General features: G+C 43.5%; 1 protein-coding gene and 1 non-coding gene across 3 annotated transcripts; both read right to left on the bottom strand.

The window, feature by feature from the left end:
• Positions 1-11254: 11254 nt before the first annotated feature.
• On the bottom strand, positions 11255-70730 carry Ypel2 (yippee like 2). 2 transcript variants are annotated; one of them, XM_020179389.2, is made up of 5 exons: positions 70520-70730; positions 50082-50395; positions 19070-19113; positions 17931-18039; positions 11255-14043 (listed from the first exon to the last, which is right to left on the bottom strand). In XM_020179389.2, exons 2-5 carry the CDS (start codon positions 50196-50198, stop codon positions 13954-13956), a joined length of 360 nt encoding a protein of 119 aa, XP_020034978.1. In that variant the 5' UTR covers positions 50199-50395; positions 70520-70730; the 3' UTR covers positions 11255-13953. The 2 variants fall into 2 exon arrangements, with proteins under 2 accessions (XP_020034978.1, XP_073902315.1); XM_074046214.1 differs by lacking the exon at positions 70520-70730 and adding an exon at positions 70191-70428.
• Positions 70731-100822: 30092 nt separating this feature from the next.
• LOC141414227 (small nucleolar RNA U3) lies at positions 100823-101038 on the bottom strand. Its single transcript, XR_012439295.1, has one exon. It is a non-coding gene; the product is annotated as a small nucleolar RNA U3 (small nucleolar RNA).
• Between the last annotated feature and the right edge of the window lie 747 nt (positions 101039-101785).

Genomic DNA, 101785 nt, shown 5'->3' with positions numbered 1-101785 from the left:
CGGCTTCCAAGATGGCAGCTTGGTGGTGTGTGTTCACATGGAAGAAGGGCAAGGGGACTGGGATGTTCCCTCCACCCGACCCCCACCCCCACCCCGGTGCTGGAGATGGAACTCAGGGTGTCACGCACGCTAGGCAAATGCTCTGCTACGGAGCTACTCCTCCAGACCCTCAGTCTCTTGGGTTTTTGGTTTGGTTTGGTTTGTGCAATACTGAGGTTTGACCTTGGCTTCGTCCTCTAGGCAGGCACTCTGTCACATGAACCATGCCCCCAGCCCACCTCCAATCTCTTCTCTAAGGTTACCACTTCCATTCGTGAGGGTTCTGTCTTTGTAACTTAACCCCTCCTGAAGCCCCAAGCATTTTTTAAAGAAGAATATTTATTTTGGCTTACTGTCGAAAGGCTTCAATCCGTGGTCACTTGGCTGTGCTGTTTCTGGGCTGTGGTGAGACAGCGCATCATGGCAGAGAGGCGTGATGGCACAGAGCTGCTCTCCTCATGGTGCCTGGGAAGAGGGAGGGCAAGACCTCACCCTGGCAATTAAATGTCAACATATGAATCTTGGGGACACATTCGGACCATAGCAACCACTGTTCTCTTGGTGAGATAACCCTCAAGCCCCTTCTTAACAAAGTTGGAATGGAATGCCATCTGCTCATGTCATGATCCTGCTCAAAATCCTTTAATGGCTTCTTGTTGTCTGTGAGTCAAACCCAAACTCCTTACAGAGCTGCCTCGTCCTCCACATGCAGTCTCAGCCTCCTCTCCTGATGTTTCCCCTGAGTGCCATGTTCTTTGCATACCAAATACATGTGCTCCCTCAAGTGTGAGGCTGGGCTGGCTCTTCCTTTTCTCCTCTACGCAAACACACACACACACACACACCTTGTCCATTTGGAGATGCTTACTTATTCTTTTAGACTTAGCTTCTCCTCTGTGAAGCCCTTCCTTACTCACAATCAGATTTAACATTGCCACTTCATACCACTGATGAAACACATTCTTGAGTTTTTTGTTGTTTTTATTTCACACTTTTTTTTTCTGTACTGGGATTTGAACTCAGGGCTTCATGCTTGCTAGGCAGGAGCTCTACCACTCAAGCCACTCTGCTAGCCCTAAAAAGGGCACCACAAAAATGTAGTGGGTATTTTCAAGATAGCATCTCTATTTGCCTGACCCTGGTTTCAAACCACATCCTCCTGTTTCCTGCCTTCTGAGTAACTAGGATTACAGGCATGAGCCACCAATACCCGGCCATACTGGGATTTGAACTCAGGGCCTCATGCTTGCTAGGCAGAAGCTCTACCACTTGAGCCATGCCCCCAGCCCTTTTCTCCTTTAGTTACTTTTCTGACAAGGGTCTTGAGTTTTTGCCCAGGCATCTTTAGACTGCTGTCCTCCTATCTATATCTCCCGCCTAGCTGGGATGAACCACTGCACCTGGCTTGTTGGTTTGAGATGGAGTCTCTTTTTTTCCTGGGGTGGTCTGGAATCATGATCCTCTTGATTCCGCCTCCTGAGTAGCAGGGATTATAGACCTGTACCACCACAGCCAGCTAGCATATCATTGTTTATTTAAATTTTCTCTTTACAAATGGTCTGTCTTTCAGATGATAATGTCTAACAGCCATGGTAGCCCATGCCTATAATCCCAGCACTCAGGAGGCTGAGGCAGGAAGATCATGAGTTCCAGGCCAGCTTGAGATGCGTAGTGAACCCTGTAAGATCTGTGAGGGCAGGAACCATAGTTATCTTGTTACTGGTGTATCCCCAGCATCTGTACCTGTTCATAGATATTTGTCAAATGAATAAGTAGATGGCTTATTCAAATGAATTGCTTTTCATCATGTGATGTGCTGATTGCTCATGCCTGTGATCCTAGCTGCAACAGGGCTGCCATTGTAGGTAAAATGCACAGCAATTAAGAGTGAAGACTCAGCCAGGTGCCAATGGCTTACACGTGCAATCCTAGCTACATGAGAGGTTGAGATCGGGAGAACAGAGGTTAGAGGCCAACCTAGGCAAATAGTTCTCAAGACCCCATCTCCAAAAGAACCAGAGCAAATTGGACTGGAGGCATAGCTCAAGTGGTAGAGCACCTGCTTAATGAGTGTGAAGCCCTGAGTTCAATCCCTAGTTGACCAAAACAAAAAAAAAAAAAAAAAGGGGTGAAAACTCAGAGTCACATTATCTGGGTTAAAACTTGGTTCTAGCTGGGCACCAGTAGCTCATGGCTAATTCTAGGCATAGCTAATTCTAGCTACTCAGGGGCAGAGATCAAGAAGAACACAGTTTGAAACCGTCCCAGAAAAAATAGTTTGAGATAGGGTCTCTCTATGTCAAAAAAACTCAACACACACACACACATACACACAAACACACAAAACAGGGCAGGAGGAGTGGCTCAAGGTGTTCAAATCCCAGTACCACAAAAATAAATAAATAAAACTTGACTCTAGCTGAGCACGGTAGTACACACCTATAATCCCAGCACTCAGGAAATTGAGGCAAGAGGATTGTCGGTTTGAGGCCAGTCTGGACTAAATAGCAAGACCCTGTCTCAAAAAAGCAAAAACTTGGCTCTACCATCTGCTAGCTGGAGGACCTTAAGAAGTTACTATCTCTAGCAGGGCTAGGTAGTGAGCATCTGTAACCCCAGCACTCAGGGAGCTCAGGAGAGAGGTCCATTCTTTTGAGACCAGCCTGGGAAACACAGAGAGACCCCATCTCAAAATACAAAGCCAAAACAAAAGCAAAGAAGTCACCATCTCTCTTAGCTTCAGTTTTCTTTATTGTAAAAAACGGAGTTAATAATAGGACCCACGTTACAGGGTAAAGTGCACAGGGAGCATTTGGTGATTGGCACAGAGTGAGTGCTCTATTTTTAGGAGCGATTTTCCTGACAGCTCCTGACCCCATTGTGTCACCATCATTTTTGAATCAAATGTCTGGAGTCTAGTTCTCCAACGTGGGCACTGAATTTCAGCAGGCTTTACATCGGACTGGGTCACCCTGAATTTGAGGCTTTGGGGAAAATGGACCCAGATGGTGCCTGAAACTAGGAGTCGCCTTTTGCTTCTGAATCTGGACTGACTTCCTAGAAACCAGAGGAAATCTTGCCAACCAGCCAGCAGATTACTGAGTCTTTCAACATTCCCACCCGTTGGCCCTTGCTGCCACTTGCTGCCCTTTATTGTCTATTGCTTTTTTTTTTTTTTTGAGGGCTGGGAGTATGGCTCAAGTGGTAGAGGGCCTGCCCAGCAAGCAGGAGGCCCTGAGTTCATTAAAAACTTCAGGTAGACCACAGCTTGCAGTTTGGAACTGGAAAGCTATTGGTGGGTGTGGGGGACACACATGGAATGCACTGAGAGTCACTAAGAATGGTCTTACGTCTTGGATCTTCCAGGCATTGTCACATTGGGTTCTGCCTGCCTGGCCAGCGCTCTTTCAGGCAAATGTCCCAGGCTAACCCTGGGCCTCCCCAGCAGGAGGAAGTGGCTGATGATCTGGACACAACAGGTCCACACCCGCTATTGGGGTAGCAACCCTGCCCTTTCCTTTCCAGGATGACTCCACATCCTCTTTGCTAAACAGAAGCTCCCCTGTGTCCCTCCTACTGCAAAGGTTCCAGAAGCTCAGTGGCTCTCCTTTCCCTCCAGCCTCCTCTCAGATAGCTGCCATTCTCTCTGGCAAACTGTTGCTTTTATAATATCACTGAGACCTAAAACGAAATGGAATCTGAACCTTGGCCATGTCTCATTGCCATGGAAACGACGTCACGCCTGAGTGCCTCCAGGACTTGTGGGTGCTGTCTCCCAAGGGCTGGCGAAAATGAGGGACGGGGAGCTGGACAAGGCTAAAACAAGGTTTTCTGGTAGAGTAGCGGCAGTTTGGGTAATAAATACATCACATTCAACCCTGCACTTCGCCATCAGCAGAAACAAAACTCGGACTCTAGTCTCAATTTCCACAGGGCGCTGGCTGGGTGTAGAACATGGCAGCTCAGTGAAGGACAAGCTCAAATCGTTCTACTTTTGTGAAGGTACCTTTTAAACTCTCTTTAGATGGCACAAAGAATGCAGCAGGAAGAAAAACATAAACAGCAATAAATTTCAACATTCTGCAGAAGCACTGGAAATGGGAAACCAAAACTTTCCCAAGAGACTCCATTATTAAAGCCATAAATAAAACATTTTGGATTTGATGACTTGGTTGCTTTGCTTGTGTGGCCTTGCTCTGAGGAAGTGGCCCAGAATTTGAGGCAGGAGGTCCTGGGAAGGCTGGGGGTGGGGGTAGTGGTGATTGAGTCTGACAGTTCTGCCTTCTCCTCTCCAGCATGGCACCTGCACATACCACAGTGCAAGGACAGTGAGCACATTTTGCTTGATTGAAAACTAATGAAGCTGGTTACCATTAACATTCAAGGATGAATTTCTCTCTCTCTCTCTCTCTCTCTCTCTCTCTCTCTCTCTCTCTCTTTCCTTTCTGGTACTGGGGTTTGAACTCAGGGCCTATACCTTGAACTACTCCACTAGCCCTTTTCTGTGATGGGTCTTTTCAAGATAGGGTCTCACAAACTATTTGCCTGGGCTGGCTTCAAGCATCAGGAGGCATCCTAGCCTCCTGAGTAGCTAGGATTGCAGGTGTGAGCCACCAGCACCCAGCTTGCATTGAATATTTTTGAGATAGGGTCTCATGAACTATTTGTCTAGGATGGCCTTGAATCTCCATCCTCCAGATTTCTGCCTCACAAGTAGCTACATGAGCCACTGGCACCTGGCAAGGATGAATTTTCTAGCTGATGCCCTCCCTAATTTCTTCTTTGGTCCATACTCTTTTCTAGAGCTAAAGCAAGTAGTATGGGATCAGTAGCTGTACTGCCTTAGTGAGTTCGAGCCCCAGTGCTAATACTTAACAGGTCTAGGATTTAAGGTTATTTAACCTCTGTGGGTTAAAAATTAACCTTCAGTGGGGCTGAAGGGGTGAACGCTGTACTCTATGCTAGCAGCATCTATCATAGAGTTCCAATCAGTCACCATAAAGAAACACAAGTGATACTTGCTAAGGCCTGATTGTACCAGGCACTATGTGGCTATTATTTTATTTGCCCTCACAATAACTTATGCTGTTGCTGGTATCTCCCATTCACAGATGATAAACTAATCTGATAATTCCAATGACTTTCCCAAACTGATGACTGTATAAGCATGTAGTCAGGTTGCAAAGTCCTATCTGTTCAATCCCAAAGCCAAGGTTCTTTCTATTTGACTCTGCTCATTATTTGCGGTACTGGGGTTTGAACTCAGGGCCTATACTTTGTGTCACTCCACCAGCCCTTTTCTGTGATTAAGTCAAAAGTTCTGTCATACTGTTCAAATAATTTGCAAATTCCTTCAAAACTTCAACTTCTCTAGCTGTTCTGTCTCTTATTAAAATGATCCACATCACTTGGGAATTAGAAGTATTTTTATGTGTCATGAACTTTAAAAAAAATTTTTTTTTGAGACAGTGTCTCACTATATATCCCAAGCTGGCCTAGAACTCACTATTTATCCCAGACTGGCCTCAAATTCTCCATTCTCCTGTCCCAATCTCCTGACTGCTGGAATTACAGGCATGTGTCACCATGGCTGGTGACATGAATGTTGGCTGGTAAATGGCCCCATGAAAATGTAGTCAGGTGTGAGAAAATCTTAGCCATTTCTATATAGTTTTTTTTTTTTTTTGCTATGCTGAAGTTTGAACTCAGGGCCTACACCTTGAGCCACACCTTTTTGTGAAGGGTTTTCTCGAGGTAGGGTCTTGAGAACTATTTGCCCAGTTTGGCTTTGAACCATGATCCTCTTGATCTCTGCCTCCTGAGTAGCTAGGCTTACAGGCATGAGCCACCAGCACCTGGCTATATCATAGGTTTTTTGATATTTATCTTCCCAGTAATTCTGAAGCAACACTTCCTCCCAAAGAAGAAATATATAATATTCTTCATCTTACTATTAATTCAAAGTACACTTAAACAATCTTTAAAAATAATAACCATCTTTTGTCTCTTTGCTATGTGCTAGGCAGTAGGCTGGGCCTTCTACATATATTACCTTCCTCAAGGGAAATGGGCATTTGAATGAACCCAGTTGCTCTAGTTCCAGAGCCTGCCCTGTGCCCTGTTGTGGGACATGGGCCATTTACTGGGTTCAGCTTAAAGGATTTATGAGCAATTGCTTGTGCAGAAAGCAGCTGCCTGTGAGGGTTCATGGTGAGGCTCTTGGCTGATAGAACTAGAGTTTGCGCCAAGAATGGGGAAAGCCATCCACAACCTGTCATTCTCCCATGCTGCATGACCAGTACCATTGATTTCCTGCTCCCTGGGTTAGTTTCCTCACTGCACCATGCCCATGACAGACATCTCTAGAAAGTTTGGTTCAAGTCGGGCGCTGGTGGCTCATGCCTGTAATCCTAGCTACTCAGGAGGCAGAGACCAGGATTATGGTTTGAAGCCAGCCCTGGCAAATAGTTTGTGAGACCCTATCTTGAAAAATCCCATCATAAAAAAGGTTTGGTAGAGTGGCTCAAGGTGTAGGCCCTGGGTTCAAACCCCAGTAACACACACAAAAAAAGATTCACTGAAAAATTAAATGCAAGTAATGCTGATCACTAATGGTGTAACCATTTCCCTAATGTATGAAACTTTTTTGTGTGGGATTGGAGTTTGAACTCAGGGCTTCATGCTTGCAAAGCAGGTGCTCTACTGTTTGAGCCATTCCTCCAGTTCATTTTGCTCTGGTTATTTTGGAGGTGAGGTTTTACAAACTCTTTGCCTGAGCTAACCTCGAACCTTGATCCTCCCAATCTCAGCCTCCCAAATAGGATTATAGGCATGAGCTACTGGAACCTGGCCACATGTATGAAACATTTTAAGCTAACTTTTTCATTCTCCTTTTAGACAAGTGTTAAACAGATTTTTAGAGCTGTTAATTCTCCACTAACCCCCTTAGTTCAATGTCCAGCAAGCATTTTTCAGCACCTACTTTTAATTGAAGGTGCTAAGGATTACATTTATAATCCATTAGTATTTAAAAACAATGATAAAACTGGGCACGTCTATAATCCCAGCACTCAGGAAGGCAGAAGGATGGTAAGTTCCACACCAGCCTGGACAACTCAGGGAGACCCTGCCTCATTAAAATTTCCCAGGACTGTCTTCGGATGTAGCTCAATGGTACAGCACTTACCTAGCATGCACCAGGGTTAAATCCCCAGTAACACACACACGCACAAAATTTATATTCAGCTACGGAATACACAATACTTTTCAGGACGTTGTCCTGAAATTCTCTAATTTTCGTTCCCAGAGGTCCTCCTTATTAAACAATCAAGGTGACAGACTGGGAAAGTGTCCTGTGAAGCCCATAGCAGAACTAATAAGGCCAGAGGAGAGAGGCTAAATCTAGGAAGATGGTGTAGGGGAAGAACCCAGAGTTGCGAAATCAGAGGACTATGATTCCTGACGCTGTCACTAGTAATGAAAGCTTGCAAAACCCCAATTTCATCATCTACAAAATGAGGACAAATCAGTGTATGGTTTCCCACAGGATGGCAAGGACTCCTAGGATGATGTGAGGAAGTACCTCATTGTGAGAACCCTGCTTGAGGTCGTGTAGGCAAAGCACCAGCAATGCAGGGTCTGGCACAAACGCAAACACTACCTGCTCCCCTTCTCCTAGCCTCAACTCCTGGACAGCCACTGTGGGAAACAGAGCTCCCCATCTCCAAAGTAATCAGACCCAAATGGACTGGAAGTATGGATCAAGTGGTAGAGTGGTAGAGCACCTGCTCGGCAAGCATGAACTCCAATCCCACAAAAAAAAAAAAAAAAAGACCAAGGATTACTGAGACTGACCAAGGATTACTGAGACTGGCTGTCTCCTGCACATGCTAATTTTTTCTCTTGTCCCTGCCTGCAAAAGGCAAACAAGAAAGAAATGGTAACAGGCACATCCACTGAAGCAAAACAGGTCACAGAGGAAGATAATACGCTCAATGACAAATAAAAGTCAATTGCAGCTGGGCCCAGAAAACACAGGTGAAAATTCATGGGGAGTAGGGAAGGCATTTCCTTGTTTCTAGGATAAGCTTTTAAAATATTATCACCAATGCAAAGAAACACACACTTGTGTGGTTTTAGTATTTTCTTTACCACTTAAGCTGCCTGTGCAAGGACCTCCATAAGATTCAGAGGCAATGGCCCAAAAGACCAAAAATCATGTTCTCCCTCATATTCGGACACTAGATCAAGGTCAAACACAACAAGGAGATTGGACTTTGAGCACATGATAAAGCGAGAGCACACAAGGGAGGTATGAGGATAGGTAAGACACCTAAAAAATTAGCTAGCATTTGTTGCCCTCAACGCAGAGAAACTAAAGCAGATACTTTAAAACAACTGAGGCCAATAGGAGAAGGGGACCAGGAACTAGAGAAAAGGTTAGATCAAAAACAATTAACCTAGTAGGTAACACACATGCACAGGAAATCAGTGTGAGTCAACTCTCTGTATAGCTATCCTTATCTCAACTAGCAAAAACCCTTGTTCCTTCCTATTATTGCTTATACTCTCTCTTCAACAAAATTAGAGATAAGGGCAAAATAGTTTCTGCCGGGTAGCGAGGGGGCGGTGGGGTAAGGGAGGGGGTGGGGGAAGTGGGGAGAAATGACCCAAACATTGTATGCACATATGAATAAAATAAAAATTAAAAAAAAAAAGATTCAGAGGCAAGCTTCTGAAGTTACTTTAAAATGTGGTGTGTGGGCTGAGAATGTGGTTCAGCCCCAGCCCACCAAAAAAAAAAAAAAAGGTTGATTTTTCAAGACTGTGTATGGGTAAGACTAAAGCAAAGGTACTTGTAGAACAAGATCAGCTGATTTATTAGGATGACAGAATTGTCTCACCCAGTGCCTGAAATCTAGTTTAATAAAAATTTGTTGAACAAGTGAGAAGACTTGATTTTTATTTCACACATGACATAACTGAATATTTGGCTCCCCTTGTGATCCAATCATTGAGAAAGGACATTTTCCCCCTTTGACAAAATTTTGTCATTCTATACCTGCCTTCTCTGCCCTCTCCCCCCCACCCCAGGCTTTTCTTAATGCAACTTATATCCACCAAGTGTCCAGAAAAGCTTGCAGTCTAAGATGGGGCTTGGTGCAGGTAAGTGGCTAAAGGTCACTTGTGCATTTCAGCTATTTTAAAGCAGGAGGAACACTTGCAGATAAGCAGGAGATCTGTCTTTTATTCATTAATTGGCTGACTGTTCCTAGGAAAAATAACTGCTTATGGTTTCAGTTGACAGACCCATGACTAGGGTTAAACAGATGACCTCCTGCAAATGTAAATGTTAAAGGTCAAGATAAAACACTGAGTCAATGAAGACAGACAAGTTCTCCAAGGAGTTCATATTTGAAAACTTTATTTTCTCAAATGAGCACCAACACAGATTGGAAATATGACAGGAACACGCACTTTTCTCTAACACTGAATCACTATGTACAAATACAGGACAGGGAAGACAAATTATTTAAAAACAATTACCTTTGTTATTGAAGCAAAGTGACCTAAAAAAAAAGTCACCAAAGAAAATGAAAACAGAACAAAAACCCCAAACCCAACAAATACAGTTTGTAAACACAAGCATAAATAGACAGATTCTGTATTTTAGGATAGTCTCTGCAGGTTGGGAAAAGAAAACCAACTCCCACTTTCCCCAAACGTTATATAAAACATATGCGCAGGTACAACTGGAGGGTAGCTTGGTTCTTTTGTGGCTTTACCTTCTACTGCCAGTAGATTTTGTGACTGTATTTTAATTAAAAAAAAAAAAATCATCTCTTCCTCTACCTATAACACTAGCATGTTTTCTCATTTGAGGCAGATTCTTTTAAAATATGAAAAGTTGATTGTGTTCAAGATTTGACTTACCAGCCTCTTCCTGAATCGGATGCAATCTGACCTTAAAAAACTTTTTAAAAGCTATTTATAAGGTGTGTATTATGTTATTAACGTTCTCTTAATGCTTCTAAAACAACTGCCTAGGATATGGGATGAATGCACTCACATCTCAGTTATAAGCACAGATTTAACTCTGCTTGATCTTCACGAACAGACTTCCTTTATTGTCTGTAAAAGTTGAACACACAAAGAAAGTAAAAGGAACAAGTTAGCAACAGCGCCATGCTCAGGAAAACAAAATCCTTATGGTTTGTGCTGTTGGTCCACTCAGAAACAAAAGCAGAGAGAAAGAAGAAAAATGTTATGGGCCTGGAGGTGTAAACTGTGGTTAATAGTGTCTCCAATAGAAAACAGGAGGCACAATCCTAAATGCGCTCACACACACGCACACGCACACAATTCCAATTGTTAGAGTTTCTTCCAACAAGAATAATTTCCCTAAGTTCTTACTACTAAATTTACTTGGTTTTATTATTTATTTTCTTAACAAGCCAATATTGGTGCAAGAAAACATTTTAGTTCACAACCTGGTAATTTACGATAGGGACTGTGCCACTGGGAAAAAATGCAAACAGCATTGCTTTAAAGCCTCAATCCAGAATAAAGTGATCAAGTTCTTAAAAAAAAAAAAAAAGTGTACTGGTGATTACTGTTTCCCTTAAAATATACTTCAAGAAATGCAGAGGAAACCATAGAATCTAAAATGAAAGTAAAAAGTGCTCTCAGGGGGTCTGAGAAAACAGCACCAAATATATTATTTAAAAAATTAAATATTATTTACAAAAGTATATTTCATAAGCAACTGTCTTATATATATATATACACACATATATATATATATACTTGAAAATCTTATTATAAAGGGGACACATCTTTTGCACTCACTGATCCACCTGTAGAGATTTATTATCTCCTATCTACATGCTTGCTGTCATAGGAGCTGGGACAGCACTCAGCCAGGCTAGCTGAGCACGGTGTGGGCATGAAGTTGGGCCGTACCTGATTCACGTCAAATCAACCCATCAGCAGCCTGAGACTGATAAGGGCACAACGAGGAGCTAGGTGTACTCCAGGGTGGCCACAGGCACATGACCCTAGAGTGGCACAGGGAGATGGAGCTCAAGAGTTGGCCAGCTGGACTTCAGTTCAAAGCGAAGGCAGTTGCTGGCTGAGGTATAGCACTTCAAGCCTTTCCCTTTCTCACTTCTCCCTTCCCCTTCCCTATTCCCCGCCCCCCCGCCCCCCCCCCCAGCCCAAGTTTAAATAACAAACTCCAATTCCCTGAATCTGTGAGGGTGAATGGATGAGGTCTTTGGTTATGCTCTGAGTCAATAATTTTGTGAGGAAATTAAAGAATAACTGAAACCATGAGTTGATGTGTCTCCATTGCTCAGCTGTGGCCTCTGCAATACTGCTAAACGTGAGACAGACAGGCCACGAGTTGAGCTAACATTTTAAGAAGCACTTTTGGTTTCACTGATACAAAGGGAAGCCAAATGAGTTTTGTTTTTTCCCCTGTAGTTATGGAAAAACCAATACTCTACTCAGATCTCTAGTGCCAAGTCTGGTGCTAAGCACCCACCGGATGTTCCATGGATAGTAATTAGAAAAACAAAACGAAACACAACCAGGGTCTGACTGGAGCCTGCTCTGACCCATGCAACAGTCCATATCCCCAAGGAAGAACAGTGGCACATTGGTCTCCTTCTCTGCCCTGGCCAATTCTAGGGCACCTCATGTCCAATTTCTATGTCACCACATTCCAACTTCAGTTTTAAAGCCAAAACACCTACCTAGGTTTAACCTCCATTTTCTGTTTTTATAAAAAGGATTCTTCTTAATAGCCAGGACATTCCCTGAGCAGAGTCTAATCAAATCCATAGATGAAGGCCACTTCCTTCATAAGAGTAGAAGGGATCCATTATTTCTTTGCTGGCAAGCCAGCTTAGGAATGTGAAAGTCAAAAGTGTTTTACTGAGAACCTGGGTCTGGGAGCCAGAGGACGGTTTTTCTGGGAGCAAAAACTAAAGGCTTCTGAACCTCCGTCTGCTTTGCAATGAAATGGGAAGGACAAGTTCATCTTCGGAGTTACTAACACACTGCAAAGGCCTGCGCAAGAAGCTTTGGGAATGAAATTCAATTCCTAGGAATCTTTTGTGTTACTGAAGAGAGGCAGTCTTTTGTGCTGAAAGTGGCACTACCCTGTTTTCTATCACTCTGCCATCTGCCACTGGCAGGGCAGGACCATGCTGGTCTCAAATCTCTCATTCTGCACATGGAGATACAAAAAGACACTTTCACCATGGACTCACTCCCTGTGGGAATTTGGTTCTGCTGCAGATGCAATTTTGAAAATGTCCTGGGTTGGCGGCTTTAATCTTGGTTAATCAATTTTACAGATTCTTGGCTCTGTGAGCTCACTGTTTTGTGAGATTTTTGAAAGGTGAATTTTTCTCTAGCATCAGCCTACTTGGAGAATGCAATGCTGAGAATTACCTAATATTTACATATCTTAACAATAATATTTTCAGCCTAAGAAATGAAATCAACTCAGTTCAATGAGTTTGGGTAAGTTGTGGCTGAATTCTTGTAGAACAGACTTCAGAGTGTTGATTAAATATAACAAACTCCTCTTTCTCTCCTGAGCGTTAAGGGATCTCTGCTCTCCACTTCCCTAACCCAGTGAGGCTTAGATGGGGGGTGGGGACAGGGCCTGGGGTAATACTGGAATTTATAACCCTTCCCCACCACTGACAGATTTCTCTTCACATAAGACATTCAGGTCCAAGAGCAACTACAGGCATGAGGAATCTGCCAGCCAGGTAATCACTAGGTTCAAAGTCTTGGGTCTTTGTTTTTTTGTCTATAGTGATGGAACTGTAGAAAAACACCCAAAACACTAAGAACGAAGAATTTCTGATTCCACTGAAACCATCGCATACCCAAAGAGGAAAGATGAACCTGACCTGCTTTGCTTCAGATCTGAACATTCCTCACACTGTTCCTCCCTGCTCCTCCCCCCACCACATCACTCAGAGAATTGCTAACTGGTCCTACTTTTTATTTTTCTGGCTTAATATGTGCCATTTTTTCAGGAGCCCTCAAACTGCAGCCCATCTTGCTCTCCTCAATTACCGATTTTATGTGGTTGCTAGCCAAAGCTTTTGGGGGTAGTTGCATCTTGCGTTCATTACAAACCACAGTTCCCTCTCCCCTCACCTACTGGCTAAGAGGCAAAGAAAAGATTGCCCAGAGGCTGAATGAGGCATCAGACATCAAAACCCATTGGGCTTTACCCACCCCACCCACTGCTGAGCAAAATAGTCCCCAACTCAGCCTGAGACTGAGGCCCTCGCCCTGTCAGCTAGAACTGGGGCCCCTTTTTGTGTTCATCTGCTCTCCTGGCACATTTGGGGTCAGGAACAGAAGAGAATTCAGTCATGAGGTATTTTTTTTTTCTCTTTGACCTTTTAGACAAGTTGATTTTTTCAAGCCTAAGTTACTAGGTCTCTAGGAGCAGTGCAATTTTGTTCCTACCTCTACCCACCTGCACCTGCCCACCCCAGGACCCTCATAGTTCACCCTTTTCCCTCTTCTTCACCCCCACATGCCACTGCTCTCTTGACAAGAGGCCAGAAGGCAGCTCTTGCATGGGCCCTGGGGCCCTTTCCAAGGTGGGCTGCCGCCATGCGGTTCCTTTCGTTGTTTTGTTTTCAGCCAACACAAAGAGAGAAGCCAGGATCAACTCACAAACAGATACAAAGCAAAGAGACAGAGAGACAGCGATTCAGAGGCCGGTCACCAGAAAGATGGTGTCAGGGTGGGAGGATGTCCCAGATGGCAGGGCCTCTAAATGGATGGAACCAAGTGTTCAGTCACTCTCTCACGCTTGGGTAGGATGTTCAGTTGGATGGCGTTCACATGCCACTGGGTTGTACGGATGCTGTGGGATCAGTCCCAGCCATTGTCCTTGATCATGTGAGCTAGTTCAATGATGTACTTGCCTTCTTTATATTTCTGGCTGCTCTCAAAAGCATGTTCCTACGAAACAGAGGAGAAAAAGACACTGAGTGACCAAAGGCAAACAGGTGATTTTGGAACAGAATCAGAGTGGTTCCGGCTGCAGGCATCAGGACCTCTAAGGTCCAGTCTGAGATTCCCCCAAACTCACTAAGAATTCCTACTACTCAAGCCATCTCTGTCCCCTGCACTTAATTCCAGAACTGAGGCAACGACACCAGGCCTTTGTCAATACCACAACAGAATTTCCTCAGGATCTTTGCTCTTTTAAGTCTTTGCTTAAATGTCCCCATCTCAGTACTGTCTTTCCCAAATACCCCACTTGAAATTCCAATTTCCACCCCAGCACTCTCTCTCTCTCTTCCTTGCCCCCTGCTTTATTTTTACCCACAGCACTTCCTACTTTCCACACACATTATAATTTGCATTTCTACTGTATTATGTCTTCCATAACTATAATATAAACTTCATGGAAGCCAGAGATTTTCATATTTCATTCATTGCCATATCCCTAAAAGACCACAGAGCACAAAATATATCTTCAATAAATAGTGAGTGAATGAATGAGTATACATTTATGTATTTATATATACAATTTTCTATTATATAATTTTACAAATATAAATTATATAAACATAAATATATAATTACATGATAAAGTTATATTTATAATATACTATTATATAATATATATTTATGTATATAATTATATATATGGGGACCTTGATTTCTGATGCTAACTGGAAGTCTACCCTGTGGATAGATCCAGGTTCTGTGTCATCTCTACTAATTTCTAGGAACATAGGAAAGCCTGGTTACAATTTTAAGCTGTACTTGTTAGGCTTAGAAAAAAGAAAGTGAGAGAAACCAAGTATTATGAGGCCAAACAGGTCTTTTATTTCTGTGTTCTTACTGTTTTCAATAAGAGGCAAGTATTTTTGTCTTTCACTGTCTTTCTTCCAGGGAGATGGAAGCTTTATAAATCCCAACCTGGAGAACCTGGCAGCCCCAGCCCCTCCCAGCTCTCAGACCTCAAGGGGAAACCTCAATATGAACACATGGCAGGTTACTTTCAGTCTCCAGTTGAACTGGGTAGAAAGCAGTCCTGCACAGCTGTAGGTTAAAGGGCCATCTCACTTGTGGCAACAGATGTGTAAGAACATCTTGGTGAATTAAGCTGAAATTACTGGTCCCTGGGTCATTATGTGGCTAAGATGGAGATGCAAAGGCAACAGACATAAGCCCCTGCACCCAAATTAGTAAGGAACTAAACCATACAGTCGACAGCATCTGTGTGAACTGCACCTTCTATTCTAGAACGCCAGGACGTTAGGATTTCAGAACAAGAGTTCAGACTTGGATCTCTTGTTCAGAGAAGAATCACTCTACAGATGGGGAAAGGAGAGAGGAGGAGAAACACACACACACACACACACACAAGCTATGGGCTCAGCAGCAGTAATTTCCCTGACACTTCATTAGTCCCTGGCTCGAAGTGTGTATGCACGTGCATGTGTGTGCTCACGTGCAACAGAGGAATGTGGTTTGGAAATAAGACCTATTGTTCCATAATGATGTGTTCAGGATAGAAGGGGAGGAGAAAGAAAAATTAGGAGAGTGGGAGTTTTCTTATTAAGCAGGAGGAAAGGAAATAAAATTCAATTCCCTTTTGCTACCAGACAAGTGCCAGCAGTGGACTCCAGTAGAAAGAGCAACACCCCACTGACACAGCAGAAGCCCTACTTAACCACCTGATGTTGATCAACTGTTTTATCTGTTTTCGTGTCACTTTCCCCCCAGGCATCAAGATGGACTAGATCCCATTCACTGTGTTTTACCTGTGTTGGGGATTGAACCCAAGGCCTTGCAAATGCTAGCAAACACTCTAACAGCTCTCACTCACTTTTCTTTCCTGTCAAAGGCTTTCTATAAAATTTTGTCAAATGAGCCAACTCAGGTTTATCTTTTGTCTCTAACTGAACACATCCTCAATGAATAAGGAATCCAAGAGGGTGGGAAACAGGGAAAGGAACAGAGCAATTCTAGACAATCAAAACCAAAGCTCCCCCACCAAACATTACCACTGATCACCCAGAAAGGCCTGTGACTATCCAGAGGAGCAGAGTGGTAAGGCCCATTTTTCCCACAAAAAACAACCAAACTAACCACAGTGAGCAGTGCTCACCACTTGGCATCATGAAACGTAGTCTAGGGTTTATTTGGGTTTTTTTCCCCCCTTTTGGTTTTTGAGATAGAGTTTCTCTCTGTAGCCCAGACTCACCCTAAACTTGTGGATGTCCTGCTTCAGGCTCCCTAGGGCTGGGAGCCAGGTTTGCATTTTTTTTCATTCTAAGATGGAACCTAAAGGTTACACTGCCAGTTTTACTGGAGATTTCACCTGAAGTGGCCTTTATTTTTGTAATGATTTGCACATTTTAAAACTTTATTTAAATGAAATTGGGGGTGGAGGTGTGACTCAAGTGGTAGAGTTCCTGCCTAAAAAAAGTAAGGCTCTGAGTTCAAATCCCAGTACTACCCCCCCCCCAAAAAAGAAAAAAAGTAGTTTAAGTAGTTTTCCCATATGTCTCCCACCAGCTCTTAGCACTAATAAGGGAATCCTACACCCAAGAAGTCATTTGTCACAAATGATGAACCTACACTTATGCATCACTATCACCCTGCAGCAGTTCTGACTACACCCTCAGGCTCCTTCCTAAGCCACTGGTAGGTCATGAGCCACATGACAGGATGGGGAATTTGGGACCTTTACACAGAATAAATTACCCTACCTAGGGACAGAAGGACCATTTTTCAATACTCTCACAATGACAGAGAAGGTAAGAAAAAAAAGTATTTTGCTATGCACATGTGTACATACAGGGCTGAAAACAAATCTGCCAGTAGGTACAACAATGTAAGTTTACATCCACTGAACCTATACTATGTGTACTATATGCTGAGTGGTGACCTAGGTATTTCACAGGCATTATCCTTATGTAATGCTCAAAATGGCCTTAATGTAAGGAAATTGAGGCATGGAAGTTAAGTAGCTCACCTAAGTACACACACAACCAAGCCAGTGACAGAACCCAAATTTGCACCTGACTAGCTTGTCTGATGGTGTCTACCCACTAGCTAGAGGGACTAGCCAGAGGGACTGGGGAGGCTTGGTCTATGGTTGTGTTGTAACCTAATGCATGTTAGAACACTCAATCACCAGTGTTTTTAAAGCAGCAGATCCCTGCCCCAACTCCTCTCACCTTGACAAAGGACTGCTCACTCTTCCTAGGACTCAAAGGGTCCTTAAAATCTGTTCAGTTTAAATAATGAAAGAATGACTGCCCATGTGGGAGGGTCCAGTCATGATCATATCTCACAGTGGACAAAATGTTTGGCAATGCCTACGACATGGCCTAGGACCTAGGAACCTTTATTGGCACTTCAAACATAATGTGCTCTGGAGTCAAACTATTACATGGACTCCTCCAGGACTGGCCATTTGATGCCTAAGTAATCCTGGAAAGACTATTAACCTCCTTTAGCCTCCAAATCCCCATCCATAAAATAGGGATAAAAGGCGCACCTAACCTCTAGAGGAGCTACAAGAAATGAATAAAGTGACATATGCCAAGCAATAATAAGCTCTTGGGAAATGAGATGCTATCATTATTTATGAAGTCAAAAAGAACGTGTGTCTCTAGGACAGGTGAAAACCAGTGAGTATGAGGAAGGGGGGTAGGAAAGGGAAGAATGAATATAGTAGACAGATGTCTGTTCCAGGTACAGCTCTTCGACCTCAGTTTCCCGTCCTAGTCAGACACAACCCCACAGGCCATAAGAGGCAAACAGAAAAAGCCCTTCACTCTTCCCATCTCAGATTTCTCCCAATCAGGCTCCTCTGTACTCACATATTTCCAGCCCAAAGTAGTTTTGCAGTTTTCACAGTAAATGTCTGCAACTGCGTGCAGTCCCGTTAGCAAAACTCGTTCTTCTGCAGGCCCACAGCCCACGTTAACTCTATAGCAAAAGACACACAGAGAGAGTGGTTAGTCAGTCACATGTACATACATCAGGAGTTGTTCAAGCTGAGCTTCCAGCAAAATCTAACTGGACAAGGCTGCCCCAAGGGAAGCTACCACTGAGAACCTGGTCTAAAACTGAAGTCGATAACATCCCCCAAAGGATGCCACATGGGAATCTCAGTTGGGATGAATTTCAGATCTGCAAGATTGAATTCCATGGAGCTACTAAAATAGCCCTGCTTGACAGCTTGCTTAGAATTTAATTTTTTTCTAACAAAGGCTTTTAACCTTGTGACTTAAGCTACCCTGTGAGGTCCATAGCTGTGAGCACAGGTCCTCAAAGCTTACTGTGGACTGAATGATGCCAAGCATGATGGCATGATGGCACAGCCATGTTCTTCTCACAAGGATCAGTGAGCACCAGACATCCATTATGCTAACCTCCTTCGCAGAACCTGTTCCAAGCTGAACGTGCTCCATTTCCATTTTATAGTTCAGTAGGCTTCACCTTCCTTTCCCAGAAGAGGTATATAAATCACGTGCCCAGTAATGGCTGCCTGATCTGCATGCTGGGTGTCAACATAGGGGATGGGGCGTGGCCCTAACTGAGCCTTCCCTCCATCTCTAGGCTCTCCAGCAGATCTTAGTGGAGATGTTTATTCATCTTCACTTTCTTCCCCACTCACAAATCTCAGATCTAGTTATGAGGCCTCCATTTGAAGCTCTCTCAGAAGCTCCTCTGCTTCTGAGAGGAATTACATCTGTAATCCCAGTAATTCTGGATGGTATTACAGCCCTCTCACGTGCCTACTGAGGGTAGTGGAGTGAATATATTATTTTCAGCCAAAGATACTGCCAAAAAAAATTTCCCAAGGTAACTGACTACCAGTTATGGAAAGTGATGCTCCCCCCACAGTTTTTAAGGTAGAGAGGACAGGGTCTGTTGCTGAATTGTCAAGGTTTACTTTCTCCCATCCCTCCAAATTTGCACCAAATAAATGGATGCACCATTTGGAGACACTCACACTGAGTTAAAGAGGTATGCTCGTCCTTGACTTCCTTGGAACGACTGAAATAAAAGAAAATAAATTGACAGTTAGATATCCATTCACCTGTCCCAAATTACAAGAAGCATGGCCTTCCTGAATTGACACAGCAGAAGGGAGCACTAAGCCTGCTAATAGTCTAGCTGGCAGATGGCATGGGGTGGTGGGAAGGAGAAGGCAGAATAAATCAAGCATCAGAGCCCAAACCAGCCACACTGGACTATTTTCACCAGCTCAGGTGAGAAGATGGGGGAGAACCAAACAACCAAGCCAGGTGTGGTGGTGTACATCTGTAATCCCAGTATGTGGCCAGTCTGGGCAACACAACGAGACCCTGTCTCAAAATGAAAATAAAGCTGTGTGCCAGTGGCTCACAGCTACTAATCTTAGCTACTTGGGAGGCTGAGATCGAGAGAATCCTGGTTTGAGACCAGCCAGGGCAAATATTTCACAAGACCCCTATCTCCAAAATAACCAGAACAAAATGGACTGGAGGTGTGGCTCAAGTAATAAAGTGCCTGCTTTGCAAGGACAAAACTCTGAGTTCAAACCCCAGTCCCACCAAAAAAAATCTGAAAAAATAAACATAAATAAGAAAAATAAAAATAACCAGATGTCGTAGCTTACACTTGTAATCCTACCTACTCATGAGGCAAAGAGCAGGAGGATCATGGTTCGAGGCCAATACAGGTAAACAGCTGGGAAACCCCATCCGGACCAATAAAAGCTGGGCATGGTGGTGTACACTTATCATCTCGGCTATGTGGGAAGGTGGCTCAAGTGGTAAAGCACCTGCCTAGCAAGCAGAAGGCCTTAAGTTGAAACCCAAGTACTGCCTAAACAAACAAACAAACAAACAAACAAATACAAGCAAACCTCACTATGCCATTAAAAACTTCTTTCCTCCTGATGCTGCCTGAGCTAATTCACATTGGCCTTTCCTGGTTCCACTTGATTTCCACCATCTCTGCTGGCCACAGCTCCCCCACACTGGCTGGGGATGGAAAAGCCGTACCAGCACTTTTGCTCATTCTCTTGGTCCAGCCCCACTGAAGGCAGCAGGGCGTTCCCAGCACAAGAACAAACTATGAAGCCCATACTCAACACTCATCTTGCCTTCTGGAAGATTCGAACTGCTCCAACAGTTGCCATCCTCCTCAACGGACCTGGGAGTTCCCCTTCTAAGCAGTAAGCAACTTCATCTCTAGATTACAGAAATGCTCACCCAGCACAAATCCCACCAGAAGCTCTAGCTTACATACTATTCTCTTTCTCCCGGCAGGACAGTGGCAGAGAAGAGGAGGAACGCGAGCCAGCGCTTGCCATGAAATCTGGTGTCTCCTTCCATTGACACGGCCCCCTCCATGTTTCCCTCCTCGGGTTACCCTGAGATGTCTGGCTGGCATGTGCCAGCGTGTTCTGCATGGCTGCCTGCATTTTTAATGTGGTAATGACCACTGTATCCTGAAGAGAACATCCAAGTCTGCTCTGAAAACCACTCTAAAAACAAATGAGATTCTGGAGGAGACCAGGAAGGATACAGATCACTGTGCATGCAACAGTTATTTTGTTGGCTATTCAGGGCTTCAGGGAATGGGGCTGCCAGCCCCAGAGAAACACAAAAATCTTGATGAAAAACTGTGTCAGGAGCTGCTGTGTTGTTGGATGCCTCCAACATTCAAATGCACAGGGTGCCTTCACACCCAGGTGCAGCTGCAACGAGCAAGCAGATGTTCCCCAGCTGCTGCCTGGACCAAAACCTACGCTTTCTCCTTTTTTGGGTCTTGAACCATTTCTGCGAAATGCAGGACCTCCAATGCACAACTGAGTAGCTGAGTGTCACAGCCTCAAAACCTGGAAACTGCTTTCATGAGACAAGTGTCCCAGTGACACAGGCCTAGCTTTGGGACAAACTGTTAATTCAACCCTGGTGCATAGACACCCCATGGCTTTGGCTTCCGGGCAAAACTTGCAAGATGTGGCCCCGCCCATCTCCCCAGCCTGTTCTCTTGCTGCCCATTGTGCCCTTAGCTCTACTTAAGACAAACCCCACACGGTGGTTGCCTTTTACCCAACTCTGCCCACACCACCCCCTGCCAGGAAGGAACTTCCACCTGACCAATACTAAGCCTCAGTCAGCTCCTCTCTTCTGTAAGCCTTTCTCTGGCCTCTGCCAGAGAAGAGGTACCACTGACACCCATGTTCTAACCCCTCCTGTTCCCCAGGTTTTCCTTTCTCTTAGCACTTAGGAGTCTGGACTTAAATGATCTGTTTAACTCCCTCAATAGGTTGCGAGCTCCCTGGAGGCGTGGGCCATGTCTTTGATCTCTCTCTGCACCCCCAGAACATCTAAATCTAAATGCACCTCGTTGAATGACTTTTTTTTTTCTTTTTCAGTACTAGGACTTGAACTCAGGGCCTACATCTTGAGCCACTCCACCAGCCCTATTTCTGTGAAGGGTTTTTCAAAATAGGGTCTTTTGGAACTATTTGTGTGGCTGGCTTTGAACTGTGGTCCTCCTGTTCGCTGCCTCCTGAGTAGCAAGGATTACAGCGTGAGCCACGGGTGCCCAGCTAATGAACTGCTTCTACTTTCTCTTTTCTTCAAACAACTTCCTAGAAGTATAACATATAATATACTATATATATTTATGTGTACAAGATGAATTTTACTATCTGTGTTGACCTGTGTGGCCACCAACACAATCAAGATTATCCATTACACCCAAATGTTTCCTCATGCCCTCCTGAATCCAGCCTTCCCTCCCCTCCACAGCCCCTTCCCAATTTTGGATCCACAGGCAACTCCTGCTATCAATCCTTTGTATGTTCTAGAATGTTTTATAAATGAAATCATACAGTATTTTTTTTTTTGGTCTGGCTTCTTTCACTTAGCATATTTAAGATTCATTCATGTTGTTCTATACTCATTTGTTTCTTTTTTTATTGCTGAGTAGCATTCCATCCTATGCATATATCACAGATAACTTATTTTTTGTTTGATTTTAAAAAAGAATTTGACCTAGTTGATCTCTAAGACTCCTCCCAGCTCCAAAATTATATTCTCTTCTGATTCCACGGTCCTAAATTATGTGTAATCAGGTGTGTCATTCCCTAAGAGACATTCGCCAAGATCGTCAAGTTCAGATTTGGGTTTTGATTTTTTTTGTTTTTTTTGAGTGGTAGGAGTTTGAACTCAGGGCTAGGTAGGCACTCTACCACTTGAGCCACTTCGCCAGCCCCAAGTTCAGAATTTGGAAGTAGGTGGCTATGAGAAAACAAATTCTAGAAGAAATCAGGAAAAAAACCATGAAGCAGCACAGCTTCAGGGCTAATGACAGGAGAAAGCCTTGAAGAGCACATTCACTGATTTCACAGACACTCATCAATCAATTGCTACATAATTGGGGCTGCAAGGAGACTTTCCATAGCAGCAAGGTTTATAAGACAATCCTCCAGAAGAAAGCAAATACTAGAATTTGATCTGAAAAATTAAGTTTCACTAAGCAGTTACCATATATGGACTGCCATGCTGGGACTTTCACTGGGCTAGTATGTAGCATACCTGGAAGAAAGGGTGGGGCTGTCACTGCCTGGGCGTGATGGCGGCAGTCTTCTTTGCTAAAAGCACATCGTGAATACTATGTTTTCTGTACTACAGGATGTCAGTAATGAGGTTAATCTTACAGAAACAAGGTCTTTCAACTGGGCACTAGTGGCTCATGCCTGTAACCCCAGCTACTACTTGGTGTGGGGTGGATGCAGGATTTGAGATCAGGAGGATCACAGTTCCAGGTTAGCCTAAGCAAAAAGTTCACAAGATCTCCATCTCCAAAATAACCAGAGCAAGATGGACTGGAAGTAGACCAAGTGGTACAGTGCCTGCTTTGCAAGCATGAACCCTGAGTTCAAACCCCAGTCCCAAACACACAGACAAAAAATCCAAAACAAAACCCCAAGGTCTTTCTGTTGTTTTGAGACAGGCTCTTGCTAAATAACCCAGGCTATCCTTGAACTCACCATCCTCCTGTTCCCAAGTGCTCAGATTACAACAGGGTACCACCAAGTCCAACTAAAAGCAGGCCCCTAACTTAGCAAGTTCCTTGCAATTTTTAGAATGGACAGAGTATCATAAAAAGGTTTAATTACAGCAAAGTACAAGAAGCGTAGACTATGTAGTAAACTGACATTTGGCAATGTTTTCATTTTCTTCTGATTTGTGACTTAAAAATAATTACGTGAAATCATTGCTTTTACAAAAGCAGTACATTCAATCATATAACCCAACTTCAATAAAGATTCAAAACAATTTCATAATTGCTTATATTTTTTCCACCCTTTAAACATGTGTATATAAATGTTCATTAAAATTCTTACTATGTTTATAACGCACATTTTATGTAGCAGTATACAGTGTATAAGTAAGTCTATGTGTTAGAGCATACACTCAAAACATGTAGCTGACAGGCCATTGCTCCGGGGGTTCCAGTCTGCTTCAGGGAATGGCCTAGGGGTAACTCTCTCTAGCCTGACACAGACTAGGATTCCTAGAGAGAGTAGGGATAAGAGGAGGCCACATGGCAGAGAAGAGATTCCCCAGCCAGGCCCAGAGGCGGCTCAGTACAGACAGGGCCAGTACGGTTCCTCCAGGCCTGTTCTAGGAGAGCATGCTGGCAGAAGCCCACACTCTGCAAAGGATGCTGGGCCCAAGCAGGACTGGACTGGTGGCAATATCTCCCCGGGTACTCCCTGAGAGGCAGCGTCTGTGAACCTCTGTTTCCTCAGTCTGGCACTCAGAACTAGCAGCATTTTCTAAGGCTGAACTCTGGAAGCTCCATCACCATGGCCTCCCCCGACTAGGGCCCCTGCCAAGTCAACATTTATGATGAGAAAAACAGCCACTGAAAGCACAAGGCATCTTGCAAATAGACACAGACAAGAATAGCCCCGCTGGGTCGCTGTATCCTGTGGGGCCTGGACCAGCCTAGCACAACCTGGCACAGCATGGTACTCCCTCGAGTGAGGGTGGTACCGAAGGTGGGGAGACTGAAAGGAAGTTAAGGAAGCAATTAGAATGAGACAAACAGAATTTCAGACCAGGAGATGCCAAGCAGACTGTCAGACACATTTGTTTGCTGTCATTACTGCCAGGCAACAAGGCAGTTCTTTTCCATGCTCTGTCAACCAAGGCTGGTGTGCAGGCCTCCAGGAAAGGTTTTATGTCTTGTTTTTTTAAACCACACAAAACTTTTCTTCTGTCCTTTAAAGTAATAGTTCCAGACCCAGCCCTTCCAGTCAGCTCAAAGGAACGGAAAGGGCTTTGAGTTTCCTGTTTAGTAGCCAAAACCACTGGTTTCTGGCCCTTTGAAAGTCTGGAAGGCAGCGACTCCTTTTAAAAGTGAAGAACCAGTGAAGAGTGAATACTTTTGGTGGGAGGAAACAACAGAGTAGGCATGTAGGTTCCTTCCCCTTGTCACCTTGGAACCCTACTATTTGAACAGACTCCTCCCCAGCAGTCTCTCAAACTCAGGCTCCTCTCTATGGAAAGGTCAGCCGTGATCAGATCACTGAGCATGTGCTCACACTCATGATGCCAAGATGGAGTTAAGTAGATGTCCCCTGCCTGACCAGCTGTGATATCTGGGCACAAGATGATCCCTTGCATATCTGTGTAGGGTATGTGGATCTATCTTGACACCAGAAGATTCAGGTCTAAGTCCTGGCTTTGTACTTTCCACTTCTAAGCTGCTTGGGAGCACGATTAACCACATCTTTGCCATCTGTAAAGGGAAACTGTGCCTATTTCACAAGGTAACGAAGCACAGAGTGAAAAGGTTTCTGCCTTTCCTCTTAGCCTTAGACAGATGAAATGGCTGACTCAATCTTAACTTGGCTCTTTAAACTCCATTTCTTTGGTGACTTTGATCTCACTCTTTCTCTGCTATTATGACAAAAGGCAAAGCTTCCCCTCTTTGCAATTCAGTGTCTCCATAAAAATGGAGGGATGGGAACAATACTTTCCAGCTACAGTATTCTGTGAGCCCACCCTGGGAAGAATACTTAGCACGGCTTCCCCAATCTACCATTCAATACACAGCGTCAGCAGCACAGGCTGCAGCATATTGGACTGCCAGGGTATGAATCCCAGCTTTGACATCTACTAGCAGATGGTACCTTACAAGTTGAGCAAGCCAGTTGGCTTCTCTGATCCTCAGTTTCCTAACCTGTAAAATAGGCCCACTAAAATAGCGCTCTCACACCGGACTTGTATAATAAATTACATGACAGTATATGAATGAAAGTGGATTTGTTTCTATTATAGTTATAAAAGAACTTATTGGGAGCTGAGTGTAGTGGTGCATTCCTGTAATCCTAGCACTTGGGAGACTGAGGTGGAAAGGTCACAAGGCTGAGGGTGGAGGTTTACAAATTTGAGGCCAGCCTAGGCTACACAGTGAGACCCCCATCTTAAAAAAGACTCCAAGGCTGTGGCAGGGTAGCTCAAGTGATAGAGCACCTGGCTAGCAAGCGTGAAGACCTGAGTTCAAACCTCAGTACCACCATACACACACACAAACACACACACACACAAATACAATTACTGGGCTCTGGTGGCTCACGCCTATAATCCTAGATATTTGAGAGGCAGAGAGCAGGAGGATCACAGTTCGAAGCCAGCCCAGGCAAATAGTTCTCAAGATCCTATCTCAAAAATAAACCCACCACAAAAATATGGCTGGTGGAGTGGCTCAAGGTGTAGGCCCTGAGTTCAAACCCCAGTACCGCAGAAAAAAAAAAATCCCCCCAAACAAAAATGTATTGATTGGTACAAATATAAGGCTCAATTCTTTAAAACTGAGCTATCTTTTTTTAAAGTATACATTTCAGCAGATGTTGGTATATTCACAAGGTTGTACAACCATCACCACTGCGTAACTCCAGAACATTTTCACACTCCCAAAAGAAATCTTCCACCTCTAGCAATCACCCTTTATCTCCCTTTGCCCCAGCTGCTGGCAACTTTATGTCTCTGTGGATTTGCACAGCACTCTACATTTTAAGGGATAGTTAAAACTGATCTCCTAAGTACTTTTTGGCATCCCAAGAAGGTAGCAGAAGTGTTTAGGTGGAGATACAAAGGAGAATAGCTAAAATCCTTTCCCTTTCAGGGGTTGGCTGACCACTACCACCACCACCCCAAAAAAGAAAAACCTTCAACAGATGTGACATTCTGCAGTGAAGGGTCACATCCATCCTTTTTAAACCATTCTCATTCTCTTCTCTGACTATGGTTAAGCCTTAGAGATTTGTCAGGGCCAAGTAAGCTGCAGGCTCTATTCCAAAAGGTTGAAACCCAACCCAAATAGGACAGATCCTGCTTGGATTTCACTCTGAGGAAGCCTATGTAGAAAGTGGGAAGAGTGATAATGAAGAACAATGGTGAAAATGTTCAGATTTAAAACATGAGTGCAATTTAAAGAAACTTGAATGCTGGCTAAGAGGAGAGAAAACTTAAGGGGATTTCTCTCATCTTGTGTACAATAAGAACAAGAAATGGACAGAGGTGGAAATAAGAGACTTGGGTCAATTTTAAAGGAAGAATTTCTTGACTGTCTGTGACTTCCACACTGGGACATAGCTCACCAGAAAGACTGGCAAACAAAGCCATTTACATGTGCTCAGGATTTAGCAAAAGTTTTCACAATCTATCTAGAAGGAGTAAGCAGCCACCTGTGCTACTGAGGGCCTAAGGATGGCTTTCTCAGGGTCCCTCCTCCCAGGCCATGGCCCATGGTGGGTTTCAGTTCACCCTCACATTGCCTGAACGGATGAAGGGAGGGACAGGGAAGGGACTGGCTCGAAAAGAGGAAATATCTGTTGTGTGGAGTCATAAAATTCCAAGGGCATGGGAGTATTCGTGATCCCTGGAACTGCAAACAACAAAAGGTGATAAAGGGCCTAAGTGGCACATTCTAGTGCCGAGAGGGGGACATTTCAGGATCTAAGTTGCTTATCAATGGAACTTTCAAATCCCCCTCCCTGTTGGCCTCCTTGCACTGCAGTTTCAGGCCTGAGTCTAGGGACAGAGGACACTCCTGCAAGGCCCACTCCCTCATGCTGCCATGTCTGCATGTTCTGTGCAAAGGATACACTCTTTGGAGCTGGCCCTTACTAGCTGTGTTACCTTGGGTGAGACACCTCTTCTTTCTGAGCCTCAAGGTCCCATGTACAAAAGGGAGAAATACTGCCTATACTAGAGGGATGCTGTGATAACCAAGTCTCCGTGTACACGTTAGGCGCACAGCCTGGCTCATAAAGTGGTTAGTAAGCGCCCGTTTCCTTTCGCACCACCACAGCTTTCAGGGTTCAAAATGGGAAGGCATGAGTCGTATGGAGAGGCTGTCCCATCTGGCTCCAACTCTGATCCAAGTCCCCTTCCAGCTACAGACCCCCAGGCTCCTCTCCCAGCTGTCCTGAGGACCTCAGATGGGCCTGGGCACTTCTCTGCTGACCCAAGAGCAGGATAAGCTTCTCTAGTCTGTGGCAGCGGGTTAGGATGATAGGTGCCAATGGAAACAAGCAGGCAGTGGGAAAACAGATGCTGCCAGCTCCAGACATCCTGCATTCCCTCCTCCCTCCCTCAGAGCACTGGTGCCTGGAACACATGCATCCTTCAGAAGGATCAAGAGTGAAGGATGCCCTAATGGGACACCCTCGTCCTCCACAGAACAAAGGCTGATAGGTCACCTCACTCGTCTGGTCAGGGAGGCTGTCTTCTGAGTTAGAATCTAGGGGTGGTGGACTCAGAATGGAAATCAGCCAGCCATTAATAGCTGTGCCTTTTGCAATTCAAATATAAAACTAAACCTTTAGGAGGACTTTAATGTTGGGGCTCAAATGTCTCCCAAAGCCACCGGGTCTCTGAAAACGATTCAGAATTGCTATTATTTAAAAAGATAATGCAAATTAATATGCCTAGGAAGCATGAGTACTAATTTTCTGATTTATATTTCAGTCTATACTCCTGTTCCTAAAGCTAATAAGGGGTTGGCAAATGAAAGTGTCCTAATACAAAGAATATCTATGGAGTCAGTGTGTAAAACCTACAGAGACCCACCCCCTCAACCCAAGTAATAAGCCCTTCCTTGTAATCAGTTTAGGCAAAAAGCCAGAGAAAGCCACCTTTCAAGACTGAAGCCACAATACTACAGAAGAGAGTACTTGCAAAATATTTTCTTGTCATCATTATGGTGAAGTTCAGAGAGTTTACAGAGGAGATTGAGGAAGCTAATTAAGATAGATTGGAAACTATGAAATAACATCAGTAATGGTTCACACTCATATGGAGCTTACTATGTGCCAGGCAGTAACTCAAATTAACATTCAAAGCAAAGAATCTTCCTCTCCATTTTACAGATACAAAAAGTAGAGCAATGAGGGAGGTCAAGAAACACACCTACAAGCAGAGCTCATGTCTGTAATCCCAGCTACTCAGAAGGTATTGATCAGGAGGATTACCATTCAAGGACAGGCCAGAGAAAAAGTTAGTGAGACCCCAACTCAACCAATAGCTGGGAGTGGTGGTATGTGCCTATCACCCTAGCTACTTAGAAAGCATAATAGGAGAATCGTGGTCCAGGCCAGCCAAGGAAAAATATGAGACCCTGTGCAAAAAATAATTAAAAGCGAAAAGGACCACCAGTACCACCACTAAAAATAAATTAAGAAATACATCTAAGGCCAAACAACCAGTAAATAAATGACAGAGATCCAAGGAGTCTAGCTCCAAAGCCTAGGGAAGAATGAAGATGGGGTAACAAGGGTATTGTCTACATGGGTTCCTAAACAGAAGGGGAGTTAGCAGACTTAGACTAAAAGTGACATGTACACAGGACATAAGAATGTACAAAGAGCTTTCACATGTATTAATGATTTCACCTCCAAAACAGAAGAGGAAAGTGAAGCTCAAAGCTATTGAAATAACTTCCCTAGTTTATACAACTTGTAAGTCAAGGTCATTACTTAAACCTAAGGATTTTGACTGCAAGTCCCAAGATTTTTCTACAGGGTGTTCACTTGGAAACTCTGTCTCTTTAATGAAGAAGGATGGATCAATCTGTCATAACTCATGAAAATATTGTAGGCTATTCAAACTCCTCTGCTTTGATTCCATATTTACGTAGCAACTATCTAAATTTAATTCTCTCACTCAAGTGGATTTACCTTCAAGGAAGATATCACACAGTTCAAGATTTCAGGATTCTGTGTTGCATAGTAAATTAATGAATTAGAATTCTGGCTTACCAATTAGCTTCTATGAGTTGTGCTGGAGTGAATCACTTCAGAGTTTGATCAGTCAAGAGGATGGAAAAAAACATAATTTGAAGACCTATAATGTTTAAGGCTGACTGAAGACCATCAAAGGAATGTTCTAAGTTCCAGACTAAAGATGGCTTTTCACTTCCCTACCAAACAGATGAATGGTTATTTCACAACCCTTGAAAAAAATAATTCAAAGCTAAGAAGTTAGCTTTCAGCTAAAAATCTCCTTAAAGTCCTTTCTTTCTTTGGCACCTGAACTTCCTAGCAAAGAATGAGTAGAAGATGGCTTGGTGGAGAGTTATAAAGAAAAACGTTTAAGTAAATGTAATCCGCTAAAATCTCACACAGTGGATCGCAGTTTGGGTACAGTGGAGGACTTCAAAACATACAATATGACGTTATCTAGTTTTGACACTGACACACCATTAGGACCTGAAGGACTTAAAGATAAACCACTCACCTGTGAAGCATAGCTTTTGCCCACATTTCTACTAAATTTCTCCTTAATACTCTCAGGGAGAGGAAACTCCCTCCCTCCCTCCCGGGGAGGCCCATTCTACAAACAGTTACTCTGATCCTGTCAAATCCTTATCTGAGTTGAGTTATCTCCTTAGAGTTCCCTGACTCTTCATCTTTAGATTCTTTGCTGATGAACCCTCTTTGGGTTATAGATTCAAGTTCTGATCTTGTCCACATTGGGGTTTCCTTCTATAGGCTAACACCACCCAGTTCAAAAGCTTGATACAATGATTATGCACATGGTGATTTCATAAGATTATAGTGTCTAGTGACATCACAGCCATCTAGGTTTGTGTGAGTGCTCTATGACATTTGCACAACGATGAAATCTCCTAGTGACACACTGCTCAGAATACATCACCATTGTTAAGCAACATATAATTGCAGTTGGGTGAACAAGATTCAACTCTTGAGGCTGGCACTTTCCCTATCAGGTGCTTAGTGTCTCTGCTCTCAAGTTACTTATCTGTGAAATGGGACAATATCCTCTCAACTTCCACCAGCCCCTTCCAATTTTCATGGTTTTCTATCTGTCTGACCATGTCTCTGCCTCAATTTTAATCTCTAAATGCTCTCAACACTTCCTTTTCCTGGAACTGCTAATCAGAGCACAAAGCCTTACTGATAATAATTAATTGGGCTTCAGGTTGGTTGGGTTGTATAAACTAAAGGAAGTTGATTAACCTGTTTTCTCCTGCTGTGGCAACTGTCCAGCTTCAAGCATATTAGCATATACCCACCTTCAACCTCTGCATTCACATGCCCCCAGGGACTGGATTTAGCAGTAGAGTTAGAGGATGCAGTTATGAAGGAAGAAATGGTATTTAAGAGGAAGAGGCTCATGATAGCAGAGTCATGGTGGGGACTGCAGAAATCACACAAAACAAGGGGAACATATAAATGTCAGAAAGATTTGAGCATAGGGTTCTTGCCAAAGTGCAAAAGCTGGGCACTGGTGATTCTTGGTATCCTCTCTAGAAATGGGACATTGCTGGGTTAGAATTACCAGCCCGTGCACTTCCATGACTGCCAGGTGAGACTAGACACCTGCCTTTACCTAGGTGGATGTTCCTGGGCAGAACCTTGATGCTCTGAATTAGGATTGCATCATCTGTGAAATGAGGAGTTGAGCAAGGTCTAGTCCATGTTCTCAAGAGAACAGCCATCTCACACACTCGATGAACATTTGTGACTCAGAGTTAGACCTCTTTGCTCATGTTTTTAAACTTCCTGTTTATGTGTATGAAAAGCAGGTCTTGTCTGCTCGTCAGCTGACCTATCTTATCTGATGATTCCTTGCTTAAGATTCTCAGCTTTGAGATGTAGAAACTTAAGTCTGTTCCACATGTTCTGGAGTTCAATCTTCCTCCTTGGCTAACATGAAAGCATTAGGCTTATGGGAGACAGTGGACATTAGAAAATCATTTCCTGGTCAAAAAAAAAAAAAACAAAAAACTGTCAACCCATGATAGTCAAGAACTAAGGATGAAGTCTAGATGGAGATGGCTCAGAGTCTTGTGGTACGGTTAGATAAATTCTATCCCTCTATGATTATAAAACAACAAATACTTAATGTGCCATAGTGTTACTGAGGCCTAGCGTGCACCATAGAGGATATAGCTAGTAGTCTCAGCCCAAAAGATGCTTACAGTCTGGCTAACCAGAAGAGAGGACAGCAAGAATAAAACAATATGGATATTAAAGGAGTTCAGAGAAGGTGGATGGGACTGGAGAGGATGGGAGCATTGTGGGTGACTGGTAGAGCAGAGAGCTTCCTTGGAGAAGTAAGGAAGAAGAGGCTTCCAGGCCTCAAAAGCCAACAGAAGCCCAGCAACCCATCTCACCATAGTGGATGAAGCAACTGAAGTATCTATGCACTGCCATTAAGGACTCCTCAGCACAGCCTGTTGGTGTCCCCATCTCTTCCTTGGAGATGAATAATATTAAGAAATCAATAGTGGTCCAAGTGGATGTTTAAGACATAATAAAAATAATGATTTTTTTTTTTTTTTTTTTTTGGAGACAAAGTCTGTGTAGCCCAGGTTGGTCTCCAACTTGCAGTTCTCCTGCCTCAGCCTTCCAAGTGCAGAGATGACAGATCTTTTGTTTTCCATAGCTTGATGACCTTGGAACATTGTGCTAAATACTCTTTCCTCTTACTTCTCATAACAACCAGGGAGATAAGCAAGCAGTATTATTTTATAGGTGAGGAAAGACAACAGTGGATGGGGCTGGTGCCACTTCTATACCCAAATCTCATACAGCCCCTGCCTCTTTTCAGCCATCTGCATACTTTGCTCTGTGAGTCTTGTCTATTGTGTATACATCTAAACACAGGGCATTCTTACCACTCACTCTCCTATCCACTAACCTTCCCTTATTGATGGAGGCGGAGAGGGTGTGGGATCCTTCACAGAAGGGCAGTAAATCTGAAAGCAGAACTTGTTAGTTTTTAAACAAGGACCAGCCAGTTGGACCAAAGAGTGGGTGTTTCCATGCAAATTCCAGTACTTTCATGTTGCTCCATGAGCCAAGCCTCGCCAGGATAGCAAGCCATGGTTTTTTGCAGCCAGCTAAAGAGTCTTTGATTAGGTCTAGAGAGGGATTCAATTAGCATCATGGAAACACAGAGCAGATTTCAGAAAGTAAAGGTCAGCCACAAGCCCCAGCATTTGCTATCAGCCATCTGCCAAGCAGGAAGTAGTACTCAGATCTATTTTTAATCATCTTCCCTAGGCTAGGGCTCCTGGGAGAATATAGAGGCCAGGGTTATTCCAAGACAAACATTTAATTGCTACCTTTCTATACACATTTTAAAATAGTCTCTGGATAGTTAAGACTAGCTTACACATAGAGGTTCAGTTCTTAGTCTCTATTACTCTGGCATCTACCCTCAGGTCATCTTTGAAAGCCATGGTTAGGGATCACTCCTTACAGAAATGACTTGAGACTGTCTAGGATATCAACTAACTACACATAACTTGATAATTCCTACAGTCAAGTAGGAATGCTTTGGTTGCAAGAGCCAGGGAAGAGGTGGGGGGTTAGTTCCAATGGTGCATGGCTACTCCTCAGGGAAGGGAGACTGGTGAAACCATTGGCACAAACTTCCTCATGGCTCCCATCTTTATTTCACACACATCCATCACTTCAGGAAGGTAAATTAAAACCAGTTTAGCTGGGCAGTAACCTCATTTATTACTCAGTATATGGAAAGGGAGAAGTTTCATCTTGATTCCCAAGAACCCAATCTGAACTTCCACTGGCCCATCCATCCAAGTGCAGGAACATTTTGTCCACTGGCTTTTTCTCCCTCCTGTCTCAGCAGCACTCATGTCCCAGTTCAACCCAGCCCAAGAAATGAGACATCTCTGAGAGGTCTGGACAGGGAGTCTGGCACGGCCAGGGCAGATTATGCAGAAACAGAGCCTGGCTCCAGCAGCCTCTGCGTGCTCCCAGCCCACACATCGAACAGTGTTTCCTTGTCTCTTGACACTTACAAACTTTCAGCCTCTAATTTCCAGCCTAAGGCAAAGCCTAAGTGTATGTACAACTGGGTCCCAGCCAAGCCAAGTTCCATCTGCCAGTAAAGGCCTGGGGCCAGGCAGCTAGCCACTACCCAGGCCTGCTCTACTCAACACAATACTGGGGAGCTGCAGGGCCCACTGTGCGGGTCCACTGGGAAGGCAGGTGCCACCTTTCCACCCTCCCTCTTTCCTCTTAGGAGCTTATCTGTCAGTGAACAGCTAGTGGGAAAGCTAAGCTGAAAGGGCACCTTGGTTGTGGGATCTCTGCCTGAGAGTGTGAAATAGGAGACTGCATATTTGGGGCAACTTAACACCAGCCTCAGGCCAGCCAGAGGGCCAGGGAGGAAGGGACTGAATAGGCAGGCCTGTGCGTCTCAGGAGCACTAACTCCCTTGGCTGGATCCTGGAATCCCTCCCTCCAGTGCTGGGGAACTCTGCTCTAGTGAGCTAGGGCACACATGCTGAAGAAAAGAAGAAGAAGAAGAAGAAAAAAAAAAAAAGCCACTGCACAGGGTCATTCTCCCTGACCCACTTGGATCACGAATTAATTAGGGCTTCTGAGCCCTGCTGACTCCTCAGCTTCTCTTCTCATGTGCTTTCAGAAGAAGGAGTTAATCAACAAACAGTTTAAGAAAGGATAACTCTCTGTCCTCTGAGGATCACCAGTGTTCTCCCTTCACCTCTGCCTCTGTCTACCATGGTTCAAGGAGCCAGAAAACCCCACTAAAAACAAACTAAGCAGAAGAAATCTTGGGTGCCATGTTTGAACAAGTGCAAAACCCCAAGAACAGGGGGCTTCCTGGAGACTTCAGAGCCAGACAGACAGCCTGGGAAGGACCAAGAGAAGGGCCTGTGCTGGGTTCCTCCACTAAATCCACCGCAAGACAGGCTGTGTGATACAGCGGTGAAGGACTGGAAGTTGGGATCATGTCTGAATTCCCTGGTTCTGCCATTTACTAGCAGTGTCTCCTTATCCAATTTAATCTATCAAAGCTTCACTTTCCTCATCTGAAAATGGGCCCCACAATAATACATGGCTCATATAATAGTGGACATAAGACAAAGGACGTGGTTCATATAAAGCCTGGCCTGGTATTTAGTACACAGTGAAATGACAACTGCTTTCATCAGTATTTGAAGAGGGCCTCCAAAGAGCTGTTTCTGTTTTTAAACAAACGTCATTCAAAGCCACACTTTCAGTTTGGCACTGGTGGCTCACGTCTGTAATCCTAGCTACTCAGGGGCACAGAGATCAGGAGGATCGTGGTTTGAAGTCAGCCTGGGCAAACAGTTTGCAAGACCCTCTCTTGAAAAAAAAAAAATAAAAAAAAAATAAAGCACACTTTCAGATTCTCAGGGAATTATCAGGAGTAGGAAGGACTAGACAGTAGATAGTGGACAATGGGAACAGCATATGTAGGCATCTTCCAAGTACTGAAAACACTTGTCTTACAGCAGTGACTCCCAACTATTCACACTAGTTGCAATAGAACAGGGGGGCAGTAATAGTTAAAAATATAGATCCCTAGCCATGCCTGGCTGGCACACACCTATAATCCCAGTACTCAGGAGGCAGAGGCAGGAGATTCATGAGTTCCAGGCCAGCCTGGGCAAAAGAGCAAGACGTTGTCAAAAAAAAAAACAGTATCAAAAAATACATGGAGCTCCGTAGCAGGATTAAGGTGAAGCAAGCCTGAAAGATAGAACACAATTCACTCTTGAGTTGCTAACTCTGTTCTCGTGGGATCCTAATTCCTTAAACCTTCTGTCCTAGGTGACTTACCAGTGTCTCTTGACCCATGACGCTCATTACCAGGTAGAAATCTCTAGAAGTGTGTGAAGCCTTGTTATCCCAAATGATTCTAATGTGCTATCAGATTGGGGAGCCTATGCCCAGAAATCCCCATGTTCTGATCCAAGTCTGGCTGCTCCCAGGCAGGCCCTAAACTACATGAAGACTACCAAGCTACTAGTTTCCCCATTCACTTGACCCTGTCCCAAACCTCATGGCTATACCCAAACCATCTAAATTCTGCAATTCAGTTCCTCCTTCAAAAAATAGAAAAAAAGTCCCAAAGTGTGGGGCTGCAATTGCAAGTTTTCAATAATTTAGTGAGCCTCACTCACAAAGTTGGGTGAGTCAAGTGAGACAAGAGAGCCCAGGCCTGCAAGCCTTTAGCCTCAAAGAGTTCATGAAGGCCTCTTCTCAAAGTTCTGCTGCTAGTCATTCACCAGTGATCTACCTGCTTGATGCTGATCACTAAGTATAAACAGCCAGGGCACATTACCAATTCTTATTAACTGCTATCCAAAATCAACATTGCTAGTTACATAAAGCTCCAGGATATATACAGTTTATGGATGCCGGAGAGCTGATTTTCCAAAATAGTCCATACTTCTAATATTCTGGTCTGATCTCAATCAAATTCTATCACTCTCATGCTTAAAACTCTTTATTGGCTCCCCTTCAGCATACTGAATCGAGTCTAACCTCCTTAGGTTGGCCACCTGCACCCTGTGTGATCCACCTCTGTTGACCTCCTGCTTCCCTCAAACATGTCCTCCCCATCCTACTCACATGTGGTTCCATGGACTTGATCTCTGTTATGTTTCTGTTCAAAATGGACTCCTCTGTCTTCCTCATTTAGTGGACCTACATCCTGTTCTTTGCCCTCATAGCATCCTGAACAATCACCTGCTCAAAGCCAGTGTCGTGCCACGTTTTATAATAGCCTACCTGTTTGCCTTCTGCACTAGATCATAAGCTACCTAGAGTCAAAAATTCTGCTGTGTCCCTCTATATAGTCCCAGCATGTCATATGGCAGTATTCACCAAACGCAGAATGACCAGAAGCTAAATGATTTGTCTAATGCCACAATCTTGTGCCAAGCCAGGCCTAAAGCAAAGGTGCCCTAACCCCTCACTCAGGGCTTTGGTGATGCTGAGATTTGAACTCCAAGGCCTGTGCTTGCTAAACAGGCACACTTGGGCTTGAACAACACCTCCACCGCCCCCCCCTTTTGTTTTTTTTACATTCAGGGTTTGAAGATGGCTTACATTGTTTTCCCATTAGAGTGATGAGATTGTAGGAAACTATGTGTACTGTTTGGCTAGATCACCTTATGGTAGGAACCTGTGGGCACTGAAAGGGTGAGGCTGAAGTCTGGCCTGTGGAATGGAATGCTAGATGCAGCTAATTGACACCAGAGTGTCAATCAGACCTTGCCAATTAGCACGATACTTCAACTCCTACACTATCCATACCAAATGTAGCCAACGTGTTCATTTGAGATTCCTCTTGAAATCACATAAGCCCACTACTCCAGCACCCACTTCCCAACAGTCATTTCAATCGAGTCCAGGAGTTAACAGGGCTCCTAAACCCAGCGAGTCAGCCCAGGGCCTCTTACCTGTTTTGTAAATAAAGTTTTACTAGAACACCGCCATGCTCATTTGTTTCTATATTTTCTGGTGCTGCAGTGGTTTGTCTTGAGTCTATGTCTAGCAATGCCTAAAATATTTACTGTCTGACCTTTACAGAAAGTCTTGCTGACCCTTGGATCTAGTCTAAAGAACCACGAATCAAGATTCCATGCACTCCCTCCCTCCTACCAAGGGATGGGTTACCCTTACTCTGGAAGTTAGTGGACCAACTGGCTTTTGAATGAAGTCATTTCTTTTTTTAGCACTGGTTATAGGCCTGGGATCTCAGAGATTTTGCCTGTCAGAGACACATAGGAGCCTGAATCACCTAGCACATGACTTGGTACCTAGTAGTGCTTAATAAATGTTTATTGAGTAAATAAGGGAATGGGAAGTCAGCCAGTCTGGGCCCTGAGCAAAAGTCCATCCTCCCGCCTGTCAGTTTCAAGGTGACCAGTCACACAGGTGGCTGGCAGCAGCCTGGTGACCTAGATGTGTCAGACCTTATCTTATCAGCTTTCCTCCTTCCTTATGTACTTGCCCAGCACCTACCCCCACAGTGCCCAGAGCAGACTGGTTGGTTGTTTTTAAAGAGAAGCAGACTTGGAGAGAGGAGGGTTCCTCCCCCACAGATATATTTTGCTTTCCTTCTTTTTCCTGATGAGGGAGGATGGAGAAATACTGGGACTTCAAACCTAAAGGAGCTTCAATAGCCTGGTTACACTTGCTTCCTCTCCTCAGGTTTCCTGGATGACTCTGTCTAGGATAAACCTTTTTAAAGGCCTCCTACCTATCATTTGGAACAGTCTACATCAAAGAGGTAGAGGCTGCTGAGGGTACAGTTGGGCAGCTTTTAGAAGATCTGGAGTATAAACAAAGCAGCTACCACCCAGTGGTGAGAGGCCTGGCCCTGAGAACACAGACAGTTCCCCAAGGAGGAGAACAGCAGGCAGTCTTGCCAGCTGAGCTAGTTTGGGCTCACACTGTAGGGAGTCAGGGGAAAAGCTGTATATAGTTGGGTATCTCATGAAAAGCAGGCAATCTGAATGGAAAGCAGTATGGAAATGCTGGCTTCTCAGCTGCCCCAGATAACCCTGTGGATGAGGCTTAGGGTGGGAATCCACATTTTTGCTGCCACCTGCTGCTCCTTCAGATGCCAGGCCTTCTGGTAACCAAAGGGTACTACTGGGTATAAACTCAGTGAGGGCGGGGCCTGCATCTGTGTGCCACTGTGTCCCCATTGTCTGACAGCTAGGAGTTGTTCACTAAATGGGGAACCAATGATAAACTTAGTCCTTATCAGGGTCCCCTCTGGGCTCTTCTGTTTTGTCCAGGAAAACTTTTGGTCCCTCATCCATGTACTGGGTAACAGGCTACAGAGAATGCTCTCGGTGGAGCCAACTCTTACAGGGAGGAAAAGGAACTCCTGCGTCTCTCAAAACAGATAATTTTCCTTTGAAGACCCAAGGGTGACAAAGGAGAGTGGATATGGGGGGAGGGGGAAAACACACCACCTGCTCTGCCCCTTGACATCACTGTGGTCTGGAAGGGAGGGAGTCTATGGACTGATTAGGGGTTGCTGTTGTTTTAGCAGCAGCTGGTGGAGCCATCTCCTCTCTTCCTCTGCTCCCCCTCCTCCTCTGAGTCACAGTCCAGCCACCAGCCACAGGCAGGGGAGGGGAGGGAAACAGAGGGCCTGGCAGCCCTGACCCCAAAGATAACACTCTGGGTCACCAGGTCAAGCCCTCCCCTCAGGAGTTTTGCTGAGCTTAGGGAACAAAGCTATCAGAGATTCTTTTTGGTTTTGTTTTGTATTGTTTTTTCAGATAAAGAAAATGACTTCTTTCAAAAGAATTCCACCCGACCCCCACCCTGGAGTCTCATAAAATAAGGCACACCGAGAAGCAGTTCTCAGCCATTGCTTCTGCACCAGGCCAGGAAACCTCTTCCAGCTGCCTGGGCTGCTGTAGTCACAGAAGAGTGAAGCTGTATAGCTGGCTGACATGTCCAGTCAGAGGCAAAATAACTGCCTGACAGTTTCAAAGGGAAGGGGCAGAGTTTCCATTTCAGTTCTGGGGAGGCCTCACTGCTGCTGTTCAGTTACCTCTGGAGACCTGTTGGTCCCTTACAATTATGAGGAACACAAGACCCGATGATTACACAGGCTCCAGAAGACCACTAACAGCAACTGTGTGGCTGACGTGCAACAGAGAAGACTTGAGAAGAAGGGAAATGAGCAAATACGCCAGGGTGCTAAGCCCTGCCTAGATGTGAGGGCCTCTTTCCATTTGATTTTGCTCAGAAAATAGTCCTAGAATAGCAGCTACTAGCATTTATTAAGTATTTACTGTAAGAACATTAATTATCTCATTGAATTTCCACAAAAATTCTACCAGGATTTTTTTTTTTTTTAGCCATGGAGACAGATTAATTTTCACAGCTTCCCGGTGAATAAACCAGGGTTTGAACACAACAGTGTGGCCAAGGTTATACTGTTAACCACTATGTTCAGTGGCCCAATTAGAAGATGAGAAGATAAGAGGAACTTTAGACAGTCTAATCTATTGCAGTCATTTGGATGATGAAGAATAAGGAGAGCCAGAGTGTCACAAGGCTTGACACTTTCACTCCCCCCAGCTTCTAGGGCTGCCTCCAGCACATACAAGCCCCAGTTACACACGTGACAATAAGTGATGTAGTGGGGAGTGGGTGGCGAAGTAGAAAATCAAGAAGACCTCTATTTCTTTTTCTGGGCTTTGGTTTCCTAATCTGTAAAATGAGGAGTTAAATCAGAAAGCCCCGGTTCACACCCCAGCTCTAAAATTCAAGAGTCTGACTCCAGAATATTTAGAATATTGCTAGGAAACAAGACAATTATACATTTTTTAAAAGTGCATCTGCCAGCTATGGTGTCACAGACCTGTAATCCCAGCATTTGGGAGGTTAAGGCAGGAGAATTCCAAGTCTGAGGCCAGACTGGGCTACATAGCGAGTCCATCTCAAAAAAAAAAAAAATTCATGTAACACAGACCACACTACATGGTGATCATATTAATTGCCAAAAGGACAAGTAGGCAGTGAGTTTTACAGAGGTTCAAAGGAGGGAGGGAATTGTATAGGCCAAGAAGACTTCCTAGAAAACACATGAGCTGGACTTTGAGAATGGGCACATAGCTAGGGGTACAGCTCAGCGGTCAAGGCATGCGTAGCATGTATGAAGTCCTGGGCTCAATTCCCAGGATGGGAGGGGAGTAACTAAGTAGACAGAAAAGAAAAGAAGGATCCTTCAGGTAAGGAAAATGACATCAGGGAGGAAGAATAGGATTTATCATCAGTATTACTGAGAGACCATAAGACAGTCAGTCAATGCCAAAGGAAGCTACCCAGTCCACACTGTCAAGCTGTGCTAAAAAGGGCATGGGCAGATCCAGATCTGCCCTGGGGCTTCTGGGTAACCTTGATCTTAGGCAAGTCACTTAATCCCTACCTTGAAGGGACATTGTAAAGTAAGGGATGGAGTAATATGTTTGGAAGAGTTCCTGACACACAGTAGACATACAATAAATAACAACAATGTAGCTTTCTTCATCCTGTGAATTTATGGCACCAAACACAACCTCATCTGTAACATTCTTCTGCCCTCTACAGTGAGCCTTGCATTCCTGTGTCCCCTTAAAGATCACCAGCTCTAGAGTGCAGGAATTGTATTGGCCTCCTCTCCTTATCCCTAGCATCTAGCCCAGGTCCTGGCACAGTGTTTAACACATAAGGAATATTCTTGAACAAAACAATTGGTGCATGACAGTGAATTCTGGTCAGGCCCCAAAATGGCAGTAGTGCAGCTTTAATCATTCCAGGGACCAGAGGGAGAAACTGAGCTCAACAAAACCACAGAGGGAGAAATCCAGCAGCTACTTTTCTCCCCAGCAAGAACACCCTGTTCATACAGGTCTGTAACCCCAGGTTGAGGCAGGAGGATAGCAAGATAGAGACTAGACCTGGGCTACACAGTGAGTCTTTCAAAAAAAAAACCCAGTTTCTTTGGAGTTTGAGTGGGAATCAGAAGCTTGTGATCTCTGTGTCCTCACTAAGTGCCCCAACAAACACTAATATACAAACAAAATCTTATGGTTAAAACCTTACAAGCATTTGTAAACCACAGAGTTAATTTTCAGGGCACGCCTCATTGCTCAAGTCAACATTTCCTTTTGGTATTTAAAATAACCACATAGAAAGGATCGCATTTGAGCAGATCTGTGCTCCAACTGTCTGCAGCAAAAAACAAAGATGATTCACCAGACTTATTCCCCCAGAAGATCCCTTGATAAATTAGTAAGCAATGTTATATGTCTGGATCATTAAATCTTTTTGATTTTTTATGCTAGGGTCTCACTATATATCCCAAGCTAGCCTGGAACTTGCTGATCTCAGACTCCAGATCCTTCTGCTTCCCCCTCTGGAATGCAGGCTTTACAGGCATGCACCACCAGGCCTGGCTGGCTGGATCACTAATTTTCATAGTGAGCAAGCACGGCTGTGGACAGGTCTGCCTCCCGTCCAAAGAGTAGGACTTCTTGAACTTAATCCACCTTGTTCATGCTTACAAATGAAAAGTTTTTAAACCAGAGAGCGCTTGTACGTGCCAAGCAGTGGTCAACAAGTCATTCCTGAATGCCCACTAGATATCTGGAACACATTCAGACCATAGCAACAGACATACTCACATCACCATTTCTAGTCTTCTCCCTCAGCAGATCATCATCCACACCCAGCAACATTCTCCATGAGCTGGTCATGTCATACCTTGCTAAGAAGTCTTGAGTAGCACCAAACTCAAAAGGATGAAGTCTGAACTTCGATTCTTTGAACAATCTGGCTTCAACCTACTCTATCAATCTGTTTTCACACAGTTCCTCAATATCTAACCCAAAAGAATGGCTGCTCCCTGCACACTTCCTGCCTGTCTCTTTGTTACTGCTGCTCTTTTTACCACCTCCTCCCCATCCCTTTCCACGTGTCCACATTCATGTTGCCAGGCACAGCTCAATGCCACTTCTCTCAAGAATTTCCAGATCCAGATGGGTCTTAAGGTTTGGTTGGTTTCTTGTTTATTTAACCAACAACACTGAGAGCCTAATGAAAGCTATTTTCCTTAGGAAAACACACAAGCACATAGAAGTACACATGCACATGTAATTAATTTCAGGAATCCCTTGAAGCTAGTCCATGGACTCCAGACACAGATTCCCTAATGAAGATCTCTGTCTTACAGTACTAATAGTCATTCACTCAAATATTCACTGAGAATCTACCAGTCTTAGGAATTATGCTGGTGCTAGACACACAAAGAGGACACCACAACCATGTCTTCAAGTAGTGCACAGGCTGGTAGCACCCAAATGTCATTACACTTGTGGTAACTATAAGAGCAATAGAAGGTGAAACACAAACTTTAAGAGGAATGACTTATGAGCCCATTATCTCCTCAATTAGTGTGAAAGTTTTCTTGATTGAACTCAGAACCCTAGGCTTACCCGATTACTTTCACTTTTAGTTTACAGTATCCTGCTTTTGTCTGGGCTGGCCTCTAACCGATCTTCCTACCTCTTCCTCCTGAGTAGCTGGGATTCCAGATGTGCACCATCATGCTTGGTGAGTAAAACTTTCTTAAGGATGAAACTGTTGGGCTGGCAAAGTGACTCAAGTGGTAAAGCACCTGCCTAGCAAGTGTGAGGCCATGAGTTCAAACCCCAGTACTGGCAAAAAAAATTAAAAATAATAATAAAAAGGATGAAATTGCTTAAGGCATTGTCCTAATATAGTGCCAGGCACACAGAGATAGCCCAGTGCCTGTTTAGCAGGAGCAAATGAGACCAAAGAGCAAATATAAACCTGGTTCCCAGTGCCATCATCCACATATTCCAGAGACCCCAGAGAGCCACAGTTGGTTCCATTTTAGGCCAACTATGCCATACAAATTATCTAGCCTAATTTATGATTCATCTCACCCTGAACTGGTTCAATCTCTGACTCTATGGAAAGAAGATAGAACATTTTACAGTCTCCAAATTCTTTCTTTTCATCAAGAAACACAATAATCTAACCACATCCCCTGATTCAGAGATTTTCTACTCAGACTTGGTTCACCTGTCACGCCTTCCTGCATGGCCAACAGATAGCTCTGGAGAAGTACAAAGGAGCTAACACTTCACTGGTGGGAGATAGGGCATTTAGAGGTCAAATACTTGAGGAAAAGAAGTAAGGTTGAGAATGGAAAAGTGATTCTCTTTTAACAAAGCCAAATTGGCTAAATATGTTTTGAAATAAGCTTACTGGACTGTGCTGGAATGCTTCATAATTTATCATTTCTACCTTTGCTATACCTCACAAATGCTGCTTAAGAAATCCAGTCATTTCACCTAAAAAACTAGCTAGCATTTGTTGCCCTTAATGCAGAGAAACTAAAGCAGATACCTTAAAGCAACTGAGGCCAATAGGAAAAGGGGACCAGGAACTAGAGAAAAGGTTAGATTAAAAAGAATTAACCTAGAAGGTAACACCCACGCACAGGAAATCAATGTGAGTCAATGCCCTGTATAGCTATCCTTATCTCAACCAGCAAAACCCCTTGTTCCTTCCTATTATTGCTTATACTCTCTTTACAACAAAATTAGAGATAAGGGCAAAATAGTTTCTGCTGGGTATTGAGGGGGGGAGCGGGAGGGGGTGGAGTGGGTGGTAAGGGAGGGGGTGGGGGCAGGGGGGAGAAATAAACCAAGCCTTGTATGCACATATGAATAATAAAAGAAAAATGAAAAAAAAAAAAAAAAAAAAAAAAAAAGAAATCCAGTCATTTAACAACAAAAAGACAAAAGTACCAACTATCATATGGGTCTTACAGAGCAGTTGTTCTGAGAGCCCATCAATTACTCTGGTAGAGCCTGAGTCACACTTCTCTAGAAACAAAAAGTTCACTTTTGTGAGGTATATATGCAATCCTACTGTTCTCTCCTACTATTAAAATAGAAATACTGATTTCTTTCCAATACGATTGGTTTTAACACTCAGTATATCTTGTATCTACTAGATATCAAAGCTCTAAATAAAATAGAGTCACAACATCCTGCAATTTAGAGAAGCTCACGTCATTATCTTCAAGAGCCATATCACCTATTCTTTATGAATTGTGCTGTTTGGCGTGACACAGCAGTCACTGAGACTACTACTACAGCCCAGTCTCCATCATGACACTTCTCAGTGTACCAAGAAAAAAAGAAATATGGGGATTTTTAGAGATTATGTTCCTGCATTTTTTTTTTTTTTTGTACTAGGGTTTGAACTCAGGGCCTATACCTTGAGCCAATCCACCAGCCTTTTTTCTGTAATGGGTTTTTCAAGATAAGGCCTCATGAGCTATTTAAGCCTGAGCTGGTTTTGAACCATGATCCTCCTGATCTCTGCCTCCTGAGTAGCTAGGGCACCCGGCTACTGGCACCCAGAATTGCATTTATTCTTTATGTCAAGTTTTCAGGACATTAATTTTTTTTTAAATGATTTTATTGTACATTAAAAGCACAAACTGGTAGCCAGTGGGAATTAGAATCAGCAAGATGACATCTCTGTACTGCCACACAAGCACAACTCCACATCCGCTACCTATAAGCCACAGCATTGGAGGTACACGTCTTGTTAGGGATCACTGGTGTAGAACACTGGGGCTTAGAGGCAGAGGCGGGGAAACTGAGTGCAGGATCGGCCTTTTGGAAGCCACCAGATCAATATGAGCTTCAGAACATCCTGCCTTTTGCCTCATTTCTCAAAGCAAAGCTGCATCTAATCTCTGGATAGGAAGAGAAAACCCAAATACCACCAAGGGGGGCCCAATAGAACCCCACAGGGGAAAAACCAACCTGCCTCTTACATTCCCAATCTCAAAGGGCTATCCAGAGCCTGTGCGCAAGTCAGGCCAGGGCTCCTCACAATACAGCCAAGGCTGCAAGCTACAATTCCCTGGCTCAGAGGCTGTGTGACCTCAGGCTGATCACTTGACTTGCCCATGGCCTGTTTCCTCATGAACAGGAGCTTGGACTAAGTGATCTGCAATTCTGGGAATCCTGCTTTTGTCTCCAGAAGACAATCTGACAAAACAGTAATAAATATTAGTGTGTGGGGTTGGGGGGGAGCAAAATTTCTTCTTTCTATCTGCCCTGGAGACCTGCTCTATAGCCTCCTGCAATGCCTTCTCTGCAGAACCAAGAGCATTGCAGCAGCCTGTATCTTGGAATGAACTCACAAGTCCCCCAAAGTGGGTTTGTGATAGACTAACTCAATTCAGCATTCCTAGATGTACTACTCCACAACTTGGCAGGAGGAGACAAGGGAAAGTACTATAGACATTTTCACATAAAACCTTTGTCAAAACCCAGGCTTTGAACCTGGTTGCCTGTGACTCACAAGATACCATCTCCAAAATAGCCAGAGCAAAATGGACTGGAGGTGTGGCTCAAGCAGTAGAGTGCCTGCTTTGTAAGCATGAAGTCGAGTTTAAACCCCAGTCCTACCAAGAAAAAAAAAAAAAGACTCAACTTTCCATAATAGATGGTGACCACTGATTCAGATTATGCTCACTCAGGGCGACTAATTGGCCCAACTGAAGCTATTATTTTCATAACTAAAGTCTATTTTTATGCTGGGGCTGGCATCAGTAAGAAGCAACAGCATAAGAATTCCTAGTGCCAATTCAAAATACCTCTGCATGCAAACTCACCAGCATTTAGACCATAACATCCCCAAGAAAGAAATGGTGGGATGCCTCAGCACATTCCCAGATAGCTCTATTATCAGTTCAAAGTTGCTCCCCATTCCCAGTAAAGGCTGTGCTACCTTTCTATAGACGCACTTGGCTTTCTACTGCCCTTTCCTCATATCCCACACCTGTGCTTCAGGTGCTACTGAAAAGCTCTCTTGGCTAATCCAAGGCGGCCTGGTATTGAGCAGGAATAATCCCCTTCCATCTAGTCTCCCCCTTTACATTTTTGTACCATCAGGCCTAGAGAAGCAATGGCACTACTTTATATTTGCATAGAGGTTTGCAATTTGCAAACCACCCACACATCCATGATCTCATCTGAGCCTTGTAACAACCCAGTAAGGTAAACCAGCTCCCTTCCCCATTGAGGGATGCCTTTCTCATAGGACTGTTATGGGGCTAGCACACACTAAGTGCCAGTTACTTGTCATTTGCTATAATCTCAATGTTTGTGTGTCCCCCAAATTCAAGTTGAAATCCCACCAAGATGATAGGACATAGGGCCTACAGGAAGTTATTCAGTCACGAGGGCAAAATCCTCATAAATGGAATTATTATTGTCATAAAGAGGCAAGAATAAGCCAAACATAAGGCACACATCCTGTAGTCCCAGTGACTGGGAAGGCTGAGACAAGAGGATCACTTGAGCTCAGAACTTCAAGGTCATCCTGGGTAGCACAGTAAGACCCTGTCCAAAAAAAAAAAAAAAAAGCCCTTCCACTATGTGACCACAATGGAAGAAGCCATCTCTGGCCAAGCACTGGTGGTTCACACCTATAAGCCTAACTACGTGGGGAGCTGAGGCTCATGGTTGAAGGACAGCCCAGGCAAATAGTTCACAAAACCCCATCTCTAAAATAATCAGAGCAAAATGGACTGGAGGTATGGCTCAAGTGGTAGAGTGCCTGCTTTGCAAGCATGAAAGCATGAAGTCCTGAGTTCAAACCCCAGTCCCACAAAAGAGAGAGGGAGAGAGAGAGAGAGAGACCATCTGTGAACCAGAAAGTGAGCAATCACCAGACACTATCAATACATTGATCTTGGACTTCCCAACCTCCAAACTGTTAGAAAGAAACTTTGTTGATTGTAAACCACCTAGTTTATGGTCTTTGTTTTAGCATCCTTAATGAACTAAGAGAACATTAAACACAGAGAATATTATGTTACCCATTTCATGAGTGACAAACTGAGACTTGGATTGGTCAACTAACTGTAGGCAACTAAGCCTCTAGGCCTGTAGAGTCGCTGGGAAGCCAGAAAGCCTAGTGCAGGATGCTTTCCAGCATCATGTCAACATAGAGCCTAACTGTTTACAATTACAACTCCACATTTCCATGTAGGCTTAGCCACACTGACAGGAAGTGAGTCTGAAGTTCCCGTACTGTTTCCATTCTTCACCCTCAGAGCATCAGTTCCCTAAGACCTTTGTGTCCCCTTCTCCATAATGAAGAAGACTCACTGGTTTTTTTTTTAACTTTTTTTTTTTTTGCCAAACAAATGTCAAGCTTTGAGACTAAAGGCCCTATTACAAGTACAAAGTATCATTTAATTGCACTACTGCACCAGCTCCAGCTATCTGCTGCCCAGCTCTTAACTCCCACTGGGCAGATTCTGAAACCACACAGGAGATTAAGTCAAGAGGGGGGAACAGGAGGGACATTCTCAACTTGAACTTTCTTAAATGGAAGACAGGAGAAAAAAAAAAAAAAAGGAAAAGAAAGGCCCATTTTCCAAGGAGGGGGCTGGGACAATGGTCTTTGCATTAAGTAGACCTGCATAAGAATGTATAGATTATTTAATACTGGGGGTGGCTGTGGAGTGAAATAAAGGAATCTTTGTACAATGCCAGCCACAATTCCCTCACTCTTTCCCCACAGTCAGGCATTTCACCCAACTCTTTAAATCATCCAGCTCTAATGTACCCCATCTGTGCACCGGCTGTAGCCAATGAAATCAAAGTCTGTGCTGACTTTGGCCTGGATTTGTGAATGAGCCTTTCTGCCCCAAAAAGGGGCAGGAAGGAAGACATGAGGCCAACAATGTCTTTTTTTGCTCATTGCTTGTCTTCTCCAAAGCTAATGCTCCATCCATCCATTTGATTATTCACTGAGTTCTTGCCAAGAATCAGGTTCTAATCTAGACACTAAAGCTGATAGAACATGGCCTGAGGATGCAAAAGAGCTTTGAGAGGAGGGGAAAGAGGGATGCTCTTATCAGAGGCCTGAAATATCCCTACCTGCATATTCAGGAAATGTTTAGTTCTTAGTGGCTGAAACAAGTGAGGACACTGGCAGGAGTCCTAACTCAGATGATAGGCTGTGCCAGATTATCAAGGGACTGCACACCAGGCTAAATAGATCTGACATAAACTTTGAAGGCTATTACCAGTTCTACATATTCAACTCCCATCCATATTACAAGGCCCAGCTTCAAAAGAAAGAGAAAAAAAAAAAAAAACACTTCTAGAAATCCTTCCTGAACACCTGCACAAAGTAATAATTTTCTCTTCTCTGAACCTCCAATTTGAGATCCTGGACAACTTTTATGAGTCTCAGCTCCTCCACTGCTATAAAGTATGGCTAACCACCTACCTAAAGACTTCTGTGAGGGTTAAGTGGGATAGCATTTTATAAAGTGTCAAGTGGCAGTTTTGAGTGCACAGAGGATGTTAAAATTCATTTTATTAGTTCTTCCTGTGCTAAAATGCCTTGGCTTCCCCACTAGATACAGACACTTTCTTTGTAAATTTCGTTTAAAAAAAAGACAATTTACAACTCCCCTCCAAGTCTGGTAGGCCCAGTTCCAATGCCCAGAGAACTGGCTGCTCTCTTCTCTCGCTAATACAGCCTCCCACATCCAAACTTCTAGACAAGGGGCTACCCCAAAATTCAAAAGGAATCCGAGTCAAGATGAATTAGCTGATATAGAAGGAGGTTAAAGGGCCAAGAGCATGGCTCAAGTGGTAGAGGGCTTGCCTAGCAAGTGCAAGGCCCCATAATGCCCACGAGAGAGAGAGAGAGAGAGAGAGAGAGAGAGAGAGAGAGAGAGAGAGAGAGAAAAGCTAAAAAGCTAAAGGCTAGCTGAAATATAAATAACAAAAAGGAGAATCATTTTCAGAAATGCAGAGAAAAGAAAGTGGGGCAGAATAAAAGTCCAGCCAAGACTTTGAGGATTCCAGGAATCAAGCTCGTGGTTATTATCCATCTTGGAGGGATTCTGTCCTCAGGCCTGATCTGAGAATCTCTACCACCACAAACTTGGCTGTTCGAGCAGCCTTCCTCACTTCCTATGTCAAACCAGTCAGTTAGACTGCAGTGCTCTATAACTGTTGATTCCTCTCTAACTGAGGTTATCAAACCAGAGGCAAAGAAAGCAAGGTTGCCTTTTCCAGAAGCAAAAATTACTGTAATTTTTTTAAACTGAGTTTGGGTCTGCCATGAAGTCAAGATGTGGGGAAAAATGCTCTTTTTTTTTTTGTGGTACTGGGGTTTGAACTCAGGGCCTCACACTTGCTAGACAAGCGCTCTACCACTTGAGCCGCTCCACCAGCCCGGAAAAATGCTCTTTAAGGGAAAAGTTTCCCATGATCTCTTCTTTGTCATTCAGCCTAGTAAAACCTGTTTCTCCTCTCCTGGCAATCTAGGGCCAGGAAGAAGTAGCCTCCCGAGAATGCTGCCTGAAGGACCCAGTTCCTGGATTGCACAACTGGGATGTCAGGGTTTATTTATTAATAACCCCCAGCCCCAACTTTAGAAGCAGTTGCCAAGGTCCCTCAGGGAAAATAGGGTTCCATTTTTTTCTTCAATTATGAGCAAATGTCACTCCATATTACCTCATATTGATCCCTAATGCCAATGGATCAGGTCTTCAACAGGCCACTCATTTTAGTAATGCCACAGCCTCATAACTGTCCCTGGGGCTGGCCTAGGACTCTCTCATCATACCTAATAAATCCCATACAAGTTCTGGGTTTGATCCCCAGCACTGCAAAATAAAACAAAACCCTCTACAAGACCCTCTTCTCCTCACCTCTTTTAGAATTCACTTTCCAAGCAAAAAGCACTCTTCCTCAACCAACCTAAACCAAGCCAACCAACTTAGACTCTAGTCATTCTTGAGTCCCTCCTTTCTCTGGCCTGTAAGCTGCCAGCCCCCAAAGTTTCCATCAAAGATGACATCTAAATTCCAAAATAACAAACCACTACCTTGCCCCTGCAACTTGGAGTTATTTCTCAGTTGATGAGACAGTCACGTGGGTCACCCAGCCTCATACAAAAGACAGAGTACAAACATTCCAGCCTCTTTGAGAGCTTGTAAGCCTCTGCAACCTTAGGAGCAGTATGTGCCCTCCCCAGTCGCAGGCAAGAAAGGCCTGCAGGAAACATGTACCTTGGAAATGAGTTCATCATGATTGGCCAAGTGAGCTCTGCAGTGAATGCAGCTGTAGGTCCGGTGACAGGAGGGCAAATATGCCTGGAAAGTCTTAGATCTTGTCATCTTCACCATTGGTGCCGTTGAGTGTGGGGTGAACTCCGGGGCAGCCCACGAGGCACTCCCACAGGTTGGGTCGCACGGGAAACACCGAAAGACACAGGTAAAGGCCGTGGTTTAGCAGGGAGTGGGTGTGGGGCAGGCTCCACACACTGGTGATGTCTTCAGAGGAAGTACCCTCAAGCAGAGGTCTAGGGCTGGTTCTCAGCAGCCTGAAGTGCCAAGACAAGAGAAATATCATCAGCTGATGGAAAAAGACTTCTTATAAAGCAAGCAGAGTTCAGGGCCACCCAGAGAGGGCAACACTTGCAGGATAAAACGATCTCCTCTGTTCCTGGAAACATGCCCAAACTACCCAAAGAAAGAGAAAGAAATCATTCCAGTTTTGCTGCTTTGGTACAGTTGGAGAATTAGTATCAATCCAGTACATTCAGGAGTTACCCAGCTGCCCAAAAAACTGGCATCATCACCATCCTCAAGTAAAGGTTAGGATTGAAGGTGGGCTACCTATACCCCCCAAGGAGAGGACGTCTTAGGATCCCCCTTTCCTGAGCCAACCAAGGTGAGTGGTTAGAGGAATTCAGCCTCTACTGGTCCACTACATCCAACAGTCCTGTGTGGATTTCCCATCCATTTCCAGATGTGGAGAGTGCTCCAACACTTGAAGTCACCACCTGCAGAGACAGCAAACCCCACACCAGCCTCCACTTAGGGATTGGGCATGAGATACAAACGACCTGCTTCCCAATGAGCAGATCCCCTAAGGACTCTAAGGACTACCATTCTCCATTGGGAGAAGTGATTCCCTTTGCAATACCTTGCTCAGACGAAGGTACCTAGTACATTAAAAAAAAAAAAAAGTGAATGAATTCGATCAATGGCACAATCAGACTCCTGCATCTGAAAATCACAATGACTGAATTTTACCAGAATGTCTCCAACCCTCAGGTTTCCCATTACTCCTCCTAGAATTCCAAACTACCCTCCTACCACAGCCTTAGTTCTTTTATTCAATTGGGAACCAAGGACACTGAGAAAGTGGGGTGGCTCTCAGGGAAAGCAAGTGAACAGGTGAATCCAAGTAAAGATCCGAGTCCAGATCCCCAGGGTGTTAGACTTGCTGCTTCTCTGTGGCTCACCTACCTAAAGCTCTAGCACCTGTCTACTCCCTGGACTTCGTTAATGACGGTAGTGTTCACACTTGCCTCCCTCCCAGAAGACAGTGAGGGTTAATTAACACCTTGGATCATGCTTTGAAGATAAAATTATTTAGAGAGACAGGGGAGGAAGACAAACAAAATCAGATCTTACTTGCTGGATTATGTCTGGGATCCATCTGGACATTTAAAAGACAATCCACAAATCACAGTCTTCTTTTCCCACTAAACCTCACTGGAACCAAATCTTCTGAAGGGAAGCTGCCTTCCTTCCTGGCATCCTTCCCACCACAGCAATCATGGAAGCCATCATCCTCCTGAGACTCTGTATGTCTTCCCAAATGGCCAACACCACTGGCTAGCACTAGCCTAGTGACAAGTGGTCACTACCTCTTATCCAACAGTGAGAACACAGCCCTTCTGCAGCCAAGTCAAGTCAGCTCCATATCCAATTTGGATCTCACATATATGTGTGATGTCTGACTGCTGAAGGGATTCAAACCTACAGGTGCCAGTCCACGAAGTCTTTCCTGCTAGGTCTCCCACCACCTTCTGGTTTGTTTATGATATTGATAATTGAACCCAGAGCCTTGTGTAGGCTAAGCAAGTGTTCTACCACCTGGGCTATGTCCCCAGCACTCTGGTTTTTTTATTTTGTTTTTGAGACGGTCTTACTACCTTTGCCCAGATTGACCTCAACTGGCAATTCTCCTACCTCTGCCTTCGAGTAGCTGAGATTATAGGCATTCCACCACTGTTCTTAAAGATGTGAAATCAGGTTACACCAAACAGTATTAAAAAATACTGAGAGGATTTGGAGGTGGGAAATAACTCCCTCAGCTTTGCCTCAGAGACAGGCCTGGCCATAACAGGATACAGGGAAGGAAGACACATGAACCCTTGGCTCCAGATCTTCCAGTGGATTGAGTATTCTCACACCCTGAAAATACTCTAAGTAGTGGGTGAGGCGAATAAACAAATCAGCCTACAATAAACCAATGTTGTTGAGTGCCAAAGGGTTATATGTGGTAGGAGTCAGGTACCCCCACCTTGGGGTTTCCTAAAACACCTTCAACCTTTCCAGTATTCCTGTTCCACTATTAGGAAGGACAGAATTTCCAGGAAGGGAAGGGTTGGTGAGGTAGGGTAAGGAAAAGGGAATCTGGGCAAGGGAAAGGGAGCATTAGCCTCCCCACTCCTCCCCTCAGACCAAATATTTCTGAAGTACATGGCTTTGACTGCCCAATGGGGATCATAAGCAGCACTGAACCCATCTGGTCTTACACAAACACCAAGGGAAGAAAGGGAAACAATGAGCCTGGCTGCCTCTCTGAGTTTACAGAGCAGATACAGAATCTGTTTTCTTATACATGCAGACAGCTTCTAAATTATGCATTTCCCTGGTGTAGAATTATTTCTTTTCTCACTTCTGTAGATAACCAAAAGTTCACAGGCAGAGGCCTCTGGTTATTCTCAGTTTCAAATCTGAATCTTCAAACTTATTTACAACTACCTTCTACAGAATATGCATTTCCAGTCTGTATTAAGTGTATGTCACAAACACATACCCATGCACACCCATTCATTCCTTACCATGGCTCTGAATTTAAAAAGGCAAGAGAAAAATTCATCAGTGAGCCAGTGACCTAGGCTGTGTGATGCTGGAAAACCCTGGAAGGCCTGGACCACAGACATTACTAGAACTGACTGCGACAGACTCACTCTTCCACTTTGCTCTTTAATATGATTAGTTCACGGGCATCCTAAAGAGATAACTCCTTCCCTAAGAAGAAAAGGGGACTTCCTGAAAATGCATCTTGTTCAACTGGTCCAGTTCAAGCTAGAAGGAACAAGGAAGAAGAGGAAAGGAAGCAAGAGCAACACAAGGCCTGTATGGTTAAGAAGAAAGGAGAGAGCAGGCTGAGTGAGAGAGAAAGATGAGAGCCAGAGACTGAAAAATTGTCACCTAGTACCGTCTGCTTCCCTTTTATAGGAAAATTTAAAAAGGTGCTTCTTTAGGTGATTCTTAGGAAGGAAAATAAGTGTATTTTTTTAATGAGAGAATTAAGGGGAAAGGGTTGCAGAACTCACTACATTTTAATTTGGGGATTTGGTCTCTTTTAATGGAACCACAGGGTCCATGCTTCGTGACTCCAACTCCTAGAGCATTTTGTAGTCTAAATAGATTGCCAACAACAATCAAATGAGCTCAATATGTAAAAGCCTCAGGGCACATGTACAAATTAAACAGCATTTAAAGAGAACTAATAATCCATCACAGTAGAAACTAAGTGGAGATTTGCTACCATTCCTAGCTGGCTCATGCTGACCAGCATGGAAATAAAAAATGTGAAATAATTGTGACTAAAAACAAAGCTCCTAGACATACCACCTCGAGAGCCAAACACATAGCGAACACATGCCAATTTTGGCTGGCCCAAACAAAACCTTCTGAGTGTCATTAGGAAGGAAGGGTGGCAGGTACACATTCTTTACGTAAGCCATGAAGAACTTGAGGCGTGGTCTAGAAGCCAGATCACCACCACACACAGAGCCACAGAAACTGACCTGTAGGAGGAACTGACTAGAGCGAGCAACTCCTCCAGATTCAGGACAGGTCGGTCCCCAAGGCGTGCCTCTGTAGTATTGTTTTCCTAGGTGTTTTGTCAGAGAGTAGGCGAAGGCTGGAATAGAAGTAGGCTCTAGAATCTCTGAAACCAGTTCTACTCCTTTCAAGCTAGGTGACTTTTGGCAAGTTCAACCACTCTGTTCCTGAGTTTCCCCATCTCTAATAACAAATAACATCAACCTACAGTGTGCTAAGTATCAAATAAGATGACCTAAGTGCATACACGGGGCTGGCATACAATATACACCAAAACTATACTTAGTAGTGGTCAGTGAAAACAAAACAGATTCTACTGCTTAAAAAAAGAAAAAAAGAGGCCTGAGAGTTCAAACAGATGAGGAGTTTGGGCTCCTTTTGAAAACATCTTTCCTGTTTCTCCTGTTCAAGTTGAACCCAATGCCTATTTATTGCCAGACTGGTCCTAGTGGCATGGGTGGCCTGCTTCTCTTAAGACCTTTTATTTGTTTATTCACTTATTTATTTACTTATTTATTCATGGATTTTTGAATTTACTTATTTATTCATGGTGCTACTATGTAGCCCAGGCTGGCGTCAAACTTTGATCTTAGGATCTTTTATTCTGTCTTGAAGCATGCTGAAGAGATGCTACCATTAAGACAACATCTCTCCAAATCTAGAATTCTCTTTTCAAGGCAAGACAGGAGATAATAACATTGGAAGACCCATAGATGTGTGTTGATTTAAGGTCCTTTTAAATTTTTTTAATTTATTCATTTGTTATTTTTCCTTATTATTTATTTAGTTATCTAATTTAATCATGTATTGCCATGCTGGCAATTGAACCCAGAGTCTTGTGCATATGAGGCAAGACTCTACCACTGGGCTACATCCTCAGCCCCAGTAAGGGCCTTCAAAGAGCTGGCTTCAGAAGACATCTTCAGTGTCTCTGCTATTATGCTAAGTGCCTCTCATATACACAGCCATGAGTATCCTGAGCCTCTTTCTCCCTCAAATCCACCCTCCCTCAAATCCAACAGTGGCTAAAATGCCACTTGACCATGTTATCACTCTTACAACTTCAGAAAACACAGACTTAACCATGTTATCACTCTTACAACTTCAGAAAAGCAAAACAAGAGAGTGGCTAAGAAGTCAAAACCTGGAAGCAGTTTCGAATCTCAGCTCCATCATTTACTAGCTCCATGACCTTGCACAAATTAATCTCTCTGAACCTCAATAATATCTACTGCACAGGGCTCTGGTGAGGATTAACTAAGTTAACAGAATCAAAGCACTCATGTACATGCCTGGCATGCAGTAACTAACTATTCAATAAATTCCTAGTGTGTATTACCACCTTCAACCAAGAAGGCTTCAGACTCAATTCATACGCTTATACTTTGTACTTCATTTACTGAGCTGACTTTTAAGAGTCTACTATGTGTTAAGAAACCTCTTTTAAAGCTCAGGATTTGGCAAGATGACCAAACACTTTGTTCCCCAACACACCATGCTTGCATTCACACATCTATGGTTTCTTGATGTCATTCCCCAAGTCTGGTACAACCTTCCCACTGCTTCTCACTAGACCATTTGTCTATTAAGACTCAGCTCAACTGTCACTTCAGTGTTGGGCTGAGTGGGCCCTCCTCTGTGTCTGTCTGCTTCTGACTGAACCCTACTGAAATTGGAATGACCATTTCCTGTCTCTGCATCCTCTACTAGATAGAGGTAAGCTCCAAGAGCAGAGACCATGTGTGGTCCTTTCTGTACACCTGAACACAGCAGCACAAGATACAGCAGAGACTAAATACCATATGTGAACTGAAATCCCTTTGCTCACTGGGCTGCTGACTGGACCAGTCCACCTAACTGCACAGGGAACACACAAAACAGATGCCCCTCCTTTACCCTACAAGGAACGAGGAAGAAGGCAGAGTTACTCTGGGTTCACAGGCCCTATCTAACCCAATTCTCCCTTCACAACTTCTACTCAGGCCCTATGCTTAGACACTCAGGAAAAACATGGTTCTCCTGGACTATAGATGATTTTCCAGATCCTAGATGCTAATCAATGACCTGTTATTGTCATCCATGCTGGGTTTCTTTTTTAAAAAAACAAAATTTCTTAGACAGTCTAAAAAGGACAATGGGACAAGTACCCATGTCTTGTTTGAGGCTCCATGAGGAAGGAGAGAAGCCCTGAAAAATGGTGGTAGCAGTGGAAAGGAGTAGGCAAGCCATTTCAGAGACTGGGAGACAGAAAAAGAGAGATGAAATGACTGAGGAAACCCTTTACCCCAGGAGAGTTAATCCTCCTTACCCAGTCTAACTTCACCAGAATTCTAACCCCTGACCTGGCAGCACTGAGAGACTCAGTGTAGTGCATGGTTAAAGGCACAGGATCTGAGGCAAGTGGACTTGGAATCAGTTTGGGTTCTTTTCGTTCACTGCATTACCACTGGGCAAACTGCCTGAAAGGAGATACCAGTGCCTACCTCCTGGAGGAGACAAAAAAATTAGATAGTGCAAGTGAGGCATCCAAACACAGCCCCTGGCACATGGTTAATACCCAATAACCTTGATTAGCTACAATCCTCCTTACCAGCAAGGGAGAAAAGGCACAGGAGTTGGTCCTACTCACAAGACCAAAGGGAACAGCGCTCCTATGCCCCAGGTTGATTCATGACAGTGAGGAGGTTAGGGCCTAAACTAATCCACTTAAAGGTACATTGTGCTTTAAGTAGGCTTTTCTGACTTAGCTGGGGACCTGATATTATTGCTGTCATTTCAAACAACAGATCACTCCATCACTAAATGAATTGGAAAAATCACCTCTGTGGTCTGCATCAATGTTACTAATCTCAAGACAGGGCTACTGTTGAAAACATCTCTGAAAATCCCCTATTAAAGCTGCCATAAACTGATGTGCAAGACACACAGGAAAAATCAATATAATTTTACAGATACCTCTTTTATACCACTGGATCCACGTGGTATTCCAAATCCATCTAGATGATAATCAAAACCAGCTTGGATAGCAAGAAGGCATTTGCCTTCAAAAACAAAGCCAACCATTCATCTCAATGCCAGATACAGGGTTCAGTCTTGATTTCAGGGGAGTTACCTGTCATATGATAATCCTACACGATCTCTAGGATTCCTTCTGCTCTTTAAAGTCCAAATTCCAAGTTGTGATGATGTCTGCCAATGAAATCCTGCCCCAGAGCAAAATATCCATCCACCAACCTTCATCTTGTTAAGTCTTAGAATTGGGCAAGGTCACAGAGCATGCCGGTCTTACAGAGCCCACAGACTACTGCTGAACCAGGATGCCTTTGCAACATCTGTTAGCGGAGATAGTTAGTATATGGCCCTTAGAGAAGCACTTTACCTGAGATGACCTCCATGCGAAGCCTCCATCTGTTAGAGGATCTGTGCAGGAAAGGTCATTCCCTTAAACATCACGCAAACTGCATGTCATTTGCTAAATATTAGACAGATGCCGATGTTGCTGGCTGACTATCAAATGATCACATATTATATCTGGTTGTCTACAATTTCAATAAAAAATAATGTAAAAAGTCCAAAGAATCTGCCTGAAGATAGGTTATTACTAAGTATACTTGGCTGAAGTTTATCAATGGCTTCTTCTTTCTTTCTTTATACAAATCTCAGTTCCAAAAAGGATTTAAGATGACTTACAAAAACAGTTACACAATACAGTAACATTTAAAATAGATTAAGATCAGGGTGAAAGAATAAAATTAAGAACAAAAGGAAAGTTTGGACATAGAAATGTATGCTTTCAATAACTAAATAATTATTGAAGTTCAACTACAAATTTGGCTTTGAGCTCCTTGTATTAGGGCAAAAAGGAATATCAGCACTTACAAGGTTTATATTTCCTATAAAATTAAAGTATTTTGCTTGTTCAGGATACAGATTTTCTAACAGAAATTTTCCTGTGGGTGGTCACTGAGGAGACAATGAGCAATCTAGTGAACAAAATTCTCAGAATATCTCAAGAGTTGTTACCATGTAACCATCTTGCAAAATTGTTCCTTAGAGTGTCCCTCTATGAAAACAGACAGCACAACTACAACAACAAAAAAAAAACCCACCAAAATGCAATTGAGTAAAAGGGATTCTTCTTGGGGTGGGGATGGGGGGGGTCAAAGTAGAGCAGGCCGAGAATAGGAATTTCTGATGGTCTTTCTGGAGCCCATGATAAAATACAGACTCTAGAGGAATGGAGAGCTACAGAGCCTTCTGGAAATGCTTCATGAATAGCATTAATCACAACCAGGACCTTGAATAACAAAATATGGGCAGCCTCCAACATGTCAGGTCCAAACATTGATACTTTTTAATGCTAACACCATTTGGCCTTGGTGTGGCATTCAGTTGTTTCTCCCTGAAACTCAACGGGCTCCTCCATGCTTGTTCTGGTTCTTCTCCCTCCTCTCTGGCAGAGCATGAGTCTCTGTGGCTGTTCTTCTATTCTTCTCCCTGGAGGTGCTTCTACCTCATGCCTGTTTGCCTCCCCTGCGTATTCTCCTCTACACCTGCTCAAGTCTTCTAGACCAGTGCCTTCTACTCCCAAACCCTTGACAGCCTTCTACAGGACTCCTCCATGGAGCTCCTAGGAAGACATTTCAAACCAAACACATCCAAAGACAACAATTGGTTTGGGATGTAGCTCAGCAGTAGAGCATTTGCCTGAGGCCCTGGGGTTCAGTCCCCAGTACCACAGAAAGGATTCCTATAAACCAATATTATCTTTTCTCTTCCCCCTTGCTCCCATCACCTTCACCCCAATTCTGTTCCTTCTTTTGGGCCCTACTGCCCAAGCAAGAAACACTCTTCCGCTCTCTCCCTTCTAGATTATATTTCCTTTTTGAGATACCGTTTTGCTGTGTAGTTCAGGCTGGCCTTGAACTCAAAAATCCTCCTGCCTCTGCCTCCCAAGTGCTGGGATTACAGGCATGGCCCACTATCCCCAGAACCCTTCTGTAATACATGTTATTTGTCCCCTAGACAGTTGGTTCTGCCCCATCCCCCTTCTTTTGTGGTGCTGAGGATCAAACTCAGGACCTCATGTATGCCAGGCAAGAAAGTGCTCTACCTCTGAGCTATATATCCCCAGCCCTGGCTCTGCTTTTCAACACAGCCCTCCCATTGCTATCCTCACCATCAGCAGCAGCACTGCACAAATGCCATCCTCTCACTATGGGCAACTGTGCTTGCTTCTTAACTGGACTCCCTGACTCAGCTCTTACCTCTCCAGCCCATTCTAGAATTCTATTTATAAAATACAATCTGATCACATCTCTCTCATGTTTCAAAACCTCCAGTGCTTTTCTATCCACAGGACAGGGTCCAACCCCTCAGGTGGCACCAACAGCCTGGGCCCATCTGTCTTTATTATTCTTATCACTTCCCAACACCACTGCAAACCTGTTTGGAGAAACAGACAGACCAAGTCAGTCATTACCTTGTCCTTTTCCTCATATTGTTTTAGACACCTGCAATGCCTTACGTCCTGCTCACCCCTTCAGACCCAGCTCAGGTTAAGACCAGAAGCAGAGCTGGTGACCCCTTCTTCATCTTCCTCTGGAATGGAATGTCCATGAATCTGTCTCCCCACCAGCCTGGGAACTTCCTGCAGTCAAAGGTCCCATCTCATTACCCACTCCTCACAGTGATTTCCCTGGGACTCAGTGTCCAGCACTTTGGAGATACTTGAAAAATGTTGAGTAAAACGAGTGACCATCAGTGATACCATGCTGCCATATAAAGCTGGTATTTTTCTAAATTTCCTTACTTTGTCACTATCCAGTACATTTAAAATATCTAATTCTGGGGCTGGCAGTGTGGTTCAAGTGGTAGAGTACCAACCTATCAAGAGCAAGGCCCTGAGTTCAAATTCCAGTACCACCAAAATAAATGTCTAATTCTGGTAATTACACCATAATGGGACTCACCATTAACACTCTACAAAGTTAAAAAGCCCATAAATTCTTGTAACACCAACTCACTAGGGCTGGTAGGTGTGTCTGAAACTCAGCACTGTGAGGTCATAGATCAGATGAGCTACGTGAACCTCTGATGGTTTTACCTGCCTACTGACTGACACCAGAAATATTTCCTATTCCACCTCCCCAATCCTTCACTCTCCATTATATCCCACAGTGCTTCTTCCCAAGTGATCCTACCCAGGCTGACAGTGACTCTGGACCCCTAGAGAAACTCTCAAGGCTCTCAACCTAGAAGTCTTCTCCCAGGGTTGTCTCCATAAAACCCCCAGGCAGTCTGAGCTGGTGTTCTAGTCCAGTATCAGACTTGGCTCAGGCCAAGAGGGAAAGGGACCCTTGCCTCTCTACTCCACACAAGAGAGGACTCAGGACTGGAGGTGTGGTTCAAGTGGTAGAGCTCTGCTTTCTAAGTGCATGCTCCACTACCAAATGAGTTCAAACCCAGTCCCATCAAAAAATAAATAAATAAGCACAGTCTGCTTTCCCTCCATGCCCAAGGGATTGTCACCCTTCAATACCAGTTTCCTTTTGTATCTGATCATGCTCAGAGATGATAATCCTGGTTAAGACAAAACAAATAATTCTTTCCCAGAGTCTATGACCCAAAGAAAGAGTTGACCCATTCCCCTGTCCCTAGACAGGTTTATATTTGAACTATAATGAAAAACACTCATTTAGAATAAGGTCTAAGCATGATTGTAATCCCAGCACTGAGGAGGCTGAGGCAGGAGGATCATGAGTTCAGTCTAGGATACATAATGAGAGACCCTGACTCAAAAACAAGACAAAAAAAGAAAGAAAACAAGGTCTTAGAAAATAAGACACGGCTTATTTTCAGAATTTACTTCACTAGGGAACCCAACCTCAGCTAAGCCAGGTCCCCTGTTCCACAAGCGACATTATTAACAGTTGCATTTTCCCTTTTACTGAGGTGATTTTGATTGTATCTGTGCTTCCCAAACTCAAATATCTGTTGAATAAATAAGTGTCTTTTGGACTATGGACACTGTCTGACCTTGATTTCTAACTGCTAGTCCCCCAGGGCACAGCTGGAGCCTCAATTAACTACAAACCATCCATCCTAGATCTGCCAATACAATTCTGTTGTTCAGCTGTCAGCATGCCTTTGGCTCTCTCACTTTCATCTCCCAATTCAAATAAATCCAAAACCCTAGACTCTGACATCTGTGGCTGGGCTCCCTGCCTTTCCACAATTAGAATTTAGAAATTGAACTTTTTAAAACACAAGAGGAAAAAAGGAAGAGGTACTTCAAAAGGATGCCTGCATATCCAAAGATCCAACCTTTGCCAGGCAAGATGATGCATGCCTGTAATCCCAGAACTTGGGAGGTGGAAGCAAGAGGATGTTGGGTTTTGTGCCAGCCTAGACTACATAGAAAGACCTTGTCTCAAAAGACCTAGCCATCACCAGCCCAAAGGTGGATATATTTTGCTCTAGGAATTATTAAACTGTCATTTAGTGGTGCCATTGATTGAAGGACAGGAAAGAGGGCAGAGAAGGAGAGTGATTCCACAGATTTCTGAATTTCTTCTTCGTATGAGAATAGCAGGTAGACTTATTAAGGTTTAAAGACTCTTTTCTTTTCAGGCCTGGCACATAGAGGAAAGACATGCACACTGCTAATTCAGCCTTTCCATATAATTTATGTAACTTCCATCAAGCTAGTTGTTTATGGGTCAGTACTCTCATTAGGTTTTGAGCCATTCCTGACCACAGACCATGCCTGGTTAATCATCCCTCATGACTAGCCCAAAGTCTGGCATGAAGAACAAGCCTTAAAAACTCAGTTAAAAAAAAACAAAAACAAAAACAAAACTCAGTTAAACTGGGCACCAGTGGCTCACGCCTGTAATCCTGGCTACTCAGGAGGCAGAGATCAGGGGGATCGCAGTTTGAAGTCAACCTGGGCAAATAATTCATAAGACCCTATCTTGAAAAAAAAAACCCAACACAAAAAAGGGCTGGTGGAGTGGCTCAAGGTGTAGGCCCTGAGTTCAAGCCAGCCAAAAAAAGAAACACTCAGTAAAAAGTCAGGTGCCGGTGGTTTCACACCTATAATCTTAGCTACTTGGGAGGCTGAAATTGGGAAGATCCCAATGCAAGGTCAGCCCAGGCAAGTAGTTCAAGACCCCATCTCCAAAATAACCAGAATACAATGGACTAGAGCTGTAGCTCAAATGGTAGAGCACTTGCTCTGTAAACATGAAGACTTGAGTTCAAACCCCAGTCCACCAAAAGAATTAAAATTGAAAAATGAAGAAAGTTCTGTAAGGAGGCTGGGGCATGGTTCAAGAGATAGAGCACTTGCCTAGCATGCTCAAGACCCTGGGTTCAATCAGACTCAATGCTTCAACATTAAATTGAAGAAGTGAGTGAAATCTAGACTTAAAAAGGAACAATGACATGAATGGAAAGGTGGAGCTGTTTGGGGGGAAAATAAGACGGGGTGAGTGAAAGGAGAGGATGACGGGGGTGGGGGTGAATATGATCGAAGTATGTTATATATATGGATGAAAACACAATACTGAAACCCATTAAGGTTTTTAGAAAAGAAGGGGAAGAGTAATAGAGGGGTGAATATGATTAAAGTATGTTAGATGCCTGTGCAGAAGAATGACAAGGAAACCCCTTAGTGTAATTAATGCACACTAAATTAAAATTTTGCAGAAATGAGAGAAAATGTAGGAGAGAAGAGAATAACCTGAATCAGAAGGTAGCACAACAGATTAGGTCCAAGAAAAAGCTAGTTTTCAGTTCTTCTTAATGGTGTATTTAGTTCTAAGGCTGCAATAAAGTATGGGGATAACATGTATTCAGATCCTAAAGGAAACAAATTAGGAACCTCATGAAAGCACCGTTTAGGTTTACATAATACATGTGTTTATAACATTAATACAGAAAATACCAAAAGAGAACTCATTCCTACTTTAAAGTCCATGTGTCAGTGTGTCAATTTAGAGAAGGACTCCCAACAGGCAAACACAAAGTACACAAAGGAGAGATAAATATAATGGATGTAATGGAGCGATACAAACAAAAGGAAGATGCAAAAGGAGAAAGAGTAAGGGAAAGGAGGGCAAAGGCCAAGAAAGGATGCTTAGCGGATTCTGCCAGAGCCATCAACAACTACCTCAGTGGTTTCAGAACTCAGAACTGTGTAGGATTGGCTGCATTAGAAAAATGTAGGAGGGAAAAAACAAAAAACACACAGGAAATATTGGGGAGTAGTACCATGTATTTTTATTACAGATTTCCCATCCTGAAAATTACAATTTGCAGGCCTTGGTAATGCTGAGGAACCATCATACAGCCAGGGTTGAGAATCTCTAGCAAGGGTCTCCTTTGAGGATACGTGTTTTTTTTTTGGCAGTATTAGGATTTGAACTCAGGCCCTCATGCTTGCAAGGCAGGCACTCTACCACTTGAGCCACTCCACCAGCCCTGAGGATACTTTTTAATCCATGTCAATGAGACCTAGTCACAGTTCTCCATCCTTAGGAGTTCTACTGGGATGAAGTCACAGTCTACTTCCATGGAGTCACTCCTAACTGCAGCAATGGCAGCCCAAGCAGCAGCCCAGTGTTCTTTCCCTATCTCAGGTGCCCATTGAACATTCTTCACAGATTCCCTCTAATCTTTGGGTCTCTCTGAGCCTTTGCATGCATTTAGTTTCCCCTGGAACGTTCCTGCATGCTTAAATCCTCTTCACATGTCCACCTTCAAAACACCCACCCTGCCTTCTGAATCTCCGTAATGACTAAACTCTTTCTACCTGTACTCTGGGTATTTATACATGCCTTTATCACTGATTGGAGAATATGCTTGGAAGAGCAGGGTCTATATCCTAACTCAATTTTATCTCCCAAAGGCCTTAGTACCTATTTAATGATTACTGCTCAAGAAAATAAAACAAAAGCAAGGTTATATTTCAGCCCTGTGCTAAGGTTCCTCAAAATATTTCTGACTGGCAGATGTGTTCATGCTTCTGCTCCCTTGACTCAGGTACAATACTCCCAAACAGAACTCCTGGAGAAAACAAAACAATACAAACCATTAGGAAGCTCAGTATCTCCCACAACTCAATTTTCTATCAGCTCCAATAAAATAAAACCAATTTCTTTGGTGCAAAGCTCAGCCACTGATAACACCATATGCCCAGAAGACCCTATCTGAGCCCCAGTGGCATCCATCTGCCACCTACCATCTGCATGTCAAGCTTTCCTTTCCTGGTGAGAAACAGACAAGGGAACACCAGACACGAGAAGTTAACTTCATTTTGAGCTGGCAATCTAGTTTCAGATCAAAGCCACATTTGAGACAGTGGGGGAAGGCTGACTGCTTGATAGCTCCAGAACTCAAGTGTAGCCAACCTAGTCAGGTAACAGAAATTACAGGTGGCAGCCATGTGGCCCCTTGATGGTAGAGCTGCATCTTCATGGCAGAATGCTCCTTTGCCCCATTACAGGAAGTACACTTTGCCTAGTATTAAGACATTATGAGAAATTTAGGATTTAGGTCAGAAGTTGGTATGCTTCTAAGAAGTACAGAAGTAGAAAGAGCCCTTGGCCAGAGGGGGAAAATGGCATGGTTTGTAGTCTGGGGTTTGCCTTACCTAATTAGTACTGTGTCTTAAGTACGTCCTTTTTGCTTGTCTGAGCCTCAATGTTTATATCTCTAAAATAAAACCCCTAAAGTGGATTTCCAGCTTGCATCTAAAATTACAAATCATTCACTTAAAATTATAGGAAAAAAATTATAAGGTTAACCCTGGAAAAAAATTAGGATACAGGCTCCTATACGGTTACTAAAAATCAAGCCACAAATTTGGCTCTGTATTTCCTGGCAGCCAAAGCAAAGAGAAATACGAGCAGTTATAAATTTCCAATTGTCTACAAAGAAAAAGCATACCAGTTCTCAAAGAATATCTCCCATTAAGTGAGACATTAAGTGAAGTTGTAACTAAACTCTTCAACAATATAAACTGTAGAACTGTAGAAACAAGTCATACAAAGCTATTTCTAACAGTCCCTTGTTTTGTTCTGTTTGACTCAGGATCTCGCTATGTAACCTAGTTTGACCTGAACTCATGACCCTCCTGCCTTAACATCTTGAGTGCTGGGATTGCAGGTATGAACCTCCACACCTGGCTCTGTTGGTGCCTTTTTTTTTTTTTTTTTTTGGTGTGGTACTGGGGTTTGAACTCAGGGTCTACACCTTGAACCACTCCACCAGTCCTTTTTTTTTTCCTTCTTCTTTTTTTTTTTTTTTTTTTTGTGATGGGTTTTTCGAGATAGGGTCTCATTAACAATTTGCCCAGTCTGGCTTTAAACATCGATCCTCCTGATCGCTGCCTCCTGAGCAGCTAGGATTACAGGCGTGAGCCACTGGCACCCGGCTGTCATGGTGCCTTTCTATGAAAGCAAAGGACAGACACTGAAGTTCATCTCAGTAAAAACAATCTTACAGAGGCTGAGAGAACATGGCCCAAGTATCTAGCTTTCAGTTGGATCAGATTAATCCATCAAGGAAAAACAACAAAAATGGCCAGAGGAACAGGGAGACAACACATCCTTCTGAAAACTTTGAGAAATATTACTTCAGAATGGTGCTTGCAGAGATGGGCTGCAGTCAGTCTGCCATCTGATGATCTGTAAATCCCACTCCAGGTCTGATACATTTAAGTGGCATTTGGTAGTTTCCCACCCTCACCCCCAAATCAATGAATTGGGAATGGATGGCTGCCAGCCAGTGAGGAGAATACATCAATATCAGTGCTGTTATTAATAGCTAGCACTGAGTGCCCAGCCCCTTGCCTGGTTTCCCTGTATTCTCTCACTTAATCCTCCCATAAATCCTGTGTGATAGGAACTATTATTAGTGCCATTTTACAAATAAGGAACAAAGACTTGGAGAATTTTAGATTGTCTAAGGTCACAGAGCTAATTATCCAGTTCTGATTCCAGAGCCCAGGCTTCTAGCCCCACCACAGTGTCTCCTGGTATTAATGAAATATGATTACTGATAGAAATGTTAATTGTCAGAAAAAAAAAATGAGGCCTGCAGTAAGGTCAGTATAGGAGACAATGAGAATAAAAAGAGCTTTTAGAGACTTTGGCAACCTAGAAATAGAATAAAACAATGAAAAAGACTGAAAAGCGGAAATTGCAAAAGAAACCAATTCTGAGAGAATCCCTCTCTATGGTGCAGAGTGGCTCAAGCAGTAGAGTGCCTGCCTAGCAAGTGCAAGGCCCTGAGTTCAAACTCCAGTACCACCAATAATAACAATGATAAAACTAAATATTACTTTCTACTTTAGAGACTCTAAACCTTGGCTCTCTTGATCATTCATTCATTCATTCATTTACCCAACAGATATTTAACCAGTGTCAACCAATGTCAACCACTGTCAGCAAGTTACAGGGAATGGAAGCTCTCGGTATTCCATTCCAGTAAACAAGTAGGCAATGTATTTCCAAGAAAAATAAAGTTAGGGATTAAGAAAGGCTGAGGAACTCTGTGTGTGTGTGTGTGTGTGTGTGTGTGTGTGTGTGTGTGTGTGTGTGTCGGGGAGCTGTTTGAGATATTTGATCAGGGAAGGGCTCACCAAATGTGAAAGGAATCAGTTGTGCCAAAACTTGGAGAAAGGGTATCCTGGAAAGTGAAACTAGCAGTAGAAAAGCCCTGTAACTTAAAAAAGTGTGGCATGTTTCAGAAACTTCAGGATGGCCAGTGCAGCTGAGACAGAAATGAAGCTGGGAGGACTGGGTGGAGACAGGTAGGGGATGAGGTGGGAACAGTTGGGGGATGGGCAGGCACCCAATGACTACAGAAAAAAAGAGTTATTACATCTGAAGTGCAGGAGGAAGCTGCTGGCAAATTGTAAGCAAGTTAGTAGCATATTCTGACTTACTTTTAAGCCCTCCAGAGATACAGCCACAGCGCCAGAAGATTCAGGCAGGTGCAATCCTTTACAGACTCAAGTGGCTATCACCTTTTGTTAAGGATAATATCACTGAAAACTTGTCAACTCTTAACAAAATACCCTTAGCCTGCAGGCTCTGGCTGGCTTTCCATCATTGTAGGCTGGAATTCACAATGATGCCTCTTCCTTTTCCAGAGCTTTATACCTGTCACAGCACCAAGTGGCTTGCTTGATAGACCCTAGGGAACAAGGGAACTGATCCTGCTCTTCCATTTGCATCTCACCTGAGTATCTCTTCCCTCTGCTTTTCCTATAGGAGATATCCTATCCTTTGGCTTTGCTTTTGCTGCTTTCTTTTTCCCATACACTCAAACTGAACATTCTGAATGTCAGCTTCTTGGTCAAACTGATCATGATTGAAGTTAACTTAAACAATTCCATAGTTTAAAAATATTCCACAGTTAATATTCCCATATTAGGCACACCTTTGCCAAGAAGGACTATAGAATTTGAATTTAGATCATTTAGTGTCCTTTTGAAGCTAAATTGCAGCTTTGATTAATTCAAAGAAATTTCTTCTACCACTGTTTGGACACAAGATGTGTGAAATATCTAAGGGTTGCAGAGGTGTATGCTTGTGCTTGAAGGCAGAAGTAAAAGCATCAGAAACTGGATGATTAACAAGATCCACCTGCACACAGGAGTGGGGCTCCCTTGCAATGAGAAAGAAACAAAGAGGAGTAAGCAAAGAGGTGTGGGAATTCCTGTCTCTTATTACATCTGAAGATAGGCAAGCCACTGACTCCCCCACCCCCTAAATAAAAATAAAGTCACCAGCCTGTCTTTCCCCCAGGCTATACAGTCTGGAATACCATCCAGATATTAAACAAAATCAATTCTTTCTTGTGCTGGCCAACTGTTAATCCCCCAAGCACAATGACCGAGTTGCTGTCTCAAAACCATGAACATCATTATGACAATGAAAAGTCCCATAATCTGTGAACAGCTCAGCAACTCAGCAGCACTACTCATCCCCAACCGCCATGCACCCAGAAACATCCAATGGTACAAAACAGTGAACAGTAGCCCTCAAATGAGCTGAAGTGGAGCAGGGAGGGCTGCTAGCTTCTTAACACCAACTGCTTCATGGCAGTTGGAAAACAACCTATACTGTGCCCTTAAACTTTTCAAAGCTTAGGCTAGTAGGGTTGGCAGCTGAGTGACCTTGGGCTTGCATGGAGTGCAGGTCACATACCTGATTTTGCATTTGTTATCCAAGTTTGCTTCTCATTATTCATTGCCACCAGCTCCTACTAGACCAGGGTTTCTAACCAGCCAGCCACCTGTATCACCACATTAATAAAATGACCACTTATTAAAAATGCAAATTCCTGTGCCCCACTGAAAATAAACATCTCAGAGTGGCCTGACAAACTGTTTTTAAACACTACCCAGGTCTTTACGCATACTCAAAAATTTGAGGACTTCTGTCCTAAGGCAATGCTTCTCAAACTGTGGGTCATGACCCATTTGGTTAGGAAATCTAATTAATGAGTCATGACCACCAGTTGATTATTTTTAATGAAGTAGAAAAAAAGTTTAACTAAAGCACACTGCAGGTAGTAAGGGTAATAATGATGGTTTCCTGGAAGTTATTTTGGTTATGGCTCATGTACAGTGCTTTATAACTTAATTCTTATGATGGATTCCACTCCAGGTTTGAAAACCATGTTCCTAGAGGGAAGAAGGAAAACAGTATTCTTGTGCAAGGTGCTTATTTTCTATTTTCCACCCCCAACTCCAATCTTTCTGATTTTAATTTAAGCAAAGAGGTATCAAGAGAGATCCAAGAAATGGTGTCACCGAATCCTAAATTGATAAGGCAAAGTCCAACTGAGGAAGGGGATGAGACCAAAGTCCCCACTCCACTCCCACTTGAGAGTATGTCATGAAGCTGGGGGCAAAAGATGGTGCCAAGGAAAGTTCATACAGTTCTCCTAACACTGAGCCTGTTGGGGGTAGGCAACACTTGTAGCCACTCATCACAGCTCAGAGAAAAGCCTCAGCATTAAGTGCTAAGGAAGTGAGGGACTGATGGACAGAACTCAGGTTAGATGCACCTCTGAGGTCCTATGATAGAAGGCTAGGTAAAAAGGAAAGGCAGGGAATGGTAAATCCAAACTCACTGATCACAGGTCCCGAGACCCCAGGACTAACAGATCACTGGACAGCATTAGCCATGTGAAATCAGTCCCACCACAACTAGTGAGATTTCCTTATCAAGCCCCAGAGTTCTTTGCACCTCTATTGTTCTGTAAGTGGGGTACAGGGAAGTGAGCCACTATCCATCCTACCCATTGCTCTTTTTTCTTTCTTTTTTGGGGGCACTGAGGTTTGAACTCAGGGTCTCACACTTGCTAGGCTCTACCAGTTCAGCCACTCCGCAAGCCCCTGCTCAATACTCTTGATATGGCGCCCCATCTTACTAGGCTAGAAGAAAGGAAGGGAGGGGAAAAAAAAAAGAGTAACGTGCTGTTGTCTTCTTAGACTCGCCAAAGACAAAGACTCACTCACTCAAAAACTCTCCCAGTTGCAAAGAGACTAAATTAACAACAACAACAACAAAAGACTCAGGAGCAGTTCCCCTGTGCCATTCACAGTGGCGGGACAGTGGGAGGGTGGACTATATACTAAGCAGGGGAAAACGGAGGACACTCACTCACTTGGTTTTTTAAATTCTTGAAGACAGGAGTTAAGTCGGAGATGGCAGTCCCCTGGGCAAGAGATCTAAAAGTATAGGTGTGTCTTTCCCCACCCCCACACCCTAAGCCCACCACTTAGGGAAAACTACCCAGAGGAGATCAGCAGCCAAGCAGGGTGAAGTTGAAGCAGCGAGGGGTCGGGGCGACCCCTGGGCGCCAGCTCCTGGGAGCTGATCGCTGCAGAGGCCACCACATTCCGCCGGGCAGGAGAGAGCTCGCGCCCACCTCCCTTGGCAAAGACGTTGGGGAGGCGCCGGGAGCCGCCAGGCAGGAACTCGCTGCGGTTATCTCGGCCGGGGGCTGGTGAAGCGCTCTCGGGAGTTTCGAGGGTGGCCAATGCCCCAGAGGCAGGGTCCCTAGGACGGCGTCCCCAGACTCAACGTCTCCAGGGGAGACTCAGGGTCACACGGGGCCAGAAGACGTCCGAAGCCCGCACTCAGACCCCCATGGAGTCATAGCCGCTGGGACTACACTGAGAAAGAAGCAGCAACCTGGTCTCCCAGTCCCCAGACTTGCCTGCTCCTCGCACCAGACCCCAGCTCCGAACCCGAGGCCCGTGCCACCTCGGCTGGCTCCGCTGGCTGCCGCCGGGGCTCGGTAGTGTTTGTAAACAAACCGATCACGTGGCCCGAGCGGCCCGCTCCCCGCCCTGGCACCCGGGCCCCCACGGAGGACCCCCACGCAGGACTTCGCCACCGTCGTCCGCGGCCGAGGGCGTTGCGCTCTGGGCGGGAGGGATCTCGGACGGGTGTCCAGTGCCGGGTTCCAAGAGCCCGCGCTGACAGCGCGCCCCACGCCCACGCGCGCCCAGCCCGCGCCCCGCTCGGGGCTCCAGGCTCACGTACCTGGCAGCAGCCAGGCCCGTCCGGCCAGCGCAGGGCTCTGCTCCGCGTGGGTGCGCAGCCGCGAAGGACAGCCCGGCTGGATCTGGAGCTACCGAAGCGCTCTTAAAGCCACAATCTCCGCCACTGCCGCCGCCGCCACTCCGCATCCCTCCGGGTCCGGGCCGGGGGCTGCCCTGTGACAGACGCGCCCCCGCGCCTATCCCCTCCGCTCGGCACATAGCAACACGCAGCGGGTTGGCCTGGCACGGCCGCAGCCCATCTGCGTGGAGCCAATCAGCGGAGGACGGAACTCCGCCCCCTGCTTCCCCTACCTCCCGCCCCCCACCCCTCTGCCCTGGCCGGGCTTGGGTGCAGGGAGTGCAGCGCTAGGGCCGGGTCCTGCCGGTTGAGGGAACTGAGGCGGGGAGGGAGAAAGGATGATGAGGATGGGTGGGCTTTCTGTGCCTGTTTGGGTTTCGAGTTTGTCCTGGGATTCCAGGACCTGGGGCGGGGAAGGGGAGAGAAATATTGGGCGGTGGGATTTATGGCGCTTTTACTCGGGGAGGGACAGGATAGTAGTAATTCCTTCCTTACAATTTAAACCATTCCCATCCAAGAGCCTAAGTTATCAGAAGTGGCCCTCAGGGTCCAAAGCAGTTAATTTTTTGTTCGGTTGAATTGTTAGTAAGCTAGTACCAGTCCCACCCGGTCCTGCCATGCCCTGCTCAGAAGCAAGGCATGATCCCTCTTCCCCCTGCCCTGCACCCGGTTAACGTAGGAAGGGGGCTCTAGGAGCATTGGAGGGCCCTGCAGACAGAGAGGAGTTCGGACAGCCCAGGAAGGAGAGCGGGATGATCTCATTGACCAAAGGGGAGGAGCCCACGTTCTGGGTCAGTGAGGTGGTGCTTTTCAAGGAAGAGAAGGTTAAAAAAATAAACTCAGGGCAGCGGGGAAATCCAGGGAGGCACTAGGTGGGTGGAGTGCGGCAGTCTCCCAGCAGGAAAACTGGTCAATTTGATAAAGAGTGTGCTTGCCAGGACAAGAGAAAAGAGCAGGTTCAGCCTTTCCACTAAGCCACTGGGGTTCTGCAGTTCATCCGAGGAAACCTCATGTTTCTACTGACATTTTAGGAAAAAAGAAAAGAAAAAGAAAAAAGAGAAAGTACATGTTTTATTGAGCAGCTATCAGGACGTGAGATGTTTTAGGAGGTCCAGCTGACTCCAATCTCCTTCCTATACTAGTTTGCACCAAAAAACAGAGTGGTGCTGGAGTAGATCCCCAGTGACTCAAAACTTCACCCTCAACTCCATCCAGCAATCTTTAAAATATTTTTAGCCAACCAGATTGTATTAAGTTTATGTACGTTGTATGGTCAACTATGAATAGGGTCCCAATGTTAGTAAAAACACCTCATATACGTCAGTAGGCATCAGCCTTTTATAAGTAAGGGCACAACCATTGTTTACAATTGGCTAGTTTGGAAAATCTAAATCATGAAAAAATGCTTTCAGGTGAGAAAGGATCACAGGGAAGAAAGGGTTAGCATTTAATCCTTAATCTAAGGAGCTGTAATGAAGTCTTTTTTTTTTTTTTTTTTTTTTTCCTTTTTGATGGTTCTGGGCTTTGAACTCTGGGCCTTATGCTTGCTAGGTAGATGCTCTACCACTTGAGCCACTCTGCCAGCCCTGTAATGAACTCTTCAAATTATCAAAAGCTTAATTTCTAACCCTCATCTGCCTCTTGGGAAAGTTTCTTTGTCTTCCTACTTCTTGATTTTCACAGTTTAAAATAGGGAGGGTTGGGGCCTGGGGATGTAGCTCAATGTTAGAGCACTTGTCTGGCCTGCATGATGAGGCTCTGGGTTTGATTCCCAGCCCTGAAAAGATAAATAAAAGGAGAATTGAAATAACATACTTCAAATCCCTCACAGCTCTGAAGTTCTAAGAAGGAACCAGAAAGTCACACTTGCTACATTTCTGTAACATTGTATTAGTGACTGTGTTGCCAGATTCCCCATTCCCAAACAGTAGATCCTGCATTAGTTTAACACCCTGTGATATTGTTAGTAACAATATTGGTGGCTACTGTTACTGTTTAAATAAAAGATAATGTTAGCTAAAGAAGACCTACCTGGTACAGCATTCCCAGGGAGCACTGAGGACCTCTGCAGGCCTGCTTGTGTGTTTGCAGGAGACTGAAAAAGAGGCAACAGGACTACAGGACTGGAAAACAATAGAATCAGCCAACCAGCAAAATAAAGTTATTATTATTATTATTAAGCCAGATCATGCCTCCTCCCAGTCAAAAAGAGCCAAGCATTGTGAGTTAACAAGGAAGAAGGGAGAAGTGAAACAAAGTACTAGATGCTCCTCTTCCTCTTCCTCTCCCAACCCAAATATTTTAGTTGCCCTCAGTACACTTTCCCCAGTGTCTACCATGTGCAACACTTCCTGCTGGACTTGGACAGGTTCTGAGAACCTCATGAGAGGAGAGATGCTGAGGTCTGTGGAGAGTTTAAGAACAGATATTTATCCTGAGGGCAAAAAAAAAAAGAGATGAAGCAATGTAGAGAGAGACATCAACAAATGTATTCACAATCAGATAGAGGACTTTTTAAAACAAAACCAATCTTGCCAATAAAGATGTGAGAGGTTCCTGGCCTCCAACAGAATATCATTCTGGCTTTGTGAATGAAACAGTACCCCTGTCTCCTTCCTATGAAGTAAGTTTATTCGTTCACAAAGTATTCATAGTCATTCTTTTCCAGCATCTTCTCCTACCAATCTTGTGTTCCCACCATAGTCACACATGTGCCACTACTGTGAACAAGGTCACTTTTTTAAAGGTAGCTAGGAAATCATCTCATGCAAGTCAGTTTTGTTTTTTTGTTTTGTTTTGTTTTGTTTTGAAGTTACAAATCCAGAGGAGTGATTTGTGAAGGAAACAAATGGACAGAAAGGTGGTAGGGGAAGTAAGAACCCAAACCTCAGAGCTTTTCACTCTCCACTTTCTCAATCAACATCTTTCATTTAAGGTTTCATAAGAGTGACAATTTCAACAAATTCAAAGAAAAACAAGTTGAGAATAAAATACAAAAACAGTAAATGTTCATTCAATTGATAAACCCAGGTACTAATAAATCTAAAATTAGAATGAGTACAATGAGAAAAAGTCCATTCCATATCCCAAACTGCAGTAGTATGTGTTTGTAAGTACATACTATCTAGGTATAAAGATAACCAAACAATCAGTTTGGCCAGCATTGTCACAGCTCAAACTTGTCCTTCTGATATACTATGTAGGTATTATCTTTGAGTTTGTAAAAAGAAAAAAATCACTGGTATATTTGCTCTAATAATTCCATATACCTATCCATAAACAATGATGGCACCATATTTTAACCCAATAGATTTGGCCAATAAAAAAATAGCCATAACCTCATACCTAATTTTTTTAAATTATTTAATAAAGATGGGCATGGTGAGTCATACCTGTAATTCCAGCACTCTAGAATCTGAGGTAGAGTATTTGAGGTCAGCCTGGACTACCTAGGGAGACCCTAAACAGTCACTTTAATGTGCCCATCTTAACCTTTTGTAGCATTTGAAATAATTATCTGCATCTTCCTTTTCCTCACCCCCACTGCAATCCATCAGCAGCTCCTATCAACTGCATTTCAAAATACGTATTTGCTCTGAACACGTCTGTTTCTACTGCTGCCACCCTGGTCTGAGCCACCAAGCTCTCATGCCTTGAGTAAGCAAGAGCCTCCCAATGGGTCACCCTGCTTCCAAACCATTCTCTACTCAGCAGCCAGATGGTACTTATTCAAAACAAACTTGTTATGGTGGCCCCCAGGCCCACTAACCAGGCCTGCCAACCTTTCTGGTCTTCATCCCTCTGTCCTTTGTTCACACTGCCCCAGTCAGGTGGCCTTTCTGTTGCTCAAACATACCAGACATAGTCTTGTTATAGGGTATTTGTGCAGTCATCACCACCTAGTCACTGGGACTGGTTCCAGCCCCAGCCTCCCTGTGGACACCCACCTCTGCAGATGTTCAAGTCCCTAGGCACATCCTAAATTACTTGTAATGCTGTATACGATATAAATAACTATTGGCCTATCATTTAGGGAATAATGACAAGAAAAAAAAGCTTGTACATGTTCAGTACAGACACACTTGTTTTTCTCTAGTATTTTCAATCCTCAATTAGTGACACCTGCAGATGCAGGACCCATGGGTATGGAGGGTGACTGTTTACTGTTCTCACTATTGGAACATTTTGCCCACAGAAAGCTGCCTCCTCACCATTTGGTTCTCAGGTCAAGTGCTTCCTCTCAGAGAGGTCTCTCTGACCACCAAGTCTTAAGAGATTCCCCCACCCCCAGAGTACTCTTATACAGTCTCCCAATTTATTTTCTTTATAAAACAGGTCATTCTCCAAAACCATCTTGTTCACTTAATTTTTTTTTAAGATTTTTTTTTAAGGGCCTGGGGTTTGAATACAGAGCTTCTCACTAGCAAGGCAAGACCTCTGCCACACCTCCAGCCCTTGTTCACCTATTTGTGTTTGCTTTCTGTCCCTTCCAGCTGTAAAGTATAAACTCCACAAGAGAATCAAGGACCTTGTCTGTCTTGCTTCCTGTTGCATCCTTAATGCCAAGAATAATGTCTGGCACTCAACAAATACCTGTTTGTTGAATGATGGACTGAGGGTGTGGCTGAAATGGTAAAGCATTTACCTAACATGTATGAGGCCCTAGGTTCAATCCTAAGTACTACAAAAAAAAAAAAAATCAAATGAATATCTAAACGAGTGAGTGAATACATGTCTGCATCCTATTGTGCAGCTTCTTTCATTTGGAAGGTTGTTCTCTTCTTTATCTCTCTTCCCTCCCACTCTGCTCTTGTCCTCATCTAAGCCATTTGCCTGTTGACTCAGTCCAAAGATCAAATCAAATGTCTCTTCTTTTAGAGGCGTTTCCTTTACCCTCCCTAGCAAAATTACTGTTTCTCTTCTCAGTGCCCTGAATAGCACTTTATTCCTAGCTGCATTACATCACGCAGCACTCCACACTCCTTCCAACTAAGATTCTGTTATCTGCCCTCTCGGCCGGGCCCTCCTGGGCTGGAACCTTATCAGATCATCCTTGCATTTTCAGCACCTGGCACGTGGTAGAGCATCCTGAAAGGATGATATCTGAGTTGGATCTAGTGGGATGCAGGAGTAGACAGGATCTGTTCTCAACCTGATAGCAGTCTTACTTTCAAATGTGGCCATGTTAAACCTGAAACTTCAGGATATTCTAAAAGGAAAGGGGTATACATGCTACATTTAAAAAAACATCACGGCAAAATGGAAACTTCCTGAAAGCCAAATGTTATATCGGCTCTTATACTACCATACTATCTGGGAAAACATCCAGCTCTGCCTAAGGTATGGGGGGAGAGGGGTGCTGTTCACAAGCCTTACTGTACCCCTTGTCCTCTACCACCACCATCAGTAAGGTCCCATGACATTACATCACAGAGGACGGCCCAGTGCCATCTTCCCACAGACATATCGTTATAACACTGCTTTGTTTCTTTACATACAATAAAAGCTTTCTCTGATCCCTGTCCAAGTCACTCATTTTTAGCCATGAATGTGACTGATGATGTGCTCTTCAGATCGTTGTTGAAGGGTCATACCTTGGCCCTCCTGAACCTGAACCTGTCCTAACAAAACGGCTATTGTGATCTCCCCAGTGCAATCTGCATACAGAGCAGTTTCTATGCTATCTAATTGTAGTTCCTCCTCAAACAAACTTCAAGATCCTCCTTCTTTAAAAGGAGCTGAAAAAAAACAAAAGAAAGAGCTGGTACTAAGGAATTTGAGCCTTGATCTGTCTAACTTCAAGAAGTCCATCCAGCTGGCGGGTGGCTCATGCCTGGAATCCTAGCTACTCAGGAGACAGTGATCAGGAGGATCTCGGTGCAAAGCCAGCCCAGGCAAATGGTTTGCAAGACCCTATTTCAAAAAACCCATCACAGAAAAAAGGGGGGCTAGTAGAGTGGCTCAAGGTGTAGGCCCTGAGTTCAAATCCAAGTACTGCAAAAAAGGAAACCCATTCATTCTTCTTCTCATCCACCACCAAAGAGTAAAAATGCTTATCTCCCATTATTCTCAAATATCCCAATCCCCTTTACACAAAGTGACACTCTAACATCAGAGTAGCCCACAAAGCAAAACCCTAAACCAAGCTAAAAGCCCAGGGCCAAGAGTGGTAAGGACTTAGCACCTCCTTCCTACAGACATTAATGGGTGGGATGTTGCTTAGTGGTAGAGCACTTGTCTAGCATGTGCAAGGCCCTGAGTTTCATCTCTAGCACTAAAGAAAAAAAAGTGGCAATGCTATAAATTTTATGCTTCCTATATTCTAAGAACTAGTATAAACACTTTACATGTGTTATTTTATTTATTCATTATTATCATTATTTTTCATAGTGCTAGGGCTTGAACTCAAGGCCTTGCACTTGCTAGACAGGTGCTCTACCACTTAAGTCAAACCCCTAACCCACTTTGCTTTAATTTACTTTTCAGGTAGGGTCTCACTTTTTGTCCAGGGTCAGCCTGGACAGAGATCCTCCTACCTCTGTCTTCCAAGTAGCTATAATAACGGTGTATGCCACCACACCTGGTCACATTATTTAATTTAATTTAATCTTCATGATTTTATGAAGGTACCACATCCCATAACCACAGTTTCATAATCAAAAAGCTCTGAAAATTCGAAGGAAGTTTGATGCAGCTCATCACACCAAACCTTAAGTAGTTCATTCATGTTTCTTGTAGAAATATGTTTGAAAGAGCCCAAACTCCTTAGCATTTGCTGTAATATACAACATATGTGCTGAAAGATTCTGGAATATAAAACAATTTCTTAGGACTGAAGAATGTGATATTATCTCTATTTTTATAGGCAAGTAAATGGGCTTAGGGAGTCCAGTAAGTAATTTGTTGGCTGCTGGCTCACACCTGTAAGTCACACCTGTCATCCTAGCTACTTGGTAGACTGAGATCCAGAGGATTGCAGTTGGAGGTCAGGCTTTGCAAATAGTTCACAAGACCCCATTTCCAAAATAACCAGAGCAAAATGGACTGGAATTGTGGCTCAAGCTATAGAGTTTCTGCTTTACAAGTATGAAGCCCTGAGTTCAAACTCTAATCCCAGTGAAAATAATAATAATTTGTCCAATTGTCCAAGATCACACAACTAAATGATAAAGGTAGGGTTTTTTTTTTTATTTCTTTCTTCCTTTTCTTTCTTAAGATACCACTGGGGTTTGAACTCAGGGCCTTACGCTCGCTAGGCCAGTACTCTACCACTTAAGCCACTCTGCCAGCTCAATAGAGGTAGGTTTAGAAGTATATCTGAAGCTGTGAAAACAAATTTGGAACATATATGTTTCCTTATGACATTTTCAAACATGTATACAATGCATTTTGATAATATTCGCCCCCAGAGCTAATATTTCTAAAAGCAAATATACGAAATGGCAATTCATGGTAGAAACAAAGTAATAGCTTATAAAAGTATGACAAAAAAAAAAAAAAACCTTAAAAAAAAAAACAAAACTACAATGAGGTGCTATTTTATCTACAAACTTGGCCGGTAGTAAGTTCACTAACATTGTGTGACCTGAAGTTCTCTGAAGAAGCTGCATTATGTTAAAGATCCTTGGGCTGGAGTGTGACTCAGTGGTAGAGCACTGACCTAGCAAGTGAGTGGCCCTGAGTTCAAACCCAAGTACCACAAAAAAATAAATAAATAAATAAATAAATCCCTCAGATTCATGACCTTGGCTAAATAGAACATCATGATATGATTGGGGAAAGAGTGAAGGTTGTAAGCCAAGAGCCAAAATTATCTTGAGTTATCTTTAGTCCTTTTTAATCCCCATTTACTGTCAACCTCTGTATCTGATCTAACATCCCCTTGAGTTTTAGTTAAAAATCATGAAATATGTTACTGACCATCACACAGCTGCCTCTACCAACCCTAAAGCTAAGAATGTGATAAGGACCATATCTAAATCCTATAGATTCTGTGTATTTTGGAAACACATTGACTTTTTTCAGGGGTGGGGGGGCGCGGGGAACGGGGGAGGGGGGTGAGCTTGGTAGGCAGGTGCTCTATCACTTGAGCCACGCCCTCAGCCCAACACATTGATTCTTGACTTTCTTTTCTGTGACTACCTAAGTTAATGTAAACTTTTCCATGGTGAAATGTATCATTGCAGATAATTTGAATCTGTATTTCTTGGGTGATGGTCAGAATAAACTTAAGGCAGAGTTCCTTAAGGCAGGATTGATATTTTCATGTCAACAATTGTGTTGGGGGGGGCATAGTGGTGTAGCACAAAACCATACAGCACTTGCCTAGCAAACCCAGGCTCTGAATTCAAACTCTAGTACCACCAAAAAAAAAAAAAAAAAACTGTGTTGGAGAAGATGTGAAAAAGCAACAGTCCTCTGTCGTTAGCAGGAAGGTAAAGCGCTACAGTTTCTCTGGAGACAATTTGGTCATCTCATTTTTTGTTGTTGGTTATTTTGGGGGTTTTTTGTTTTGTTTTGTTTGCGATACTAGGGCTTGAATTCAGGGCCTACACCTTGAGCCTCTCCACCAGCCCGTTTTTTGTGATGGGTGTTTTCAAGATAGGGTCTTGCAAACTATTTGCCTGGGTCTGATGTCAAATATCAATCCTCCTGATCTTGCCCCCTAAGTAGCTAGGATTACAGGAGTGAGCAACTGGTGCCCAGCTAGTCATCTTCTTAAAACTTGTCCTTAAGATGGTGCTGGAAGAGTAGCTCAAATTGTAGAGCACCTGCCTGGCAAATATGAGGCCCAGAGTTCAAGCCCAAGTTGCACCAAAAAAAAGGAAAAAAAGATAGATTTATACCTGTGTACTACTTGGTAGACTGAGGCAGAAGGACTGCTTGAGCCCAGAAGCATGGATCGATCTCCAGAAACACAGCAAAACCCTATATTTTGGTAGTACTGGGTTTAACTCAGGGCCTCGAGCTTGCTAGGAAAGTGATCTACAACTTGAGCCAGCCCTGAAATCCTGTATCATAATATAATAATACTAATAAACACTTTTTAGCTGGGCACCTGTGGCTCATGCCTGTAATCCTAGTTACTCAGCAGGCAGAGATCAAGAGAATGATGGTTTGAAGCCAGCCCTGGCAAATAGTTCACTAGACCCTATCTCAAAAAAAAACCAACACAAAAAAATGGCTGGTGGAGTGGCTCAAGGTGTAGGCCTTGAGTTCAAACCCTAGTACCGCAAAATAAATAAACAAATAAATGTAAAATTGTTAGGATTGGCGAATGGCTGTTGAATGTGACCTTGCACTTGATTAAATCCCACAATTTTACAAGTGTCTGAAACTGATAATGGAGGATAATTATTCCTTTTGAGTTGAGAAGTTATTATTTTTACTCCGTAGTCCATTATTCAATTTTATATCAAAATCAGCAATTTTGTCAAGCATGGTGGTACATGCCTATGATCCTGGCACTTTAGAAGCTGAGGCAGGAGGATCAAAAGTTCCAAGCCAACCTGGGCTCCAAAATGAGACTCTGTATCCAAAAAAAAAAAAAAATTAATTAGGAATTTTATTTTAGAACTACTTTTTCCTCCATTGACTTTACAAATCTCCATTTTCATATCCCTTTGAATGAACTTTAGCATCTTGTTGGTTTCTTCCCTAATGAGATAAAATTTAATACACGCTATTTATTTTATGCATATGTATTATAAAAGTGCTTTGTAGTTTTTTTTTTTTTTTTGCAGTACTGGAGTTTGAATTCAGGACTTTGCACTTGCAAGGCAGGTGCTCTACTGCTTGAGCCATGCTACTGGTACCCTTTTTACCTTTTGAAACTAAAGCTTTGAAATAATCAAGTCCATCCTCAAAAGGACTGGCTGGGGACTGGTGGTGTGACTCAAGCGGTAGAGTGCCTGCCTAGCAAGCCTGAGACTCTGAGTTCAAACCCCAGTGCTGCCAAAACCAAACACACAACAAACAAAAAAAGGGCTGGCTTTGCCAGGTGCCAGTGGCTCACACCTGTAATCCTAGCCACTCAGGACCAGAAGGATCTTGGTTCAAAGCAAGACCAGGGAAATAGTTTGAGAGACCCTATCTCCAAAAAACCCATCACAAAGAAGGACTGGTGGAGTGGCTCAAGGTGTAGGCCTTGAATTCAAGCCCCAGCACTGCCAAAAAAGAAAAAAAGGACTGAATAAATTCCACTGCCTGGGGCTGGGGGTGTGGCTCAAGTGGTAGAGCACCTGCCTAGAAAGCATGAGGCCCTGAGTTCAAACCTCAGGAAGGAAGGAAAGAAGGAAGGAAGGAAGGAAGGGAGGGAGGAAGGGGAAAGAAAGATCTTTGATTCCCTAATGAGTTTAAGCAGCTGGAAGTGTCTGGGCACATACTAGATCTTAGTTTATCTCTGGCTGTGATAATCAACCACCCCAAGTATCACTGGCTTACACACATCAAATAAAAATAAAACAAAAAAACATTATTTCTCCCTCATAAGTCTATGTGGCAGCTATGGTAGCTGTGCTGTAGGATGACAGTCAAGGCTGGATTTAGTTGGCTCCTAGTATCATTTAGGGACCCCTGATATTCAAAAAGTACACAAAAATACAATGCCAATTAAGCCTCAACTTAAGTAACTTTGCTGGTTGGAGTGACCTATGCTTGTAGTCCCAGTTACTCCTGGGAGGAGAATCTGTTAAGCCTAGGAATTTGGGGCTAGCCTGGGCAACATGGCAAAACCCTGTCCCTTTCAAAAAAATAAATAAAGCCAGCACCAGTGGCTCATGCCTGTATACCCAGCTACTGAGGAGGCAGAGTGATGTCTACCCACCCTCCATTGGTAAAAAAAAAAAAAAAATCATACTGCAGAGCCTAAAAAGAAAGAGAAGTGGCCCCTATCTACCATTTTTCTTCTCTTTTACTTTTTTTTTTTTTTTTTGCAGTACTGGAATTTGAACTCAGGGCCTTCACCTTGAGCCACTCCACCAGCCCTTTTTTGTGAAGGTTTTTTTTGAGATAAGGTTCCAAGAACTATTTGCCTGGACTGGCTTCAAACCACCATCCTCCTGATCTCTGCCTCCATAGTAGCTGGATTACAGGTGTGAACCATGGGCACCCAGCTTCTATCCCATTTTTATTTCCATTTGGCAGTACTACAGTTTGAACTCTGGTCCTTTGCTAGGCAGGGGCTGTACCACTTGAGCCACTCCTCCAGCCCTTTTTTACTTTAGTTATTTTTCAGGTAGGGTCTTGTACTTTTGCTTCTAATCATGGTCCTCATCTCTGTCTCCCAATGAGCTGGGATTGCAGGAGCCCTGGCTCTTTGACAGGAACTTTATCTGAAGTTTTGGTCATGCCAAAGTACTACATGGTCTATACAGAGCCACATTGTAAACATGAGGGAGCCAGAGTCTTGTTTTCATCATGTTGTACCATTACTCAGATAGCTTTGGACAGGGAGGTGTGACTCAGTGACAACATGCTGAGTCCCTGCGTTTAATCCCTATCACTGGGGGAGGGGGAGACAATGCTTTTACGTGAACTAGGAAATGACACAGCTAAAAGCACTAATCTGGTTGAAAGGAATGACTAACTTCCTCTTCTCTCTGCATAGACTTTACCTTCTTTGGCTTCCCAGAGATGGGAAAGTTTCCAGGGAGTTTGAAAATTACTGCTCTAGAGGGTTGGAATGTAGCTCAGTGCTACAGCACTTGACTGGAACAGGAGAGGCCTTGTGTTTCATTCCCAGTACCACAAAAACAAACAAATAAATATTGCTGTTCTTGCCTGAACTTTAAAAAAAGTCAAGGTGCAACTAATGCAACTAGTGATGGCTGTGCTGTCAGTAAGTCTGCAGGAATGAGCGACAAGTTTGTTTGCAATGAATTAAGAACAAAAGGGTGAGGTTTGAAGCCAGCCCTGGGCAATAGTTTGAAAGACCCTACCTCAAAAAACCCATCACAAAAAAAATGCCTTGGTGGATTGTCTCAAGGTGTAGGCCCTGAGTTCAAACCCCAGTACTGAAAAAAAAAAAAAAAAAGGACAAAAGAGATTGAATATGTATACAAAAGACTCACCTAGCCAGGATTGGTGCCGCACACCTGTAATTTCAGCACTGGGCAGGCAGAGGCAGGCAAAGGCAAACTTGAGAACAGTGTACAAACAAACAAAAAAACTCATTAGCAGCCAGTGGCACAAGCCTATAATCCTAGCTGCTCAGGAGACAGAGATCAGGAGGATCAAAGCCAGCCCCAGCAAATAGTTCCATGAGATCCTATCTCAAAAAAAAAAACCCTCCAATAAAATGGGCTGGTGGAATGGCTCAAGGTGTAGGCCCTGAGTTCAAGCCCCTGTACTGAAAAAAAAAAAAAAAATCTCATCAGCAAATGGGTAGCCAGAAATTTCAGACCACCCATGACCAAACACATGGATTAGGGATTAATTTTTAGGCAAGAATAATTGTATATTGCTATTATTTCCACAGCTGTAAAATATATTGTCTGTGAGTGAACCCACTGTATTGTTTATTGTCCAAAGAAAAGTCCCATTCATTACTGAGCTGTCATCCCAGGGACAATGGGAATTCCACAAGTGGAGGGGTTGACAGTGGCCTTCACTCACTGTTTCTTCCTAGCATATTTTGTGGTACCTCACAGTTTACTGTTTCCTGTTTAATGGATTTATAGATTATTTTCAGCATTCCTTTTTCATTGTTAACCTTCACAAAGTGGACAAGGGTATGACAAGATTTCTACAAAGACATCACAAATCAACTATAACATTACTAATTAAGCTGGGGGCATGGCTCAAATCACAGAGCACCTGCTTAGTGAGCAGGAAGCATGGATTCAAACCCCAGGACCACCCAAAAATATTAACAATTAAATCATGAGCAAATAAGAAAATGGTGGCATTTACCATTTACTTACCTTTAATGTAAAGGGTTTCTTTGTGGGGGGCCGGTAGTTATGGGGTGTTTCAAATCTAAGATGAGCTACTTGTCAGTCACATTACTCAGTAAAAGTAATAACTTTCTTGTTAGATCTGACAAAAAGATGATACAAAACAAACTTTAAAATATCCACAAATTATTTGAAGCATGGATTTATATTTATCTTTTTTTTTTTTTTTGGTGGTACTGGAGTTTGAACTCAGGGCCTATACCTTGAGCCACTCCACCAGCCCTTTTTTGTGATGGGTTTTTTCCAGATAGGGTCTTGTGAACTATTTGCCAGGGGCTGGCTTTGAACCACGATCCTCCAGATCTCTGCCTCCTGGATTTATAATTTTTCACTGTCAGTAAGGTACAATCAGAAGGCTCTGGGGACCCGCTGGCTGATGTAACTCTGAAGGGCAAGAATTTGCCTCAACATGGTCCACCTAGAAAGCATCCTGCCAGAGTCTGAGGTATTTCATTCTGTTGAACTGGTCACCCAATTCAGAAGGACCTGATGAACACAGCCACTGTGGCCAGATGGTTCCATCCTTCAAGATCATTCAAGTCATTTCTTAATTATATTCTTAACTTTCAAATATAACTGCCTGTTTTAATCCAGCTCCCCATGTTTCTCATACAGTAAGAGAAGACCCTGCCCAGTGGAAAGGACAGTCATCCCATAATTCAGTGTTGGTCTCTTGAAAACTTGGTCAATGTGAATCCATCCCTAAAATACAGCTCACCTCTTGGTGTTACAACAAAATGAGTTCCTAGATTTGCCATGGTGATACCCAGCATCTAGAGGACAGTGACTGTCAGCTTCCCCAGACTTCTCCACTGCAACACCCCATCCTGACAATACTGTGACCTCAATACTCCCATCAAATGCCCCCAGCGGCAATGATGTGGGAACCTTGCCTTGTTTCCAAATGGACTTTCTACTGTATTCATTCTGTAGCACACCCAGTGTCACCTTTCCTCAATAGCTCTTTCTTCCATGTCCGTGGTTTTTGAAGTGTTAACTCACTAACATGCCAGGCACTGAGGCCCAGGTTTCCAACAAAGGCCCATCAGACAATACGATAGCCAAGATAAACTGGCTCAGAGCTGAGTTTACACAGGCTCAATGCAGCCCCTTGGGTGTACCGGCCATCCTTCCTGCTGCTCCCTCCCTTGACTGGGCTCTTCCTTCTTTGAATAAAACTGAAATACAGCCATGTCCTTTAGTCAAATGACAGTATCATCTGATGTCTACAGCTTGACCGACCAGACCTTTACTCTAGCCTTGCTTAATGGGAATTTCCAATTCCAGCAATTTCTTGGGTAGAGGAGCAGCCTATGCAGGAAGGGTTTGATGTGGACACCATGAACTCAATCAGGCTGACTTTAGATCGATTAGGACTGCAGTTCAGAAATACTTAGAGAGCCTCCTAAACATACCGAGGTGATTCTGATTTTATTGGTTTGGAGTAAAGCCTGGGCACAGATGTCCTGTAAAGCTCCCAGGTTATAAGTGACAGGACTATGGATTTGAGATCTTCTATTCATTTTACTCTTTTTTTTTTTTTCTGGTGGTGCTAGGGGTTGAACCCAGGCCCTCACACATGCTAGGCAAGTACTGTACCACTAAGCTATACTCCAGCCCAACATCTTCTATTCAAATGGGGGATTTGAAGTTGATAAAATTCTCCTCCAAGCTTTCTGGTCTGAAGCATCCCTCAGTCACCTTCCAATTTGCAATTAACTCACACCCATATTTGCAAAAAGCCACAAAAGTAAAAATGTGTTCATGAGACAATGCCACATCTCACAGGTTGTGAGACATTTTCTCATATGTTCTTTCATTTGGTCCCCCAAATGACCAAGCAAGGTAAGCAGGCAGGTATTATCAGCCACAATTTTCTAGTAAGGAAATTGATGTCTTGAACCAAATGAGGATCCAGCCTTCTGGTTTTTGTTCAGTGCCATTTAATTGCATCATACATACTCTCCAGTGATAGTGAATAACCTTGACTGTCATATAAAAGTAGGAAATGTCGCAGAAGAGTTAAGAGCAAATATTTCAAAACCAAGCATTCAGAACTGGGTTTGACTTCTAGTTTTGCCACTTAGTAGAGCTATGATCTTGAGCAGATAGATACTCTCTTTGAGGTGCAATTTTCCTCATTTGAATGCGGTTCTAGGACATAGTAGCAACTTCAAGGTTGTATCAGTGAGATCTTTTAGTTCATATTTGTGATCATGCCATATTTGCCTACCTTTTAGAAGAGAGAGAATTATTTCAAGTAGTTGGGGCTTCCTCTTCCTCCTCCTCCTCCTCCTCCTCCTCCTCCTCCTCCTCCTCCTCCTTTCTTCTTCTTTTTTAAGACAGGGTCTCACTAGGTAGCTGGCCTGGAACTCACAATCCTCCTGCCTCAGCCTCTGAACATTGGGATTACAGGTATGTGTCAACATACCCTTCTGGGCTCCGTTATTCTATTAAAAGATATCTTGGCCATGTGCTGGTGGTTCACGCCTGTAATCCTAGCTACTCAGGAGACAGAGATCAGGAGGATCACAGTTGGAAGCCAGCCCAGGCAAATAGTTCACAAGACACTATCTCAAAAAAACAATCACAAGAAAGGACTGGTAGAGTGGCTCAAGGTATAGGTCCTGAGTTCAAACTCCAGTGCAACCAAGAAAAAAAAGATATTTTGGGTTGGGGGGTAGAATGGGGTATGACTCAAGTGGTAGAGTGCCTGCCTAGCAAGCACAAAGCCCTGAGTTCAAACCCCAGTACCACCAAAATAAAACAAAACACTTTTGTCTTCTCTACCTGATACTGCTGCATCATTGGTTGGTTTGTGAAGGGGTATTTCTCATTACAGTCGCTAAATGACTCCAACAATTCCCTTCAGATCAGTAATCAGAATTTTAACAAGTCCATCATCTTAAAGACTTCATTTATTTTTACCAAAGTAGTGCTTAATCACATGCTGTTAAAAAATTAATAAATGCTGAGCCAGGCACAGTAGTACACACCTGCAATCCTAGTTACTTGAGGGATGGAGGCAGAAAGATAGTGGGTTCAAGGGCAGCCCAGGCAAAGTTAGGGAGACCCTATCTCAAAAACAAAAGAGCTGGGAAAGAGCACTTGCCTAGTATGTGCAAGGCCCTGTATTCAACTCCCAGTACTGAAAATAATAATAATAGTAATAATAGTGGTAATAGTAGCAATAATAAATTTCTATAGCAGTTATAGATTTATAGAAAAACTGCAGAGTTCTTCTATAATCTTGCCCTTTGCTAATGAACCAGTCGATATGTTATTATTCAGTCCATAGTTATTCAAAGTTCCTTGTTTTCTTTTTTCCTTTCCTTCTTTCCTCTTTCTTTCTTTCTTCCTTCCTTCCTACTTTCCTCCTTCCTTCCTTCCTTCCCTCCTTCCTTTCTTTCTTTCTTTTCTTCCATTCTTCCTTTCTTCCTTTCTTTTTTGTGTTTTAAGACAGGGACTTGCTATGGAGCCCAGGCTGCCTTCAAACTCTTGATCCTCCTGCTTCAGCTTCCCAAGTGCTGGCATTACAGATATGCACCACCACACCTGGCTTCCTTAGTTTTTCTTAATGATGTCATTTTTCTGCTCCTATTGGCCTCCCACTGAAGATACTGCATTATGTTTAGCAGCCACATCTCCTTAGGATTCTCTTGGCAATAACAATTTCTCAGCTCTTCCTTGCTTTTGATGGCCTTGACAGTTTTGAGGACTTCTGACCCTCTGTTGGGATTTGTCTGATGTTGGATAATGTGTTAAGGAAGGAAGACCCCAGAGGTAGTGTAGCATTTTCATCAACTCATATCATAGGTACATAATATCAATATGATTTATCGTGTTGCTATAGACCTTGATCACCTACCTGTTTGTCAGCTTTCTCCACTGTAGTGACAACCACACACCACACACACACACACACACACCTCTTTCCACATTGTGTTCTTTGGAAGGAAGTCAGTATTGTACAGTCCAAACTTGAATGAGGAGTTATATTCCTTTCCATTCAAACAGAGTTTCTACATAATTTATTTGGAATTCCTCTAAACCAGAGATGAATCAAATGCTTAGTTAATCCTTTGTTGTCACCACCCATCAAGTCTTGACAATTACACTACTTGGTGGCTCCCCTTGCCCTGGATTTTCTAGATTCTGACCATAATGGGTCTAGGGAGCCCTCTTGTGGTTAAACAAGAGAACAATTAGCCAGCTGCAGGCTCTCACCTTCCTTGTGTCGCTGACATCCCTACTTAGCTCAGCGGTTCTCAACCAGAGTCAATTTTACCATGCAGCCTCAGGAAACATTTAGTCACAGATGTTGCTAAACGTTCCTATGATGTCCAGGACATGCATGACAAAAAATTATCTGAGTGAACTTCAACAATGCTGCAGTTTAGAGACCTTGTGGTCAACAACCATGTAAAGATTACAGCTATGTTCAAAGGAGTGCTGTTGAATCAAGAGAATCCAGATGGTGGAGTGGCTCAACTGGTAGAGTGCCTGCCTATTAAGCCTGAGGCCCTGAGTTCAAACCCCAGGGCTGACAAAAAAAGAGGAAAAAAAAAAAGGCATGAATCAAGAGAATCCAGGAAAGATCCTATTTTTTTTTGGGGGGGGGGAATAAAGAGAATAGATTAAATAGAATGTACACCTTGAATGACATCAGAATATGCCACTTTAGCACAGTGATTATTTTGAGCTAAGGACAACTGAGGTATGGAAATACCACAATGAAACCTCTTTGTATAATTAATATGCACTAATAAAAAAGAGAGAATGTGTGAAGGTTTTCCTCCTTCCATTTCTCTACATATAGAATAAATCTGGCCCTTATCTTCCATCAGGTACCCCTCATACTGACTTTCCCACAATCTGCCCTCTCCTAGAAACTCAAAGTCCTTTGTCTTTCTTGTCACTTCTCTACAAAATTTATTGTTGTTTGGTTAGGAAGCTGTGTAAGTCCAAGTTCTATCCAACCTCTGTAAGCAACTTGTCACTAAGTACTCCCAATGTGTGTATTAAACACATGTTAATAAAGTTATGTTGCTTTTTTTCTTTCCTTTTTTTTTTTTTTTTAGTTACTGGGGTTTGAACTCAGGGCCCTGAAGTAGCTAGGCAGGTGCTCTACCACTTGATCCACACCTTTGGCTTGTTTTCTGTCTTTAGTCAATCTCATTCAAAGAGCTCCAGCATCATCCTGTGTAAGACAGGCTGGCCTCAAACTTGTGATCCTCCTGCTTCAGCCAGTATTGGGATTATAGGCATGTGCCATCATGCCTGGATACTGTTTTTAATTACATCTCAGTTTTTATACACACATATTTCTGTTTTGTAACCAATAAATATAACTACTTCGTATTTTGCTTTTTTTAAAAAATGAATTGAATACTATGTCTGAAACATGTTTTTCATGGTCCTGGAGCCTCCACTGTGTATTTTTTTAATTTATTTAGTAGTGCTGGGGATTAAATCCAGGGTCTCAAGCATGCTAGGCGAGCACTCTACCACTCAGCTACATCTTGAAAATAAAAAATAGTCTTATTTTTTATTTTACTTTTTATTTTTCATTTATTTATTTCCTGCAGTGCTGGGGATTGAACCGAGTCTTGTACAATCTAAACATGTGCTCACCACTGAGCCAAATCCCCAGCCCCTATCCTCAGCCCAGACTGCGTTCTTAAACGTTCCCATGCTGTTCTACAATGTGGTGACCATACTGTGGCCATGGTTCCTCTATTAAAGGATATGCTGTTTCCAACTTCTCTCTTCTAACCACCGTTGTAATACAGTGTTTTTCTTCAGTTACAATATTTCCTTGTGTTGCCTTTCAAAGTTCAAAGAGCGTGAATAATATATAGCAATTTAGCAGAGTGGGTAAGAGCACACAACCTAGAATTACGCATCTGTGGACTGGGTACAAAACTCAGTTCTAGCCAAGTGCCAGTGGCTCATTCCTGCCATCTCAGCTACTTGGGAGGCAGAGGTCAGGAGGATCAAAGTTCAATGCCAGCCCAGGCAAAAAGTTCGAGAGACCCAATCTCAAGTAATAGCTGGGTGAAGTGGCACACACTTCTTCCACAAATAGACATGAGGCTGACATTGGGATTGAGATTCCAGGCCAGACTCGGGGACGGGGGTATTCATGAAATCCCACCTCAATGAGGAAAAATATGGGGATGGTGGCATGGTGGCCCATCATCCTAGCAATGGTGGGAAGCATACAATAGGAGGATTGTGGTCCAGGAACACCTGGGAAAAAAACGAGACCCGATTTAAGCATAACCAGAACTGGGGCGCATTGTATGCATATATGGAAATGTCACAATGAAACCCCTGCACAACTATGATATACTAATAAAAACGTTTAAACATTTCAAAAGGCTGGCAGAGTGGCTCAAGTGGTAGAGTGCCTGCCTAGCAAGCATGAGGCCCTCAGTTCAAACCCTAGTACTGGAAAAAAAAAAAAAAAGCTGTGCATGATAGTACATGTCTCTAATCCCAGCACCCTATGTGGGAGACCGTCCTGTCAAAAGTGCCAGATCCTGTCTGAGAAATAGGCTAAGGCAAAAAGTGCTGGGGACATGACTCAAGTGGTAGAGCACTTGTCTAGTAAGCACAAAGGCCTGTGTTCATACACCCATACTGCCAAAAATAGAAAGATGGAAAGGAAGGGAGGGAGGGAGGGAGGGAAGGACAGAAGGAAGGGGGAGGGAGGGAGGAGGAAGGGAGGGGAAGGAGGAAGGAAGGAAGAAAAAGAAAAGAAAGAAAGGAAGGAAGGAAAGAAAAGAAAGAAAGTGAGCTGGCACCAGTGCCAGTAACTCACTCCTGTAATCCTAGCTACTCAGGAGGCAGAGATCAGAGAATGGCAGCTAGAGGCCAGCCAGGGCAAATAGTTCTAAAGACCCTATCTCGAAAAAAACCTATCATAGAAAAGGGGGGGAGGTTGGGGGAGTGGGGCAAGATGTAGGCCCTGAGTTCTAACCCCCATGCTGCCAAAAAAAAAAAAAAAAAAGGTACAAGATCCTGTCTGAAAAATAAACCAAGGTGTAAAGGGCTGGAGCATGGCTCAAGTGGAAGAGCAGTTGCATAGCAAGCACAAAGCCCTGAATCCTGAGGTCAAACACAGTGCTGCGCAAAGTGAAGGTGAAGAGGGACTTGGAGGCCATATGCAGAGGAAAGATGGTCAGACTCCACCAGGACTGCATGTCAGACTGAGAGAGGTACTGATTGGCTTCCTCCACATTTCACACGAATTCACATTTTTGTTCGCATGTACAATGGTGGTTTGCAGAGCCAGGAATTGTGTAAGATGCTTATTGGAAGAAACAAAACCTCGTGTCAAAGCCTCTTTGTGTGAATTGCGTGATCATTAGTGGGGAGAAAGGGAACTCGGAGCACTTGGTGACACGAGACCTGCCGCTGATTCCTTGGAGAGGAAGGTTAGCATAATTAGTCCCTTGGTTGCTCTCCAGGCTTCCACCATAGAGTCTGAGTGACTTGCAAGTGTTATCCCTGTGGCACTGATCTTCTTGCTTTCCAGCAATTAGAAGAATAAGGGATAAGGACCAATGTGAGTAATTTACCTGTAAAGCTGGAACACAGGTAGCGGTGAAAGGGACACAGCTCTGAATCATACTGCGTGTGCTTGAACTCTGGTTCCGCTTATCGGTCCTGTGACTTTAGCCGGTGTTTGGAGGGAGAGGGCGGTTGGGATAGGGTCTTGCTTCCTACGTGAGGCTGGCATTGAACTCGTAATCTCTTGCCTCAGCTTCCTGAGTGTTGGGATTACAGGCATGTATTACCTCAGCCAATTTTTTTCTAGGGCTATTTAATGCTTACCTCATAGGATGGTTGTGAGGGTTTTAATGAAATCTATAAAGTGCTAAACATAGTACCTGGCTTCTGTTAATTATTAATCTCTTGACCACCTTTTCAGTATTTTGGAATAACTATGTAATTTAATAAATACAATAGATTACGTATATTAAAGTGTTTATGTGTTAATGACTAAGTAAGATGGTTATCTGCCAAGTATATATTATAACTCTTAGTAAATAGAAAAGGTGACCATACTTCTTCTCTTTTCTTTTTTTTTTTGGAGTGCTGGGGATGGAACCCAGGCCTTGTGCTCTGGCACTGAGCTGCATCCCCAGTACTCTTTTTTTCCTTCTTTTTCTTAAGATCATGTTGCCTTTCCAACATGATCTTACTTTATATTCAATGCCACAGGCAGTGGGAAAACTGATCATTTTTACTACAACCTCATGAATTGTTTTAAAGTTAGCTTAATTATTAGGAATAAGTCTTTATTAGCTTTTGCTACTTTCATGGATGATTGATCGTCTTAAAATGCAAAACTGTAGGCAAAGAAAATGTTGAGATCACTTTAACCAGAAGACAGAAAGAGATGACAAAGAGGCCTCAGATTTTGTCACTCCTCAGAGAAGAGCCTGCAGTGAGTGAGGGAGTAGGCCTGACCTCCTCGGCAGCTCACAGGATGTTTAGCTGCCTACATAACGCTGGCTGTGGCCTTGGATGAGGCCTTGCTTCCCGCCTCATTCCTTGACCCCTGAAGCAATGTACCACTTCCCTCATCCCTCCATTGTAGCCCTTCTTGTTACAGAACCGTAAAGACCTCACTCCTTGCTGAACACTTGAGGTCACACAGAGGCATTTCAAGTAAGAAAGAACAGCCTTCAGCTCTCACTAGACTCTTCTAAGTACTTTCTCTTAGGCATAGTAGCCTACGCTATAACGGGAGTAAAATACAAGTCAAGTTGATAGCTTCCATGTTCGGTTCTATATTAAAGAGTATGAATGTCTTCAGGGACTGGGGCCTGAACAAAGTCTGTCACCTTCTGCTCTAGCAGAAGGCTACATTTCGAGGGTTCTGCAAGTTCCAGCTGTGAAGGGAAAGGAAATGGTATAAATTGATTATATGATTTTTATTTTTTAATTGTCTTTGGTGGGACTGAAGTTTGAACTCAGGGCCTCACACTTGCAAAGCTTGATCCTCACTACTAGTCCATTCTGTCTGGTTATTCTTTCTTTCTTTCTTTCTTTTTTCTGTACTGGGGTTTAAACTCGGGGTCTCATGCTTACTGGGCAGGCATTCTACCACTTGAACCACTCCACCAGCCCTTGTCTGGTTTTTTGGAGATGGGGTCTCCTGAACTATTTGCCTAGGCTGACCTCTAACCACTATCCTCCCAATCTCAGCCTTCCAAGTAGCTAGGATTACAGGTGAGCCACCAGCTCCCAGTGCCCTCACTGGAATTTCTTCTCTCACAATTCTGGACTTTAGAAGTCTAAGAAAGAAGTGTTGGCAGGGTTGTTTTCTTTGAGCCATGGCTTGCTGTGTTCTCACAGATCCTTCCTCTGTGCCTGTGAGAAAGTCTAACCACTACCAATGCTTTAGAGTGTCTCCATCTAACCTTTGAATTTTATCTCTTTTTTGGTACTGAGGGTTGGACTTGCTAAGCAGGTGCTCTAACACTTGAGCCATGCCTCCAGCCCTAATGTATGGTTTTTAAATGAAGTTTGAATCATGTGGTAGATGCAATGTTATTTCCTGTATTTTCCCATTCACTAATATACGGTCAAATATTTACCTGGTCTTTGAAAAGTTGATTGCTATTCGCTGCGTAATATTCTACTTTATGAGTACGTTTCACTTCATGATTTGAGTGTTACACATTTCAATCACAGGTAATTTCTCACAATTGCACATAATTCAGTGATGAATGGATATCCTTGAACATATATCTCCATTTATATTAATTATTCCCCCAGTGGTAGTGTATTTGTTTTATAGGACTGCCATTGACAAACTATCACAAACTAAGTGATTTGAACCAATAGGAATTTATTGTCTCACAGTTGGGTAGACCAGAAGTCTGAAACCAGGGTGGTGACAATGCCAAACTCCTCTGAAAGTTGTAGGGGAAGATCCTTCCCAGCCTCTCCAATGTACTGGTGTTTGCTGTCCTTGGCAAATAGATACACACCCTAATCTCTGCCTCATCCTCACATGGCTATCTTCTCCCTGTGTGTGTCTCTGGTCCACCACATGGCATTTTCCTGGCTTATAAAAGGACACCAATTATCTTAGATTAATGGTCCTCCTACTCCAGTCTGACTGCCTCTTAATGTAACTAATTGGATCACAACGCTCTATGTCAAGTAAGTTTGCATTCGGAGCTAGAGTGGGTTAGGACTTCAATACACATCTTGGGAGGACACGGTCACCCCATTCGAATGGAATCACAGAGTCAACATAGACGAGTGTTTTCAGTACAGCTTGCCAAAATGCTCTTCAGAAGGTTCTACCAAATGTATTCTGTGCACGAGCTCCTGTCTTATAACACAGTTGCAGCATTAAAAGTTCTATGTTTTCACAGGTGTGGTGGCACATGTCTATAATCCCAGCACCTACATAGTGAATTCAAGGTGGGCCTGGACTATGTAGTGAAACTCTGTCTCAAAAAACAAAAAAACAGCAAAAAGAGCTTCCTTCCTTCCTTCCTTTCTTTTTTCCTCCCTACTTCCCTCCTTCCCTCCCTCCCTTCCTTCCTTCCTGGGTTTGAACTCAGGGTCTCACACTTGCTAGGCAAACTTAGGCAGGTACTCTACCACTTGAACCATACCTCAATTCTATTTTCTAATTATAACCAAGTTATTATTTATAAATATTATCTCTATCCTTATTTAAACATTATGCGATGTATTCATGTATCGAAACATTACATGGTACCCATTAATATGTACAGCTTTCATCTTTTTTTTTTTTGAGGCAGGGTCTCACTATGTAGTCCACCTCCACCTTGAGCTCACTGTGTAATGAAGTCTCCGTCCTCCTGCCTCAGCCTCGTGAGTGCCAGGATTATAGGCATGAGCCATCATGCCCAGCTTAAATTTTTATGTATCAGTTTAAAATTTTAAGAGTAAAAAACAATGTTTTCTTACTGTTAAATCGACCTACATGGTATCAGTGAGACTAAATGTTTTTCCACATGTTTGTGGCCATTAGGCTATTTATATTTTTCTTCTGTAAATTGTTTATGTATTTTGCCTGTTCTCTATAATTTTTTTCTGATTTGTAGCAGTTAATGTAAAAGTATATACTTAGAAGGCAGAGATCAGGAAACTTGAAATTCAAGGCCAGATGGGGCAAAAGTTAGTGAGGAAACCATCTCAATAAGTATGCAGGACACTGTGGGGCAAGTCCATAATCCCATTTGTTTTACCTATTTTTGAGGCTCTTTCTTTCTTCCTTCTTTCTTCTTTCTTTCTTTTTTGAACTCAGGGCCTTATACTTGCTAAGCAGGCAACTCTACCATTTGAACCACTGCACCAGCCCACCTTTTTTCTTTTTTTTGACTTTAAATTTTTATCAATGAATTCAAGCTTATCATTTCTTTTTCCTTTTATACTTGAAGAGTCATCTGGGTTTTTTTTTTTTTTTTTTTTTAGAATTAATTATATATCCATATGCATTTTCTCTGAACATTTTTGCTTTGATTCTTTGGGTATACTTCTTTAAAATCTGGAATTTATTTTAATCTTATGATATGAAATGAGGTCCCAACTAGATACTTTTATCCAATTTTCTTCACACAATTTTTTTTGGTAGTGCTGGAGATCAACCCAGGCCCTCGTGCACTCTGGGGGCTACACTCCCAGTCCTTCACACAATTAATAATAATAAAATTCCCTTTTTTTTTTTTCCTTTAGTGTTTTGAGATAGGGTCTTGTGATGTTTGTGAGACTGGCCTCATACTCGCTCCTCCTCAACCTCCTGTATGCTGGCCTACTGTGATTTCTTTTTTCTTTTAAGTTTAAGCTACTTATTTAATCCATCTCCTGCCACAAGCAAAGGGATGGAAGATCAGTATAACTGTCATTTGATACAGCAAAGAAAGGTGAGCTTAAGGTCCTGTACACTTTTCTGGTCCACATGCAGAGGAATGGCCCAAACTAGTGCTGTGGTCCCTGGTGCCTGGCTGATAGCCCAGGTTCTCTTTCGTCATCTTCATAGCCAGCTGGAAGCGGATTCACATGATGGTTACGGAACAGTGTATGGTTACCATCTCCCCAGGGAAAAGGCTTGGACCTGAAGCGGAGATGGGGTAGGGGATGAACTCGGGTCTCTCGTGCTCTTCGTGATGCCATCTCAGGACAACATTCATCAAGCTGGCTCCCATCCCGCGCAGGGCGACGAAGTAGGTGAGGGCCTTCGGCATGGGAGCTCAGCCCTCCTCGCCATGGGGCACCACTCACACGGGCGGCCCCACCTGTGGGCGGGACCGACATAGCAGTCGAGAACTCCAGGACGCAGACCTGTGATTTCTTAACTACTGCAGCTAACACTCTATACAATGAAATGAACTATTTTCCCAGGCTGGCTTTGAACTGCGATGCTCCTCATCTCTGCCTAAAAGAGCTAAAAAGATTCTTGATTTTTTTCTTTTTTTGGCAGTACTGGGGTTTGAACTCAGGGCCTTATGCCTTCCGGTAGCCCTTGTTTTAGTTATGTTTTTCAGATAGGATCTTGTACTCTTACCCTGGCCAGCCTGGATCATAATCCTCCTATTTATATTTCCCACCAGCAGGGATGACACATGTACACCACTACACCCAGCCTTTTTTGGTTGAGGTGGGGTCTTGAGAACTTTTTGCCTGGAATGGACTTGAACCATGATCCTCAGGATCTTCGCCTACAAAGTAGCTGGAATTACATGTATGTACCACCAAGCTTGGCTATAGTAGACCCCCCCCCCTTCACCAGTGACTTCATGTTTTGAGTTCAGTTTTTCAAGGTCGGCTTCAGTCAGTAGAGTGTATTTTGAGAGGGACTCCACATTCACATTCAGGACTTCACGCTTACAAAGCAGGCACTCCACCACTTGAGCCACACCTCCAGTCCATTTAGCTCTGGTTATTTTGGAGATGGGGTCTGGTGAGCTACTTCTTCATGCTAGCCTGGAACCACGATCCTCCTAACCTCAAATAGACTTTCTTTTTAGATGAGTGTATATTAATTCTGCTACATACATGCATATAATGGATTTTGTGCCTGATATTTCCTTTGTTTGTCTTGGTAGAAAAAGTGCAGAGGAAGGTTTTTGTTGTTGTTGTTGTTGTTGTCCACCAGCCCTATTTTTGTGATGGGTTTTTTTCGAGATAGGATCTCATGAACTATTTCCCCGGGCTGGCTTTGAACCTGGATCTTCCTGATCTCTGCCTCCTGACTAGCTGGGATTACAGGCGTGAGCCACCAGAATCTAGCTGGTCTTTTTCTTATGTAATATTTACTGGTTATTGCAGGCACCAGAGATACAAATTAATGTCACAAGTGTGAGATCTAGCTGAGGTGTACTACCCAGCAGAAGAATTAATAGCATCACTTATTGTGAGTCTATGAGCATACATTATGGCAGGCTGCGATGACACAGGGATCAATGTGGCCATTTCTTTGCCCTTAGGGAGCTGGTAGATTCTTGAGAAATATAAATGCTCCAGATATTACAAATCAGCACAATATAATGCCAGAAGGAAGGTTGATTAAGGCTCTGCCAATGATGTCATGTTTGGCACAGGTTTAAAAAAGCTCCCCAGGCAAAGCAAGGGAAAGATTTATCTTGGGCAGCAGAAAGAATTCATGAAGCTGGGCGCAGGTGTCTCATGCCTGTAACCCTAGCTACTTAGGAGCCTGAGATAGGAGGATCAAGGTTCAAGCCCACCCCAGGCAAATAGTTTGTGAGACCCTATCTCCAAAATAACCAGATCAAAATGCACTGGAGGAATGGTCAAGCAGAAGAGCTCCTGCTTTGCTGCTTTGCATATGGGAGGCCCTGAGTTGAAACTCCAGTCCCACCAAAAAAGGAAAAGAATTAATGCAAAGGTGTGGGCAGTTGGGGCTTTCCAGCAGGAAGTGCTGGGAGGCAGCAGGTGGGCTTGGAGGGGAGGTGGTGAACAGCCGACTGCACTGAGAATAGTGCATTGTTTGATGCAGTTCAAGTTGGAGGTTTGGAATACGAATGGATTCTGCAAAGGAAGGTGGAGGTGGGAGGTGTGAAGGAGTTTGAACCTTATCATAAATGTAGCTAGTGATAGAGCACAGAAAATGCCAAGCCTGTTCAATGCCCTGGCTTTGATATCCAGCCTTGGAAAAAAAAAGTAACAGGGTGAACCAAGTTTTAAAGCAGAAGGATTATTTTTGTATTTATTTATTTTATTGGAGAGACTGGAATTTGAACTCAGGGCTTCATGCTACCATTTGAGCCACAACCCTAGCCCTGTTTATTGATTTATTTATTTAAACTTTTTAAGACAGGTTCTTCCTATGTAGCCTAGGCTGGCCTCAAACTAATGATCCCCCGCCTCAGCAGGAGTTTTTTATCATCCTTTGGTCTGACACCAAGGATGGCTTGAAATGGGCAAAGAAGAGGCAGGAAGGTGGTAGGAGTTGGTTGTGAAGGGAGTCCCATGGCACGGGGACTTTAATCTGCCATTTGATCTTGGTCTGAGGGTAACGGTATGAGAGGTGCTTCAACTGCCTTTGCTGAAAAGCACCTCCTTACTTGGGTCCATGAATTAACTAAAATCAGGAGAAAAGCTTGGTATCCTGTCTCCATTTTGTTCCTGTTGTCCTTTTTTTTTATTTTTATTTTTTTTCATTTTTCTTTTATTATTCATATGTGCATACAAGGCTTGGTTCATTTCTCCCCCCTGCCCCCACCCCCTCCCTTTCCACCCACTCCGCCCCCTCCCTCTCCCCCCCCCTCAATACCCAGCAGAAACTATTTTGCCCTTATTTCTAATTTTGTTGTAGAGAGAGTATAAGCAATAATAGGAAGGAACAAGGGTTTTTGCTGGTTGAGATAAGGATAGCTATACAGGGCATTGACTCACATTGATTTCCTGTGCGTGGGTGTTACCTTCTAGGTTAATTCTTTTTGATCTAACCTTTTCTCTAGTTCCTGGTCCCCTTTTCCTATTGGCCTCAGTTGCTTTTAAGGTATCTGCTTTAGTTACTCTGCATTGAGGGCAACAAATGCTAGCTAGTTTTTTAGGTGTCTTACCTATCCTCACCCCTCCCTTGTGTGCTGAGAGAGGCACTTTAAAAGCAGACATTTAAAGAGGTGTGGGAAACAACAGGCTTCTCAGAAAGATAAGAAACCCCTTATCAAAATAACAAAATGCAGCTGCTCAATGTGGGTAGTGGGCTCCAAGGCGAGGATGAGTTGGGCAGACTTTCAAGGCCAGGATGAAATGACCAGACTTTCTCAGAATGTTCCGTTGCATAAGGAAAAGGATGGAGAGATGGCCGAGTTCAGCGAGAACTGACTTGGCACCAGCCAACTGCAAATATACTTTCAAGGTAGACTAGTTGGACCTAAGCTAGGTAGCACCTTAGACTTCAGCTATACTATGGCATCAGCTTTCCAAATCCCCTCCCGTCCATTGATGTCTTTTTAATAAACTTTGCACTTGCTTTACTCTTAACTCCTGGTCCAGCATCTTCAATCATCAACTATGCCAGGACACAAACTGGAGATCAACAATCCAGTGTCATTAGGTCTCATATTTGCTCAGGTTGGTCTCCTGAGTGCTGGGACTAAAGAGGTCTCTCAATATTTAAAAGAAAAAAAAAAAATCCAACCTAAGTGTTACATCATTTAAAAACAACTTGCCACATGAATCTGAAAGACTGCCCAGTCCCTCCTCTCTCCCACCCACCTGCAAACAAAAACTAGTTCAAATGCTATTTTTCTTGTTCACTTAAACAGTAAGAGAAGGAGGAGAAGGAAACATAGCTAACATATTTTAGTACTTTAATACACTTCCAGCCCTTACTAACGACCCCTTTATATGGCTTATTTCATTTAATTTTGGTCAAGGAACTGGATGCTGGTGGCACACCTGTAATTCTAACTACCTGGGAGGATGAGTTGGGGAGAATCATGGTTGGAGGTCAGCCCAGGCAAATAGCTCTAGAGACCTCCATCTTCAAAAACTAACCAGAGCGAGATGGACTAGAGGTGTGGCTCAAGTAATCGAGTACCTGCTTTGCAAGTGGGAAATCCTGAGTTCACTTCCCAGTACTGCCAAAAAAATTAAAAAATAAAAATGTGGAGGAAATGAAACTTGGAAATGTGAAGTGGGCTGGGCGCAGGGGGCTCAAGCCTGGAATCCTAGCTACTTGGAGGCACAGATCAGGAGGGTCACAGTTTGAAGTCAGCCCAGGCAAAAAAAGTGAGACCCTACCTCAAAAATACTCAACACGAAAAGAAGGATGGTGGTAGGGCTGGAGTGGTAGAGCCTGAGTTCAAACCCTAGTACTGCAAAAAATAATGAAAAACCAAGAGGATTGGCTAGGCTAGGCCTCAAAAACTAAAAAAAAAAAAAAAACAAACCTGAGTGGGGGCTGGGGCTGAAGCTGAGGACCTGGCCTAGCATGTGTGTAAGACAAAAAAAGAAAGGAATAATCCAGGTCTCCTAAACTTGAGTTTCCCAAGTAGAAACGGGCTCAAATGCAAAACTGAGTAAAACTAATACTGCAATGTAGGGAATAGTAAACTTGTTCTTTGTCACAGGCAAAACCCTCCGATTTTGACAATTACCTAAGTCCCAAACCATTGTTCTGCCCAATTAATAAATGCTTTTCAAAAAAGGGCGGGATGGGGGTGACTTACCCCTGTAGCCTGTAAGCCTAGCTGCTTGGGAGGATCCCGGTTCCAAGCCAGCCCTGGCAAACAGTTCAAGACCCCCTCCCATCTCCAAATGACCGGAGCAAAACAGACTGGAGCTGTGGATCAAAAGCCTGCTTTGCGAGCTTGAGGCCCTGAGTTCAAACCCCACTCCCACCAAAAAACCGTGCTTGTGCACACTTTCAAATCTGTTCTCAGGATCAACCTGAACCACATTCAAAAAAGTCTCCACATAATGAAGGGAAAAAAAGATATTTCCAAAATGCTTAAACAGGAAAGTACCAAAAGTAGGAGGGGAAAGAAAAGAAAGTACTAAGAACTTGTGGCATCACTCCAGTCACTCCATCCGAGCTCACGTGCGGTTGAAAAGCTCAGGAAGCAAGTATTTCTAAAATCCTTAATGAGAGAAGTAGTAAGAACTTCTACCCCAACCTCAAAGACCATGGTCAAGAAACTTACACAACATAGACTTCACATTGTGTTTCAAAAGCAAACGAGAAAACTTGCTTTCTCTCACCAAAGATCTCTTGTTAAAAACACAACTTACAAAGGAAACCACTCAGACGACGCCCCCACCCTCTTCCTCTCTCAGAGGAGAAGGAAGAACGATCATCAATGGCAAATGGCAGCTGCACGAAACAGCACCCAAAGCCAGCTTCACGCTCAGGTGAGGACATTGTGCCTCCTCCTCATGGTTTCCGGTACTCTACACGATCAGAGAAACTTCTCTAGTAACGAACTATAGAAATGATCCCTGAAAGTATAGTCTTAGCTTCCTGCCTCCGGCCTCTGCTTGGTCTGTCACAGCCCTACATTTTAAACTGATGGTGACATTTTCAACCTTACTCTTTCTTAAAAAGTATACATAAATGCATTTTCACAGTGTTTTTATATAACTGAACTTTAAAAAAGCAGTCTATTCAGAATGCTTTTGGGTGTTTTAAAGAAACTAAACTTAGGTTCTTAATTAACCTACTACAGATGATAACCAATCAAAAGCTATGCTTCGGTTTAGAACCACCTCCTTCCCAGCTGACTGTAATCCTAGCTACTCAGGAAGAAGGTCACCGTTTAAAGCCAGCCCCAGGCAAAAAGTTCAAGCGCCCTTATCTGGTTCAAGTGCTAGAGTGCCAGCCTAGCAAGCATGAGGCCCTGAGTTCAAACTCCAGTGTCAAAATAAATAAAAAAGTATGGTATGTTTCAAATTGATTTTTGGGGTTTTTTTGGTTTTGTTTTTTTGAGACAGGGTTGTTGCCATGTAGAACTCCATCCTCCTACATTTGCCTCCCCAGTTCTGGGATTATAGATGAGCATCACTTCACCCAGGTTTCAAATTGCTTTTTTAATTTTATATAGTGTATACAGTGTGTCTGTGATTGTTTTATTATAATTATTATTATTTCTTTTAAGATTCTGAATTTTGGGGGTTGGGGACAGAGCCAAGTGGTAGAATTGCCTACTTAACAAGTGCCTGCCTAACAAGCACTGTTGGGGCCTTTAACTGGCAGCCCACCTAG

Source organism: Castor canadensis, chromosome 11, assembly GCF_047511655.1.
Source record: "Castor canadensis chromosome 11, mCasCan1.hap1v2, whole genome shotgun sequence".
Classification (NCBI taxonomy): domain Eukaryota; kingdom Metazoa; phylum Chordata; class Mammalia; order Rodentia; family Castoridae; genus Castor; species Castor canadensis.
This window is presented reverse-complemented; position numbering and strand designations above follow the sequence as displayed.

Bases quoted from the DNA above. Each gene is read 5' to 3' on its own strand.
- Ypel2 (XM_020179389.2), bottom strand. From the start codon at position 50,198: ATGGTGAAGATGACAAGATCTAAGACTTTCCAGGCATATTTGCCCTCC. The intron at 19,114-50,081 runs GTACATGTTTCC...CTTTTATTTCAG, and splicing joins ATGATGAACTCATTTCCAAG to TCGTTCCAAGGAAGTCAAGG. The intron at 14,044-17,930 runs GTGAGTACAGAG...TCTGTTTCGTAG, and splicing joins CTACTTTGGGCTGGAAATAT to GAACATGCTTTTGAGAGCAG.